This window comes from Euleptes europaea, chromosome 10 (assembly GCF_029931775.1).
Source record: "Euleptes europaea isolate rEulEur1 chromosome 10, rEulEur1.hap1, whole genome shotgun sequence".
NCBI lineage: Eukaryota > Metazoa > Chordata > Lepidosauria > Squamata > Sphaerodactylidae > Euleptes > Euleptes europaea.
The window spans coordinates 25,308,796-25,452,974 of NC_079321.1; the positions used below are offsets into that span (position 1 = coordinate 25,308,796).

Below are 144,179 nucleotides of genomic sequence, written 5' to 3' on the forward strand. Positions count from 1 at the left end.
ATCGTCTCCACCACCAGTGATTGATGGAACCTGATGTTCAGGGTTCATTTCACAGCCAGTACCCTCCACCTGAAGTTTGGGGCAACAGCAGGCATAACGTTTCAGTGCTCTGATTTATTTACACATTCAGATGGTGAATCAGAGATTAAAAGAGTCAACAATTCTTAACATCAATGAGTCCTAGGCAAAGTGCAAAAATAAGCTTGTTATATGATAGCTAGAGTTTACCTTTCCACACAGCCAGCCAATAACTTAAGAGGTGGCATCCTTTTCTATATACTATTGGTGTATAAGATAGAAACCCTAAATTGAAACTGGATGGTCATAATTGCTGTTGAACGAGTGATTATCGCCATATTGTGTGGAACACCCCATAACATTATGCCTGCAGAGGCAGTTTTGGGGTAGACTGACTGTGTAATCTTTATCAATGAGTTAGATGCAATTAGAAAAGTATGCTGAAGGTGGTGGCAGAGTGGTTCCTTCCCTAATGAATGTGCCATTTGTCCCAAAACTCCTCTCTGAAGGTTGGGGGAGCTGCACAAAATAACAAAATATGCCACAGAATGGGGGCGGGGGGACACACCTCTTTCTCTTCCATCAACACAAGCCATGACTAGAAAATGGAGAGAAAGGTACTTTTATTTGATTCCTCTTCCTTGCAGCCTCATGTTGGGTGAGACATTTTGCTTGCCAGGTTCTCCCCATCCTCAAAGAGGAGTTTTGGGACAAATGGCAAGCTGCTTGGGAAGGGGGAGGCAGAGAAAAATATGCCTTGCTTACTCCTTCTATAAACAGTTCCACTCAATCCAAGTAAATCTTTTTCTCTAGCCTGTTTTCAGTTCTTGTAGATGTATGTGGAGCCAGTCACAGAACATTTTCAAATAAAAAAGGTAAAGGTAGTCCCTTGTGCAAGCTCCGGGTCATTACTGACCCAAGGGGTGACGTCACATCCCAACGTTTACTAGGCAGGCTTTTTTTACGGGGTGGTTTGCCAGTGCCTTCCCCAGTCATCTACAAATATGAAATATTGAATAAGCATGTTAAATCCATTATACAGTGGGGGATATTTTTTCTGGCTGTATTCTTTACCTGATCCATGACCCAGATGAACTGATATACAGAAATTTTATCTGACTTGTCAGTCCTTGGAGGAAAGACATCATTTCAAGAAATATCTGCGGTGACCTTTAATGGATGAAAATGTTCTTTTAAAAAACATTTTGGCTTGCTCATACATGGACTACTACATAAAGAAGGCTAAGATGTAAACAGTTTGGGTACCCTGCCCTGCACCAGCAAATGCTGGGAGATTTTTGTGGCAGGACGGCATTTCACAAGGATATGGCATCACTTCAGGGTGACGCTCTACAAATTTCCCCAATGCCTGTTGTGAAGACCCCAGAGACTAGGAAAAATTCCTAGGGATTCATCATCAACACCATTTCAGGGTGGGGCTAGGGGACAAGATTGACTTCTGACAATGGGCAAATTGCAAACCGAAAACAGGCCTGATAAGAACAGATTGACTTAACAGAGAATGTTTGCCTAGCCAACAGGCCAAGAAGTGATCTGAAAATAGTCCTGGGTGCATGCCCAAGTGCTTCTGTGTGTCCACTGGTGTTTTCAGGAGTTGTCTCTACATTGAATGGGTGGGGCTGGTCCACAGGCTCTCCTGATTTTTTATTTTTTTTTGAGGGACATGAATGCTTCCTGGGAAGAGGGCAGGTTTTCGTGCAAGACATAATGTGGGTTAAAGTTTCCATGCACAGCAAAAGCTCCACCAACAATTATTTGGTGCCCACCTGTATCTGACAGCTTCAGTCACCTTTTATGACATATCAAATGTGCTAGTTGTATAAAATAAAACAAGTGAGATGTCAAATGTTATAAATTTATTTTTGGGACATAGATTTCAACTTCTTTGGAAGCTTATGAAAATTTCAAGCAGAAATCAATACACTCCCAACAAAACAGTTTAAACTTCCAATAAAACAGTATTTTAAATGTGTGTTTTTATATATATTTATATTATATATATTTAACTTTCAATTAAGGGAACACTTTAGCAGGGTTAGCATTTTTTTAAAGTCTGTTTTATACTTCATTCCTCTGACATAGTAGCTCTTTTTATTTCTGATCAAAAGGATGCAAATGAGGTAAAAATTAAGGCAAAACCTAGAAGTCATGCAAATTAAATACATTTATATTCACTGACAATACAAGCACATGAACTGAGGGGCTTCGCCTCTTGTCTGTCCAATATTACTATACAGCAGGATGGTGACATGTTTTGCTAATGAACAGTTACACTACCATGGGGGTTTCAGTGTCACTAACATTACCCAGTTTAGGAGACATAACAGCTAGCATCAGTAAAACATGAACAATAAATACCGTTAGTTTTAATTCACCGCAGCATCGCACTGCTGCACAGGCATCAGAGGAACAGGACCTATGAAATGGCGCTGCACACATCACATTGTGGCTTAATATATATTTTTTATAATATATACTTTTAAAATTCTTTAGCAATTGACATTCTCATGCACACAAGTGTTTCAAACACAAGAAGCAAGTCCATTGATAGGTAGTCCAAGCAATTTTTGTTTTGTTTCGTTTGTGTGTGTGTATGTGTGTGTGTGTGTGTGGAAATAGCTGCAAACTGAATGGAACATTTAAATTTCTGTGCAGTCCATGAAAGCATTTTTTTTTTTACATGAGCTCATTTCTGAATGTCACACTGCAGGAGTAATACAATGGAAGGGTCGCTTTTTGCAGCTTCTTTGAATTCGTCCAGTGTGATCTGGTCGTCGTTGTTCTTATCCATCTTGCTGAAAATCTTGTCTACCCGTTGCTCTGGCGTGAGGCCATCTTCGTTCATTTTCATCATTATCACAGTGCCCACCATTTTATAAATGGCCTAGAAAGAAAGAGAGATGGATTTCATTAGGTCTATTATTTGGAATTTTTAACCTGCCCCCCAAAATTAAGCACTGTGAAGTCTTAATTGATTTCGGTGGGAGAGGTATTTCCATGTAGTAAGGGAACACTTAAAAAGCATTGTCCAGAGTTTTAAATGAAGGATGAAGATATCACATTTTCACAGTTGCCATCATAAGTTGCTACAGAGCTTCCATATGCTAGCAGGAATCTCAAAGCACTTCCTCTTCTGTTCTGCTGTGGCGTTTACTTCTTTTACAGAAGAGGATGTGTTTGCATTATTGGAAATGTTCATATTTATTTGATGTAGAAGCAGAATGTCCGCTAGGGTGGGAGGTGAGCTTTTCCAGGATGTGAGAACTGTTTGGGGGTACAGGATTAAACAAGATCCTAAACCTGAAGGGCCAACAAACTGTGTATAGAGACCAAGGCTGACACTGCCTTTTAGAACTGGTATTCAGAGGTTTGCTGCCTCAGAATATAGAGATTCCCTTTAGTTACCATGGCTAGTAGCCATTGATGGCACCATCCTCCATGAATCGGTCCGATATAACATCGGAAATCTGTGTATAAAACTTGGGATGTAGTATTTGGTCCTAAAATGCTACTGGGGAGCTGATTTGGCTAAGCACCATGGAATGGTTTCCTTTTAAAGTCCCCCGCACCCATGGCCGGCCCTCTGTAATGTGCTTGCCTTGTTTTTTTCCTTATCAGGACTTAAAGCAGCAGTGTGTGTGTGATTTTTAATTGGGGAAACTGATAAGAAGGTGTTAAACCAACTTCCCAGCACTTCAGACAAAATCTTCTCCTGTCAGTACAGGCCCATCCAACTGGTTACCAACCTCTGAGTGGGTCCAGGAGGTCCCCCCAGAATTACAACCGATCTCCAGACTACAGTTTCCTGGGAGAAAATGGCAGCTTTGGTGGGTGGATTCTATGGTATACCACAGAGTTTAAGAGAAACTGGTTTTGCCCCAGGTGTTGCCCCCAAATCTTGAGGAATGTCCAGAGGTAGAAATCCTAGAGGTAGAATTTCTATCACCCAGCGCTCTCTTTGTTGGCCACATTACAGCATGTCAGAATGTATGAGCCTGGCTTTAAAAAAATCCTTGTAAATTCTCACCTCTATAATTTCCAGCATCTCCACTCTGGTGATTTTTCCATCTCCATCTAAGTCATACATATTGAAGGCCCAGTTCAGTTTCTGTTCAAAACTGCCCCTTGAGGTGATTGACAGTGCACAAATGAACTCTCTGAAGTCAATGGTCCCATCACCATTCTTATCAAAGGTTCTGAAGGCGTGCTGGGCAAACTTTGAAGCATCTCCATATGGGAAAAACTGCAAAAACAAAACACAAATGGAACAACTAGATAAGCAATGCAAATCTTCCACGTTTTATATCCAAGTATAAAATACCTCCTATAATTGGAATATCTGGCTTTTTAGAACTTCAGTCTCCCACCCGTTTGACTGCAGCATAACCCTATTGATTTTAATGAAAACACTGCTAAGTCTGAAGTCTGTGGCCTTGTGTTGCTTTTGATAATGGTGTCTTGGCCCAAATTCTTTAAAGTGCCTGCAGGATTTATAATATCATAAATCAAAGAGAATTAGCTTTTTTTCAGCTGCTGTCAGCTTATGCCAGGAAGTATGAAGACCTGTTTTGGCCTTCACCCTTTCTTTTTGTTTCTGGCCCTAGCTATAAATTCTAATAACCATGAAATCATCCATTTAGGAAATGAAGACAAAGTATGTCCATTTGACCTTCTGTAGTATTGGATTTCATGGTTGCCTACATACTGGCTACCCAAAGGGGGAAAACAGAAAGCTAAATTTAATTCTTTCTGCACTTTCTGCCTGTCTGGTCTCATTTTGCCCATTATGTTATAATTTGACAATCTGGAACAAGCAGGATATTTAATAGGTATCTACTACTTAATACTTAAATTTACATTGTTTCTGTTGAACAGTTAGAAAGTAAGAGGAAAGTGCTTCATCTTAAAAGTGATTTGTAGGGGGAAAAACAAATACAGGTGAATAACCCCCTTGACAAGCTCTAGGTATGACACTAAATTCTCTGGGAGGAGGAACAGTGGCAGAAATCTGATAGAAAACCCTGTTTCCTCCTAATGGACTAAATCACATGAAAGTATGGGTGGAGAAAGCAGGAAAAAGTCCTGTCCCTTAGGCTTAATGTGATGTTATTTGCCTCTATGCCATGAAAAGCTTCAGCTGCCTATTTCCATACATCAAGCCCCTATTAAAGGGACAGCATATTATTCTGTCAATGTCAATGTCAACCCTACTACCTGCTCTGTTGCTGCATGCTCCACTGTTCTGGCCTTGCTACTTTCCAAGCAGCCAATGCAGGTTTAGGGTATTGCAGCCATACCTCTACTTCAAATGTGATTGAGACATCAGATCATTCCTGATGCTCAGTTTCAAAAGAACCCTCAGAAGAGGCTGGCCTTGAGGTTCTCTGCATTACGGGTCTGCACTTGCCTTCTTTCAGTAAGGAAGCATGTTCAGAGGGACTCACACAGCTTCACTAGGGTTGCCAGGTCCCTCTTCACCACCAGCGGGAGGTTTTTTGGGGGGGCGGAGCCTGAGGAAGGTGGGGTTTGGGGAGGGGAGGGACTTCACTGCCATAAAGTTCAATTGCCAAAGCGGCCATTTTCTCCAGGTGGACTGATCTCTATCGGCTGGAGATCAGTTGTAATAGCAGAAGATCTGCAGCTAGTACCTGGAGGTCGGCAACCCTAAGCTTCACACAGGCAGACTCCTCTGAAGGTGGGTGATTCTTACTCTTGGACATTCAAGACACCGGGAATGGGGAGGAGACAAGATCATCTATTGCTGCTGTGCTGCAGGCCTGATCATGACTGTGCCCTCATGGCAATTGTTAAATAGCTAATTTCTCCTCTAAAACGATGCCACGTCTACTTTGGCTATGAGAAGGCTGTTAAGTAGAGTGGTCAACATCTACCTGACAGAACCTCTGTTCCTTTAAAAACTATATGGTAAGCAGAAAGTCACAGAGGTCCTGTTGAGGAAGAAATGTCACAATCTGTGGCTCGATGCAGGCTGTCCTTCCAAATTCCTAGTTTTTTTCTGTACACAACTTTTCATACTAGTCCAAATTTACTTGGTATGGTGACCCATCCAAGGCTGGCCCAAGGTTTTTTGTTACCCTAGGCAAACTATGAACTTGGCATCTATCTAGTTAAGCATCCCATCTTCTACAGTGGCTGACCAGATGTTTTTGAGAAACCAACAAACTACAAAGGGCACCATGCAAATGGCATTCCGACATACACAGCCTTTGCATATGGAGGTTACATTCCAACCTTTGACCACCCTTGTAGCCACCAGGACACGTTTTACTTGAACAACATGTATATGCAGTGAAGAAGAAAAAAATACCAACTAATGTATGACATGGAAGATCCTGTTTCCAGATCTTGGTTTCCAAAATACAAAAGAGAGCAATGGAAAGGGCAAGGCGTGGCTGTGACGGATCGAAGGGAGACTTGGATTTTTCAGGGAAATTAGGTCTGTCAGAAATTTGATGGCACACAGCGGCTTGTGTTAAAAGTTCAAAACAACAGGAATTTGTACCAGAAAGGCAGGATGAGGGTTTAGGCAGGTGGATTTCAGAAAGGTATTAAGATATTCCAAAAACAAATAGAGAGTAGGCACTTCACCATAATATATATTTATACAAGAGAGGTTTGGTTCTTCTAGATGGTATGGCTGAATTCGCTTCAGGATGCTAGGTCTTTGTTTTCACTCTAATCTTGTTTAGATTCACTTGTGTTGACTTTAAAACACCCTCCAGTTTCCGTTCCTGGAGTAAGGAACTACACGACACTCTTCACCAGTTTAACACCTCAACTGGACTGGGATTACTCAGGACTCTAGAGACTAACTCTCCTCGACCTTACTTAGGGATCACTCAATACACCTGAGATGACTTCTCTCTCCCTGGTTTTTGAGAACTCTCTGTTTCTTCAGAGCTAACTCCCAATGTCAAAACCCAAAAGCACTCTATTCCCTCAGAGTTAGTGTCCTTATGACCCAGTTGCTGATTCTGCATTAATCAAACAACTTAAAACGGTGTTCCTTTTATGTTTCACTCCTGAGGACTACTCTGCACACAGCGCACAGCTGCCACCAGCATCTCAGACTGGACTCTGGGGCTGAATGACTGACAGCTGAATGTAACACTTTCATTAGCCACTCCCAGGACTCCCTTTAGCTGTCAATCAGCTGTGTCTAAGGCAAGAACAGCTTCTTGGTTTCTATTGCCTTCTTCACAATGGCCTTTAGGGAAGGCTGGCCCTCGCCCCACTTTCAGAGGCTTTGCAACCCCCTTGTGGGTCCTGGCCCACAAGTTGGGAAACGCTGCTTTACAGCATGCACCAGACATGTTGAAGCTGAAAAGCTGGACTAGATGAGAAACAGTTATGAGCCCACTTAACGGGCAAGTAACAGCCGGCTGTGCTGAGGGTGTGTGCGCGCGCACAGATTTTTTTAAAGGGCTGTCATGTGCAAATGATGGTCACTTTTCAAACCTGCGCATATGTGGTCAAATTGATACGTTGGCAGGGGTGGAAGGCCATCTGGTGCTGAGGACAGCGAGATGGCTAATGCTGTCTTGCTTATTGATATAAGTAGACACACAATGGCTAATGATCTTTTACAGCTGAAAATGTAATACACATGCAAGTAAGAAATTCTTCCCATCTTTTGTTACCCTTTAAAACCATAATAACAGTAGAATGAGTACAATCAGCAAGAAAAACGAAAAGCATTCTTCAAACTTCCTTTTACTCTGTTAGCTGCCAACAGAGTAGGGTTGTCAGGCCCAGCCGGGAAACCACAAGGAGACCTAGTAGAGGGTGTTGGAGTGACGTCCCTTCCAGGAAAACCCTGGAAGGGAAGCCTCTCTAGAAATTGCTGGAAACTCTATGGAAAACAATTGAGTTTCTGGTGATTCCTAGAGAGGCCATTAAAAAAAAATTATATCACGGCTCTGAACGGCAGCAGGAAACAGAAGCTTGGGCAAAAAACTGGCAACCCTACAACAGAGTGAATTCTAGTGAGTGATTAGTAAATATCCAAGGCAGGATTAAGAGATGCTGAGGCTCTAAGCTATGTCAAGCATTACCCAAAATATGTATTCTTTGAATATTGAAATTTAGTAATTTTTAACTGAACTCTAGCTTAGCTTGTGTGCAAATCTGGCTCTGTAAATATCCCTCTATGAGGCAGAAATGTATTTATAGCTGATATGCTATATTCCATGATGTCATATGCATACAAGTTTATATTGGCAATTTAAATGCCAGGTAGGTCTGCTTCATGTGTGGTGTGTGTATATGCGTGTCTACACTTTAAAAACATAAGCATGCAGTTGGTCACATGCAGTACCGGGGAATCTTGGTTTCAACCAGGGCTATCTTTCATAGGCACATAGGAGATACACCGATTACTCAGCAAAAGGAACAGATTTAAATAGTTGCTAAAACTATCAAATTTCTGTCTGTAATGTAAATATAAAATAAACTATAACCACACTTTATTTTCTCAGAAAATGATATAATGAATTGGATTGTCTGCAGAAACTGCAGAAATTTGCTAGTGTTAATGGCTCTACTATGTAAATTCAAGCTACAAACTATCATTATCTCCATAAGCAGAATTACTCTAATAATCCCATTTACTTTAATGGATTTAGAAGGATGCAAGTCTGTTTAAAAGTCAGCATGGTGTAGTCATTAAGAGTGGCGGGCTCTAATCTGGAGAACCGGGTTCAATTCCCCACTCCTCCACGTGAAGCCTGCTGGGTGACCTTGGGCAAGTCACAGTTCTCTCACAACTCTCTCAGCCCACGTGGAGGCAGGCAATGGCAAACCACCTCCGAATGTCTCTTGCCTTGAAAACCCTACAAGGTTGCCATAAGTCAGCTGTGACTTGATGGCACTTTCCACCACCACCACAAGTCTGTTTAGGATTGCACTATATGTGAATGACCACTCATTTAAATCTGTCAGTCCAATATTTGCGTTACACTGTAGAGTCTGAAATTCCAAACCTCTGAAGAACATTTTTTACAATCATACTATATTGTTTTATAGCAAATGGAACTTTTGAGGCTGTACAGATGGGAATCCTCTTAGCAGCAAAGTAGTTATGATGATGTTAGAGAAGTGAATGGAGGTCTCCAGCATATGTGAAGGGAAAATAGCAGTCAACTAGGCCCTGATTCAATGCAAGGCTGTGGTGTGGGGAAAGAGGGGAGTCAGGCCTTCCTTAACCATTAGGGTTGCCAACCTCCAGAGATCAGTTCCCCTGGAGAAAATTGCTGCTTTGGCAATTGGACTCTATGGCATTGAAGTTCCCCCCTCCCCAAACCCCGGCACTCCTTAGGCTCCGCCCCAAAAATCTCCCACCGTTGGCAGAGGGACCTGGCAACCTACCATGTAGTTTTGCCAACCGAATCCCCCCTCCCAGCTATTCGCCCTGGAAAGGACACAGGCACAAGTTCTTTGCCTTTAAATTCCATTCTAGGGTGGAGGGGTGGGTGAAACCACTTTTAAAGATAAGGATTAGACCCCTCCCCTCTGTGGCACCACAACCCTGATTCTAATTGGGGCTTCATGCAGCTATTTCTCCTTAACAAATGTTGGTGAGATCCAATTGTAGATCTTGCAGGGCCTTGCTTTGCTTGTCCTGTGACGTTCAAAGGATATTCAAAGGAAAGAAAGAACAATTTCTTTCAATATATGTTCCCTGTACACTGGAGGCTACAGATCCTCTTTGTCAGCAGCATTTCTGCACCTTTAATTTAACAGCCACCTCATAGCAAAAACCAGTGGAAAATTTCCCAAAAGAAATGAGCAGCTGGTGCAATCTTAGAAGAGGCTCCTGGCCGTTTGCTCGTGGCAAACTATTTTTGAAACCCAAGAAAGAGTCAAAAGTCGTTTGTGATAGAGTTTGGATGCCTGCCATTTGAAGAAAGGAAGTCAAAAACACCATGGGGCTTATACAAACCACTTGTAGGAATGTTTAGATCCGAGCCACTGCTTTTTCTATATATAAAGTGATGCCAATTTAATCTATTAATTGACTGGAACATAACCAGCTAAGGTACCCTTTAATCATTATTGTGGGAGGCACTTTCCCCAGGGGTCATCCCACAACTCCTGTGCAACATTTAAAGACCTACAATCACGTGGGTGGATCCAATTGTATGTTTCTGTGGCTTTAAACGTTACACAAGTGCTATGGAATGAATCCATACGTCCCACAGTTCTCCTGTAACATTTAAAGAGCACATAAACCTTCTTTAATTAGGCAACAGCCCTAAAAAAAGAAAAAAACATTTTACAATGCCTGGAACAACTTGTTTTTTATTTTCATATGTTACCGAAACTGCTCTTTGATTGGGGAAATTAGCATGAGCAGCGGCACTAATTTATTTATATAGCGGAATCATGCAATGTATACCAGGGTTGTTTTCAGTGAATCTCAGAATAATGACAGACCAAGGATTTCCAGATTAAAAGTGTTTATATATTCATTCATTCAGTGTTGCAAATACATACACACAAGAAACTAAAAATAAAAAGGAGGTAGGATTAGAGACGTTTCTCAAGGGAGAGGATGTTGTTGATTGGGTAATACGTTACCGATCTAGAAGTGGAGATGTCCAAAATCCGTGGCATATAGGTACAAAATAAAATATAGCGGGGGATGGTAGAGGGATGTATCGGAGCCTTGGGCCAGCCAAGTCACCGGAAAGGAGGGGGTGTGGAGCTCCGCAAAACTCAACACACACAGTAAAAGGAGGGAGAGGTAGGGCAGAACCTCTCTGCTTTGTCAGGGAGGGCAAAATATACTTTTCTCTGGGGTGGGGAGGTGTTGAGATTCCCCAGATGGCTCCTATCTAAAACAATAGGCATCAAAGACTTCGGCTACAGCGATTGGGCAGAGTGACAATTTGTAAACTAAGCTGGCACCAATGATTTGCATATCTCCGGGATGGCTTGACTCGATCTTCTCATGTTTGACAATACCTCAGGAAGGTGTGAATCTCTACACTCCAGGGATGCGGCAGAGGAGTTCTTCCTAGTTGTTAATGCCGATTGCGGCGGATGTTTTTCTCACAGGATACTGGGGGGGGGGAACGGCAGGAGAGGGCGACATGATGCTCTCGCCTCGGTGTTATGGCTTCCCTTTGGATCAGGAAACAATCAGGATCATGGCTTCCCTTTGGCTGGTTCTGCAGGGGTGACCCGGTCTCTTGTCCTGGACAGCCTGGTAACGCAGCAGAGCGCTAGCCCAGAGCGGCTGGCTATTAACGCTTAGACAGTACAGTGAGTCTCTGAGGTAGTTGCCAAGACCAGGGCGGGAGGTCAGGCAGCACATGTGGCAACAATTAGCTGCTTTAGTTAGTATTTCTGCAATCCTAATAAAAAATGGGATTTACTTCCCTCCCCCACCACCTGTTTAGGATTGCTTCCTGTTTCACCTTTGAAGGATTGTAACACTTGAATATTATTCATCACCTGTGTATACATGATACCTCTTTGATAAGAGAAGCTAGATTGTTTTAAAGCTACTAACAAAAGGAGCTGTAGTGGAGAAACACGCCTGCCTGGCTATTGTGGCTCGCCTCTGCACAAGGCTGATCTTAGGTATAATTGCAACTTTAAATACAGTTCTAACCTGCAGGAATAATCTCTTGGTTCACAGTGAAGGAGAATGAGTTATTAACTGGCAGGGAATGAATTGATTTTGAATCAGAACGTTCCCTAATTAGATCTGAACAATGGAAAACCTTCAGCAGTCACAGCAGCGTCACAGGCCAGTAGACTAGCAACTGCTCTTATGCAATGCTGTCCAGCAGCCCCACTGGATATTATTGCTGAAGCAATTATTTGGCTCTTGCGTCAACGGAGAGGGCTGCATATGGGCAATTTCACTGTGCCGATTTGCCTCAAACCCATGAACTGAACTGAGCATCCATATTTAATACTCTCCAGAAGACTATAGAGTACCCTAAAATCATCAGACACAGCTGGGATGTAAGTTGAAGGAGCTGGGTATGTTTAGCCTGAAGAAGAGAAGACTGAGAGGGGATATGATAACCATCTTCAAGTAATTGAAGGGCTGTCATATAGAGGAGGGTGCCTAGTTGTTTTCGGTTGCTCAAGAAGGTCAGACCAGAACCAACGGGTTGAAATTAAATCAAAAGAGTTCTGTCTAGACATTAGGAAGAATTTTCTAACAGAACGGTTCCTCAGTGGAACAGGCTTCCTCGGGAGGTGGTAAGCTTTCCTTCCCTGGAGGTTTTTGGGAAGAGGTTAGATGGCCATCTGCCAGCAATGCTGATTCTGGGACCTTAGGCAGATGATGAGAGGGAGGGCATCTTGGCCATCTTCTGGTCACTAGGGGTGTGGAGGGGGGAGGTAGTTGTGAATTTCCTGCATTGTGCAGGGGGTTGGACTTGATGACCCTGGTGGTCCCTTCCAACTCTTTGATTCTAAGTTCTGTTACTCCTTGGCCACATTTGCTTGAACAGAAGTAACAAAGCACATGATAGGGAGGGGAATTCTGGGAAGGTATCTGCTGGATGCCTACGATTTAGTTGAGTTAAAGGGAGGGGATCAAGTAGTAGGTGATATGAAAGGGTCTCTACTTAAGACCCTGGTGAGTTGCTGCTAGTCTGAGTAGACAATATTAATCTTGATGAACCGATGATCTGATTCAGCATGAGGCACCTTCATTTGTTCTTTTTGGGGGGGGGTATTTTTGTAAGTGGCTTTGAGTCCCCTTTGGGGAGAAAAGGAGAAATAAAGCCAGAGGCAGAGTTTAGCTAAGAAGACAGCTACTTCTGTGCTCTTTGCACACACTCTCCACGCGGAGCCCACTTTAATCACAGCTTCTCTACAAAAAGAAGACCAATAAAGTCAGTGTGATGGAGTGTAGTGAGTGAGGCCACTCATGAGCTTGCTGTTAAGATGAAATAGGGGAACCCCCGTATGCTATTCTGAGTTCCCTGAGGTTAAGTGCAGGATAAAAATGTGATCGACAGATCAACGTACCATCATTATGCTTGCCAGTCAACCACTATTTTGCTATACTAATTGGTGTGCCAGGCAACCGATACTGGGTCTGAACTAGGGCTGTTGAAAAAAACATTCGGTATAGTTCAGATTCGGCAGAATTCGGCCTGTTTTAATTCGGGAAATGCCGAAGTCCGAACTCCCCCGATTCGGATCCGTGGAATTCGGCGCCTAGTTCGAGTTCAGGGGAAAATTCGGCTGAATAAAGTCATTAAAAAGCACTTGCGCCTTTCTGCGGCTCTGGGGGGCATTTTTGGGGGTAGAGGTCTCAAACTTTCAGGGTAGCTTGAGGGGACGCTTCTTGCAAGAACCCCCGTTTTGTAAAGATTGGGTCAGGCGGTCCCGCGATATGGGGCCCGGAAGAGGTTGCCCCCCCCAAAAAATCGCCCACAGTGACAGGAATAAAGCCACTTAAAGCACATTGGCGCTTTTCCGCGGCTCCTGGGGGGGCATTTTTTGGGGTAGAGGTCTCAAACTTTCAGTGTAGCTTCAGATGAGGCTTCTTGCGAGAACCTCCAAGTTTTGTAAAGATGGGATCAGGGGGTCCAGAGATATGGGTCCTCCTCTTTTCCCTACTGGGATGAATGGGATCAGCCGATCCTATGCATCTAGAGAGCGGCAAATCCAAGGCAAAACCTCCCGTGCTAACCATTCCAATGCAAAGCAACACGCGAGCGACCATGGAAAGGAACAGAGGCGCACTAGGCTAGCTATAACAAAAAGGAAAAAAGGAGCAGGTTACTTGGACCGTGAAAATATATTGTGAAAGTCAGATTTTGCAAAAACATTTTTGAGTGAGCAGCAAAACAGACCATGCAAAAAACAACAACCCAGAGTTTGTATTTTCTGCCCTGCACCTTCTTCTCATGGTGGAGGGACGCTCCCCCCTTATGCAAACGACCCCACCAAACTCAAGCAAGTCTCACCAGCACCCCCCCACCTCTCCAACCAATACGGCACCGCGGTGCACCCCCCAAACGGGGGAAAAATCCAAGACGCAGAGGATCTCACGCAAGCCGCCCCGTTGCACTCAACCCCAGGCTAGAGGCAAAAACAGTGAAAAACACCAAGGAGGAGGCTCGACACCAAGGGTGCCGAGCGGAGAGAGACTCGCTAGCCGCTGCACAGACTCAACTTTAAACTTAACTTTAAAAGCAGTACACACACTCCCACAGAGGTGAGCGGTCACACACCCCTCAGCAGAATGGGCGAAAGACTCCTTCGGCTCCCCCTCCCACAGAAACTGCCCCCCACAGACTCTGCTTTCCCCCCCCCCACATACACACGGGAAAAAATTATAGATTAAAGCCCCAAAAGGGGTCTTACTGTGGATGTCTTCTGTTCCATCAGGAGGGACTGGGTAATCCAATATGATTCCATTTAAGCACGGGAGGTTTTACCTTGGATTTGCCGCTCTCTAGGATCGGCTGATCCCATTCATCCCAATAGGGAAAAGGGGGGGACCCATATCTCATATTGCCGGACCCAATATATTCTTGACAAAATGGTGGTGGTGGCGGTTCACTTTTGGAATGTTCTTTCTTCAGAGAGTCGCTTAGAACATAGTATCCTCATTTTTGGGTTTCCTAGGCTTTTATTTCATTATTTTTCTTTCATATTCCCATCTTTGTGCTATACCATTTTACGGCTAATCCTCCCCCCAGTTTTCATTATTTTCTGGATTTTTCATTACCGTTTAAAAATATTATTCTAGACATTTTTATGACGATTTTAGCTTCTCTCTGTCCATCACATATTTTATCCCATGCTGTTATGAGCCACTTTGAGTGCCTCTGGAGAGAAAAGCAGGACACAAGTATTCAAACAAACAAATTCCTAGGAGGAGCTCAGGGAAGGGTACGTGGTTTCTTTCTCCTCCATTTTCTCTTCACAACAACCCTGTGAGGCAGAATAGGCTAAGTGACAGACTGGCTAGGGTCACTCAGTTTGCTGAAGATTTTAGCCCAAGCCTCGCCAGATCTGATTAAGTTTTCTACTTTTCTCCTGGCAGGACTCGTGTATCAAATACAGGCAGAAATTCATCAGGCAGAGGTGTCTCCCACCACTGTACCTTCATCCTGGAGAACTTCTCCTACTGAATTTCTGCTAGTCAAGTAGTTATTACAGAGAAAAGAATCCTGACCAGTGGGGAAAAGTGGCATTCCTAGACCTGAATCACTCCCCCCCTCAACTAAAATGTTTTAAACATGCTTACCTTATTGCTGTACTTTCTAGTTCAGTGTATTTATTTTCTTTTGCTATCAAACAGACATGAAATGGGTGTTGTTTCAACAGAGGGGTGTTGCAGAGAGATTTTAGGATGGTGCCGAGTTGTTTTCTGTTGCCCCAGAAGGTCAGACCAAAACCAACGGGTTAAAATTAAATCAGAAGTTTCCATCTAGACATTAGGAAGAATTTTCTAACAGAGTGGTTCCTCAGTGGAACAAGCTTCCTCGGGAGGTGGTAAGCTCTCCTTCCCTGGAGGTTTTTAAGCAGAGGCTAGATGGCCATCTGTCAGCAATGCTGATTCTATGAACTTAGGCAGTTCATGAGAGGGAGGGCATCTTGGCCATCTTCTGGGCACTGGGTGTGTGTGGGGGAGGTAGTTGTGAATTTCCTGCATTGTGCAGGGGGTTGGACTAGATGACCCTGGTGGTACCTTCCAACTCTATGATTCTATAAGGTTCACAACTAGGCTCAAAGGCCTGCTTCTGGATGCATTCAAAACACTACCCACAAATAAAAATTAAATTTAGGTTTCACAACCTCCAAATTTTGTAGGGACAACAGTTTTGAATGAGTCAAAAACATTCGCTAGCCAGTAAGCTTAATTTAGGCACTGAGCATCTCACTGTTATTCATGTAGGCTTTTTTTAATCCCATCAGCACTCCTTTGAGCAGTAATAGGCGATTAATGAGGGTTCCATCGACTCCTGATGTTCTTATTGACTACCTCCTACTCTTTATGAAGAAAAACAATCAGCCCGTTCTGCTTGCTACAAGGCCCATCTTGGATGGGAAGCACTCATACTTCTTTCCTTCTCTCAAACACTTGAGTTCTTTTTTGTTCAATCTTTGCTTATGTGAAGTGTGAAGGGGAGGGGGGAAAGGATACCTACTACCCAATCTAGCAACTCAATAAATAGGGGGCCACTGGACATATCTATTGATCTGTGATTATTAATAGACTGCTGTTCCATAGCGCTCCTATAGATTAGAGATTTAGAGTAATTTAATAATTATTTCCTCTCCTGGGAATTGTACTTCTTTGAAGTCCTCAAGGGATGTGAGCAGTGGGGTGCCTCAGGGATCTGTGTTGGGACCGGTGCTTTTCAACCTGTTCATCAATGACCTGGAGTTGGGGTTAAACAGTCAAGTAGCCAAGTTTGCAGATGACACCAAATTATTTAGGGTGGTTAAAACAAAATTGGACTGTGAAGAGCTCCAGAAGGATCTCTGCATACTGGAAGAATGGGCATTAAAATGGCAAATGAGATTCAATGTGAGTAAGTGTAAAGTGATGCATATTGGGGCAAAAAATCCCAACTTCACATATACACTGATGGGATCTGTGCTGGCAGCGACAGACCAAGAAAGGGATCTTGGGGTGCTAGTGGATAGCTCAATGAAGATGTCAACCCAGTGTGCGGCTGCTGTAAAAAAGGCAAATTCCATGCTGGCCATAATTAGATGAGGAATAGAGAATAAAATTGCTGATATCATACTGTCCTTGTACAAATCTATGGTGAGACCACACTTGGAATACTGTGTACAGTTCTGGTCACCACACCTAAAAAAGGATAATACAGAGCTTGAGAAGGTGCAGAAAAGAGCAACCAAAATGATTAAGGGACTAGAGCAACAGTCCTAAGGGGAGTGGTTAGGACACTTGGGGCTGTTTAGCTTGGAAAGAGGGCGGCTAAGGGGAGACATGATAGATGTCTATAAAATTATGCATGGTTTGGAGAGAGTGGACAGGGAGAAGTTTTTCTCCCTCTCCAATAATACTAGAATGTGGGGTCATCTGCTGAAGCTGGAGAGCGAGATTCAAAACAGATAAAAGGAAATATTTTTTCAAACAACGCATAGTTAAATTGTGGAACTCCCTGCCCCAGGATGTGGTGATGGCTGCCAGCTTGGAGGGCTTTAAGAGGGGAGTGGACATATTCATGGAGGAGAGGGGTATTCATGGCTATTAGTTAGAATGGATACTGGTCATACTGCATACCTATTCTCTCTAGTATCAGAGGAGCATGCCTATTATTTTGGGTGCGGTGGAACACAGGCAGGATGGTGCTGCTGCAGTCGTCTTGTTTGTGGCTTCCTAAAGGCACCTGGTTGGCCACTATGTGAATAGACTGCTGGACTTGATGGGCCTTGGTCTGATCCAGCAGGCCCTTTCTTATGTTCTTATTCCCAATGAAGAGTTCTTAATTCCGAAGGGAAATTATTTATTTACTTCATTTATATCTTGCCTTTGTCCTCCATGGGGAACCAAAGTGGCGTACATCGTTCTCCCTTCCTTGATTTTATCCTCACAACAACTTTGTGAATGTAGGTTAGGCTGAGAGTGTGTGTGACTGAGCCAAGGTCACCCAATAAGATTCCTTGGCAGAGTGAGGATCTGAACTAGAATCTCTCAGATCTGACACATGATCCCTGGAAAGCTCTACATTGGAGCCTGTGGAGGTCTTCCAGTAGAGCTGCCAGCCTCCAGGTGGGACCTGGGGATCCCCCGGAATGACAGAGAACAGTTCCCCTGGAGAAAATGGCTACTTTGGAGTGTGGACTGTATGTCATTGTACCCCACTGAGGTCCCTGGCTTCCCTACGCTCCATCCTCAAATCTCCAAGAGTTTCCCAACCTAAATTCCAGTGATGGAAGGGTTCTTTTTCCTCACCCCCCCCCTCAGTACAGATCTTTAATCCCCCCTGGTTGCTGTTCCTGGTAGTCCCCTTTCCCCCCAGGAGCAATGCCAGGTGAGCATTTGGTGCTTCAGCAGCAGCGGGAGGCCAGGAAGTATCATTCCATTGCTGTCAGTGACACTTTTTGTGGGAACCAAGCCCAAGGTAGTTTATTGCAGGAGTTTTGTGGTACCTTAAAGGCACTAATAATTTTTAGTTCAACATAACCTTTCATCAGTTAGACTTCATTTATCAGATGAATGGAGAATATGGTGCATTTACTTGAAAGGAAGCAACTCTGAATGTAAGATGAACTCCCTAAAAAAAGTTATACACCCATTTTTTTACTGTACCTAACAGTGACTTGTATGCAAATGTAAGATGACCCCCCTTCTTCTTTTGATGGCATAACTGGGGGGAAAACCCTAGTCTTGCATTGTAGTAAATCACTGTACTGTACTTACATATATTATATACTCCATGCACAAGAAGTGAGGTCTAGCTTACATAGGTTTATGATGAAATAAACTTTTGTTAATCTACAGGTGCCACAAGATTCCAGAGTTTCCACTTTTACACCTCCCATGATTCTGTGGGGGGAGCAATGATTGAAAAAATGGTATCAACCTAAGGAAAGCTTGTAGTGCAAAAAAGGTCAGAGGCTTTTTATTTGCTCTCCTTATGGATGTATTGAAAGAGGTGTTTTTTCTTCCCAAGAGTTGGAATAATAAAGGTGCCCAAGTATTGCTTAAGAGTAAAGTTGGGTCAGATCTCAGAAGCTAAGCAGGGCCAGCCCAGGTTAGTACTTGGATGGGAGACCACCAATGAATACCAGGGTTGCTATGTAGAGAAAGGCAATGGCAAACCACCTCTGTTAGTCTCTTGCCTTGAAAATAGGGTTGCCAGGTCCCTCTTCGCAACTGGCGGGAGATTTTGGGGGCGGAGCCTGGGGAGGGGAGGGACTTCAGTGCCAAAGAGTTCAATTGCCAAAGCGGCCACTTCAGGTGATCTGATCTCTATCGGCTGGAGATCAGTTGAATTAGCAGGAGATCTCCTGCTACTACCTGGCAGTTGGCAACCCTACTTGAAAACCCTACTGGGTTGTCCTAAGTCGGCTGCAACTTGATGGCACTTTGCACACACACACAAAGTTGGGTGAAACGTCCCAACCCAAAAAGACAGAAGTGTTTCATTCCACTGATGCCAATAGCAAAAAGATCATTTCCCCTTCCCACTTTCTCAACCAAGGAGGACATGTACAAGGAGGCTAGCTGTTGCTTTGAAGATTAATTGTAAGCAATGAACCATGAGAATAAACCCCATAGTGAGACTTCTGGGTAAAGATATGTAGGATCAGTCTGTATGAAACCTTGAACACATGAAGCTGCCTTATACTGAATCAGACCCTTGGTCCATCAGAGTCAGTCTTGTGTACTCAGACCGGCAGCAGCTCTCCAGGGTCTCAGGTAGAGGTCTTTCACATCACCTTCTTGCCTAGTCCCTTTAACTGGAGATGTGGGGGATTGAACCTGGGACCTTCTGCGTGCCAAGCAGAGGCTCTACCACTGAGCCACAGCCCCTCCTCATAAAACTTTGCTTTATATCAGAGTTCCTGGGGACTCAAGATCCTGTAGGTACAGGCTTGGTGCCAACCAGCCTTCGTGATGATGAAAAGGGAGGAGGGGGTCCCCTTTGACTACTTAGAAAAGGCTATGCTGGATATACTGGAACTCTCTGCACAAAAGCCATGTGGAATGGGGCCACACTAAGTAGCAGTATTGGGTAGCAGAAAAGCTTGCTGGATCCAACTCATAATCTAATAATGAAATACATTCGAGTTGCCAGGAACCAAAAAAAGATCACTGTAAAGAAATTATATTTTTAATTCATGAGCTTAGAGCTGTGCGGGGACCACTGTATTCTATTAGATAATGCACAACAACAAGAAAATGAAATTTTTAAGACTCTTCTTTTTCTTTAGTTCGGATATTTATGCCTGCAGTGAATTGCCTTCCCATATAAAAAGCATATCCTAGACAGCAACAGTGGGACAACAGCAAATCATGGAGAATTTATTAGGAGGAAGCAGGTGCATATTTCCATCAATCAGACATTGCAGTCTAGCAAAAGCGAGTATGTCTTTGATTGTCCCGGTATGTACTGGTTTCATGTTCAACTTCTGATATGCAATAAAGTCTTTCTCAGCAGTCACCTAAGAGACTAAGGGAAAAAGAAATGCATTTCTTTTGCCCTGAGGAAATGATCTTGATGTAGGTTTAACAGGTTTGCACTGAACAGTGGGGATACTTTCAATTTCAATCTGTCCTCTAGAGAAGAGTTTTCACCTAAATCCATCTGTCTATTACTTAAAAATATGGTGTTATAACAAAAAGCTGGAGGCCTCCATGTACTCTCTTCTGGGAATGAATGGAAGCACTGATAGTTTGCAGACTGGGTCTACTGGTTATATGGGAATCAGCCATAAGAATGTGTAGAAGAGGAAGGGCTTTGGCAATGGGAGTGATTTCTGCTGATTCTCCTTTTCCACCGCAGCACCCTTTCCTGTGAATGCTGACCTCGAGGGCTCCCTGACTCTCAGGAGTAGCTTTTGGTCTATTGCTTTCAATAGTGGGAAAGTTGGCCGGGCTCCTCCATAGAGAACCATAGCGAAGTTCGCAATAGAGAATCTGACTGCGGCCACTTCACTATTTCTTCTCCATGGAGGAGGGTGGGGGCAACCACTTCCAGTCCCCATAAACCCGGACCCCCAGACCCAATCTTCACCAAACTTGGGGGTTCATGCAAGGAGAGTCCCTTGCAGCAATGCTGCAAATTTGGGGGCTCTAGCTCAAAAAGTGCCCCCCCCCCAGGAGCTTTAAAAATATCCCCATAGGCGCCAATGCCTGAATTTTTTTTCAGGAAATCTGAAAATAAGCCGAATTCCCATATTTACTGGTATGGGAATTTGGCTTATTTTGGGTTTCCTGAAAAAAATTGGGCCCAATAAACCAGAACCCAACATGTACTGATTTTTTTTTTTTTGCACAACTCTAGTGTTGCCTTATCTTTGTCTCCACTGACTGAGGTTTTCCCTCACCAATGAAAACTGTCTCCTCACATTTAATCAACCCAAACAGTTGCTTAATCTATTGCATTTACTTATTTTTAGCATGTAGTTCAAACAGTTATCTTATCGTAGGGCCCAACCAGTTTCTAAAATAAAGCCATCTTTTTGTTCTTTTGCATTTTTTCAAAAGCTACAACAGCCTTGGCAGATGTCCAGCTCTTCTCCTAGACAAACTGAGATGTTGTTTGGCTGCAGTCAAGTATATTTGAAAGGCATCTAAACAGACGAATATCGTTACTTTAATGCAACTTCATAATCACGTTGCAAGAGAGAGTGATCTCAGAGGCAGAGGCTCAGAATCATCTAAAGTTGTTATTGGAAAAGACAAACAGGTAGCTCCTTTGTGGCTGGTGACGTTGCTCACTTCTTCAGCTCCCCAAGGTAGCCATATCCTGCTCTGTATTTCCTCTTGGTGTTTACTCTTGCACATAAGCATGCTTCAGAGAGACACTAAGAAACAGATCCATCCAATCAGCAGAGAAACTATTTTACATTGCTTTTTGCTTTGTTATGTGGGAGACAATAACAACTGATCCAGCAGCAAGAAACTATTAAAGCACCTCTATAGCAAGACTTTCAACTAACTAAAGAAAATGATATGATCCAAACCCAGGAGTTACCTCCGTGTAAAAAATGGTTTGAAGTAAGAGAGGGGTTCTCTCAGTGAGTTGAACCTTTTCTAAGAGATTAAGGCACGCCTCAAAAAGTTTTGTTTTTAAAACCTCTTGTCTAAACCACCTTTCTCATTTTTAAAAAATTATGCAAGCTTCACAAGGATGCACCTATATGAAAGTTAGACAAAAGCATCAGCTTGTCTTATTTGCGGCATTCACTCTTTCCCTTAATGGAATATTTGGTTGTCTTGAAAGGCTAAAGTCGACAAGTGTTCCTGGCCCAATCAGCTCTCAAGAAACAATTACGAAGGGATTGATACAGTCTGTTCTCTACCAGTATTAGAAGGAGCATACCACCCTCCCTCCCTTGAGAGTTGCTCTCCTCACATGGGATAGCTACTGATAACAAAGGGAAGGATTGGTGGTGGCTTGGGGAATCCCCAGGTGTGTATATATAATATGTAGAATATTTTTTTTAAAAATCACTGGGTTGATTTTGGGCTGCTGCATCTTTATATTATGATCTTTTGTACCGTTTCTTCTTTCAGTGTCTTTAATCACTTTGACCGCTATGCAAGCTCACCTGAGCATATTTTAATTGGCAAGGCAACACATAGTTTTATATGTTGTTAATTACTGGTTACTAAATGATCATTTTCTGGTGGTCCTAGCTTGATTAATGATATCGCCTCTTGCCTGTCAATGTAGTGATTGATTGTCTGAATTCTTATGGCTGCAATCCCCTGCACAGCTTGGCGGCTTAATTTGCAAAACATGTTAATGGAGATGAATTACTCCTAACCAGCCTGAATTAAAACTAATGATGCAGATGTGAAAGACCTGGCATTTTATTAATCTGGGGCTATCAGTTCCCAGAGCACTGAAGGTCAACAAGACAGCTCAACAATTAATCAGGTCTTCAGGATTGCACCTCTTAGAAATAACTGTATACTATATCAGATTCTCAACTGTAAACAAGGGATTATGAAGGGTATGCTGAGAATGGATCTGTTTTTAAAGGAGGTGTATTAGGAATTCCAAGTGCTTCATATTTTGTTATTGATTTTTAAAATATACAGGGTTGGATCCTATGACATCCTTCTTCCGCATGAGTCTTGCTTGAGCTAACACTCCTCCTTCAATAGCAAGACTTTTCACCTAACGGAAGAGAGTCATATGATCTAACCCAGGAATTACCTAAGTATTAAAAATGACTGAATGATTAACCGAACAATCTTGAAGGGGGGACGGAGCAGTACAAGAACCAGCATGACCCCTCCACTGGCATCCGTGCCCCTTGCGTCATGCAAACTGGCACGGATGCTGGCGTAGGGTGACTTATGCCAGTCCCAGCGTATCTCTCCGCACTGGAGTCCTGGGAGGCATTCCCGGGGCAGAGCTGCCTTTAGGCAGCTTCCTAACCCCTTTCAGCCTGGGAATGCCCCTTCACGCTGCAGTGGACTACGGCAGCAAAATAGCTGGCGTACCCTCATGAAAGTCAATGGGTTATTTTTTTTAAAAAAAATTCTACTATATCTGAATTTCTATTTCTTTTTTCTGGCTGGAAAGCCTCTCAAGAGGCAGCGCGGCTGTGCCACTCCTGGCGGCTGCGTGTCTACCCCCCCCCCCTAGAATGGGCTGTTAATGTACAACACAACAGTTAAAAATCCAAAATCACAATACGATGAACATAAAACTGAACAGCATTAATTATTTCTAGAAGCCCTACAATTCTGGCAAAACATTTTTTCACCAGCTTTCCAAAGCCAAACAGACCTGTCAAGGAAGAGTATTCCATATCTGTGAAAGACTGAGCCTGAATAAAATGAATTTCCCTACAAGCAGGAGCATGGAAAGGGGTATTTTAGGCTGCTGATGGAGGGGGAAAGCACGAAAGTCCCATTCCATGGGCGGAAATCCCTCTGCCTCCAGAAATTCTAGTCTGAATCCAATTCATTGTAGTCACTGAAATTTCCTTTCATCAAATACAGAAATATCCTTCTGCCAAGGCCCCCAAGAAATAGATGGCCTACAGCAATTTTTGATCTAATGTAATCTCTGACAAATCTGAAGTGATTTCTATTAGCATCCATACTTCTATCAGATATTGTCTGGTATAGCATTTTCATTCTCTGTGGCCAGCAGAGTACTTTTGAAATCAAGGACAGTCTAATAGCATTGTTGTATGGCATTAGTGTTCTGCTGTTTAAAGAAAAAAAAGTCAAAGATCACACTATTGCAATGTGTATTATGAAATGCATTCTATGGTTAGTTGCTTCCAAGGATTTGGAAGCTCAGGAATCTAAGAAATCATCACAATACATTATTCTTAAACTGGAAGTGAGAGCTCGCTTCCAGTTGGCATGTGTTTTGCAGAATTCAACCATGAACGTCCAACATGCGGACCATTCTACCACCAGGTGGTAGTGTTGTTAATCTCACGCTGCATAAATGTGCTTGCTTTTCCTGGAGATACCCAGAAATTAAGAGGAAGAAATTTAGTACTGGTGAAACTGACAATGGCTTTGATTCATCTTCTTTCAACTCAAAAGGAAAACACTAGCTGAAAGCTCTACTGGACCTAGGGATCAAAATGTAATATCAAAATGTCTCTACAAAGGGTTAAATCTAAAGGGATGGATCTTTTACTGCAGTCCTATATGGCTATCCTCTGAAACTATCCCTTTAATGGAGACTTAAGGTGTGGAAATGGCATCAGCTGTCCAGGGTCTCAGGCTGAGGTCTTTCACATCACCTACTTGCCTAGTCCCATTAACGGGAAATGCCGGGGATTGAACCTGGGACCTTCTGCATGCCAAGCAGATGCTCTACCACTGAGCTCCAGCCCTTCCCCACGATCAGGACTGAGTGTGTGTGACTGGCCCAAGTTCACCTCGCAAGCTTCCATGGCACAAGCGTGGATTCAAACCTGGTTTTCCCAGGTCCTAGTTTGACATCTTGACCACTACACCACACTGGGTCTCAAATTACAGCAATGCAGGACCCCAGTTTGGATGTTGCCTGCCTAGGGAATCCATCCCTGTACAGTTTCATTAATTGAAAGTGACCCCCCCCCCCATCCCTGGCATTGTTACAGCCCTTTGAAGAGAAAAAAAAAGGCAAATGATGAGTACTCGTCTTTTTTCTATAGAGATAATAACAGGTTCCCCACTTTGATTAGTGAAGCCATTCAGGGATGGAGGGGTTAAACCTCCTCTCTGCATGATCCCTGACCTGAATTAGGGCCCGGGGGGGGGGGTACAGTTCAGCTCTAAAGATGCTGGAAAAACCCATGACCTTCATTACATCTGTTTTGACCTTGAGTGGTTAGGGGAATTCATTTTGTTCATAATCAGAAGCATTCACTTTCTTACTAACACTTTATGCAGTCTAGGACTAAGTGCAAATAATGAAGCACAAATGTAAGACTGAGCCCTTACTGAAATGAAACCTTGCCTTTGTTTATCTTGTCAATACTTCTGATGGGGTGTACAGAAGATCAGTACCTTCATCTATCTGCGTTACTCTGATTTGGGGGGAAAATGGGCAAAGTTGTTTCCCTCCCACCCCGCCCAGGGGAACAACTGGAAAAAATAGCATGCAGTAACCTCTAAATGAGCATGTGGTCTGTTTTCGGCAGCATGAATAATTTTTTGAGCCAGCCAGATTACCAGAACCGAGCACAGATTCTAATCATTCTTTTGGGGCAACTTTTTAGGAGAACTATGCATTTAAGGACAAAAACATTTAAGCTTTCCATTTAACATGGGCCCCAGGAGTCAAGATCAGTTGATATTTAGTGGTGCAGAATGACGACAAAATTTGTGAATCTGGCAATGAAATCTCGCCTAAAGTAAAATGCAAAGTGAATTGGGGGGAAGGGGGAGGGTGTTCTCCTGACACAAAACCTCTGAGGAATTACTGTTTCAAATAGGGTTGCCAGCTCTGGGTTGAGAAATACCTGGAGATTTGGGGAGTGGAGCTTGAAGTAGGCAGAGTTTGGTGACGGGAGGGTGCTCCATGGGGTATAATGACATAGTATCCACCTTCCAAAGTGGCCATTTTCTCCAGGTGAACTGATCTCTGCTTCCTGGAGATCAGTTGTAATAGCAGGAGATCTTCAGCCACCACCTGGAGGTTGGCAAACCTAGTTTCAAATTCAAACCTTGGTGGATAAGGAAGGAATAGTTTTGATTGTGGGATCTGTAGGAATTATTTTCCTTCCTATGTAGAGACAGGTTCTGTTTTCCCATATAAGAAAATGTCAGTGACGTATATTATTTCTCTTCTAAAGGACAAGCAGGTAGACCGAATCCAGACTTGTATTGGAATGGCACTTGATTTTCATTATGCTGAAATCTTTATTGTGAAACAAAATGTCGTTGTTACAAAAAGACCAGTCCAAAAATAAATCTCCATAGCATAATCAAACTTCTTTCTGCTTAAAAAAAGGTATTGTTTTTGGATGTCTAGTTACCCTGGAATATGTAAATTAACCGAATAACCCATGGCAAATGAAGGAATGCCAATTTACATTCTAAAGTGCACTTGTATGGACTTGCACATCTGATTCCTGATACAGCAAGTAATGCACATGCAAAGTCTGCTTACTCCTGAAGATTTGCATAGTTAGACTGGAGTGTGATTCTTCTAGGAAGAAAGAGCCACTGGAAGAACATAAGAAGAAATCTGCTGGATCAGACCAGTGGTTCATCTAGACTAGCATCCTGTTTCATACAGAAGCCAACCAATTGCCCTAGAGCGGGGTGTCAAACATATGGCCAACGGGCCAGATCTGGCCCCTAGAAAGCTCTTATCCAGCCTGCAACTCAGCTGAGGCAGCCCCCCCCCCAGTCCCAATCTGGGCTGACGAGGCATGGCCCGGCCAGACCAAGTGACATTTATGTCATATCCGGCCCTCATAACAAATGAGTTCGACACCCCTGCCCTAGAGGGTCAACAAACAAGCCACAGAAGCCAAGGCCTTCTTCTGATCCTGCCTCCCAGCACTGTTATTCAGAGATTTACTGCCTCCGTATATGGAGGTTCCCTTTAGTCACCATGGCTAGTAGCTCTCGGTGGATCTATCCTCCATGAATCTGTCTACTTTTTCCCTGTGGAGGCTTAATCTGCGCCTGTCAGTTTTGATCCTGGTTTCGTAGGTCAAACCATTTTGGCTTTCACAGACGTGAAATTTCTGACTGATAATTTACTTTGCCTTACGGTGTTTAACAGAGCTACTGAGAATCAAATCTGATCCTCTTTGTGTAGCCTTGTCCTTTCATTAGCACAGAGATGCCCTGGGTACTGTTTGTTGGTCACACTACTATGTGACAAAGTGAGACAAAGAAGTAGAACCTGGGAACAGGATTTTACAGATATGTACAATGGATCTCAAAAATTTCAAGCATTATTTGAACTGTCTTCTAGATCTTTTTTTGTGTTTTGTTTATGCACCTCTTTCTGGCATGGGATGGTCCAAACAACTGAGTTTCTCCTGTTGCACTCTTTTCCTTTCCTGTGTGTTGAGACAATCATGGCGATCTTTACAGGAGCAGGTTTTTCCCCAGCATCCTTGTAATAACTATTTGCAAATACAGATATGCAGCAGGTATTATAGGCAGTGAACATTCAGGCATGTCCATGACATCAGTACAGGCTTACCCAAATTTCAGCTATCTCCGAGCACACCAAGATTCACTCCTTCAAACTCTCTGAAGTCATATCACATCAATGGTTTGGTGGTTTGATGTCTCCAACCATCCCTCTTTTCTTTTAATTCAATCTGCCTCCCCCCCACCGCCGCCTGCCACTGCTGGGCCCACTTAAGGATGGGGCCCACTTAAAGTTTATGCCCCTATTATGTTGTTGTGTCCCCTGTTGTTTCACCCATAGGATAAAGGGGATTACCATCTTGGCACCATCTGTGAGTTCTCGGGTTTGAATTGTTGTTTTATTTTAATTATATTTGATATTTATTAATGTATGGCTGTGTATTTCTATGATTGTTAGCTGCCCTGAGCCCGACCTTGGTCGGGAAAGGGCAAGTTAGAAATCAAGTAAATAATAATAATCATGAGGAGTTATGATGAGGAAAACATTCATGATGAATATTGATTCTTGACTGAGGAGGTGGAACCAATTCCAAGTACAAGGAAGAATTTACTTTCATTTGACCACTGCACAATTACTCTTTCTGCAAAATACTTGTTAAATTGCTTACTAGCAATGTATGAACTGGGAGTCAGTATTCAGAGATAAACTTATTCCAAATCTCCTGGGCTACACTGTATGTTTAGTAAGATCTTGCTCCTTTTTTCAGATTACTATTGCTACCAGTGGTTTAATTCATGTTAATTTGTGTGGGACGTAACAATAGAGATAAAACTAAAACCGTCGACATAATCCGCCTAACTCCAAGAATGCAAACTCAGTTATTTATATAGCATATTCATTGTTTAAACCTTTTAGCCAAACGTTCTTAAGCTCATAATGCAGCTTCTATGTTATTAAGACATAAAGTAGCCTGTTTCTGTGTAGGAAAAGTTCAACTATAGTTCAACTAAGCCACCAACAAAGGTATGTCTCCCATTTCTTCAGCTACACATGATTACCAACTATCTGCAGCAGAGAAGCAAAATCACACCATCAATTCTTGTATTGCTGTTTGTTTGATCTCACTAAAAGATCTGTAATTGTCTGTAGGCAGCCATGGGAGAGGCCCTGGTTGAGGACAGCCGGACACTTTTTGGGCCAGTAGGTTGTTATTCGCAGAGTGTAAGCCTCTCAGGGGGGCATACCAGGAGAGGCGGTCCCAGAGATACATAGCCAGACATTTTCTCCATGATGGTTCTTGCTAATTTTACTAAAACCCCAGGACACTTGTTTGTGTTATATCTTTGTGGAGGGATTTAGAAAATCGAACAACGATTGAATTTTCTCTTAATTGTAGGGTTGCCAGGTCCTCTTCGCCACCAGTGGGAGGTTTTTGGGCGGAGCCTGAGGAGGGCGGGGTTTGTGGAGGGATTTCAGTGCCATAGAGTCCAATCGGCAAAACAGCCATTTTCTCCAGGAGAACTGATCTCTATTGGCTGGAGATCAGTTGTAACAGCAGATCTCCAGCTAGTACCTGGAAATTGGCAACCCTACTTAATTGTGATTTCAAGCGTTTGTAGACTATAGAGGTTAAGAACATGAGCTATGAGCTGGATGTTGCCCGTTGAGATCTCAGCTCTGAATATACTGGTTAACCTTAGGAATGCCAGCATGGCACTCCTACCATATGTAATACAGGTATAATAACCCTGGCCTACTTTATAGGACTGAGATCGTATTTTTGGAGCACTGAGGCAAAACATGGTATAAACATTACTGCTTTTAGCATAAGGAGCCTAAAAATAATAAATAGGCCTTCTTTGGTTTTTCAAACTATGATTATATCGCTAACATTTTTAGATCCTTACTGTATTCACTCATCCTGTCGCCTTCTGTACTCAGAATCAAAAAGCACAGGAATTTTTAAAGCACATAACACCACTCTCTATCTAGTTGTCAATCAATCTTCCTTTCCCTCTAAGAGAATCAAGATTTAAATCCTGCCTCTGGAAAACCATTTAGCCTTGTTGCTAAGCAGCTGGCTTATGTACATGTAACTGCAATCATGGAAATTGTCACTGTTGCAAAAGCGGAAAGCTCTTGTTTGTGAAAACCAAACACAGGATTATAAATCAACTAGAAAGTGACCAAATTTTAACATTAGATTAGCAACGTTATCTCCAGTAAAATATAATCATTTTTACAGCTCCACCCAGCCTAACACTGCTAACAACAAATCATGGCTTGTCAACAGGCCTTAGGAAACTTCAGATTTGTATTATCCTTCCCTCACCCTTCCCTTCTTGTGCAAAGCTTGGAAGGTAAGTACTGCTGCATTTGTAGGGTTGCCAGGTCCCTCTTCACCACTGGTGGGAGGTTTTTGGGGCAGAGCCTGGGGAGGGAAGGGTTTGGGGAGGGGAGGGACTTCAATGCCATAGAGTCCAATTGCCAAAGTGGCCATTTTCTCCAGATGAACTGATCTCTATCAGCTGGAGATCAGTTGTAATAGCAGGAGATCTCCAGTTAGTACCTGGAGGTTGGCAACCCTATGCATTTGACAAATCACAGCTATTTTTTTCTGAATCACAAGCCATGCTTTGTTCTCTTACCTCTACGCTTGCAGTAAACCATGACTTGGAATCCTGGTCCGGAGGCAAGTAAACAAGCCATGTTTTGCGATTCAGACAAAACAACATGCTACGGCTTGCCATGAGTTTTGTTTCTGAGCCACATGTGCAATGAAGACAGAAGAAGTACATGAGCTCAAGTTTTTCCAGGGTTTGTTCCTGGAATGACAAACCATGGTTTGTTGCAACAGCAAGAAGCCATGAACTACAGATGTTCTCTTCCCTCCAAATCAGGATTAAAACCTTGGGATTCTGATCAGCAGGCAAGAAAACAAATCCTAGTTTGTGATATAAATAAAATGACAAACGGATTTGTTGCATATGCAGAACTGATTATTTTTCAAGCCATGTGCAAATGAAGGAGGAGGAAGAAGCATACTAGCTGGAGGATTTCCAAGTCCAGTTTCCATAATGACAGACCATGGCTTGTCACTATGTCTCAATGCAGACTACATGTGCGTCCTACAAGAAAACTGTCAACTGCTCTTTCTGTTGAAGAAACTCATTCTGTTGCTTGAAAGGAGATAGATTTTCACTAATGGGTTTTGGTGCCATAAAAACACTGGTTTATATTCTTTATCCCTGCCTTGCACAGGGATAAAGGGAGTCACACAACACTGTACTAAGCATTTAGACATGGCCAGATTATCATACACCGTTGCCTGGCAAACCCTTTAACTGACATGCCACTCTGATTGATGACTTCTTCTCAGGGCCAATTGAATGCACAGCACCTTCTCCCTTACTGACTTTCAGACACCCCATCCCCTTGTCAAGTACTCATATATATCAAGGGGTACAGACACGATTTAGCTTTTGGAGTTATCACTGCTAAACCCCCATTGGAGTGGCATTCCAAAAGCTGAATCTTGTGGGAACCTGAGAGATACTGAATCAATCATAGACCTGCCAGATACTGAATCAATCACAGGCCCTGAGAGCTGAGTTTATTTGTTACAAGAAGATGAGAAAACGTGTGATGTTGTGGTTAGAATACAGGATCAAGATCTGGAGACCCAGGTTCAGATCCACATTCTGCCACAGATGCTTAGGGTTGCCAGGTCCCTCTTCACCACCTGCAGGAGGTTTCTGGGGCGGAGCCTGAGGAAGGTGGGGTTTGGGGAGTGCCATAGAGTCCAATTGCCAAAGCAGCCATTTTCTCCAGATCAGGTGTAATAGGAGGAGATCTCCAGCTAGTACCTGGAGGTTGGCAACCTTATGGATGCTCGCTGGGTAACCTTGAGCTAATCACTCTCACTCAGTCCACCCCACCTCACAGGAACACTGGCGCAAAGATAAAATGGAGAAGAGGAGAACGATGTCGAGGACCTAAACAGCTTTGTGAGGCAGGTTAGGCTGAGAGATAGGGATGGGCCCAATGGCACCAAGTGCGCTTCATGATTGAGGGGGGATTTGAACCTAGGCCTCCTTATGTTACCACACGTGGTCGGGAAGACAAGTGCACACTAGACATGTGTCAGCGTGAATGTGCCCCACTTTTGAATGCAGGTCAAACTTGGGGGCGCTCAATGAAGTTGATGGGCAACAGATTAAGGATGGATAAAAGGAAGTACTTCTCCACTCAACAAGTTACTGTCAGTGGACATGGTGATAGTCACAAGCAGCGATGGCTTTAAAAGGAGGTTAGACAGATTCATGGAGGAGAGGTCCATTGTCTGGGGCTACTAGGGTCGCCAGATCCCTCTTCACCACTGATGGGAAGTTTTTGGGGTGGAGCCTGAGGAGGGTGGGATTTGGGGAGGGGAAGGACTTCAATGCCATAGAGTCCAATAGCCAAAGTAGCAATTTCTCCAGGGGAACTGATCTCTATCAGCTGGAGATCAGTTGTAACAGCAGGAGATCTCCAGCTAGTACCTGGAAGTTGGCAACCCTAGGGGCTGCCCAATGCCCCAGACTTATCCTGGCTGCTGCAACCCACCCCCAAATAAGTCTTTGAGCCGGCCCAGAGTGGGGGAAGGGAGAGAGAGTTGTAGCAACTCACCCAACTGCTGCAAAGACAGAACCGGCAATCTGCTGAGCCCCATAGCGGCAACAGACACCATGGGAGCCTGAGAAAATGCCCCTCTGCCACAGCCAAGGACCTCCAAAACACCCAACAAGCTGATGGATAAGCAGCAGGAGAAGGTGGGGGCCAGAGGGAGGGCAAATGGTGGGCAGGTGTGCAGGTTCGCTCCAACCTGGAACAGCCGAGCAGCAGGAAACAGTCCCTGACATAGGGAGGAGCCAAGGATCGGGCCAAGCACTGGAGGGTGAGTGCAGACAAGTCAGGGATGCAGGCTATGGGAGAAACCTCACTGTGTCCATAACTGGCTGCCAGGGTTGCAGCCATCAGGAAAGAGAAAGGAGGCAAGAACAAGGAGCCAGGATGGGCCTGTGTTGGGCCTTGGGAGATAAGTGGGTGGAGCAACCTAAATAGGAGGCTTCCAGAAGGCCGAGGAGGAAGAAGGCTGGAGGTTTCCCTGTGCAGAAAACAGCCAGCCAGGGTCAGAACAGATGGAGAGTGGTTTAAACCCCTCCTACAGCCATTCTGAGGCCTGGGGAAGCCACCAAGGGCACGGCAGCGAGGAGATGGAAGAAATGCAGGCGGGACTGACCACTGCAGAGCCTCACATCCATCAATGTCTAGCAGCCATTGTAACCAAAGGTAGTTTTCATATTTAGAGATAGCATACCTCTAAAAACATTTGCAGAAGGCTTTATTCTGAATGCCATGTTTGTTGCCCTTCTAGTGCAACCAACTGGCCACTGTGAAGGATTGCCAGGTCCCTCTTCACCGCTGGAAAGAGTTTTTTTGGGTGGAGCTTGAGAAGGGCGGGGTTTGGGGAAGGGAGGGACTTCAGCGCCATAGAGTCCAATTGCCAAAGCAGCCATTTTCTCCAGATGAACTGGTCTCTATCGGATGGAGATCAATTGTAACAGCAGGAGCTCTCCAGCTAGTACCTGGAAGTTGGCAACCCTACCACTGTGTGAGGCAGGATACTGGGCTAGATGGCCCTATGACCTGATCCAGCAGGGCATCTCTTAATCATGGATCTTGGAGTTACTTTGTATGCTGCTTTTAATCGGACCGTGACCCAGCTTGGCAAGCTGGGGAACCATTAGAGCAAACACCTCATTGAACGGATGCTCGGCTAACTGTGTAGCAGTTACCTAAGATTTGGCTAGCCTCGCAGCTAGTGTCAAATGCATCAAAACGCGCTTTGTGGGGGCTGAAGTTATTTCTGAAATGTCTCTGTAGCACAAAAAAGCTCTCTCCAGGGTGGCCATTCTCTCTGGCTGAGCAACGTTGAGTCATTTCAGTTTGGGAAAGGAGAAATAAACAGAGGACTTTAGCTGTCATCACTGCCCATGTGGTGTGCTTGATCAGCCCCAAAAACTATTTACATGGTGTCAATTATTCACGCTTAGCGGGGGGGGGGGGGATTAACAGTGTTTACTGAATTAAGCCCCAGTTTACTGCTAACGGGCAAAAGTAACAGATTTCTTATATTCACAACATTTTTGTAGCAGACTTGGTTTATTAGAGCTGGTTCAAATAGTATTTCCCTCCCCCCTTCATTTTGTCACCTTGTTTTGCCAGTTTCCCACCATTCTTTCCAGTTGCTGGACTACTCAAATACTGTGTGGGTCTCTGATTTTAATCTGTTGTTACTTCATTCATCTTCCCCTCATTATAACAACGGTTTTATACTTAGGAATGTCATTGCTTGAGTATCTGACAACAGATCAAAACGAATTTACCTCCGTGTGGAAGTCTATGCATGGGACTGTTGTTCTGTGCTGAATCAGGTCTAACCTGAATAAAACGGCAAAAAATCCCATATCCAGATACTAAATCCAGATACTTCATGTTGGATCAAATCCATACAAAGATCTTCTAACAAATGGTCAGCACAGTCAGCTTTAACAGTGCCAATCGCATGTAATGGTCAGATACTGATTCTAGTTCCCACTTCTTTCTCACAGGTGATTGTTGTTTCTATTAAGTAGTCCAATGCATCAGTTTGGAGCTATGGGAAATAGGATTGCCAACTGAAGACTGGGCAATTCCCATTCATTTGGGGGTTGTGCCTGAGAAGGTTGGAGACAGGGAGGAAAGGGAGCTCAGTTGGAATGTGATGCCATAGAGTCTGCCCTCTGAAGCTGCCATTTCCTCCAGGGGATCTGATCACTAGTCTGGAGACCACCATGGAGATGAAGCGCCATCTTAGAGCTTGTTTTTTAAATTTTCAAAATGCTTCAGGGACCCGATCCTGACGAGGACTATGGCGGTGGGGGGATGAGGGGTCTTGACTCTCCCTCCACTGCGGTCCCCAGAAGGACTGGACCTCCACAGAGTTTTGAAAAGTTAAAAAAAAAACAAGCTCTATAATGGTGTCATGTTCCCATGGTAGACTGGAGGTTGCAGTACTGTCTACTTTGGCCCTAATGGTTGAGGGCAGCAATGGTATGTATCATCATTGGTGGCCTCCCTGCCTACCCTCGTCTGATTTGCTGATGATTTTATTCCATCCATTTTGGTGGGGCCAGATTGCTGTTCTTTCCTCTCCACTCACTATGGCCCAGTGTGTTAGAAATATACCCTGATCGATTTAATGGTTTTTACTGGCACATTGTGAAATTGTGAATTGTAGTGGTTTTTAAGCTGTTATGTTTTATTGAACTTTTATGTATAATACTGACTTGCTCAGTGACTGTTAGCCGCTCTGAGCCCGGTTACGGCCGGGAAGAGAGTGGGTTAAATCTAATAAAATAATAATAATAATAATTCCAGGAAAGCTCCAGGCCTCAACTTGAGGTTAGTAACCCAACTGGAAACGTAGATTCCCATGTCATCTTTCTACTGTGAAAAAAAAAATTGATCTAAGGCTACTGACGCATGATCTAAATGATATACTTACCATGTTCAAGGTGACGGTGTGATATTTGGCATGAGTACTTGCCATGAGTGTTGATCATTGTAAATCTAATTTGCAATGTGTCGTGTAAGGTATTATTAAAGAACTTTCCCCAGAACTCTGCAGGTTCCATAGCTCAAAAACCATTGCTAGCCTTGTACAGGAAGTTGTAGAAGCACTACCATTTTCAAGGAGGACACAGATACAGGTGGCCAGATAGTCCCTGTTATTTCAGACAGTTTGGAATCAGAACTCAGCGGTGGAAGATATCAAAACCTTTGTTAAATCTACGTGGACAGGATTCCCCCCTGCTTACCTTCTAACACATACATAACAACCTTCATTCCCTAGCAGTATAATGCAGACATTTTAAGTGGATAAAACAACCACATGAAATCATTATGGAATTCTTGAGGTGGATTTCTGAGATGGCAAGGTAACAACTCATCATGCCAAATGCAGATGGTAACCTTTCCAAACAAAGAAATATATCCTGTGAAAACAGAAATCTCCCCATGATGGCTGTATTACCTAAACTACATCTAAGTGCAAAAGCAAACACTGGTCTTTTCTACTGATCCATTCTTTCAACAAATGCAGCAGGGAATAATAGTTACACTGTGGCAACCAACTGCTATAAAAATCAATAAGTAACTGTGTTTTGGATGAGCATTGAGAGCTTATACAATCTTTGAATTGGTTTAAATAAATGAATCAAGTCAATAAGTACCTACAGTTTATAAAAAGGCTGTACCAATGTACATTTCCTTAGAAAGCGGGATTCATAAGAATAACCACAGGAAGGAATTGTGCAAGTGAGGGAATGTCTCTTCCTTAATGTGGCGAAGAAACTTACTTTAGAATGAACCACAAGTAGCCTCCAATCTGCCGTTTCAAATGTAAAGCCTGAGATTCCAAGCTTACAGCTCCTTTCTCAGGGCTGCACCAGATTTTAAAATCACCTCTGTCTTTCACCATTCATGTATTTGCATGCAAAAGAATGATGACTGATGAAGAAAGGAGCAGTAATAGGCATTGTCCCTGGTTAAGTGGGGGGTTGGCGTAGTTAAGGAGAGACAATTCTTGAAGCCTCTCCCCAATGAATGATGGTCATCCTGCAGTCATTCACGGATCCCCGTGTGTGGAATTATATAACTATAATAGGAATGGCCCTGATCTGGATAGCCCAGGCTAGCCTGATCTCGTCAGATCTCAGAAGCTAAGCAGGGTTGACCCTGGCAAGTATTGGATGGGAGACCTCCAAGGAATACCAGGGTTGTGACGTAGAGGCAGGCAATGACAAACCACCTTTGAACGCCTCTCCGCTTGAATAACCCACCAGGGGTCGTTATAAGTCAAATATGACTTGATGATGATGATGATGAAGTACTGGAACTTTCAACTAGATAGCACTGTACAGGGACAGGATCTCAGTAAGAACCACGAGTTTTTAACAGGTTATTTAGCACAACCCAAATTACTGTCTACACAGATAGAGAAAGATAATCTGTAGAACTGTAACTTATTGCAGATAATGTGTGAGATTCTTTAGTTCAATCTCAAGGGGAAAAAATCCATCATTTTCATCTAGAACTTCTGCCATTTCAAAATCAAAACAGCAGGGCTGTTGAAAGAAAAATCACATTTTTTAAGCTGAGAAAGTGATCTTAAGTCCAGTGGCCACCAAACTCACGATTAACAACAGACAACACTAGAGGCCCTTAATGAATAATAACTACCTATCCTAAGCATTCTTATGTTGATGTGGAGGATATGAGGCCATTACAAAGATTACTGAGATAATATCTGTGAAGCTCTTTCAGTGCTCAAAAGTGCCATATAAAAGCTATGTACTGTATTATGAGTACTGAAAAAAAAAGAACAGCGGCAGCCCAAACTGCTGATTTTTCAGGGCCCGGGTGCAGACCGAGCTACCTACAGTCCCATTTTGTTTCTTCCTACAGAATCCATTTGTGAGCTCAACAAACATTTTAAACATTTAGCATAATTTGGTAGGGAGGAAACTTCTTCTGAGGCATGGCAGGGGCTAACGCGTGGCTTCAAAATGCCTCTATGAATTGTGTTGATCATTGCGTCGCTCATTTAAAGGCATATCATGTACAGTTCTATGATGATAAACCTTTTCTCTGAATCAGTTCAATATCTCGAAAGATCCACCTGGGAGAATGACATTGGTTACCAAACTAGTCAAAACAGACAATAGGTTTCTTTGATATATTCACAGTGCTGTCCTAAGCAGAAAGACCCCCTTTTAAGCCTACCAACTTCCATGGATTTAGAAGGGGGTAACTCTGCTGAGCCCCAACCTGGATAGCCCAAGTTAGCCTGATCTCGACTGATCTCAGAAGCTAAGCAGGGTCAGCCCTGGCTAGTATTTGGATGAGAGACCACCAAGGAATACCAGGGCGTGACATGGAGGCAGGCAGTGGAAAACCACCTCTGAACGACTCTTGCCTTGAAAACCTCACTAGGGGATGCCATAAGTCAGATGTGACCTGATGGCCAACCCCCCTCCCACAAGTTTATAAGTGGGGGGAAACCACTGGATTTACATTTAATCCTGAGCAAACAGGTGGTACTGAATTTTTCAACATCTGTGGGTTACATGCCCACAGTATTTGGGAAGAATTTTGGCTATAATTTCCCTGTTAATTGTTAGCAATTTAGACAGCATCATTATCCTTTTACACATCCTAATTACATGGGCTCACCTGCTAAGATATGCAATCACTCCATGAAGGAAATATTTACCTTTTTTATTAAAAGGTGTCGATAAAATTACTTTGGAAGTGAAAAATGGTTAAACTACTGGAAATGTTCAAGTGTCAGACAGTACAATCCTAAACAGAGTTATGTTCTTCTAGATCCATTGAAGTCAGTGGGATTAGAAGGGTGTAACTCTGTTTAGGATTACACAGATCCCTGTGGCTTTCCCCCTCCCCCAATTACCACAATTCAAGAAAGTGCAGCATAATATTGGTATCTTACTCAACAGTTTACGCCCACACAAAGCCCTCACTTAACCTGTATTGCAATTTGGATGACAAATTAAGATAAGACAGTATTTGAACTCATCTCTGCAGAGTTAACAAGTTCACATGACCACATGGTAAATGGGACTGTAGTTTAAAAAAATATAATGGAGAGAAACATTGGCAAGCTATTTAGGGCTCAGTCCCATGAATCTCTGCCCTACTGAGTATCTCATAACTTCCAGGATAAGGGACCTAGAGTCATTGAATACTTGGTGGATGGGACGCTGCAAGCTATCTGTGTCACTGAAGTGTGGGTGTCCTACTCAGCCCAACGAAGTTCTACAGTTGCTGTGAGAAGCTGTCTCTTCAACAGAAGCTTGTAAGAACTGGTTTCAATTCCTTCTTCAAGGGAAATTTCCTTTAAAATACTTAAGGCCTCTTCCAGGAGCTTCATAAACAAGCTGAATTGCAAGTTAACTCTCTGAGTGCTCATTATGATCACAAACATAATGGTTGCAGCAAGGGGCAAGACTCTTGAGGTTGGATTCTATGGCTCCCTTCCATCAAGCCTTCCTCCAACAGTGAAAGATTGCCTTCAACAAAGAAGACTTTTCCTCATCAGGGGAAGCTATTCTCTGTCAGAAAAAAAGTCATTCTCTTTTGGAAGAAGACTTAGCAAAGGCAGTCATGGTGGTGGTGGAATGTGCCATCAAGCCAAGTCATAGTTGACTTATGGCGACCCCGTGGGGTTTTCAAGGCAAGAGACTTTGGAGGTGGTGTGCCATCGCCTGCCTCCATGTGGGCTGAGAGAGCTGTGAGAGAACTGTGACTGACCTATGAGGGTCACCCAGCTGACTTCATGTGGAGGGGTGGGGAATCGAACCCAATTCTCCATATTAGTCCACCGCTCTTCACCACTACACCACATTGGCTCTCAAGACAGTCATCGGATCCACCTGAATGGAAAGAAGTCACGGGATCCAACCCCTGAGCTTTAATCTGGCTCCACCAACCGGTGTATGCAGATGTTGGGGAGCAGCTCCGAATAGGACTCAAGCAAAAGGAAGAACAGTTCCCTCCATGCCATCACTGTGCCAGTGCACACCGTCACAGGCAATTTAGTTCAGCTGTGCCTCACATTAGACAATCTGGCAGCCTGTTCTGCCTCAGGCCCCCATAGCGCAGGTTACTTTCAGCTGTAGCCGGTGTTAGGTTGCCAGATCATCCTACATGAGGGACTCTGCTTCTAATCAACAATTCCCTACCCGCGTTGAATACACCAGTACAATAGTGGCAGTATGGAGAAGCCAGGTGAATGCTGTGCTTAATTCCAGTTCTTGGCACCTTCCCTTCCACAACTTGCTCTGCATGCATGTGCAAGGGTAACAGTGTTGTGGCCTTGGAAAGTACCAGTAAATGTTGCATTTCGCTAGGGAGAGCTGTATTGAATGTGGTTGAGCATTTATCACACACCCACAAAACTGATGTAAAGAGAAACCATATTTGTATATGTTAAGCACAGAAGGATGCAGAACGGGGCCTCACCAGAATACACTTGGGGGAGGGGGGTGGATCCTTGCAAAGGGAGCTGTCAAGTTTTGTACTTTGTCATGCAGCCACAGAAGAGTTAAAAGTGCTGGACTCCACTCCTTTCACTAATCCCTTTAACAGTTAGTTTAGCAATAAGCTTGAGCAGACTTTAATGTTAACACCTCCCTGAAGCGAAAGTGGCAGCGATTATTTCTTCTGCTGCTGTTTGTTATTTCCTTTAGGAGGAGGATAGGTTGGATTTAATTCTGCACGGTCATAAAGAGTATTGTTTCTGCCTTGGAAATAGTTTTTAAAAACCCCGAGCAGTAAAGGCTTTGTAAAAAACAAAACAAAACAGTGATACACCCAACACTTGTGCTGGGGAGGGCAGATCCCCCTCCTTCTAGCTACGTTCTCTACTTCTATCATCTAGCTTTAGCTGCGCAATCTTCCTCTGTGAACATTTTCTTCACCGTTGTTTTGTCATGCTTGAAATATATAATTAGTAGAGAAAATCTGCACGCTGAGTAAGTTGGAGCAGCAGCTCTGCAATCAGTAGTAGTGTTGGCAAAAACAAGGCAATTCATGCAAACTCTAATGAAACACAAAGAGAGAAATTTGCTTTCCTTGAGGAAAAAATAAGTTTGCTATCCCAAGGTGCTGGAAACATAGTCTATGATTAGCAGAAACCTGATCAGAATCTCAAGTACTGCCTTTTATGACAATGCGAGGTATCTAGACAGATGACTAACAGGGTGTTTGGCTACAATTTGGTGACATACACTTCGTGCAGCACTGTAGGGAACCAGTCGTGACGATGCATAATTGTACCTTATTGATCTACCTGTTCCAATCACGGTAGGACTAATGCACTAAACAGAAAAGATGACAATAGGAAACTGCCTCTTCTGATAATACCTGAGTGGAATGAAAGCTGATGCAACGTGTCTTCACATGACTGTCAGAAGTCCACGTTGGCATGAAAGGAGGAGCTGGAGATACCACCAATTCCCACGTCACATTTTCTCAGAGCTCAGCCCATCCCTTCCTTTTGGTATTTTTGTTAGTATTAGGACATCAACACACCTATACCTTATATATTTTTCTTTCTGTATTCGTTCTTGCATTTATGTGGGCAGGAAATTCAAGCTAATGACAGCAGGCAATGGGATATTTTGCCAGTGTTCTTTTCTGGTATGTGACCAGAAAACACAACGATAAAAAAGAACCCTTCCTTCTTTACTGCTGTGCCATTTCTTCCATCTTATTCTCAAGGGAAGTCATAACCTGCACTTAAAATTTCACAGTGCTCCCTTATGGAAATAATTTTACCACCCCCAAGTTATGCATTATACATTTCCCCAGGGGACCAAATAGATCGTTCAACAAAGCAATTAAAACATGCATTTGACTGTTGTCAAAGAAATAAGTAAAGAGATCGGGGGGGGGGGGAGAGACTGGATTCACCCCTAATGTGATCATTGAGATTTTTTTTTTTACTGCCATTCAATTGGTTATTTTGAATAAAGCACTCTCATGTGACATTTTTTAACTTATGTCTTTATCTGGTTACCTATGGTTGAGTTTTTTTTCTCAAAAACATGTCTATATATAATTTAATTAGAATATTTGCTTTCCCCCCCCTCTGTGAGAAGAATCCACTCAAATCGAAGTGAATATGGCTGAAGGGATGAAATTGGAAAGCTCATGGCTTGGGTTCTTAAAAAGGCGAAACCATCATAGTAAATGCCATTAAGAAAGTAGCCAATGGAGCCTTCTGTTTTGAAGGGTTTTGTTGGTTTTTGTTTACCCATGTAAATGAAGTCTCTCTTATTTTCTTCATATTTGAATGTTCTCAGTTTGAAAATGTGTAATTTACCCTGTATACAAGAGGTTACCATGTGTATTTTCTGTCCTTACAGAAAATTACAGAGTTACAGAGGAGAAATAAACATTGTAGTTGTTTAAAAAACACATGCAATAATGGAAACCGATTTAAATGTAGTATGTCATTGAAACAAATGCATTTTGTTAAATCTCCCTTGTAATAAAAGTGGGGGCAAGTCCTCATTTTGAAACGTATCAAAAGACATGACTGGAAACACATGTTTGAAGAATATAATTCCAAGTCTCCTAAACTCTCTTTGGTAACATGTCGTAAAATACACTCTGTGACTTGAAATGATTACATTACAAGTACTCAAATCACTTCACTGGCTGCTTTTTGTGGGGGTGATGTTATGCCATTATATGCATTTGGTTTACAAAACACTGCTAATGGAGAACACGCCAGCAGACTCAGAGCTGTTTTCAGAGTTCACTATGTGCTTCTCTCAACACTGAGTTTCATCATCAGGGTTGATTTACACATCATATTCAGCTGGTACATACATGGTGTAACATTCCCAAAGCACTGACTACGATCCAGAGCTCAGGAATCGGAACATGGGCTCAAATGTTTCCTCTAACCCAGAGGCGGCTGGTGTCTGTTGCAGCTGGCAGGGTGCAGTGATCCTGTACATACTAGCCTACAAACTAAATATGAAGACAAGCTATCTGCCGGTTGTGCTTTTATACACTGAGTTCTTGGTCTGCAAATACACAGTTATTGCACTGACTGATCTAACCAACAAAAATTATGTCTCCCCATGAAGAACTTTCCCTTCCACAGTATCCTTTAAGAAAAACAAGACAGTTCAAATGAGTCTTTATGAACTCAGCAGTCCCTCCCTACAAAGACAAAACTAAGGAGAAGATTGACAGCTGGCACACCCTTAATTGGCAGTAAGCAAGGAGGTATGTAAGAGGGGGCTGGGTGCAGGTATACCTGGTGGGGCAGTGACCCATACACCACAATGGGCCAACCCCTCCAGCTCAAAGCACGTATCCCTGCTATTGCAGCTTCCATTACATCTGAAGTATATTTCATAGCAATCTGTGAGCAACAAGCATATGCATGTCGACCATACAATGAATATTGTTGTTGAAGAAGCATATGTGGCTCAGGTCAAAGGACAACTCTGACAGAGTGAAAAAAGGAGCTACACCATAACAAGTGAACTACGCTTGTGTAAAGAGTAGGAGGAGGAAGAGAAGAAGAGTTAGTTTTCATATGCTCACTTTCTCTACCACTTAAGGAAGAATCAAACTAGCTTACAATCACCTTCCTTTCCCCTCCCCACAAAGACACCTTGTGAGGTAGGTGGGGCTGAGAGAGTTCAGAGAGAGCTGTGACTGGCCCAAGGTCACCCAGCTGGCTTAATGTGTAGGACTGGGGAAACCAATCCAGTTCACCAGATTAGCTTCCACCGCTCATGTGGAGGAGTGGGGAATCAAACCCAGTTCTCCAGATCAGAGTCCACCGCTCTTAACCACTACACCATGCTGGCTCTCTTGGCTAGTCTGGAAACTTGAGAAAGCTGAGCTAACTCGGAGGAAACAGTGAGCCTAAAATTACAGTATGCAACACTGTTTGCCCAAGTGTAACTGACAATTACAATTCTGCCTTGAAAAGATCGATGTAGGGTAGACACCATGCACACACAGACAATTTTGCCTAACTCACAACCAATCTTTACCTGTTTGGAAACTGAGCTACGACAGGTGCCTTCTTACCCTCTGGGAAAGATAATTTGGCCCTAAAAGAAATGACTGTAGCACGGATGGCAGAAGGCACAACACATTCCTAGCTCTTGTAAAACCCACAAGGTAACAAGCAAATGTTGCTGCCTACTGTGCAAGGGAGTGTTTGGCACAACACCCTCTTAGTATGTGGCAAGTGAAGAGGAGGACGACGTGTACTGATAGTGAAAACAAAAGTGTTTAGGAAGCTAGAAAGAGGCGGTATGAAATGTGGCATTGCCAGCAATGGCTGAGTCTCTTTCCACGGTGCAACAGCACTTTTAGACTCTCAGTACGAAGTCCACGGCAAAAAGCACAGTGCTTGAGAATACCAAACCAGTCTTTGGTGCCTGAATAGCTAGGAATACCAAATTTATTTATTTATTTTGCTCCCTGATATTCGAAGCTGACAAATGCCGATTCTTTTTCATGGTGCAAATCCTTAGTTTGGATCCAGCCAATTTGTTTTTCTAAATCATGTCCAATTCCCTTCCTTATTACAGCTCCCATCCCACATGGCTTTTGTCACAGAATCATAGAATCACAGAGTTGGAAGGAGCCATACAGGCCACATAGTCCAACCCCCTGCTCAATGCAGGATAAACCTACAGCATCCCTGACAAGTGCTTGTCCAGCTTCTGCTTAAAGACTGCCAGTGAGGGGGAGATCACCATTTTCCTTGGTAGCTGATTCCACTGTCGAACAACTCTTTCTGTAAAAAACCTTTTCCTAATATCCAGCCGGTACCTTGCCTCCCGCAATTTAAACCCATTATCACGAGTCCTATCCTCTGCTGCCAACAGGAACAGCTCCCTGCCCTCCTCTAAGTGACAGCCCTTCAAATACTTAAACAGAGAAATCATGTCCCCCTTCAACCTCCTCTTCACCAGATTAAGGTAAAGGTAAAGGTCCCCTGTGCAAGCACCGGGTCATTCCTGACCCATGGGGTGACGTCACATCCCGACATTTTATAGGCAGACTTTGTTTAAGGGGTGGTTTGCCGGTGCCTTCCCCAGTCATCTTCACCAAACTAAACATTCCCAATTCCCTCAGCCTTTCCTCGTAGGGGTTGATCTCCAGGCTCTGGATGCCCCAGCATAGACTTCGTGGTTGTCAAAGAGGACAACCCCCTCCACCTTTTTTCATCAGCAGAAAAGCCAGTTGGGTTCAGTCCAAAGTTTCTTACTGCTCTAAAAAAAGGAGCTAGAGCATTGATTATCTCCCTCCAGACATATATTCATTCATAATGTAAGGTGATCAGATCATAATGGATTATGCTCAGAAAAAATGGATTTTATACCATAAATTGAAATGATTCATGATGTAGAATTAGAAACCTATGCTAGTCTGATTCCTTTGGCCCATTATTTCCATGGTAATTTAATTGTAAATGAATACTCTATGGCTTATATTCCCTAGAGAACAAAAATATTTGTCAAATGAAAATATGTACAAAAGATAAACCAAAGCATTACCAAGCCATATAAGAAATCCACATCTGGAAGAAAGTACACCTGCATCTCTCAACACAAGGGCTTTGTATTTTCTTTTTTCTCTTTTAAGGTGCTTTGGGTCCTCATTGAAGGGGAAAGTGGGATACATTATTTTATTTGTATTTTTTTTAATTGTTGATTTCTTGTAAGCTACTTTGAATTGTGAGGATGCACATTTTTGAATGAATGAACAAAGCTTGTGGGGGGTTGCCTTGCATGAGTTTTGTTCCTTTTTAAGAAAGGAGCCAAAAGGAGTTGCTCTGGCTTGAGTGGTACAGCCTTGAAAGAATTTAGAACAAAAACAAACAACAACAAAACTTCTTATGTCAAAAAATGGAATTTTGCCACTCACCACCCCATTCATTAGCCACATATCATATTTTTATCCAACCCTTCCTCTAAGGTGTCCAGGGCAGCACACAATAGGACCCCCCCGGGTCAGCCTCACAATAATCCTGGATGAATCCACGCATCCTTGGATCATCATACATTTGCGACTGGATTTCCCTGTGTGGACAAGTCATGATACTCATGACAGTTCAGGATGTCCAGCTGTATCAAAATTACTAAAAAGAAACCAGAAAAATCATGTATTGTTAGGGTAATGAAAATGAATGAAAATAATGAATGAACAACACTTGTTTTATTTGTTTCCCTGTGTTTAGTCTTTTAACTGGCTAGAAAACTGGGGCCCACTCTTCTGTGATAATTTCTCATGAAGGGAGGAAGGTATAGTATTTGAAAATTCCATTCAAATTGGATGAAAAACAAACGGGAAATGTCTCGCATACTAACCAGTGCAAACCAAAGGGGATATAATAATGCAAACTGAGCCATGCAAAAATGATTCAAGGAACAAGACTGTATGCCTTAATGAACAAATGCAAACAACTCCCCTCCCTGAAATTGTACTAAATATGAAATTAAAAACAATATGGAACACTTTAAGTAACAGCTGGGCCAATGCATAGCATACAGTTGTTTAGATCCAGTAGTAATTTCTGCTGACATAAGAGATATCCATCAGTGGAACAGGACTTTCTTGCTTTCCCAATCCCATTGCAGCCCCAAATACTCCCTGAAATACTTCTGCTGGGGACAGAGGACCCAAAGGAATAGCGAATTGGGGGTCTGCAGTGGAAGGGGACAATTGGTACAAACCACCCCCTCCTTCCATTAGCAGAAATCGACTGCTGGATTCAACACAGTGATAAATGCACCAGGGGAAGGTATTGGTCATATTTTTGTAATGACACAACTGTTCATCAAGTTATGACAAAAATCCTCTAGAAAGGCCCTGGTTGGTTATTTTCCGAGCCATAGTATTAAATAGGACCCCAATGTGTCACTTCTACTGAAATAGAAAAACAAAAATTTACCTTTACGTAAAGTTGCTGAAATTCATCCAGGTTCAGTCTCCCACTTGGACAGTCCTTTAGAAATCCTTTGTACCACTGTTTGAGTTCGTGTTCGTTAAACTCTGTGCTCTTCACGAGATCCTCCATCACTTCTGGAGCCAGTTTGCTATTCTGCTTCCCCATTATGCCTACAGAGAACAAATGAATATGATTACCCACCTTGCTGTCCTATGGGATGCTTGCTGTGGTTCACAATAAATAGGGAAGTTTTTTCAGTGGAACGGAACTAAAGTAGAATGTGCTGGAATGCTCCTCATCAGTTGTGGAGGCAGTCCTCCAGTTTGAACTATGTTCCTCTTGAGCTAGGACCTTTCTGCTCATTAGAGTTGGCAACCTCCAGGTAGAGCCTGAAGATTTCCCATAATTACAACTGATCTCCAGACAACAAAGATCAGTTCCCCTGGAGAAAATGGCTCCTTTGGAGGGTGACTCTATGGCATTATTGCCCCACTGAGGACACTTCTATCCCCTAACCCTACCTTCCCAAGTCTCCACCCCCAAATCTCCCATCCTGGAGTTGGCAACCCTTCTGCTCACTGACAGAAACAGATCTTGTGTGAGTGGAAAAACCTAGTCCTGGAGGAATGTACTCTGCAGAGAAAGTCAGTGCTCCCAAAGAGGATGCAACATTTACAATGCAATCCTAAAAAGAATTACTCCAGTCTACCCGTACAATCCTTAAAGGGGGGGGGGGGCTGGAGCCGCATAGGAGCCAGCATGACCCCATGACTTTGCACCATGATAAATGGCATCTACATCAGCTTGGGACACTTTCGTCGGGCCCCAGGAATGGCACAGCAGTGCAGGCCTCAGGCGCCGGTGCTGCCGCGTTCCCGGAAACAAGTGCCTGTGCTGGCATCGGAGTGGCATTCCTGGGGTGTTCCCATGGGTGGAGCTGCCTTTAGCCAGCTTCCAAACCTCTTTTGGCAGGGGAACAGCCCTTTGTGCTGCCACAGAGCTACGCCAGCAAAATAGCTGTTGTAGCCCCGTAAAACTCAATGGGCAAGTTTCATAAGTTACTTTACATGTTTCCAATTTTTTTTTCCAGCTGGGAAGCCTCTTAGGTGGCGGTGGGGCTGCGCTATCCATGACTGTCGACTAACTACCCCCCCCTTTAGGAATGGGATACTCGCCCACCCATTCATTTCAATGAGCTTAGACTGGAGTAACTCTGCATAGGATTGCACTGATAGCATCCAAGTTAAATTCTCCTTCATGGGTATGGTTATTGTGTGTGTGTGTAAAGTGCCGTCAAGTCGCAGCCGACTTATGGCGACCCCTTTTGGGGTTTTCATGGCAATTTATGGGTACACAAATGCTTCTCAGTTCTTGAAAAGGAAATCTCAATCACTCTGAACATAATTGGTGTGACAGCGAAATATCTGACAACAAACACAGTTTTTAATTTCCATTTCTTTTCATATGTGAACACTGTTGTTTCTCCCATTGTCATTACGGGTGTTCCAAAGTAATTTCCTTTCCATTCACAGCATTTATTTAAATACTTGCACCCTGTTAATAGAATGTTAATAGTAAACATTCTTCTGAATTTCATTAGTATGGTTTGGGGAAAAATAGATTTAACCTAACTGGGGAGAGCCCACGTTAGAAAGCACGATTTTCAAATTGAAAAAAAAAAAAAATGAAATCCAATCAAATCCATCTTCCAGGTTCCTGCATTCCACATGATGTGGCCAGATTAGCCTTTAATGCACTATATTAGCCAAAGATGTCTATTGTTGTATTGTACCATTGCTAATTTATCCGAAGTTCTCACACAATACTCTTTTTTTACAAACAACTCACTACATTTACAGGAAAAGTTGTAGTCTAGGGCAGTGGGTGTCAACCATTTTTCACTTGCTCCCCCCTTGGCAGCCCATTCCCATAAACTGTACCCCTCATATTACCAAAATGTTTGTAATTAATATAACTGCTGTTATTTCAAATGCCTTTTCCCGCTATTGTTCAATTTGCCCCCTGCTAACGCCTAAATGTCCTGGTTCGTACCCCTGGGGTACGGGTACCCCAGGTTGGGAGCCACTGATCCAGGGCATTAATTCCTTTGCATTTGTTGGTCCTGTTGCTTGCCCATCACTGCTAATACTGAGAACCCCCTGACAAGCCACTGTAAAATCTCTCCCAGGAAAACCTATGTATCCTTGAAGCATAGTTTGAACATCACTTTATATGTTTTTGATTTCTATCCAAGACATTTTAAAACTACTTTCAAAGTGCTCTGACCAGGCTAGTCTGGTCTCGTGAGTTCTCGGAAGCTAAGCAGAGTCAGCCCCGGTTAGTACTTGGCTGGGAGACCACCAAGAAAGTCCAGGGTTGCTGTGCAGAGGCAGCAATGGCAAACCACTGCTGTTCGTCGCTTGCTTTCAAATCCCTATGGGGTCATCATAAGTCAACTACAACTTGATGGCACTTTCCATCACCTCCAATTTCAAAGCAGCTTTCTTTCAAATGTGCTGCCTTCTCCATTACTATATTTGGCTGATCTAACCATGGTGAATAGAGGTCAAGGGCTTTGCAAAAAGAACTGTCCCACAATGGCTGAAAATCTCTTCCCCTGCACCTGGAATGTGACACCGATCAACTACTGGAAGATGTTTTTGTTGCAATTTGAATTAGAAGAAGGGAGACGTTTTAGCTGAATTTGATTAAATATGACTTGATTCAATATATTTCCTCTTTTTAAGAATCTACCGAATTATAAAAGGCTCTGCATGTGTATTTGTAAATAAACAGATTCCAAAGACTCTAGTACCCTGTCGTCCAAAAGCCATTGAAATCAGAAGCATTGCCCATCAACATCTCATTGCTCTGGGGAGTGCTTAACAATATGCTGAGGAAATAGTGTTGTTGTTTTTTAAAGAGAAGGTTTGAGTCTCCCTTAAGTGGTAAAGAAAGTCGGCATATAAAAACCAACTCTTCTTCTATTACCCCTCACCTTAATTGAATACCCCCATGTTCTAGTGTTATGGGAGAGGCATTAAAAAATATGGAAGCATAGCGACAGTGTGTGGGGGCAGCAGCTTTTTATTATGCCTCTTGCCCCATAAAGGCTGGCGGACCACAAAATAAACCTGTATACGATGGAACTATCAAGCAATTTATTTATTTATTTATTTTCATTCACCGTCTGCCTTTCTCGCTAAGATTCAAGTTGCCACTGACACGTGCAATATTGTTGGGGAAACAGACATAAAACACAGATCTGTGCAGAATTCTGTGCAATGTGATAATCAGCCAATTTTCTTGTTATTTTTGTATGAAGAAGTTTTAACAAATTCCCTGCTGTGCGTTGGTAATGACTATAACTGCTGACAACCCTCTGTATTGTTCCTTTCTCCTCAGGCTTCTTCTGACTTTGCCTTTCCTCTCACACTTGTCAGCATGAAGGGGAGAAAGAAGCAGCACAGAACTGTCAAATCCCAGACACATTTTTTAGCCTTTCAAATATAATTCTTGCCTCATGGGGGGTGGGGAAAATAAGATTAATATAGAACTGCATGATGGTTGAAAAGAACTGTTGCCAGAATGTTCCATAAAGATTAAGAGTTTCTTGCCTAACAAAGCCAACAAAAATCTTACAGCTTGAAAGACCTCCTCTTCTATCCAAAACTGATATCAAGAACTCCTTAAATGTGAAATGTGAAATCTGAAGAAGTGAGCTGTGGCTCACGAAAGCTCATACCCTACCAGAAAATATTTTTATTAGTCTTTAAGGTGCTACTGGACTCTTGCCCTTTTCTACTCCTTAAATGTGCTATCCAAAGAGGAAATACCTAGCCAGAGCATAATTTCTCAAAATAATATCTGCCTGCCTACTACAACATTACTATCCCACCTGTCCTCCAAAGACCCTGTGCACAATTTCCGTTCTGCTCAGCACCTTCTACTCACAGTTACCTCTTTACATGTGGTTTGCGTGGCTGCTGTATATACTCAGACATTTTCTATTGTCGCGCTCATTCTTCGAAATTCTGCAAATGGCACACATTTTTACCAGTCTTCCAGAACTCTTACAAAGCCATATTGTTCCAGGGCACATTTTCTTTTTGCAGTTCTGTTTTAATTTCTAGAAACAGTGTTATGGCTTATTGTTTTAATGTAGTAGCTTGACTATGCCTTCCACTGTAAGTCACCCTGGACTATTTATTTATTTTCATTCACAAAAACAGAACTTGGGAAGTCCTTTCATCTTACAACAAAGTAGCATACCTACAGGAAAATTGAGAGGTTTTTAAAAAAAATATTTATTGTTTTTTTTTCTTCCAAGTGGTGGGAAGTAATTAATAGACCTCATTTTCCCCTCCTGTTTGTGGTAATAGGTATCTTTGAGTGCATCCCCTCTATTTCAGTTGAACTTCTAATAACTGTACTTAGGATTGCCCTGTTTGTCTGACTTTAATCATCTGTTTGCTTGCTACTTCCACTGCAAAGAAAACTGGAGCTCCTTCTAAAGAAGAACAAACATCTATCCAATATTTGCCATTCTAGTTCTGGGAAAGCAAGTATTTGAAGGTCATTGAATGTAAAGCCCTTTCAAGCTCTCATCTTCTCCCAGAGAAGATGTGCATCCTTCTTCTAACGGTATAATAGTAAAAGTCACATGACCCAATATCCCATCTCCACATTATAAAGCAGACAAGCTGTTGAATACATAAAAAAATCACAGGGGAAGCGAGAGCATCTGTTTGGCAAGAAGAAAGCTCCAGGCTTAATCCCCGGCATCTCCAGTTTAAAGGATCAGGGTTTTGGTGATGGACAAGACCTCAGCCTGAGATCCTGGACAGCCACTGACAGTCTGAGTAGACAAAATGCTGACATTGATGGACCAAGGGTCTGATTCAGTATAAAGCAGCTTCATGTGAGTTGCTGGGCTCGATCCTGCCCACCAGCAGCTCTCCACAGGGCACCCCTTATTTGGACTTCTCAGTTTAGAAAAGAGACCACTAAGGGGGGACATGATAGAGGAGGAGGAGAACAAGAAGAAGGAGAAGAACAGTTAGTTTTTATATGCCAACTTTCTCTACCACTTAAGGAAGAATCAAACTGGCTTAAAATCACCTTACCTTCCCCACCCCACAACAGACACCCTGTGTGGAGCTGAGAGAGCTCTAAGACAGCTGTGATTAGCCCAAGGTTACTCAGCTGGCTTCATGTGTAGGAGTAGGGAAACCAAACTGGTTCACCAGATTAGTGTCCGCCGATCACGCGGAGGAGTGGGGAATCAAACCCGGTTCTCCAGATTAGAGTCCACCTCTCCAAACCACCGCTCTTAATCACTACACCACGCTGAGGTTTATAAAATTATGTACAGAGTGGAGAGAGTTGACGAACAGAACTATATCTCCCTCTCCCAAAATATCAGAACTCAAGGGCATCCAATGAAGCTGATCAGCAGTAGATTCAAGATGGACAAAAGGAAATCCTTCTTTACACAGGGAGTGATTAAAATGTGGAATTTGCTGCCAGAGGATGTAGTGATGGCCACAGGCATAGATCGCTCTAAAAGGGGTTTGGAAAGATTCATGGAAGATAGGTCTCTCATTGGCTATCAGCCATGGTGGCTAAAAGGAACCTCCATGTTCAGAGGCAGTAAACCTCTAAATCCCAGTGCTAGGAGGCAACATCAGGGGAAGGCCTTGGCCTCTGTGCCCTGGACCTCCAGAGGAACTGGTTAGCCACTGTGCGAGGCAGGATGCTGGACTAGACAGACCAGTGGTCTGATCCAGCAGGGCTCTTCTTTTGTTCTTACAGAGCATTCCAGCTCTGGAAAAGCTAGCAAGTGGCCCACATAAAAATAACCTCTCAAACAAATAAATAAACAAACTGTAAGTAAATGAGCAGGCAATAGGCAAAGGAGAGCCTGGCAGGAAGTGGGCATCCACCATTTATCTTGCAGTTTACAACACAGTGGCAACGGCACAGGGGGGAAAGTACGCTTGCTGGGGATTTTAAATAAATGTCCCTAGGAAACTAAAATCAGAGCAAAATATCGAGAGAAAATATTGATATCAGAATATCAAGGCAGATTGATGAGTAATGTGACGTATTTCCTACTGAAAATCTATCTTTTCTTTTGAATTATGGTATATAAATCCATTGCAGAAGATCCAGAACTCTAAACCATTCCTGCAATTAGCAAGCTTGAAAGCTTCACCACTGCTTTGGACCTCACCTCTTCTTGCAGACAACCTTCTTCCACTTTCAAGTTACATAACTTTTTAACGACTCTCTTATATAAACAGGGGTAGTCCCATAAATTCGATGGCCATGTTCCAAAAAGCTACTTTAGGCATGCCTTGCGCAATTTATAGAGACTGGCCCATGGAAATTCTCAATAGTAAGAGCTTAGAATCATAGAGTTGGAAGGGACCACCAGGACCATCAAGTCCAACCCCCTGCACAATGCAGGAAATTCACAACTACCTCCCCCCTCCACACCCCTAGTGACCAGAAGATGGCCAAGATGCCCTTCCTCTCATCATCTGCCTAAGCTTTGTTGATGATGAAAATATTTACAGTGGAATACCATCCATATACCAGGGAAGCTGGCCCAGTACAATGACTGGCCCAGTACAATGACTGCCTAAGCTTTGTTGATGATGAAAATATTTACAGTGGAATACCATCCATATACCAGGGAAGCTGGCCCAGTACAATGAATGGGGTACTCCGTCGCCAGGCTCAGCGCTTCCAGCCTCCCTACTCATCACCAGTCTGGGGAGTAGTAGCCTTCTCCTAAACCAGTCTCAGGGTGCTTTCACACAAGCTGAATAATGCTCTTTTGATCCACTTTCAATGCCCTTTAGTGATCATTTGCAAGTGGGTTTTGCCATTTCACGCTGTAAAATCCAGTTGCAAAATGCATTGAAAGTGGTTTAAAAGTGCATTATTCAGTGTGTGCGAAAGCACCTTCAGTCTCATCTATGTTGGAACTCAGCAGGCAAGTCTTTCTCTACAGGTGCAGCTTTTTTCTCTTTTAAAGATACGTGGAGAAGGGAAGGCTCTTCAAGGGCAATTGCTACCCATACAGACTGTGGAGGAGGAAGAAAAGCCCTGGGGGAAGTAAGTAAGGAATAATTGGAAGTCCAGGTCAATAGATTTTTATGGAATCCATTATACAGTGAGGGAATCAGAAAGGCAACAGAAGCTTTCATACTGGCCCATGAGCTAGCATGCTGGTGTCTGGACTTAGGGTTGCCAGGTTCCTCGTCGCCACTGGCAGGAGGTTTTTGGGGCAGAGCCTGAGGACAGTGGGGTTTGGGGAGGGTCTTCAGTGCCATAGAGTCCAATTGCCAAAGCTGCCATTTTCTCCAGGTGAACTGATTTCTATTGGCTGGAGACCAGCTGTAAAAGCAGAAGTTCTCCAGCTAGTACCTGGAGGTTGGCAGCCCTGTCTGGACTGGTTGGATGGTCATGATCTGACACAGGCAAACTGGGCTCCTTTTTTGTGGATATCATTTTTGTTTCCTGCACAACACATAGATCTTTTCTGCCAAGTGTCTCAAGGTTTGTAGTTGAAATATGACAAAGGCCTCCTTTGTGCAAGTCCTTATTTTAGGGGTGAAAGGAAAGGTCTTTGACCAATAAAAAGTGGGTAACTGATCCAAATATTCCTCCAAAGAAGTCCCGACTAATGAACTGCTCCCCCCTGAATCGACTGGATTTCGTCCTCAGTACTTTGAGGATTGCATGGAGAGCTTGGACTGGTACAGAAGAGGATAGGCTGCAAAGGTTCCTGGTCATTGTGTGCCAGAAGAATTGAATATGTGTGTGATGGAGACTTCTTGGCAATGGGACATCAAATATAGATGGGCTTTCCACTGTCCCCCCCAGAATAGTACTTGACAGGCTACTCAATAGCCATCCACTGAAGGGGTCAAATCCTAGAGGCTTACCCCTTCCCCAAAGTGATCTGCCCCAGATCATGAAATTGGACTCTCTTACATACCAAAAGTGTTGTTCATTCAGTACAACCTTTACTTTTTTATTTACATTGCAGATTAGTAGCGTAGTCTCCCTCGCCCCTTCCAGATCCATCTACAACTGCAATGTATTATAATGGATTATGACTTCTTTGAAGCTCTGCTGTAGAGCAGATTTTCCTTTTCTATTATCATCTCACATATAATGAATTCCAGAGAATTCATTAGTACTGCAAAAAAAATGATAGTAATTATTTAACAGTGATTTACTTGGCGAGTTTGAGATCTCATTCACACGACCACAGTATGGAAAAGCTAACATACTACATATTGCTTAAAACATGTTGTTTTAAAACAAGTATAAGATGATACAAGATAGAAACTGAATTGGTGATTTTCACCTTCATTTACCGGATTAAATAGTTTTCACTACATTTGCTTTTTTACCAGTGTGTAAGTATGCATGTATGTATAAAAATGAAGATTATTAGTTGAATCCTACCACTTTAGTCAACAAACATCTGTGCTTTCCTCTAGTGCAAGAACATTTCTGCTGACATGATACTCTTGTGTTGATGCAATAGTGTCCTGTGTCAATAGAAGGGTCCTTGTGCCAGAGGATCTCACAGGTGCCAATGGAATAAGATGTTGGGTCCAACACATGCAAGGCAGTAAGTCATGTGATCTTGAGCATACCCATTGGTAAACTTTGGTAACAGCCCTTATTGGAGCCATTAATGACTTGTGACACACTACACCTGGATACAAGGAACTATAGTATCATACTATAAGCAGATTTGTTTGAATGTCTCTCCTTATCACCTTATTTCTCCTGTTGCAAAACTTTGCTCCACAAATCTTTTGTATTGATTTTTATAAATGTCATCTTGTCACACATTTGTTATATCTCTTTGAGTATCTTCCTGTACAAATAATCTGAAGAAGAATGCTGTACTAACAAATATTTTCACGGTGCAGGGCTGTTACATATAACAGTCACAGTTAAAATAGTGTTGGCATAAAAGACTTGACTATTTTCACACTCTTTCCATTTACACAATAGCTTACAACATGAGACCACAACTTATGGCTTATTTGGGGCATGTTCCCATGCCCACATGAATGAGTGTTGAAATCTTATAATGTGGCGATCTGGGAGTATGAAGGGCAAAGACTAACAAATGTACTTTTATCACCTTTGCACCGATTCATAAGATTCACACAGTGATTTGCAATAACTATGGATATCTAAAATAGAGCTGTAGTGTGGGTAGCAATGATCTAAGCGATTTATTGGTCTTTGACAGCAAATAAAATCATTCATTCATTCAATGATCTAAGCAGCACACAGGCACACCCAAGGCAAAAATGTTAAGTGCTAACTACATAGTAATCCACCCATTGTACCAGCATGCAGAGTTCTGGCACTCTCTGTCCTCTTGGTAATAAACTTAACCTAGATACAATCTAGCACAGTTTACATGTTTGCAGTTGAAACGGCATTCAAGCTACGCTAATAATGATGAAATGAGTATGGGAAGTAATGAGTACGTCCAATTCTCAATGTTGCCAAAGCTGTGGACACTTAAATCCAGAGATTGGAGCCCTGGGCAGACAAGGCAGATCTTTCTACAAACCTCAGAAAAGCCCTGGATTTACAGAAAAAGCTGAAATATATATAGTTAAAGAAGAAATAATAGGCGAGGGGAAAATGAGATCCTCCCCCCGCAAGTCCTTGTGGGTGCAATGCTTGTTAGTTTATACTACTTACAGTATCGGATCTCTCTTATGGAAGGTATCGATTAATCTGTGAAGGATACTGTCCCGGAAGACTTCAAGTACGGGCCTCCTGGACTTCCCCAGGAACAGCGCTGAATGCACCTTGCTCCTCTTGAGGGGGACTCCACCACACTCCAACCCATACCGATCAGATAATTCGTGTACAGTGCAGTCTTAAATAGAGTTACACCCTTCTAAGATCATGATTTACAAGGCTGTTAACTCTATGCTCTAGAGGAGCATGCCTATTATTTTGGGTGCGGTGGAACACAGGCAGGATGGTGGTGCTGCACTTGTCTTGCTTGTGGACTTCCTAGAGGCACCTGGTTGGCCGCTGTGGGAACAGACTGCTGGACTTGATGGGCCTTGGTCTGATCCAGCAGGGCCTTTATTATGTTCTTATGTAGGACTGCACTGTTAGTCCCCTTATAGTGTCCTGGAATGGAGATTGTTCCTGAATTACAGCTGGGTGTTGTAATGGTTTAAGCAAACATAACGAAGTATTAAAGCCCATCTGGCAAGGGTTTTTCTTGACACATAACCATTTAAAAGGTGAAATCTCATATCTCCGTATTACCTATTAGTATTTCCATGTTGCGTCATTTCAAACAAACGTTGTTGTTCATTAGCAAAAACAACGACACCTCATCTCTGCCACCTCAGTTATCAGCCACAGTCTTGGCTAGCTTCTATATCTAAGTCAGCCTTCAATGCCAGAACCTTATTCCCACTGGGATCCCCAGTGCAGCCAGGAAAGAGGGAAAGTGACATATCCTGAGGTGATGTCGGGTGAGCTGAAGTCTATAAAAGGACTCAGCCCAGGCATTACCCTCATTTTTTCCCGTCAGAAGTCTCCAGGAAGCTCACAAGCAAGCGACAGAAATGACAGTCTCTCCCCCGCTTGCCCAGCTGTACACTAACCCTGAACACGGACATGCCATTTAGTATATAATGCTTAACAGCTGTTGACAAATCTATCTTCCACAAATTTGTTTTACAGGCACCTAAATGAGTGGCCATCGATACATACAATGGCAGTGAATTCTATAAGTAAATATGGCACTGAATTCTATAAGCAAATATATCATATCTCAGAATGTTAGAGATAAAATTGGGATAAAAGGCATATTTCCACCCCGCATATCTACTCTTTGTGTATAATTGAACAGTAGATTGAAGCATTATTGTAATCCCTTATTTTCCCCTTACCCTTTTTCTTTTATGTTTTTTCTTTATTCTTTTGAAAATTATATATATTGTACGGAAAAGCACTTTCTCTTGTTTGTCCTACATCTACAGCCATAAAACTCTATTGTGCGACCCTAGTGCTACGAGAAAGAAAGAAAAGCATTTCTATCTGCTTTCCCTATTCCATGTATACTTTTATAAACCTCTGTCAAGTCCAGGCGCTGATCTCAAAGTACTGGATCGTAAGATCAGGGCATAGGTTTAACTCTGAACTCCTAGAGGTGACTGAACAACTCTGATAGCAGTTTCCAGAAGTACATCTGCAATTTATGTTACACCCTACATACAGAGAGTGCAAGCTGATTTCCTCCTTGGCATATAAATGGGCATATTGTAATAGATTAATTGTGCCCCTTATTCTAAAAGAAGCAATGCAATAATTAAAAACACATGCTGCAAATAGTAATGGGAGTGGGTGGCACAAATGTAGATTAAGGCTTTTAGTGTTTTTTTCCGCCCCGCTTTCCTGAAAAACCTTTTAAAAGCTAAACAAAGGTTCAGGTTGATTATGGCTATTGCTCCCTAGGTACATTTCCTTCTCCCCCCTGCCCCTCCGCTTTCAACTCTTTCATTATAAATCAGTCATCAGAACTGTCCCCTGTGAATACCTTTTGATAGTACTCAATTAAGTGCTGCGGAAATGTTATTATCAGATACATGAATCATAAAGAGGCAGAACAAAATGAGTGGATTTGTGCTTTAAAGTTCGACATTGATGATGGTCAGAATGGTTAGTCAGCTAGGCAAGTCAACATATGATTCATGCAGAAAAACTAGCTATAATAACTTGGGGGTGGGGTGGGGAGAAAAGCACAGCTAGCTTCATATTCCACTTGAAAATGTCAAAGCCAGCCAGGGGGAGGGGGAGAAAAGGGCGAAATGACTTCTGGGGTACAAAGTGGCTCTACAGAGTAAAATATGGACCTCCACTTGAAACCAGGATTCTCTGTGCAGAAGGTTTCTGCTTTTAAATGAGCCTTTTAAAGTAGATGCTCTCCGACAAACAGTGAGGTAGGAAGGGAAATAAGCTGACGTGTTGTGGGTTTCACTTCCAAAGACTTTCTTCGCTTCTCTAAAATGTACTAGGCAAAGACAGGGGAGGGAGAAAAGGAAGGACAGTTCTCCAAGAGCTATTGCCTGTCATTTCACCTAGCAAAAAGGAGGCTTTGTTGCTTCCTGCCTTCCCGCCCACACTCATCACTCACTAAAGAAGCTGATTCACACAACCTTTTTGGGGAAGAAACACAACTGCTTATATTCTATGTGGGCTGTCATTCTTCTTTAGTCTATTTCTGGCTATGCTGTCATGGGCATAAATCTTGATCCAGCACCAGCCACCCCAAGGGTGTGTGAACTGGAACGGTGCCTTGCATTACGACAAACCAAACACACCTCAAGCCACCAGTAGCCATTTTGTGGGCTGTGTAATAGTTGTGTGTGTGTGTGTAAAGTGCCGCCAAGTCGCAGCCGACTTATGGCAACCCCTTATGGGGTTTTCAAGGCAAGAGACTAACAGAGGTGGTTTGCCAGTGCCTTCCTCTGCACAGCAACCCTGGACTTCCTTGGTTGTCTCCCATCCAAATACTAACCAGGGCTGACCCTGCTTAGCTCCTGAGATAGTTGTACTCATCCTGAAATGCAAGAGGCCACTGTAGCACAGTCTCTATCAAAGAACCACACATAAGGGCACACATAAGGTTGCCATGTGGATGAGCTTTCATATTTGACTCCTTTGGGGCCGGGCTATCCTATGCCTTCTTATAGGCAAGAAGATCTTTTTCTATCAAAATGCTGCTTGTACACTGCAGCTCTGGAGCCCACAAGGAATTGCTGGAGTGCAGTGACTTTGTAAATTGTAGCATTTCCTTATTGAAGGCCATTTGACAGATACCTCTGATTCAGGACAACATCAAGAACATAAGGTTTTCATTGTGGTCAATTCACAAAATGCTATATATTTGTGTGACTAGGAAAGGCTGATAATCCTAAGTATCTACTAAATCAAAATGTATGGCTCTATTCTAGCACCGATTTTAAAAAAATGAAATCTAACGAGGTTGTTTTGAGGGGGGTTTTTTTGTTAGTTAATGCTAGTATATATTATCAGTATAGATGCTTTGGAATATGACAGGGTAGTACTAATGCTCAGAAGGTCCCTTTGCAGCATTGGAATACGTTTTATAAACATTATTCATAAGAGAGTAAAATTATTAAGAGAACCACAATCATACTATCCAGCCAGTGAGTTATGGTTTGCCTCTCAAGCACTACCCATAAGCATGTGGACAGGAATGAGCCTGTGGATATTGTGTATTTGGATTTCCAAAAAGCATTTGACAAAGTCCCCCACCAAAGACTGCTAAGCAAACTTCATAGTCATGGGATAAGAGGACAAGTCCTCTTATTGATTGAGAGCTGGCTGAAAAATGGGAAGCAGAGAGTAGGAATCAATGGTCAGTTCTCACAATGGAGGGATGTGAGCACAGGGATGCCTCAGGGATCTGTGTTGGGACCGGTGCTTTTCAACCTGTTCATCAATGACCTGGAGCTGGGGTTAAACAGTCAAGTAGCCAAGTTTGCAGATGACACCAAATTATTTAGGGTGGTTAAAACAAAATTGGACTGTGAAGAGCTCCAGAAGGATCTCTGCATACTGGAAGAATGAGCATTAAAATGGCAAATGAGATTCAATGTGAGTAAGTGTAAAGTGATGCATATTGGGACAAAAAATCCCAACTTCACATATACACTGATGGGATCTGTGCTGGCAGCGACAGACCAAGAAAGGGATCTTGGGGTGCTAGTGGATAGCTCAATGAAGATGTCAACCCAGTGTGCGGCTGCTGTAAAAAAGGCAAATTCCATGCTGGCTATAATTAGACGAGGAATAGAGAATAAAACTGCTGATATCATATTGCCCTTGTACAAATCTATGGTGAGACCACACTTGGAATACTGTGTACAGTTCTGGTCACCACATCTAAAAAAGGATATTACAGAGCTTGAGAAGGTGCAGAAAAGAGCAACCAAAATGATTAGGGGACTAGAGCAACAGTCCTATGGGGAGCGGTTAGGACGCTTAGGGCTGTTTAGCTTGGAAAGAAGGGGAGACATGATAGAGGTCTATAAAATTATGCACGGTTTGGAGAGAGTGGACAGGGAGAGGTTTTTCTCCCTCTCCCATAATACTAGAACACGGGGTCATCTGCTAAAGCTGGAGGGCAAGAGATTCTAAACAGATAAAAGGAAGTATTTTTTCACACAACGCATAGTTAAATTGTGGAACTCCCTGCCCCAGGATGTGGTGATGGCTGCCAGCTTGGAGGGCTTTAAGAGGGGAGTGGACATATTCATGGAGGAGAGGGGTATTCATGGCTATTAGTTAGAATGAATGCTAGTCACGCTGCATACCTATTCTCTCTAGTATCAGAGGAGCATGCCTATTATTTTGGGTGCGGTGGAACACAGGCAGGATGGTGCTGCTGCAGTCGTCTTGTTTGTGGCTTCCTAGAGGCACCTGGTTGGCTGCTGTGTGAACAGACTGCTGGACTTGATGGGCCTTGGTCTGATCCAGCAGGGCCTTTCTTATGTTCTTATGTACCCTCACCTTCAGAGGTGCGGGGGGGGGGGTTGACTAGAGGACAGGGCATTTTCTGTGGTGGCACCTTGCCTTGAATACCTTCCTCTAGACGCCTGCCTGGCATCTATATACTTTCCTTCTAGCTGCCAACAAAAATGCATCTTTTTGGCCAGGCTTTTAATTAGATTTTTTTTCCTTAACAGCTTTTTAATGGTCTGCTTCTGTTTCATGGATAGTTTTTTATGCTGATTATATCCAATGGCTTGTTTTTATATTGTTACCTTGTTTTAACTATAAACCACCTCAAGCAGAACTCTGGAGAAGAAATGTCCTATTTAATAAACCAATAAATAAGATTTAAAAAGTTAGCCAGGGGAAAAAACCCGCTAGTTTTCTAACAAGAAACTATACGTGATAAAGAATGCTCCGATGTCAGGAAAGCATAGCATTAAAAGTAACCCATCTCTCTGTCAGCACAGAAAAAATACTTTGTGTTCCCAATACAGGAGATTCATTATTATTTCACAGACTGTACAGAAGTCCTGTGAGACTTGGCATGTCCTCTCTAAGCCTAAAAGGAAAAGGAAATGGTGAGATATGGAAAAGCTGAGGGTTTTTAGCCCCTTTTCCCCTTAGACCAATCTAAGGGTTTTTCTGCAGAAAACATTGCTCTGCATTTTTAATTCATATAGGACCAAGGAAAATGTATATCATCAAAAGAGCAGCTTCATTTTATTTTTAAAATGTACAGTTGCAAGATTTTTTTTTTCTTAAAAAAAACCAAGGGAATTTAACATGTCAAAACGTTAAGAACTCAAACTTGGACTTACTTTCTCTATACGTATTTTCCCCAGTTTGGTTGAGTGGAGATTATTAAATGGGTGGCGTAAAATTGTAAAATATAGAAATTCTGAAGGAGAGCTAAGAACAACTTAGCATCTAAAAATGAAGTATCTACATATGCTACCCTCTGCGTCATACAACTGATTGGTGGGCTGGTGTCCAGCACAGCCAACACAGAAGTCAAAGCCCACTGTGATGTCAACCCCAGAAAAGATCACATTTCTTTTTCACTGAGGTTCTGCAAGTCTTCCAAGTGTTGACTGTTGCTGGGGAGGTGCTTGCAACATCCTATCTTTTCCCTCTGCTTTTTCAAGTAAAAGCATATTGAATTTGTGTGTGTGTGTCCTGGCTTCTACACAAGTACTCCATACTCCATCCATATAGGTGCACCTTGGAGCACAGGAATGATATCTAGCGTACTGTTAATGAGACCTGTGATACAGCTCATAGTAGGTGTGAATGGAATCCCTTTATCGCCATTTCTGTAGAGTCCCCTGTGGTTCTTTGCTAAATCATTACTGTTGTTTTAGAAACACTTTCAAAACCAATTTAAGGCTTAGCAGCTCTGATACTACAAGGAACCGTTGCAATCATATCATTCTTTGAGTTTATAGGTGCTGGAATTTCAACTCCGAAATCTCTGTATGAAGCCCGATAGTGTTGGACGTAGTTAAGGCAGGATTTGCCAAAAAAGGCATTCCAACAGAAAGTTAAAGCCAAAAACATGTTCCTTTTTGATTCTTCAAAAAATTTCAAAAATGTTAGCATGACACAGCAAGGGTTTTACGCCGCAATCCAAAGGTGACTGTAAAATGCACAATACAGTACTTCACAGGTCACATTTTTAGAAAAAGTAGGAACTGCATCCTATTTGCTGTCTTCTGACCAGTGATGTGGGTTTTCCAGGGGGAAAAAATGACTTGGAAAAATTTCACACCAGCGCCTGGGCTACTTACGATGGCGTTAGTGGCCCCAGTGCCGGCGTGGAGGACCAGTCGCTGCCGCGGCAGCACTGCCCCAGAACTCTGGCAGGGCCTTCCGCCGGCGTTCCACCAGCGTAAAGGTCAGCGCTGGCGTTCCGGGTGGGGGGCGTTCCAGCATCCCGGGAGGTGTTCCTGGGGCGTTCCAGGGGAAGAAGCTACCGTTAGGCAGCCTCCTGTCCCCGTTTGCCCTGGGTATGCCAGCGGCGAGAAAAGTGAGGCTGAGTTATCCTGGGATAATGGGCACTTATGCCGCTGTGGAGGGCATCCCTGCTGACCCTGGGACAGCACACCGCAGTGCAGGGCTCGGGCACTGGCAGAGCCTTCCGCCAACATTGTCCCAGTGCAAATCCCGGAGGCGTATTCCAGGAGGCGTTCCTGGAGCAGCTTCCGAACCCCTTTCACTCTGGGAACACCTTCCGGGATACCAGCGGTCTTGCCATGGCTTGTTTGTATATGAACTTAACTTTACACCATGTAGTAGTGATGGATAAGTTCATTTCTCAACCAGTTGCCTTCCATACTGCCTATGGTTGCCAGGACTGCCTTGGCAAATGCTGGGAGATTTTGAGAGCATTGACTGGGGCAAAGTGGAGTTTGGGGAAAATGTGACATTACTCCTGGGTGACGCTCTGGGAATTTCCCCTGATTATGGTAAAGAAGAGCCCCGTGGCACAGAGTGATAAGCTGCAGTACTGCAGTCAAAGCTCTACTTACAACTTGAGTTTGATCCCGACAGAAATCAGTTTCAGGTAGCCAGTTGAATCAAACTTCCATCCTTCCAAAGTCAGTAAAATGAGTACCCAGTTTGCCAGGTGTAAAGTGCAGACGACTGGGAAAGGCAATGACAAACCACCCCGTAAATATAGTCTGCCCAGTAAACGTCATGATGTGACATTACCCCATGGGTCAATAACCTGGTGCTAGCACAGGGTAAAGGTGCTACCTTTACCTTTTGTGTGTGTAAAGTGCCGTCAAGTCGCAGCCGACTTATGGCAACCCCTTATGGGGTTTTCAAGGCAAGAGACTAACAGAGGTGCTTTGCCAGTGCCTTCCTCTGTATAGCAACCCTGGATTTCCTTGGTGGTCTCCCATCCAAATACTAACCAGGGCTGACCCTGCTTAGCTTCTGAGATCTGACGAGATCAGGCTAGCCTGGGCCATCCAGGTCACGGCTACCTTTACCTTTTACCCTATCGTAAAGACCACAGATACATGGGGAAATTCTTAGAGCATCACTATGAAGGCCATTTTTAGATCATTTTTCCTTCCACTTCTTAATTTCTTGAAAGCAAGGAACTGAGTGTGTGATTCATTCTTAGGCAAATGGCAAGCCTAATACTGCATGTACTATTCAACTACATGGAGCTTTTTAAAGCAATAATGTAATTTTGAGTAATTGTGGAAAAGTTAGGATAGGGTTAGAGAATTACTACTATGTTTATTTATATGCAGCAACACTTTGTCAAAGCTTTAATAAAAGTATAAGAAACTCTGAAATGGTTAGGATTAGGTTTTGTGGTAGCAAAAACTAGAAAATATAATCATTAAAATACAAAAGATGGGTCTGGCTCCTAAAATTTTTGGGATGGCTCCTAGAACCAAAGAACACTGGTCAAGTCCTGAAACAGGGTGTTATATAGCTAAATAAACAAATACCCACATATTAAGCTGCCTCATACTGAGTCAGACTATTGGTCCATCTAGCGCTGTATGGTCTACTCTGCCTGGAACAGCTCTCCAGAGAAAGGCTATCTGGGATACTTTAATACTAAGTATTGAACTTGAGGCTGTCTGTGTTCAAAGTATGCGCTTCCTAACTGAGCCATGACCCTTCAATGTCAGGAATACTTCAAATAAGTGTATGTGTGTGGGAAAGGATGAACACAAAATGTGCAAAATGGAAAATAAAGAAGTCAGAAAACCCGAAGGCAGCAATAGTTTATCTTTCCTATCCAATACAATGAGTAATTGTCCTTCTTGGGCAACACGCATAGGGACAGACTGAACAAAATACCGGAAATGAAATGAATAACGATCAACAGAAGAAGATCTGGCTTGACTTTCAGGTTTGCTTGTTTGTGCCAAAAGCACTTTCCGGCTAGCACTTTCCACTTTTTGGGTGGAAAGAATAGGAAACTGCTGAAGGGGAAGTAGTATCCAAAGAGCAAAAGGCAAACACTATGCAACAGAATCCAAATAAATCTTACGAGCCATTGCTACAATGAGTCAGGGCTGAGAAAAACTGGCAAGTCCAATTAAAGGGTGAAGACAGACATCCAAGGAGTGCCAGCAGGCAAGCAGTTGTCTTGTCTGGTTGTTTTGGCAACTTCTGTTGCAAGAATGACCCTGCTCAAGTTAAGCAATACTAGAAAATTCTTTCAGGAAGAAGAGTTGGTTTTTATATGCCGACTTTCTCTACCACTTAAGGGTGAATCAAACCGGCTTTACAATCACCTCCCCTTCCCCTCAACAGACACCCTGTGAGGTAGGTGGGGCTGAGAGAGTGTGACTAGCCCAAGGTCACCCAGCTGGCTTCACGTGTAGGAGTGGGGAAACAAATCCAATTCACCAGATTAGCCTCCGCCTCTCACGTGGAGGAGTGGGGAATCAAACCCGGTTCTCCAGATCAGAGCCCACTGCTCCAAACCACCGCTCTTAGCCACTACACCACACTGGAGCCTAACAAAGAATGAGACAAAAGTTGCAACCCTAAATGTATGTACTCGGAAGTCAGTCTTATCAAAAAATCAACGGCACCCACTTCCCCATGTATGATTGGGGTGAAATGGCAAGCCCAATTTTCCTTTCTCTGGATTAGAAAAGAGAGAGATAACACAATAGAGTACTACTAGTTTTTATGTGGTCAGCTGGATAACACTCCATTTGTTTGTTTCTGCTTTCCAGAAAGCCAAACGCGCAATCTGATACTAGACACACCTTGCAAGCGGACATAGCATTCCATTCAGGAGGCAGACAAGGCCTTCAAGTCCACGGCCTGAAAGATGCAGCTTGTATGTTGCGTTGTGTAATTTTTGTTTGGTCATAATGAAAGGTATTATAATGGCTCTTGTTCTTAGATAATAAAACATGGGAGAACCCAGTGCTGAACAGATTTGGCATAGACAATTCAGCCAGCGTAGGATGATTTACAAGAACTGGAGAAGCAGCTGCAGTGAGTAAGATCAAAGGATTCTGTTTTCTGTCCTCGGCTAAACTGCACACCTTGTGGGTGAACAGAGGGAGGAAACAAAAGGTATCCAAGGTGACCTAGGGCTGCCTACTCCAAGAATGGAAATGGAAAGAGTTGGTTTTTATACCCCGCTTTTCTATACCTTTAAGGAGTCTCCAAGTGGCTTACAATCGCCTTCCCTTCCCCTTCCCACAACAGTCACCTTGTGAGGTAGGTGGGGCTGAGAGAGTTCGAAGAGAACGGTGACTAGCCCAAGGTCACTCAGCAGGCTTCATGAGGAGGAATGGGGCGTCCAGTCTGGTTCTCCAGATTAGAGTCCGCTGCTCATGTGGAGGAACAGGGAATCAAACCCGGTTCTCCAGATTAGAGACTGCTACTTTTAACCATGACACCAACCTGGCAAATACCTGGGGATGTGAGGGTGGAGCCTGAGAGAGTTTAGGGACCTTGACAGGGTATAATGCCATGCAGTCCACCTTCTGAAGCAGCCGTTTGCTCCAGGAGAAGTGGAATAAATGTTTTAAACAAATAAATAATAAATGATTTATGCAGTCTGGAGATCCGTTGTAATTCTGGAAGATCTACAGCTCCTACCTGGAGATTGGCAACGCTTCAGTTGGGCAGAAGTGCTTTACATCATCCCCTATAAAACCCCCCGCAAAACCCATCTTTTGCTAGGATAACTCTCAGATTCATTCTGATTGCAACACTAAATTAATACCTTAATACAGCTAAGGCAGTGCCTGTTGGGCCTTGCCAGTAACCTCTTACCTGAAATTACCAACTCTGGCTCAGGAAATTCCTGGAGATTTGGAGACAGTTTGGGGAGTGGAGGGAGTTTAGCAGGAATGTGATGCTGTAGATTCCACCTTCCAAAAAGGTTGCCAACCTCCATGTGGGCCCCAGAAATCTCTCAGAATTACAACAGATGAGGGGGCCCTCTCCCCAGACCCCACCATCTCCAAGTTCCACCCCCCAAATCTCTAGGAATTTCTCAACCTCCAAAACTTCCATTTCCTCCAAAGGAACTGATCTCTGTAAACTGGAGATCAGTTGTAATTTCAGGAGGACTGCAGGCCCCACCTGTAGGCTGGTAACAGGACGCTTACCGTTTCTGTTAATTTTTTCCCAGTCTACAGGGGTCCTGTCTTGTAGGCTCTTCAGGATGGAGACAGGATTTTCACGTACAGGTTGAGTATCCCTTATCCGAACATCCGATATCTGGACTGATCCGGAAACCGGATCTGTGAGCCAGCATAGAGGCATTACTCACAGGCCCTTAGCAGTGCCACTGATGGTTCAATGTACACAAAATTATTTTAAAACACTGTTTAAAATTACATTGAGGCTATGTTTATAAGGTATGCATAAAATATATTTAAAACATAAATGAATTTTGTGTTTAGACTTGGGTGCCACCCCCAAGATATCTTATTATGTATATGCAAAAATCCCCAAATATTCCAAAATACGGAAAGATCTGATATTCTGACTACTTCTGGACCCAAGAAGTCCAGATAAGGGATAATTCATAATTCATAATAATAAGCATAATTCATGGCCCCAATGAAACCCATAAGCCCCACCTCCCGAATTCCCTCAGTGTTAGTCTCTCCCACTGGTTCTCATAAACCACATCCTCAGTTCTGTTTCTACAGGAAGCTGTACAAATGGAAATGTCATCACTGTGGACCACATTTATACACCTGTTTCATGCTCTGGCTTCAGACCTTGGCTTGATGGACCTTAACATAGTTGGTGGAGTGGCCTGCATTCACACAGTCTCACAAAATGTAGCTTAATTAAACCATGGTTTTGTATAATGTCTAAACCAAATAATTGGGTGGACGCCGCAGGTCAACAGGAATGCTGATTACGGATCAAACTGCCTCAGTCTGTGAAATCTCTGCACAAATGTTTCTCCACAGTTATGAAATGACATCTACAGGGACCTCATCTTGTTCTGGAACCTATATCCCTGCCACCATGCCAAAAGGAAATCATCAGATATTTGTTTGTTGCTTTTATTTGCCATACTGAATCTTCATGAATGCTTCATGAACCATTTCTCATGCTGCCTATATTTTGTCCAACCCTTTGCCAGTAGACTTGCAAACAGACAGAATCCAGTTCTCCAATGTGTGTGGGTTCCTGATAACCATTTGGGTTGGACCCCTCTAACCCTCACCTGCTCATTCTTCAGTCCAAGATAGGAGGGAAACTTTAAACCAGTTGGAGGGTGAGGCAGTGTCTCCTTCGCCAGAATGTTCCTCCAGCCACTGTATGCAGTGAACTCCGAGACCGGTGGGACTTGCAGCAAGAATGCCTCTGAATGACAGGACAGGGCAGCTCAGCAAACCCATTGTGACAGAGGAAAGGAGCAGGCAGAAAGCTCCTACCTGGGCTATAATATGGGTTAACCTGGAGAGAATAAAGAAAGCACTGCAGAGCTGGAGATCAAACCGCCTTCTTCAGCAAGACATATAGAAACATGAACAAATAAGCAGCCATGGCTGACTCTTGAATAGAGTTGGGGGAGCGAATCATGGCCCCGTCTGCAGCTTTTTAAAACAACAGCTATCCCAATAGGTAGGGGCCCAGGATCTCTCAGCCCACGGGAATTGGAGAACCCATATATATTCCATAGTTCCTCCATCTGTTTTTTCCCAGGAACAACGTCCTCTTTTCACATTGAATTTTTTTTGTCTCAAAATGAAAATGGGACTCAGGAGCCTTTTTACCAAAGATTTATTTTAACATGTTCCTTTGACTTGCCATTAACAATGAGTGATGCTCGCATTGTCCTAGCTGTTCCTCCCTGAAGCTGTGTGCTCCTTTTGGAGAGGGGAAAGGGAGCATATTGTACTGTGTGGAAAATAGCTATGATGTAAAGGCTGGTCTCAAAAATAAGAAGGATGAAAATAGCTGGATGGGGTGGTTTGGTTTTGCTGGCAGTAGAGGCGTCAATGATATATCTTGAGCCAAGTACCCCATGCAAAATTTTCATTCCTGTGAAATAGGATAATAATCTGCATTTTGAAATTCAAGGGGGATAAAATGATGGAATAAATAAACATATTTGAAACACAAAAATATTCCGTAGCTTTCCAGAGCTGGGCAAATAATTACTTTAATTGGTCCGCTATTTTCAATAGTTGCATATGAGAACTGAGGGAAATTTCACAAGAAATATAAAATCATTTTTAACATAATTGCTATGTGAAACTGTGGTGGAATGTAAAATAAAAATCTTATATTTCTTCCCCCCCCCCTCCTTTGTTTCTAAATGCTTGCTCCGATATTTGAATTCATCAAAGTGGAAGCAACATAAGGGAGAATATATTACTGCAGTGTTTAGTAGGATAAAAAGTTATAAGACATGTTTCTGTCCAAGATAAGCACTGTTAAGGCTTGGACCTGTAGTGGACAGAGTACCATTTTCCTGCCTCTCCGCACCTGAAGCAATTTGAAATGATTCCAAAATTCTTAAGAGGGCCCCCATGAACAGGATTTGGGGGGGGGGGGCACTTTGGGCTGCCCCGGGAGGAAGAACATGGGAAAATTGCACTGTGAGAGCAGAAACCTTGCACCAGTCGAAATATTAATTTGGATCCTACATAAGGCTTTGAGTGGGAGAGTTAAGAATGTTCTTCCTTTGAAATCAATGGGACTTAACATATGGCTGGATCATGCTGATCTGTGATTGGGATTTTGTGAAATTTGCAAAGGTAATAGAAAGCAGGGTGCAGGGCACAAGATTCAATCCAGATATTATTCAAGTTCAGGACAGAATCAGAAAGCAAGGTTATCTGCACTGAAAATGCATTAGCTCAGTCTTCTTTTAATTATAACATTTCCCTTGTTACATCTGAGATCCTGGCAACCGGAATAAACACTCTTTCATCTGTGTTTTCTTAATTAAAACTCAGGTCACCTCCCACCAAAACTATTGTTTCCTCCTCCTCCTTTCCTCCACTCCCCTTTATTCAATTCTCTGCTGACAAAATGACTCATCTCTCTCTCACTTAGATCTAGTGACATCTTTTCCTAAATCCTTTCACTGGCTCTCTAACCAATTTCATATCCAATGCAAGGTCTTTAACAATCTCCATTCTGTCTCTCCATAGGTACATCTTGTTATCTCCCTACCTTTAGTCTTTGTACCTTCACTTCTGCCACTCCCAGCCCCGTTGAAGGTCTTCTCCTCCTTTAAACCAATCTGGCTGCTCTTGCTCGTTGCCATCTGTCTGCAACTCCTTCCCGAAACATCTTGTATGGTGCCAATGTTCTGCTTGCTGCCAAACCCATGTCTTTCCCATGGCGCCTATGACTTAACTCGGTAATGCCACCAGTCATCATGAACAAACACAAAATCTAGGTGTGATTCACTAGCATTTCTCTCGTTACCGCTACCTCTCCCATTCCTCCCTTCCTTTGGCTGACCTCCAGCGTTTTCACTGAAAACACATGGCAGTTGGAGCAGGTACCATAGGAACTACAGATGTCATGGATCAGACTACAGTAGGGTTGCCAACCTCCAGGTACTAGCTGGAGATCTCCTGCTATTACAACTGATCTCCAGCTGAGAGAGATCAGTTCACCTGGAGAAAATGGCCGCTTTGGCAATTGGACTCTATGGCACTGAAGTCCCTTCCCTCTCCAAACCCTGCCCTCCTCAGGCTCTGCCCCCCAAACCTCATGCCAGTGGCAAAGAGGGACCTGGCAACCCTAGTCTAAAGAGCAGCCCAAGAAAGGGAAGGCAGCATGGCATAGCCCAAGCTCATCAGATCTCCAAAGCTAAGCAGGGTCGGTGCTTCGGAGGGAGACCACCAAGGAAGACTCTGCAGAGGAAGGCCATGGCAAACCACCTCTGCTTCTTGCTTGCCTTGCTGGGGTCACTATAAGTCAGTTGTGACTTGATGGCCCTTTACACATGCAGTGTAGCCCATATGAAGAGCAACCAGGTTAATTTGCCCTGGGCCCTTACTTCAGTTCCTGTGCATACTCTTGGTTCTAGCCCTGACACATAGCTCACCAGAATTCTTGGCATTTTGTTTACAGATTACATTTAAAAAAAAAAAAGGAAATAGTGAGTATGACACTGAATCTCAACGTGCAGTTGTGGCATATTGCGACCCATCCTCCAACCATGATGAAGTAAATATTACACATATAAAACAGAATAGATGCAAATTTGAGGGTTAAGTGATTGCTGAAGCCTTGATGTGCATATGTCTGGAACAGGTTAAATGAACTATGTTTGTACCTGTATTCTAATATGTATCCTTGGGAGGCGGGAAGGCAGAGGTCTGCTTATCAGCTAGGCTTCCCACCCAACTAGGGTTGCCAAATCCAGCTTGCATACTTCCTGGAGATTTGGGGGGGGGGTGCTGAGGGAGGATAGAGTTTGGGGAGGTGAGGGAGGTCAGTATGGACGTGATGTCACATGGAGTCAGCCTTCCGAAACTGCCATTCCCTCCAGGGAAAAGCACCTCTGTAGTCTGGAGATTTAATTCCGGGAGAACTCCCAAGCCCTACCTGGAGATTGGCGAACCTAAACAGAACTGTAGAGGCTCTAAAGCAGTGATGGTACGGTACAGTAAAATCTTTCTTTATATCTGTGCAGCAACAGAAATAATACTGATGAGGCAGGTTTATGATTGGCCCATGCCAAGCAGCCCTGGTTATAGAGGTTGTTGTAAGAAGAGAAAAACAGGGAACACTTTAAAGATGTATGGCAGCACAGACAACCTGTTGCCAAAAAAATCCAGGCCCAGGGAAAGAGTTCAAGAAGTGAATGAGTGAATGCCACATAGGGTTGCCAACATTGGGTTGGGAAATTCCTGGAGATTTTGGGGGTGGAGCCTGGGGAGGGCAGGGTTTGGGGAAGGGAGAGACCTTGGTGGGATATAATGCCATAGAGTCCACCTTCCAAAGCAGCCAGTTTCTCCCTAGGCACCGTTACCAAATCTCCAGGGATTTCACTAACCAGAGTTGGCAACCTTACTCTAAAGGAACTCTCTCTACATAGCTGACCCCGCTGTTAGAACAGGAGGGGAAAGCCTGCTTGTTCTCTGGCAAGGAGGAGCCACATATGGAAATTCTTATATGTGGTTCCCCAGCTTGGTACACACACGATGCAAGTCCCTGTAAGGGGCAGTGGCCCGGCCTCTAACATCACACCTACCTCAGGGCCCTATAAATAGTGTTGCCACCTCCAGGTGATGACTGTCGATCTCCAGGCATCAGAGATTAGTTCCCCTGAAGAAAATGGCCATTTTTGAAATTGGACTCTATGGTATTGAAGTCCCTCCCCTCTCCAACTCCCGCCCTCCTTAGGCTCAACCCGCAAAATCTCCAGGTATTTCCCAACCCAGAGCTGGCAACCCTACCCATAAATCCTCTGAGCAGCTCTGATTCAGACTATAGTTCTTTGAAGAGGGACAAATATTCTAGCTACCACCTACGGCAAAGCAAAAATGTGGAGGGATAAAAAGCCCCAATCCAAATAAATTTAGTTTTACTTAAATCCCACTGAAACTAAAGGATCATAAATTAATCACAATTAATTTTAGTTTGTCACACACACACACACACACACACTCACCACCACCAAAGGCATTAGGATTGCATTTATGGTTTATTCAGAGCAAAGGAATCCACTATTACTATTTAAAGATACAGCTGAGGGTTGTGTTGTTCAGCCTTGTCTCAACTGTAAAAGCAGACAACATGTGCTGAATATTATCCTGACTAGATCAATGTCTTACAATTTACAAAGACTGATGGCCTGGGAGTATAAAAATTTTGTGGTGGGGGAAAATTCTTTTAATGCATCTGTTACTTGTGACCCTATAATGCGTCAGGGTCCTTTTGGAACCTGCTGAAGAAGATGCGGGCCATACAGAGCTAAGCCTTGTTAGTTACATTCTTTTTGAACAGTAGTAGTGACTATAAATATCGATTCCTCTATTTTAAAACCTAGAGAATAGCATCACTGTGCAATGTTTAAGTCCCTGACTACACAACATTCACATTCGATGTAAATACTAGGTAAGGTAAAGGTCCCCTGTTCAAGCACCGGGTCATTCCTGCCCCATGGGATGACGTCACATTCCGACGTTTCCTAGGCAGACTTTGTTTCCAGGGTGGTTTGCCAGTGCCTTCCCCAGTCGTCTTCCCTTTACCCCCAGCAAGCTGGGTACTCATTTCACCGACCTCGGAAGGATGGAAGGCTGAGTCAACCTTGAGCCGGCTACCTGAAACCAACTTCCGTTGGGATCGAACTCAGGTCGTGAGCAGAGCTTTTGACTGCAGTACTGCAGCTTACCACTCTGCGCCACGGGGCAGAGTACTAAGTATAATGTTATTAGTTTGCACTGGGGTATAAGCTCTCAGAGCAGTTATTACCCCTCATATCAGCTAAAGGTATCTGCATTAGGAGCCCCATCTGATAGTGTCAAGCAGCTCAGACAGGGCCAGGTTTCAGTGATATTACAGAGAGTGAATGGATGGTAGCTCTTCGAGATTATAGTAAGAAGCTGCCAGCAGAAATCAGGACACAGCTCTCCCAAACCAGTCTGCCTTTGACTTTCTCTCTGTGCTAGGGAAGGAAATGAATAAACAATGGGGATATCTTCATATTGCAGACGAATGGCACTGCACGAGAGATGTCTAGTCCCTTGATCAAGGGGCACGTTATCTGCTTAAGCTGTAAAAATGGGAAGGGGATAGGTGAAAAATACTTCCCTCCCTGCAAGGCTAAGCCATGGTAGTTAAACAAAACCCCAGTGTGCACCTGAGAGCACCAAGTGTTGGATGGCTTTGATTGTAGGGTTGCCAAGCTCCAGGAACTAGCTGGAGATCTCCTGCTATTACAACTGGTCTCCAGCCCACAGAGATCAGTTCACCTGGAGAAAATGGCCGCTTTGGACATTGGACTCTATGGCATTGAAGTTCCTCGCCTCTCTAAACCCCGCCCTCCTCAGGCGCCACCCGAAAATCTCTAGGTACTTCCCAACACAGAGCTGGCAACCTTATTTGATTGTGGGATTCCCGGGGATATCGGATTGGGAGACTATGCAATACTAGACTAGATGGATCTGATTCAGCTGTGCACCGATTCTTACAGTGAAGAGAAATTACAAAAACAGGAAGATAGACCATGATTTTATAGTATATATAAAAAGTGGGGTTAAAATTCAGTGACAAAAGTATTTCTTTACTGTGTGTGCTACATGTACAAAGTCCTGCTACAGCCTCAGCATTAAACTTCTGAATAGGTCCTTGTAGCAGTAAAATTCCTTCACCTTCAAAGAATTATTCCCTGGCACAAAAAGTAATGTGCTATATCATGCACGTACTGAAACAAAACGTCTTCAAAAACATATCAGATATTTAGGGAACGTGACCGAAACAGTTCCTCTGTACTGAATTTGTGGAGAACAGTTGATTAGACTTTAAAATTCCTTGCAATGTTGTTAGAATTATTAGTTCATACATTAAAATGCAGATTGCCATTGATGTTATGATTTGTAATATAACATTTTATAACTGCAGCAACATTGTATAACTGCAGCAATCCCATTAGCTTCTTTAGGTACGTTCAAGAGCTTGTGTAGACTGAGTAGGACTTACAATGCAACCCTAAGAAGTTATACCCTCCAGCATGGTGTAGTGGTTAGGAGCAGTATACTCTAATCTGGAGAACCGGGTTTGATTCCCTACTCCTCCACATGAGCGGCGGACACTAATCTGGTGAACCGGGTTGGTTTCCCCACTCCTACACATGAAGACAGCTGGGTGACCTTGGGCCAGTCACAGCCCTCTTAGGCTCTCTCGGCCCCACCTACCTCACAAGGTGTCTGTCGCGGGAGAGGAAGGGAAGGAGATGGTAAGCCAGTCTGATTCGCCTTAAAAGGTAGAGAAAGTCTGCATATAAAAACCAACTCTTCTTCTTCTAATCCCATTGCTTTAGTGAATTTAAAAGGCTGTAACTCTATTTAGGATGGCACTGTTAGTTTTTTATCTTGGATGGCAAAGATAGGCATGGTTGGGCATCTTCTGAGGACCTGAGCACAGTGCCCACTACCAACTGGAGACATAGGACAAATCTAGTGAAGGAAGAAGAAGGCAAGAGAAGCAGGCATCCCTTCCAATAGGAAATAAGAGGTCACCTTAGAGCAGGGGTCCTCAAACTAAGGCCCGAGGGCCGGATCCGGCCCCCGGAGGGCTTTTGTCCGGCCCGGGGACCAAGGAAGCCAGTCCCCCCTTACCCCCCTCCCCAGAGCTTTTCTGGGCTTCCTGGCTGTATACGCACAACTGGAAGCCTCCCTCCTGTCCCAGTCGCCCCCTTCCCTGCTCCCTCTCCAGCCCAAAACCCCTTTCCTGGGCACACAAGGCATCTTGCTGCTTCGCGTGCCGCCCGGTCGCCCCCTTCCCCCTCTCCCTCCCAGGCCCAAAACCTCCTTTCCTGGGTGCGCGAGGCGTCTTGCTGCCTCGCACGCCGCCCAGTCGCCCCCTTCCTGTCCTGGCGTTCCTGTTTTGGCCACAGTTGGCAGCGTTCTCACGGCTCGGGGCTCTCTCTCCTCCTGGGGGTATCCTTGTGGACTGGAGGTAATTGTAGGGGCCCCTTGGGGGGGGCTGGGCATATCTCCAGGGAGAAGAAAAAGACTTGTGGCCATTTATGCACAGGAGGTTTTGCCTTGGATTTGCCGCTCTCCAGATGCACATTTTCCCCATCCGAATTCTCAGAACTCAAAAGTAAATTCCCACCCCCACCCCAGGGGAGAGTTTGGAGAATTCGGATGGGGAAAATGTGCATCTGGAGAGCGGCAAATCCAAGGCAAACCCTTCCATGATTAAATGGCCTTGGTTTTTACATGCCAACTTTCTCTACCACTAAAGGGAGACTCAAATTGCCTTACAATCCCCTTCCCATACCCTCCCACAACAGACTCCCTGTGAGGCAGGTGGGGCTGAGAGAGCGCTAACAGAGCTGTAACTTGCCCAAGGTCAGCCAGCTGGCTTCGTGAGTAGGGGTGGGGAAACCAACCAGGTTCACCAGATTAGCCTCCACTTCTCACGTGGAGGAGTGGGGAATCAAACCCGGTTCTCTAGAGTCCCCGCTCCCAACCACCACTCTTAACCACTACAGGGGGAATGACCGGGCTTGTAAGGAGGATGCTTTTCCGGAGAGCCCCCTTGCGCCGCCGCCTCCTCCCCCGAAACAGTCCGGCCCCCAACAGTGTTTGAGGGACAGTGAACTGCCCCCCTGTTTAAAAAGTTTGAGGACCCCTGCCTTAGAGGCACTGCGTAATCTCTACAGAAATCTCCCATTCCTTGTGAGAAAGACTGGTGGAAGGAGCACAACCTCTACTCTTTCTTGTTCCTGTTAGTGCCAGCAGGTCTAAAAAGGGTGCAAGAGTTATGTTTTGGCTGTTCAGCATAGGTGTGGGAGGGAGAAAGAAGCCACAATAGAATTTATTTTATTTACTTTATTAGCTGCCTTTCTTGCTGAACCTCAACCAGAAGATAAAAGCAATGCAATCAACAGCATAAAGCATGCAGTCCAATGAACAATGTAATAGGACTAGGATTACAGAATTAGAAAACAGTACCAATAAAGTGTCTCAGGCAAGATGTACCATGAACAATGAAGAAAGGTAGAAGACAATGCAGTAAAGGCATGACAATACCCATAATAAACATTGCAATGGACTACAACAGAAGGCCCTATGGAAACCTCCTGTCCATGGGCTCACAAAAACGTGCAGCCATCCCCGAGTACATCTCTACGTCACATCATAAACGTTTGGAAGCAATGCAAGTCCCAAATCCCACTGGTGTACGGCACTAGCTATGCCGCTCTTTGAATTGTGGCCAGTGTTTTTATTGTCCACAAAATTAATTACTTGTGTTGTACTCTGTTGTAGTTGAAAACTCAAAACTTTTTTAAAGCCCTAATAAAGTCATGCTTGATTAATAATGGTGTAGAAAGGCAGTAAAATGGTGTAGAAAGGCCCATAAAAATAAGCGATTGTCCAGATAGTTGGCTGTTCATAACCTTTCAGTACTGCAGTGCACTCTGCCCACACTTTCCCCTGAAATACCCTCAGGAAGCTGTGCTGTATAGCCTACATTGGCCCTGCATGCGTCAGGGTCAACAGTATGGACCAGCTGGGCCCAGCATGTACTTCCCAAAATGAAAGACACCCGGACAAGCTCTTAAGTTTGCCTATGTAGCAGGAAAAAATGCCAGTTATCTTTATTTACTGCTAGGACATGAAGTTTTGCTCTGAAACCACAATGAGGACTTCTTATTGCTTAATGGCTACAAAACGTTTGGCAAGTTAGGATAATGCTTAAAATTATTAGGGCAACTAGGACTATACAGATGTTACATGTATGCCCAATAAACACTTGCCCCACCGAACCATTCTGAATGATTTGTACACATGATCAGTGACCCTACAAAAAAACAAAAGCTGTTCTGCATGCACATTGATTGTACATATACGGAATGTGTAAGTGACACATCTGTACAGGTCAAGTACAGATATATTAGAGTATTTTTACTTATGCGAGTGAAAGAAACCTGATTTTAATTTTAGTATTCCAGTTTAGCAGTCTGCAAAGGCAGATTTTTGAAGGACAGAGATTCTGCTAGAGATTCCCTTGGGGGGATGATAAGACCGACTAAAACAAATGCAGCCCATCAGCCACACAGTATGCATGCTGGGGGCGGGACAATCCCACTATCTCCAACAAGGGCACAACTGCACATTTCTATCGTTAACAAATACAGTTGTGGGTCGCAAGCGGACGATCACAAGTTGTGTAGGCCTTGACCATTTAGATGGCCTGGACATACAGATAATGTTAATCACAGCACCAACTTCCATCAGGAATGTGTAATATCAGCATGGCGACTGTCCACATGATTGGGCCAATGTATTAGGTTTGCCAGGTCCCTCTTCACAACTAGCAGGAGGTTTTTGGGGTGGAGCTTGAGGAGGGCAGGAGTTTGGAGAGGGGAGGGACTTCAATGCCATAGAGTCCAATTGCCAAAGCGGCCATTTTCTCCAGGTGAACTGATATCTATTGGCTGGAGATCAGTTGTAATAGCAGGAGATCTCCAGCTAGTACCTAGAAGTTGGCAACCCTACAACATATGGGATGAGACCTGCTCTCACTCTCCTATTATGCCCATTAAGGAGAGCCGTCACCACACAGAGAAGCATTTCCACTCGTTTGCATGTCAACAGCCCAAAGTAAAATACCATTACAAGCAGGATGGGAAGAATGGCAAACACTGAAAATGCCTTTGTATTGACTACTGATAAACACATACCTCAAACTTTCTAGAAACCTTAAGATGAAATATATCACTCTTGAAAGCAATGATTCCCAAAAATCCAGGGTAGCTTTTCCCAGCAAGAATAGAGGGCTGCTGGGGGAATCTATGACAATCTCCCTAAATTGGCATCTTGACTGGGCCAAATGACAGAGGGCCGGCATCTTTCACTCAGTACAAAAACAGCCATGCGTCTCTGCCCGTTTGTTGTCTGCACCAGCAATCAATATGGTCTTCATTTTATGAGGATTTCTATTACTTGTTCACACTTTTATTTCAATCTATCTCCAAGTGGCATTTCAGCCACTTGTCAAGCTTGTGAGGTAAAACAGACTGAAAGCTGATGACTATCCAAGCCAGACTAAGAAACTCAAACTGAGGCTAACAAAGCTTAACTTCAAATTACACTGATTTTTTTCTTCATTTTTTCTTTCTTTCACAGAAGTTACGGAAGCACTTACTAATTTAAGTCTGCAATTTGGTATGGTTTGTTCCCTGAAGTTTTGTTTTTTGAGAAGGGCCATAGCTCAGTGGTAGAGCATCTGCAGAAGGTCCCAGGTTCAATCCCCGGCATCTCCAGTTAAATGGACTAGGCAGGAAAGTGATGTGAAAGACCGCTGCCTGAGACCCTGGAGAGCCGCTGCCGGTCTGAGTAGACAATACTGACTTTGATGGACTAAGGGTCTGATTCAGTATAAGGCAGCTTCATGAGAACCAGAAGCACACTTTTCTCCACAAACAACACAGAGTGCTATGAATCAGGAGCTACAAAACCAAGGAGTTTTTATGAGCTGCATATCAGGAGCTACAAGCAGTTCGTACTTCTTATCTGCTTTTGGAGAACTGCTTCTATTGTTTTACTTCCCCCTGAAAGAATCCAGGTCACTACAAAGAAGAGATCAATACTGACATACAATAGGTGCAGCACATCTAAATTGTGGAAGAGATCGAACGTTAAAGTCAGAAATACTAAATGATTAAATAAATGCTATCACTACATAGAGAAGAAAAACACAAAATAGGGTGCCTGTTATTGTGCTGATTCATGTCCTGTAAAGCTATAAATTGATAAAAGTTGGGTTGCTACCATTCCTGTTATTTGTCTTGAGGAATACAATATCCCGTAGAGCATCTCCATAATTTTATGACCATTATTTGTGAGAAAGTAATGACACAGAATTTGTAGCTTATTTGTGTTTTAAAGGTCAGTTTGCTCATCAGTGTAAACATTTAACTATCCTTACAACATTGTTGACCAAGTAGCTTTCCAATATCTTTCCCTTCTTTCAATCAAAGAGTTTGAGTCTCTTCTAGTTACATGTGAAGAGACAAAATCCACTTTCTTTTTGGTTCCTCTGTTTTATTGTAAACTGAATTCAACATCAAAACTTAGAATTTCTAAATTCTATGTTGAAAGCATACTGAATTTATTTATTGTGTTTATGTCCAGCCCTCATTCCCGGCAAGCCGGGCTCAGAGCGGGTAACGACACAATCAGAAAACATCAATTAAAACATGCATTAAAACATACTTTAAAATTCCATACTTTGTATATTACAGTAAAACAAGATGGCATATAGAACACAATCATTATACAAACAAGGCAATACCTAAACTATGCAAAAACAGAGACCTGAAACAGTAGCAATGATAATGAGGTAACACTAAAATCCAAGCGAACAGTGTTGCAGCAACAGAAACTCAATTGAAGCAAGCAGATAATTGCCTGCATTTTTTAAATGTTTTGAGTCTGCGCTTGGTGGCAGAAACTGAAAAGCTAATTAGCCTGGCAGGTTTCTCAAGGAAGGGAATCCCAAAGCTGGGGAATAGTGACAGAAAAGACCCCTCTCTCTGCACTCTGAGATCCCACAGGTGCAGGAAGAAAACGACTGGGGGATTTGAATTACATGAACTTTATAAGAGTCCTAAGGGACTAATAGCTAATTATTGTGATAAGATATAGTAGATTTCTTTGTTTGTATATTTTTGTATTGCCTTGTACTCTTAGTAATATTTATAAGTTTCCTTTATTGAATGCTGACACTTTTTTGCACTAAAATTCACTTTATTATATATCATTAGTTTGTGTGTAATTTATAGAGCCTGGTACTATATATTTTTCTAAGCTTGACTATTTTAGTATAAGTGCTATTTCTGCTCCAGCACTACCTGGAGGTTGGCAACCCTAATAAAGTACTTCCATCATACACTATGCCAAAACCATTTCAGTCTTTAAAGGTTATACACAGCACTTTGTGAAGGACTGGAACCTTGTGCAGCTATGGAAGAATAGCGTAACAAGCTTCATACATCATGTTGCAGCAAATAAAGACGCAGCTGGACTCCACCAGATGACACTCCCAACCCTCATTTATCAGTCCCCACCCCCCAGGAAAATGCATTACAACATCTGTCTGCATGGTTATTATATCCGTGTCAAGGGCCCTGTCATTAGGAGAGGGTATAACCCATGTATCAGGTATAACTTAAGAAAAAGTACTCCAGACAACTGTTGTTTATTTGTGCATGTCGGACCAAAGCCATGTCTCTTAGGGTGAAAACTTACTTCTTCCGCATTCAGAACAAACAATCCCACCTCCCAAAAGGTCTCCAATCGCCATCAGCACTGTCTTGCCTTAACTCAAGGTAAATGTCTTGTCCTAAAAAAACGCTAATGTTGGCAATGAATCTGACCCTGTGAGGAATATTGTGTGAGTTGATTGAACTACCATGCATATTTGGGTACATGGCAAAACTCACTGTATGCAATTCTTTAAAAATTCAGCAACATTTGTTAAAATTATACTACAGCAGGGGTCCCCAACCTTTTTGCAGGCACATTTGGAATTCTGACGTGGCAACAAAACAGCTGCCGAGGAGGCGGGGCCAGCCACAAAATGATTGGAACATCTTACCTTCAGTAACACAGTGCAGATCCTGTGTTGTAGCAGCTGCTGCCAAAGTAACATTTTATAACACCTGCACAGACAATCATACTTCAAAGAGTCAATAGAAGCCGTGTTGGGCAAAAGGGCTACCTGACCCTGCCCACTTCCTATAAACACTTGGCGGGCACCAGAAAAGGTGTCGCGGGTGCCATGATGCCTACAGGCACCACTAGGGTTGCCAACTGCCAAGTCGTAGCAGGAGAGCTCCTGCTAATTCAACTGATCTCCAGCCGATAGAGCTCAGATCACCTGGAGAAAAATGGCCGCTTTGGCAATTGGACTCTATGGCACTGAAGTCCCTCCCCTCCCCAAACCCCGCCCTCCTCAGGCTCCACCCCAAAAACCTCCCGCCGGTGGCGAAGAGGCACCTGGAAACACTAGGCACTACATTGGGGATCCTTGTACTACAGGGCCCGTACTAAACAAGCACTTATGTCTGTAATGTTACACACGAGCACATATCACTTTCCCTGTCTTCAGCCTCCTCTTCCATACACAATCATGCAAAAAATATAATTTAACACAGACTAGTAATCCTTTAACACTGGTTAGTCATGATCAAAACCAGGATAGCTAAGAAGTGATGTAAAAAGCGGGCCCTTGCTTCGATAGCTAGGAAGTGATTTAACAAGTGACCCTTTGCTTTTTCCATTATTCTTTGATACTTTCACAATAGGTAACAGAGTTCAAGCTTCCTTAGCTGTCATACAATCATAATGTAAAGGTCTTCCATTGTAATCTACAAATCTGGAGGCAAACTGTAGTTCAGAGGTAAGGAACAGAAACTGAGTACATTTTCTAATGCATTATTTTATTTATTGTGGCACCAAATTTGCTGATGGAGAAGACCTGCCTCAAATTGAGTAGGGATGGCAGTTCATATCAGTCAGTTCAAGAAAACAGATGTGTCCTAGTGATTCTTCTCAGGCAACTGGTTCTTTTATTCTTCATTCAGAAAGGAATGCATCTCATACAGTTTAATTGTTTTTGTTTGTTTGTTTTTGTTATATCCCAGGAAACATTTGACCAATTGTTATATCCCAGGAAACATTTGACCAACTGTACAACTGTAACATTTTTTGAAGTACTAATCACATTTGTGCAAGACGTTGTTGAAGAAATGGTGTGAAAGAGTTGGTGGCCTGAACTGGATTTTGGCTTAATTCATTGTTAGAAGCAATTGTCACAGAGTCACTCAGAAGGGGCCATCTTAGTTTGAAATCCCCTATGAAGATAGTATCTCTGATTATAATATGAGACTGCAGGAATTTGCTGGATAAAACACTACAGTGATTAGGGTTGCCAAATCCAGGTTAGATTTGGGTGGGGGGCAGAGCCTGGGGAGGGTGAGGTTTAAGGAGGGGAGGGATCTCATTGGGATACAATGCCACACAGTCCACCCTCCAATGCAGCCATTTTCTATCGGGGAACTGATCTCTGTAATTTGGAGATCGGTTGTAATTTTGGAAGATCTGGAAGTTGGCAATCCTAGGCCTGTGCTGACTACTACAGAACTAGGGGACAGGAAAATTTTACTCCTGCCCTTTCTAGTAACAGCACCATCGTGAAATTATTAAAAAGTAAACTATAGTGGTATCCTTGGTACCATGGGATATTTGACACAGTCAAATAAGCCATTGGCTGACTGGCAAACTGACAATATTCCATGCCAAAGATCAGTTGATGGATATGACAGGCCTTGTATCTACTTTTAATATAAAGAGCTTTTCAAGGGCTCAAGCAGAATCCTTCATTTTTCAGGCCTTCTTGGGAACAAACCTCAACAGATTGCAAGCAACCCATGTTCCTAATTATGAGCTTTTATGAACGAGATGTTCTCATTCTAAATTAATTTGGCCTGGATAAAAATCTCTCTTAAATGAAAAGATTTTTTTCTCAGACCTATTATTCAGAGGCTATATCCTTTTATGTATAATGGGTACCACTTAATATGAAGCCTTACTTTTTTTTTGTTTTGCTAGACGGTCTTATTAGAAATCTTCATTGCCGGTAATATGCTGTCATAGCAAAATTATGTCACAAAATATTGAAAGCACAGATACAGATCCTTTACAGGAATTTTTCTTAATAGCTTGGTTAAGTTTAATTAAAATAATACTTTAGGGATGAGCTGGCTCGGTGATTGTTAATGAAACAGAGAGCTTGATCTTAAGTACATTTTTATCGGAAAGGATAATCAAGACGTGAAACAAATTACTGAAGGGTGTCGCATGGGACCAAAAGGCACATAAGAAAATGTGTGTAATGAAAGGTGTGTTTGCCTAGCATATTTCTGAGGTTGTAGGACAAAGATCACACTGGGTAGTGCCAGATAATCATGTTAATACAGAACAGCAAAAACTTAAGTTCCAGTAAATTTCTTAAATAAAGTTCAATTACAATACAACTGAAAAATAAATGCTCAGAGGCTTGCCAGTCACCTCAGCGCTTCAGAAGTCATTGATCAGATCTCTGTAAGCCAGAAAGAGGTTTCATCTTGAATCAATTGGTAGAATACTTTTTGCTTGCTGTCAAGTCACAGCTGACTTATGGCGACCCTGGAAGGGGTTTCAAGGCAAAACACATTCAAAGGTGGTTTGCCATTGCCTGCCTCTGCACAGTGGTTCTGGCCTTTCTTGGTGGTCTCCCATCCAAATACTAATCATGTCCAACCCTGCTTAGCTTCCAAGATCTGTCAAAATCAGGCTAGCCTGGATAAAATACCGCCTGTGGCTTTTTTCCTTGTATCTCTGTGTCTGACAGCACTAGGGATTTTTAATATGTAAAAGCTGAAAATGCAAGGAAGGTGTCCAGATTATTCCTGATAAAGCCAGGCCCCTGCATGCCCAGTCCCTCCTACAGCCCTGAAACCATTATAAAAAGAGCCAACCTAGCCCTGGAATTAAGACCTGTTGGTTCCCCATGATCAGACTCCATCTGCTCTTTAAAAACCTTTACACTGATGAGTGATTCTGTTTCTTTTTGCACTGAATGACTGCACAGAATTCATTTTGCTCCTCTATTCTGGCACGTTGATTTAGGAACACCTCATTATTCTCCATGCTTTAGGGTTTTTACTGCTGTTTGCTCTTGGTGTATCTTTTCCTCCCATTTTGTAATTGTTTTTAAAGTAGATTTTATGGTACAAGAAATATCAAGCTGGTGCAGAAGAACTTGAAAGGATACTATGGAATTTCATGCTAAAATGTCAGTGGGTAGGTTGGTGATACTATATAAATACCACCATTAACATTGATCAAGATGTATCATAAAACAAAAACATAAACATGAATAACCCCGCATGGAGGACTTTCAATAGGTTAAAAAAGATAAGCTTATCTGTTTGAAGAATTCTGCTTATCTCTTGCTATCAGTTGCTGTTTGAAGAATGCTGCTTATCTCTTAAAAGTTTAATATGATTGCACAGTCTGTGATATACATATTGAACTCACTACTGAATGCTGTTTGCAAAACTTGTTTGTAAAACTAGTTCTTGGTGTTTTTTGTGTTTGCACAATTTGTGCTATACATATTGAAGAGGCTTTTTTAGCCTATTGAAAGTCCTCCATGCGGGGTTATTCTTTCATGTTTATGCTTTTGTTTTATTATCATTGTCAGCCTGGCGAAGTTACTTCTTAGTTAATTGCCATTATTTATAGCTTCAAGCCCTGCATGGCAGTTCATAAATTACAAGCCCGGTTGAAGTTGTTATCAGTTAAATATTTCTATTAATTTTCATTGCATTAAGCCCTGCGAGGCAGTTTGTTCTTTGGTGGGTGTGTCCAGCAACACGCCAGTTCATATAATTGGTTTCCCTTTGGAGTTGCATATTAATTACCTAAGAAAATACAATTTTTACTCCAATAGCTAATTCTGCTTTTTCATTTTGTATAAATGAGCCACGTGCTGCTTTTTCCATTAACCTCCAGGTACTAGCTGGAGAACTCCAGCCGATAGAGATCAGTTCACCTGAAGAAAATGGCCACTTTGGCAATTGGACTCTACGGCATTGAAGTCCCTCCTTTCTCCAAACCCCACCCTCCTCAGCCTACCTTCAGCTGTGTCTACTATGCTGTAGGTGTGACATGAATCTTGTTCTGTAACTTGGCATGCTGCAATACCACTAGAGTTTTGAGTCAAGGACTATTATTTTTGTATATTGGAATTTGCCTAGAGGCTGAAATTGTGGGGTGAAATTCTATAGCCTATTATGCTATTTCACTGTACAATAACCACAATGATTTCCTTGTTCTTGAAATTCAGCACATCATACTGTCAGGGATATTGATCAAAATACACTTAGAAGACAGTAAATATTTATTAAGGAATTCTGTCTCTTGAGTTTTGGTATAAATTAATGAAAGGCAATATAATACCAACCAGATAGAACTAAAACACACTTCTGAGTTTCCTGACTAACCAACAGTGCAATCTTGAGCAAAGTTATATCCTTCTATGTCCAGAGAGGTCAATGGGCTTAGAAAGGTGTAACTTTGCTTAGGATTGACAGTTAAAGCCAACCAAAATATGTGTTAACCTGATATACGGGGCAACTATGATAATATTTTCCTGGTTATAGTTCATGATTTCATATCCAGTATATAGTATTAAGGATCAAAAATCCTTATCATCAGAAGGATCTACCCTGTCTCCTTGATGGAAACAGCTGTCTCAAGTGATATTCTATATTAGGGTCTCCAACGTGGTACCTGTGGGCTCCATGGCACCCACCAACACCTTTTCTTGCGCCCAAGTGTTTTTGGGAAGTGGGGCCAGGTAGGGTTTTTGCCCAGCAAGCTTCTTATTGGCTGGGCAGATATTTAAATGTTGCTTTGGCAGCAGCTGCCAGCATAGCACAAGCATCTACACTGTGTTACAGAAGTTAAGCTGTGCCAATCATTTTGTGGCTGCATCTGCTGCCTGTGGCAGTCATTTTGTTGCTGCTCCCACCAAACCATGTCACAATTCTAAAGATGCCCACAGGCTCAAAAAGGTTGGGGACCCCTGTTCTATAGGGCACCATCTCTCTGTGTTTTATATCATTTCCCGCCCGCTCAAATCCCACCTTTCCTAACTTCTTAACCCTAAACTCACATTCATCCTCTGTTATCCTTTCCTCTCCTACTTCATTCTCTGGTACAGTTGGCTCTTCTCTCTCATTTCCCTTTTCAACTGTGGTGGTGGAAACTGCCATCAGCTTGCAGCTGAGTTATGGAGACCTATGGTGGGGTTCTCAAGGCAAGAGCCATTCAGAGGTGGTTCGCCATTGCCTGCCTCTGTGTAGCAATCCTGGACTTCCTTGGTGGGTCTCCCATCCAAGTACTAACCAATGTCAACCCTGCTTAGTTTCCGAGATGTGATGAGATTGAGCTAGCGTGGGCTACCCAGGTCAGGGAATTTCAACTGTACCAAATTTTAATCGAAATTTTCTTGGGATAGAAATCTGTCTATTTATTTACGTGTACCTCTATCTGTCTCTGTCCATCTTTGTATCTGTCTATCTATCCATGCATTTGCTTGTGTATGTAAATTGCCATAAAAATTAATGGATTAGCAGAGGTTAATCGTCTTCATTAGCAGGATGAGGTATGGTGTCTGTCAGCTGATCCTAGAACTATGAAAATACTCCACCCAAGCTAGAAAGACTGGACTGACTCCCTCGATGGATACTATACTATACCTTCTGCCGTGCAGACAAGGCCCAAGAGGAATAATCATCCTGTGGTTTTTTTATATAGTAGCTAGTATCTGAGAAAAATAGTAGACAGTATTGGCATCATACACATTGGTCATGCCATAACATTTGGGAGTAAAAACAGAAGACTTCTTGATAGTTAATATCCAACATGTTTCAAATGCACAGACTGCATAAAAGAACAGTATGGGAAATGTTGTGTTTAGACAAAGACAGCAAAGTAAGTAACTCAAGCTTCCAAATGACAGTTATTTTCAGCTTTGACCAATGAGTACCTTTCAGGTTTTCATAGGACAATATTAACACTATGAAAAGGAAACAGGGTTTATTGCTCCAAACATTAAGTGTCTTCTCCTAAGCCTGACGCAAATGACAAAGTTTGACATTAACAGTCTTGCTTTACAAGACGAAGAGAGTATAATGAATTGGCTAGCGATGGGGACACAGTACCTGAATCCTGGCCTCCCAGCTCTAAGACCAACATTTTGCTTGTCACACTATTGTTTCAGCTAATGTATCAAATCCTCAAGAAGCACGAATAAACTGGGAATGCTTTTGAGCTATTTCAGCCAGAAAAGACATATACTAGGTGCAATCTGCAAGGCCAGAGAGATCATGAATCTGGAAGTAGAGTCCCCAGTTCAGTTGTTTATTCTCGCTCTATTCTGTCGTGAATACTAAACCAGTACTTACTGGCCAAATTACGCAGGACTCTGGTTTGACACAAGCAATAGTCATATTTGGGGCCAGTTTATACAACCAATAGAACCAATTTGAATTTTTTTTCCTGACCATGCCCTTTGGGACTGCATATCTAGCAGTGCAATTCTAAACTCAGTTACAGCATTGACTACAGTGGACTTAGAAAGTTGTAACTCAGTTTAGGATTGCACTTGTAATCCTAACCCACCTCCCTGCATACGGAAAACTGGCATGAAAAAGTGTGATACAGTATAGGAAAAGCTATACTTTTAAAATTCTTTTTAATTACATAAGCCAAGTCATTACTGCAACATCATCTAGCTTGAATATTAGAATACTCCCATACAATTTCATATGCCAATTCATTATATAATTCTACATTCCAGATTCAAAAATTAACACAGTCCCTAAAGTACATCAGTTATGCAGTACGAGACTGATCTGTTGGAAGAGCCCTGCAGTGGTGTTCTGGAATATTCACAAACATTTTAGCAGCCCAACAACATTGAGTGGGGGAAAAGGGAAAAGATAATTTGGCTGGGAAAATCCATGCAACATGTGAACAGGGACAGTAGAGGAGGGCGACTGAGGCCTGGGAATCTAAAGCAGGAGAAGCTTTAGGAGGAAGAGAAACTCTTATGCAAGGAACCCAAAGGGAGTTGAAACACCAGGGAAGAGACCATGGAGAAGATATGAGGAAGGGAAAGGGTAGCGGGATAGAGAGGAAAGAAAGAAAGAAAGAAAGAAAGAAAGAAAGAAAGAAAGAAAGAAAGAAAGAAAGAAAGAAAGAAAGAAAGAAAGAAAGAAAGAAAGAAAGAAAGAAAGAAAGAAATCCAGAGGCATAAAGTTTAAAAAAAAATCCTGTACACTCTGGACAGGAATGGTGGGAGAAGAAACAAGGTTATTGATCAGCAGGAGGTAGTGGCTGAAAGAAGCAGCACAGAGGAAGTAGTGGCTGGAAATCAGGGACCTGGATCAATGATGGGTGACAAATGGAACTAAAAGTGAGGAAAAAAGCTGGGACATTTTTTTAGGGCCAAAGAGCAGAAGGGTGCTAAGGCAGCACAGAAACCAACCTGCATGGACACATGGGTGGATCAGCAACTGTGGCACAGAGAGCCCAAGGGTTGCAAAGAATTACATAAAACAGAACAGGATCTGTTCTGCATTTCATTGCTAGACATTGGCAAGTAGCCTAACCCTTTTTTCAAGATGAAAAGAAAGGTGGGGGGAAGTCAACTGATGGGAAACCAGGATAAAAAGGCTGTCCTGTCAGAAAGGCAGATTGAAAGATTAAACACATGTTGGTTCTGAAGCAAAAACTAGGATTTTTGTAAGAGCAAATTTCCTACACGGACATTATTGCCAAATAGGAAAATGTGATCAGTTTCATCCTATGTGCATGCATGAGAACATAATGCCAGCGGGGAATTCCTGAAGCATGTACAAAAAAATGTGAAAATGAGAGATGAATCTGTGGCTGCAATAACTATAGGCAGTACAGTGTGGTGCCATCTGTAGGCTTATGTTCACAGGCATTTCTAGCATTTAGTTCTCCAGCAGTGAGATTACGCAACACCCCAGCAAAGTGCTGAGCATAATGAGAAAGGGTTTAATTCAGAATTCTGCACCTATTTCTTGCATTAGGAAACTTTTAAACTCTTTAAGCAATGTGCCCTTGAAACCATCCCAGTGTTCTGACATTCAATTCAATTGATGCTTTGCTTGTAGAAAAAGATATATTTTTCTCCTAAAGTGTTACCGGGGGGGGGGGGGGGGGGATGCCGCAACTGCATACATCACAATTGAATATTTCCTACTAACAAAAAACGTGCTTCACTTACAAAAGAAGAAGGTTTTTAAAGAGGTCAAAGCATATTATCAGCACAAGCCTATGCATAGAGCCTGCTGATGAGACTTGGGGTAACGCTGCATAGGATAGCACTGTATAAGTCCTTGCATGCCATAATGACCTGTTAGGAAAAGGTCTAAAAATCAATCTGAGGGTCATAGTTATAGACCTCCCATTACCAGTCTCTTGAATCAGCATCAGGCCTTATAGGAAATCTGCTTAATTATGTAAAAAGATGCTTGCTCATTTTTAACCTCGCTAATGACACCTGCAAGAGGAATGTTTGTTAGACGTGACGGATGATAAGTATCCCTACAAAACCTTATTCCAGTTTTATTTCTCATTGAATGCAGTAAAGGCAGCTTTACTGCAGAAGTCATTTCATCTTTTAGAAACACGCCCTCTCTGTCAAAGGAGCTGTGCCCCTGTTAAGATGTTAAAGACTGTTATATAACTCATGAGCCAGCACAGATGGGAACTGACTGCGCTACTAAACAATATAATTTTGATGTCCAGTCACAACAACAAACCACCAGCTTCTCACCTTTTAGATTACTTTCTGTTCTGAAGATGTCATAACGTAATGCTCTTCCATGTAACATATTAATGCTATTTTCTCTGCACGTTCCTTTCGGCAAGAAACAAACCCTGAAGCTCTCAAAAGAGTTTAATAACACCGGACGTGAAGAACATACGCTCATCCCCGCCCCCCCCCAAGAATATTTATAAATAAATGCTACTGTTTTGCCTAACGAAATCATCACAAAAAAGTGTCTCTATCTTAAAGCCCTAATACATACCTTGTTTGAAACAGCATGTGTGGATCACTGATTATCTTTTCCTAAGTGGCCCTGTGAAAAGCATTTGTAGAATAATGGACAAGTTCTCCCTGTCCCCTCCCTAGACTGGCAAAAGAGTCGGTGGGACAGAATCAGGTAGTTGTAACCTCCCTGACTGTATCCTCCGTGTAAAAGAGTACAATTCTTGATGACCCCATTTCCTCGTTAATGTGACAAACTGCGAAAACATGCTCATTTGGGTGAAGATGCATGGCATGTGTCCAGCAAACTGCACTACCTCTAGAGAAGGGGGATGTTTTTTTTCCAGTACTGCAGAGGGAGTCTAGCCCTGAGTGCAGCAGTAGCCAGATGCAGCTGATGTGTTCACAAACCACTGCTCTGCAGTGACTGCCGAAAGAACAGAGGACTCAGTGGCTGCTGCTGTGTTGACCAAAAGACTTGGACGTTCCAACCTAAACAAATGCGGAGAAAAGACTAGGTTCTGTGCCCCTAAACCCTACAGAGGTGTCACCTCTAAACAATGCCCAGTTTCAGCCATTTCACATCTGAAATGAACAGTCAGAATAACACTTTCTCTCTCTTCCCTCTCAGGGTAATCTTGTTTTGTGTTGTTGTTTTTAAATGGCAACACAATCACACAAAGATTGGAGACATCCCCTCTGGAATTCAACCCCAATGCAACTGCGTTCCATTACTTGTCCCTTAGGGATAGATGGATACAGACAATCCAAATGCTTTCTCTTTGATGGAGAGGGAGGACAGAACTCCAACAGATGAATTAATGCTTGGATGGGTATGCTCTCAAGAGAAGCCAGGCATCAATTAAAAAAAAAAAAAAAACCCAGCAAGGTCAACAGGGTCAACTGTGTAGAAAGTACCACAGTCAACTGGGTTTGCACCAGCCCTGGTGTTCTTTGGTACAGAATGAACAAAAATGCATTCAAGATGAACTAAAAGGGTAGGGATTCGTTTTGACTTGCCAGTTTTCTCTGAGGATCTCCAACACTGAGGCATTCACAATCCCACAGAGCTCCACAAACTACCTGTCCATCTCTTCCCTCCCACCCCCTTTATCTCCTGTGGCTACCTTTAATGCAGTTACATAAGATTAGCCTTTGTGCGTTTCCTGCCACCTTCTGTCCCTCAGTCTGTTCATTTGATGGGAGGTCCTGGGATTCTCAAATTGTAGAGAATCATTATTTCCCATCCCTTCCCTTTGCACCATGCGGTTCATTAACCAGAGAAACAGTGCAGTGCAATTTGCAGGAGAGCGATGCCTGCTGTGTACCAAATAAGAACGGATGTAGGGTTGGGGGGTGGGGGGAAGAAATGGATTCTGCTGGATGAAGGCTCCTGATTGCCAGTTGCTTCAGGCAGAAGGCGTCAGGGAACTCAGTGGGAGCAGGGGATCGCCCAGCAAGGGTGTTGCTGGGCACTATATACAAAGACAGCCCACCCACCCCAGGAAAGGAAATTGGATCTGTCCAAATATAAAGCTGGCAGGGATACACCATGCACTTTGAAAAGGGCCTGACAGGAAGATCAAGGTTTAGGGTTTGCCAAAGTAGTCTGTGTAGGGAGTGAACTATAGCAAAAGCTTCCTGATCACATGCAGAGGTTGTTCAAGGTTAATCTGGGACCAAAACATCATCCCAAATGCCAAGAACAAGTATAGCAAGAGAAAGTATAGTTTGGACAGTGTAAAGGGGGGGGGGGGGAGAATACCTCTGCAGTGTGGGAATGCATTTTTGTTAGGTTTTTGCTTAGGGCGAGAGGAGAACACTGGAACTGACTGACAGCAAAGGACTTAATATGCTTAAATCTCTCGATTTGGGCTTAAATGGACTCTGAATCCTTCCATAAGAAGTCGATCTCTCTACCGACACCCTCTACATCAGATCCAAGGGCTCAAGAGGTGTGTGTGCTTTCCCCAACAGGTTAGCAGGACACCTTCTCTTCCCCCACCCCTTTCCTTTTCTCTAACCCTCTGCTAACCCTAATACATTCTCTGAATCTGGCTTGGCCATGGGTCTTCCAAGTAACACACACTTTAGTAAAGGCCACTTTAACCTTGTGATCTTCTAAACAAGTGAATGTGCTTAATTTCCGATCTTCAAAACAAATCGCTTTGCAGGTGATGGAAGTATTGCTGTGTGTGTGTGGGGGGGGGCCTTCTCCAAATTCCTAAAAAACTGCGAGGTCCCACTGAAAGGCACCGGTCACTGTATTTGAATGCCGAGGACAGTCAACGATGGGTTATGCATGGGAGGTTTTGCCTTGGAATCGTCCCTCTCCAGATGCACATTTCCCCCATCTGAATTCTCAAAACTCAAAAATAAGCCCCCATGCAGAGTTCTGAGAATTCTGATGGGGGGGAAATGTGCATCTGGAGAGCAGCAAACCCAAGGGTAAAAACCTCCCGTGCATAAATGGCCAGTCGCTTCCGACTCACGGCGACCCGATGAATGCAAGCCCTCCAAAATGTCCTATCTCGGACAGCCTTGCTCCGATCTTGCAAAATGAGCGTCTCCCCCTGTAAATCTTTGGCTAAAAAAAGAAACGCCTTCCACACATCACTATTGGCGCCGCCTGCATTCACAACACTGCCCCGCTTTCGTAGGAGTCCTCTGGCATCCCGAGCGGCTTACTCCCAAGTAAGCGCGCCCAGAGCCGCAGTCTTAATCGGGCGCGGAACACTGCAGAGAGCGGAGCGGGAGGCTCATTGGTTTTCCGCCTTCGACTGAGACGGCAGAGCGCGTCCTGATTGGCTGCGTCGCAGCAGAGTAGAACGCCTCGGTCCCCGCGCGAGTCCCTTTTTCGCATCTGCCTCCGACCCGCTTTCCCCATGGATTTGATCTCGCTTCGGATCCGGTCGCCTCTCCAACACACACAACAGGCCCTTTATGCACGGGAGGGTTTTGCCCCTCTCCAGATGCACATTTCCCCCCCCCCCATCCGAATTCTCAAAACTCAAACAATAAGCCCCCCCCCGCCCGCATGCAGAGTTTGGAGAATTCAGACGCGCATCCCTTCTCCCTTGGCACGGCTCGGGCACTGCCTAGCGTGTTGGGTGGTCTCCACGTTATTGTGGTTGTTCCTCTCCCCCCCCCTCGCACACGCGCGCGCGCACTCTCTCCACCCTTGCCCTAAGTCAGTTTTTAATCGCAGCAGTGGCTGGTGGAGTGGGGGAGAGTCCCCCCAACCCAACCGCTCCCCTCAATCTCTCTGGGCGCACGGGATGTTTTGCCTTGGATCTGCCGCTCTCTGCATGCACATTTCCCCCAGCCAAATTATCAAAACGCTAAATAAATAAACAAATAAAAAGCCCCCCAGGCAGAGTTTGGAGGATTCAGATGGGAGAAATGTGCATCTAGAGAGCGGCAAAACCACCCGTGCATTTTCGCCCTCTGTCTTGCGCACACACCCCATCCAGATCACGCAAAAAATACCAATCCCCGCTCCTTAAAATAATACCGCACGTGCACCCATCGCCTGCTCCTCAGGAAAAGAGGAGACTGGTGATAATTCACAGAATTCACAGAAACCACAATATTCAAAAAGCGTCTAGGAAGTCACCTCGTTGAGCAGCCTGCCCTTTTATATAAAAAAAAAATAATCATAACGAGTGGGATGACCTTGCGGAGCAATGATCTCGCTCTCGGTTGTCTTTTTTTTTTTTAAGCGGGGTCTCTTTCCGCTAGGAAACAGAACGACCCTTTCCCCCTGATGTTTCTTAGAGCGATTGGAAATGTCAAAAGACTTGCAATCTTCCGTCAGCTTTAAACAAAAAGCTTCAGAGATGCAAATTATTAACTTACGGATCTAAGCTAGGTTTTGATGTCATTAAAAAAAAAACTAGATCACTGGAGGTTTTTATGCATCGTCTCTTAAAACTGTTTGGGGCGACTGGATATGGATAGTCTCTCTCTCTTTCTCCCCCCCCCCCTCCCAATTTGGTCAACACATAAAAAGTCAGCACACTGCAGGAAAATATTAATAATGAAAGGCACCATCCATTCAAGGTTGCTTAAATGACTTGTAAACACCGGGGGGGGGGGGGGTAGCGATAACCTAAGCACATTGCTTCGAGCTTCTAAGTACCAGCCTATGCCGCACAAGTCTACTATGTCGATGTATCTCAATCTCTCCCTTCACTTCCGAATGCCTCTGACAATCGGGAGGGGGGCGAGGGGAGGGGGGGAGACCCAAGGAGGAAGGCAGCAATCTGCAAAACGATACCAAGCAGATTTGACACCTAATCCGACACAGCGTTTTTCTTCCCCGCCCCCCCCCCATTGCATCGACGAGAGTCTAGAAAGCAACTTTGCCAGATTTGCATCATCTATTCCAGACATTTGTGTTGGTATGGGGAGGGGAAAAAGAACGCTTCCATAGGTTTTTAGAAACCTCTGGCAATCATCTCCTCCCGCCTCTTCTTTCTTTCTCACTCTACCCCCCCAAAAAAATACTTTGCAAAAAAAATGCCTCCTTTTTGTCACCACCCCGAAGCTGCTCGGCCCCCTCATCTTTTATTCCTGCAAATTACAAGATGATTTTGATTTCCCTGCGCTCATGCCCAAGTTGTGCAAAGGAAAGCCAGAGTCACGCTGCCTTACAATTCGCAGCCAAGAGTACAGAAAGAAAGAAAGAAAGAAAAAACACTTACAGTTTGCGGTGTGCGCTGTCCCCTAAAGCAAAGAATTCACGGTGAAGCTTTTTTTTTTATATATATATATTTCTTTAAAAGATAATTAACAGATCGTTTAACGACCGGGAGCGAAGTGGTCCGCGCTCGCCCTCTTCCCTCTGCCGTTTAAATCCCCCTTTGGGTCCCTTCCGCAAACCCAGCAGCAGCCGCTGCTGCAACACGTCCCCCTGCTTTGCTCTGCAGTGCAGATCAAGAATCCCAAAGAAATTCAAGGTTCCCTTGCTGGAGGGAGCCGCCGTGCGCAGGCGCTCGCCAGAAACCCCGGCCGGTGTGGGATTAAAAACCCGTCGCATTGGAGGCTTGGCCGTGACTGAGCATGCTCGGCCGGCTCTGAGCAGGCTCAGTCGTCCCCGCTGAGGCTTCGTGCCCTCACTAGGGAAGGGCTGCAACTCGAAAACCCTGACCCACGCTGCTCCCGAGGGCTGCCTGCGGGGAAGGAAGTGTGGGTACTGGTCGTGTGCTTTGGGTGAACGGGTGGCACTCGCCTTTTTTTGCTGCGAGCAGCGGGATTCAGCAGGGCAGCGGAAGCACACCGTTGGTGCACGGGAGGTTTTGCATCTGTCGAGATGCGCGTTTTTTCCCCCATCCCAATTCTGAAAAACTCAAAAATAGTTCCCCGTGCTGAGAATATGGATGGGGGGGAAAGGTGCATCTCGACGGCTGCAAATCCAAGACAAAACCTCCCGTGCATAAATGGCCAAAGGCTCGGTGTGAAGAGCGAACCCTGGGGAGGGAGCAAGAGGAAATGCAGGAGGAAGTATGGCTCAACGAGCCATTTCCCCCCCCCCCCCACCATTCCCACAGTACTCTCTTTCTGAGACTGGTGATAATTCACAGAAACCACAATATTCAAAAACCAGTGGGAGAATATTTCAACCTTCCAGGACATTCTGTTGCAGGTTTAAGAGTAGCAGTTCTCTTACAAAGGAATTTCAAAGGGAGATTGGAAAGAGAAACTGCTGAATTACAGTTGATATTCAAACTAAAGTCAATGCAAAATATTGTCGAAGGCTTTCACAGTCAGAGTTCAGAGTCTTGGTACCAAGACCACGGTTACACAGCTGGGATAACCTACAAGAACCAAAAAGTCAATGCATTTACCTGGGCTGAATAAAGACCTTGCATTCATGGCTGATTACCAATGCTGATTTCTCCACACCTGGACATCACAGACTCTCCTGCATACCACACCTAATCCCATCACGCCTGCTATTCACATTTACATACTAACGCTTGTCTGAATTCACTCTCCTCTACTTAAAGACAGATGGATTCACATTCTAGCTGTATCTGAAGAAGTGAGCTGTGGCTCACGAAAGATCATACCCTGCCAGAAAACATTTTTGTTAGTCTTTAAAGTGCTACTGGACTCTTGCCCTTTTCTACTTCTGAGACTGGTGGTAGGCGATACTCCCCTCCCCCACACCCCTCTCATAAAGGGGCCACTGCCCGTGGTAGGTACATTCGCTCCCGTTTTGCCTCTCGCTTTTGCAGCGTTTTCCGGCCATCTTCCAAACTGCGAAACTTGTTTGGCCGAAGGCGGCGACGGGACAACGTGAGGGCATAAACGCTGGGGGCCAGATCCTGTACCCGCAGCTGCAGCAGCAGCTAGGAAACTTCACAAACTCTTCTCAATCTGCTTTCCCTCCTCTTAAAAACGGCTCCTCCACAGGCTTCAAGAGGCGGCACTTTAATATCAATAGCAACAATGAATCACTTGGGTGGTAATTCGGCTTGCCAAAAAGTTGCCAGATCCCTTTTTTGCCACCGGCGGGAGATTTTTGGGGCGGATGGGTTCCAACTTCCAAGACTAGAGTGGGTTACGCCATTTTTATAGACGGCTTCCTACTCAGTGGTCTGCATTTTATTTTTCAACCAATTAGGTCATCACAAAATTCAGTTCAGGTGTGAGAACCAAAATATAAAACAATATTCATGTCTTCAGGATCTCACAGAGTAAGAAGTGATGAAAGGCCTTCTTTCTGTGAATGTGGGGAGTGCTTAGAAGGAAGGCTCTTATATGTAGGGTTGCCAGGTCCCTCTTCGCCACCGGTGGGAGATTTTTGGGGCGGAGCCTGAGGAGGGCGGGCTTTGGGGAGGGGGGGCTTCAGTGCCATAGAGTCCAATTGCCAAAGCGGCCATTTTCTTCAGGTGAACTGGTCTGTGTCGCCTGGAGATGAGTTGTAGTAGCAGGAGATCGCCAGCCGCCACCTGGAAGTTGGCAACCCTAGTGGTAATGGGTTGGGTCTGTGTGGCTGGTGGATCGTGGAAGGACATCACAGATGGTGACAAAATGTCTACATAATTAATTTGGAGAAAATGCCAAGATCAAAAAATGTTTTACATGAGGTTTTCTTCCATTCTTGCTTGTGCTTCTCTTCAGTTTCCTTCTAACTAGAGGTAGAACTTCCCATGAAGATAAGCCCAGCATTCTCTCCTCTATTCTTCTTTGGTCAACCTTCTGCCTTTTCCCTCCAGGCTCCTTCACCATTCGCCTGCGTGCTCTCAGGAACAGCAATTTGCACTCATTATGTGTTCTGTGCTTCCAAGGACACTTTATAGATTTTTGAGTCCAACTTGAGTATTTTGCCAAATTGAATTATATCCTTTTTTGGGGGGGGGGGGGGGAACTAACAAGAAGAAGGAAGCCTTGTTCTTCCTGCTGAACGAACCTGAGTCCAGGCTGTGCAGAGTTTGCTTTGTACTGACAAGACCAACGAAAGCAAAAAAGCAGGATGTTTGTCCGCAAAGTATGGGTCAATATTGTGACAATTTATGGAGATCCAGAGGGGTTACAAGTTGATTTAGTTAGGGGTTACAAGCTCATTTAGTTAATAATTACTGAGTAGTGAAATTTCACATATATTTCTGAGGGGTTTGTTTGTTTGGTCTTCTTTCCCATTCTTTACAAGCAACTTGCTGCGCCCTTAATCTTTAATGGGGAAGGACAGCATTTTTCAGGTACAGAAGAACATTATGGACTGAGTGCTGGGAAAATGCAGTCGCCTTGCAGTCACAATGAAGGAAGATATGCAGATTATGAAATGAATGAGAAAAGTGCTGTGGTGTATTTATTTGCGCTGTTAATGGATTGCCCCGAAGACTTGACCAAGAGTTGCTAAGAAGGAAGCATTTTACCATTTGTAATTTCTCCTTCTATTGTAGTACCCAGGGAGAAAAGCTACATCTGCTGAAATTTTCTCATCTTTGCAGCTCTCTAGAATATAGGAGTCTTCGTGAATCCATAACTTGGCAACCCTTCATACTCGACACAGTTGTTTCCCAAAGCCATGTAATTAGTACAAAGCTGAAATGTGCCTTCACTCTCTAATCCAGAAATCAAAGTGAGGGAGAAAACAAGTATGGACTCCTTAAAAAGGAACAATACCCTTTACTCCTTACATTTGTATAAGTGTTACAGGAATAGGCCCTGCACTTTTACAATGCTATCCTAAGCGATCCAGAACACATCTCTGTTTAGGATGACTCTGCAAGTTCCTGGGACTTCTGTTTACTGCAGAGGCTACTTCTGCTGTTGGAAAAACACAGCCCAAAAGACTCCTGAATATCTTTTCCTGGCTTCACCAAATATCATTTGCCTAACTTTACAAACAGTGTGGGGAACTCCTATCCTTAAGGTAGCACAGAAGCATGGTTTGCCTTCCTGGATGAGCCCTGTATAGCTTGCCCACGTTCATGTGACAGAAACGTGGAAGGAGATGTTGCTAAAAGTCAACATTTCAGACAGAGGACCAGAGCTCTGGTCTCAGTGCAGCTTCTGTAAGCTGCCTGTCCTACTTTTAAGCACTGAACAAATGGTAAAAGCAGTAAGGAAGGGGGGTGGTATTGGTTCGTACTGGTAGGGGCAAGTCAGTTCCGGAGTCTGTTACGTATAGGACATTGGCAGGCTGAGCCACCATTAATTTTGACCTCTCCCCCTGCCCCCCCCCCCAGACAGTTCCAGGCTTATTTTAAGCTCAGGGTTATCATGGAGGATATCAAGGATGAACGATGTCCTTCAGTGGGGCCCAACTATTTTCAATTTCCTTTGATCTAGAAATGGCATACTGTCATTTCACTCATTCTGATAACTTTGTACTCTTTCACAGCACCATATGTGTCAAAACTAATCTGCAACTATTCATCCATCTGTGTTAAATGAAAACTTTCCCACCCCTCAGAGGCTGTTTTGACCAGAATTTAAAGTGTATCAAGAGCAATCCTGATAATGAGACTTCAGTACAACTGAAACCACACAGATTATATGCTTAGGGATAGCTGTGTGCAGGACTTGTTTACTTGCCTTTTCCTGGAGTGTGCCCATTCACTGTACATCTGAAATCTGGCATGTAAAGATGTTTAAAATGAACATTAGGAAGAATTTTCTACCAGTTAGAGTGGTTCCTCAGTGGAACAGGCTTCCTCTGGAGATGGTAAGCTCTCCTTCCCTGGAGGTTTTTAAGAAGAGGTTAGATGGCCATCTGTCAGCAATGCTGATTCTGTGACCTTAGGCAGATGATGAGAGAAAGGGCATCTTGGCCATCTTCTGGTCACTAGGGGTGTGGAGGGGGGAGGTAGTTGTGAATTTCCTGCATTGTCGAGGGGGTTGGACTTGATGGCCCTGGTGGTCCCAACTCTATGATTCTGTGATTCTATGATCCTTTGGCCTTATATAATATTCCATGAGGTACACCATTCTGCAATCCTGTGCACAATTTCTGGGAAGCAAACAAACCCCACTGAGTACTGTGGGAAGTATGGCCTAGGAGACATGCATAGGATTGCACTGGAACTATTGTGTGCCTGGCCTTTATGCTGTGTATTTATTCATTTATTTGTCATACTTTTAGGCTGCACTTTATGGGAGGGAAGGTGGCATGTCATAGCCCGAGCTCATCTGATCTCAAAAGCAGGGTCGGTTCTTGGAAGGGAGATCACCAAGGAAGACTCTGCAGAGAAAGGCCATGGCAAACCACCTCTGCTTCTGACTTGCCTTGAAAGCCTTTTGTTGGGGTCTCCGAAAGTCAGCTGTGACTTGATGGCAATTTACACACACGCAGGTTGCACTTTCAACTGAGTTTCCAAGGGGGCATAAAAAAGCAATAGTAGTTGTTATGTATGTAAATAGTAGAGCAGTAAACAGGGGGAGAACCTAGGAGCTTGAGTCCCACGCAAAGGCTCCTAAACCCTGCTCGCGTGATTGGCCCGAGCCAGCGTGCCCCATTGGCTCTAAGCCGGGTCGCGCTATTGGTGACCCGGGGGTTGTTCCCCCCTATCACGGATCGGGGGGGGGAGTGGCCACAAGTGGCCAGGGGGAATATAAGCGAGGCCGGTTTTCACAGTTCTCAGTTCTGTTTTGTACGACAATAAAGCGTTGTGTTGGAACTCCGTCTTGACCTCGTGTGTCCTCCCCATGAGGATTTAACATTGGTGATGAAGGCTGGTAGGTAGTCCGGCTTGCGACCGAAATCACTCTCGCTGAAATCACCTTCGATCCTCCGTGACCTCGCAGTGCCCGATAGGCAGTCCGGCTCGCCTTGCTGAAATCCCTCGACACACCGAGACGCAACAATTCGCTGCAATGGCCACCCGTGGATCACTGCAAGCGTTTGACTCCGCCAACCCCAGCGAGTGGGAGAGCTACGCGGATCGCATTGCCTGCTTCATGGACGCCAACGACATTGACGACGCTGGCAAGCAGTGCTCGATCTTCCTAAGCATATGTTGTTCCTGTCCAACAAGGCGTCGGTAGCGGAGCCTCTGCACCGACTGCTGGACAAGGCGGCCCCGTGGTCCTGGAGCCAACCGCAGCAGCAGGCGTTCGAAGCCGCCAAGGGTCTTCTTTCGTCCTCGAGCCTGCTCGTCCATTTCGATGAGCGCCTACTGGTGGTTTTGACCTGCAACGCCTCGCCCTACAGCATCAGAGCTGTCCTCAACCACCAGATGCCGGACGGTCGGGAGGCGCCCATTGCATTCTACTCTCGGTCTCTCTCCACGGCGGAGCGCAACTACGCCCAGATTGATCGAGAGGCCCTCGCTGTCGTGGCCGGCGTGAAGAAGGTTCACGACTTCGTTTACAGGGAGATATGCTGGAGAAATGCCGGTGGAAGGCTGCATCGGCTTCTGAGAGCCACGCTGCCACCGTAGTCCAGGGGGGCTGGTGTAAATTGCCCTACGCCGGCGTCTATACCAGTTTGCATGGCACAAGTGTAGGGGTCACGCCAGTTCCTATGGGCATCCCCCCCCTTCAGGATTGCACAGATAGTGCCTTACGTCAAGAGAGACTTCTGCACCAATACATTCATTATTTCGATTGCACTTTTAAAAAGAGGTATAGATAATTTTGAAATCCTGACAGTTGTTTGTTTTGTCACAATATGTTCTGCAATAAGTCCAGTTTGCAGATAATGAAAGTGTGAATGAGGGTGTTTGGTCAAGACCCACCCAGTCAGTTCATGTTTAGGGAAAATAGAAGGAAGCAGCCATTAAAAAAAGATATCCCATCTTGGCAAGGAAAGCAAAGATCCATGATTTGAGATGGGAAGGCTATTTATTTTACTTGCTTCGAGTTGCATAGTTCCTCTTATTTGTATAATGGGATGATATTTTTCTACCTCCAGTTGGGCAACTATCAAATAATCACACTTTACCAGGGAGGAACTGAGACTTGTATAAGGCTATCCCATGGCCAAACTGGGGTTTGAACAAAAATTAAAAGAAAACACAGAATTTAAAAGAATTTAAAACAGAGAAATTAAAAGAAAACACATAATTTGTAACTTTAATAAATAAAGAAACAGACCACATTTTGGGCAGAGTATATAAATTGTTGCTCAAATATGAGACTAAACAACAGCAAGTCAAAACATGTATGATTAAATGGATGCAGAATTTTAAGAAAGATCTCAATGCAGCAATGGGAAAGATTATGGACTAAATCAATTAAATTTACATCTAGCAATAATCTGAGAGAGAACTGGTATAAACAATTTTTAGATGGTATATAACACCAATGGATATTAAGAAAAGGAATGAAACATTTGATAGCCGTTGCTGGAAATGCAAAGATAAAGACGGGACTTATTTTCATTCGTGGTGGTCTTGCAAAAAAGTAAAGAAATTTTGGATACAGGTTCATCAAGAAATACAGAAAGTATTAAGAGTTAAATTTCCTTTAACCATGTTATTGGGAATAGAATCAGTAAATCTGGAAAAGAACCACAGGGACTTATTTAGTTATATGACGACTGCAGCAAGAGTGGTTCTGGCAATGGTGTGGAAGCAAGAGGATATTCCTGAATTGGAGAGATGGCAGCAAAAAATGTTGGAATATGCAGTGAAGGCCAAATTAACCAATATGCTGAAAGGGAGAACAATGGATGAATTCCAAAAGAAATGGAAGTGTTATAATGATTATGCTCACCTGAAAGTATAAGATAAGATATTTGTACTCGAGGTACAGTGGGTTTTAAGGATAGATGAAGATGGGGGAAAGTAGGTAGGAAATTGTAGAGAAATTTTTTTAGTAGAGCCAAAGTAGGGGGATAAGCTTTGATTAATCAGAAGACCGGTAGAGTGAAATACTAAAAGGCTTATATGATTTGTATGCAATTAGAATAGGTTATTATTAAGTAGAATTGATGGTATAATTCAGTGTTTTTGATAATTTATTGGCTTATTCACAATTGTTCACTGATCTCCTTGGAAGAAGTTTTAATCTGTAAGTGTATGTGTATGTTTAAGTGTTTGTAATGTTTAAATTGTCAATAAAATATATTTTAAGAAAATGAAAGCAGCAAAATCATTGGAGAAGTGTGTGCAGAAGGAATGAGCCAGGTGGTGGCTGGAGATCTCCCGCTATTACAACTGATCTCCAGGCAACAAAGACCAGTTCACCTGGAGAAAATGGCTGCTTTGGAAGCTATAGTCTTTGGCATTTATACCCCATTAAAGTCCCTCCCCTCACAAACCCTGCCCTCCTCAGGCTCCACCCCAAAATCTCCAGGTAATTCCCAACCCAGAGCTGGCATCCTTAGTTACAGAGTGGAAAAAGAATAATGAGAAGTCCAAGACTGAGCATTTTCTGTTCTGCACTTTAAAAACAAAAACTTTTGTGCATATGAGAAAGAAATCAAGGGATTCTGTTTCTTTGTTTTCCCTTTCATTCTGGCTTTTCAACTTTAGCTTTAATGTTTTGCAAGGTTTCATCAGTAGAAATTAATAACGTGCGACAAATCTGAAGGCTTTGCTATGATGAATTATTTTAATTGTCAAAGAACAGATAATGTTGGTGATATGTTCTTGCACACTTCATTGATTAATGCTGTCTGCAACTACTAATATGCTGTTGTCAGCAAGATCAAAAAAACCAGTTGAAGTTGGAGTGCTTAGATATGAACAGATTTATTCCCTTGAAATAAACAGAGTTTAGCTGGCTTAAATCAAGGGGTTTGGTATTTATCCTGTTCTTGGATCACAACCTAAGTGATTTATTTTAGTGATTTACTAACGAAAGGTTCTGTTAACATGAATTTGAAACTTATTGCAGTTATAGAGTCAGGGGTTTAGAAAATAATTACTCTAGTTAACACCATGTTTCCCCCCCTATCATGAGTAATTAGGAAGATGTAGAATATCCTATGAGCTAAGCTTGGGAGTTTATATTCTCTCATAACAACTCGTGCATTAAAGGTATTGCATCATCACAGGCTCTTTTTTTTTACTGCTTATACAATTTACAAAATACAAACAAAAGAGGGAAATTACAAGTGGATGTTGATTATTTCTGAAATTCACTCGTCAGTGCTTTGGTGTTAAATATCTCTCGCTTATTCATGCACTACCTCAGTTGTGATCATTATGTGAATTATTTTATGCCATCAGCTGTGTTTGTCTCTGCACTGCATTTTGCTGACCACGTGAGCGCATTTGAACTGTGTCTCGCAGGCATCTACACTAACAGTGTGGCGTCCACAAATTAAAACTTTTTTTTTTGCATTTCCTGCTATAGATTTTTTCTCTCTTTCTCTACCACTTTCTGCTTCTGTGATATGAAAATATTTGTGACTAGTATTAATATATTGGATCCTTAGCGTTTCATGTGCCAGGAAGGAGATACAGATTCTTGAAAAGTGGCGCAGAGTGTTTGGAGAGGCTTGTAATGATCCCAAAGAAGGCAGAGGTTCCCTCCTCAGCCCTTTTGCCTTTTGGATAGATAAGAGAAACAACACCAACCCACTTCTTCCCAATCAATTATGAGGTGCGTTTTTAGAACTGGGAGGTCTGGAACAAAATGGCTTTTGAAGTGTTTGACCAAGCTGACTTCAGAGAATACATACTGTAAGATCAATGGAAGGAATCAAGCCTGAGTTTTTGCTAAATCTTGTCCGATCCTCCTCTTTGTTACAGCTCCCGTTCCTCATTACTTTTGTTCTTGAAGATCCCATGACCCCCAACATAACCTTTTTGGTTGTCAGTGGGGACCCCCTCCAGCCTTGTTCACCAGTGGAAAATCTGCTTGGATCCAACCCTACATTTTTGAAAAGAAGAAGAAGAGTTGGTTTTTATATGCCAACTTTCTCTACTTTTTTAAAGGAGAATCAAACCGCTTTACAATCTCCTTCTGTTCCTCTCCCCACAACAGACACCTTGTGAGGTAGGTGGGGGCTGAGAGAGTTCAGAAAGAACTGTGACTAGCTCAATGTCACCCAGCTGGCTTCATGTAGAGGAGTGGGGAAACAAACCCAGTTTACCAGATTAGAGTCCACCCTCTTAACCACTACACCACGCTGGCTCTCTTTTTATTCTTTTTATAGAAGAAGAAGAGTTGGTTTTTATATGCTGATTTTCTCTATCACTTAAGGAAGAATCAAACTGGCTTACAATCACCCTCCCTTCCCCTCCCCACAACAGACACCCTGTGAGGTAGGTGGGACTGAGAGAGTGTGACTAGCCCAAGGTCACCCAGCTGGCTTCAGGTGCAGGAGTGGGGAAACAAATCCAGTTCACCAGATTAGCCTCCACCACTCATTGTGGAGGAGTGGGGAATCAAACCCGGTTCTCCAGATCAGACTCCACAGCTCCAAACCATTGCTCTTAACCACTACACCCACACTGGCTCTCTTATATTAACATTTACCATTATTAAATTGGTCAGGACTAGTTTAATGATATGTCTGTGCTGCTATTTTGTGTGTTTTTCCGTTGTTACCTATCCTGAGCTATTCATAAGGCTCAAGACAGAGATTGAGCTAAAATAGAACAATACATTCATCTGGAAGCTGTTAAGTACTCTCTTAAGACCCCTCTCTCATGCTGTGGTAGAAGTGTAGGAGCTGTTGCAGTAACAGAGTAAGATGAGAGGCCTGGGTCACCTGGGGAAAATGTTGCCCTCTGGAAACTGTGGCAAAGGGAGGAACTGCAGAATGTGCTCCTCACATGAACCCCAGAGGTATTTACATTACCCCGGCAGTCCAGGAAGTAGTTCCTTTCCATCAGCTCCCATGAGACCAATTTAATGTGAGAAGTTAGCTTAAGGAACAAGTTGTCAACCTCCATTCTACAGCAGACGACACTTCCTGACAACATTGGTGAAAAAGCAATTGCAGAGGATGGTAGAAAAGTATCAGGAACTGGCTTTTCAGAATCATTCTCTATGCTGTGACTAGGGTTGCCAACCTCCAGGTGGTTAGAATTCAAGGTGCAAACACCAGCAAAAAATAAACCTACAATAAGGTGATACACTACAAAATTGCTCTTAAAAATTTATAATGAGAATATTGCTGACAAGCACAACCTTGGTTGAGCAAACAGGAAATATACAAAAGGTCCAAAATAGACACAATATAACAGCATACAAGAGTTTACACGAAGATAAATATAGGCAAAAAATGCTCAATGCATATCATCATTTCAAGTCCATGCATGAAGGTTGCAAAATTCAGGCAACGGAAACCAGACGTGGTGCAATGGAAATCTGGTATAATTCCATTTCAGATGAAACTTTTTCAAGCTCTTAGTCCTTCCGTGCTCAGTTCATTCAACATAAGGAGTGTGCCTTCCTTGTATACATGGACGGCAAAGTAAGACGTCTCACATATATTTCCTTATTGTAGGTTAATTTTTGCTGGTGTTTGCACCTTGAATTCTAAACCCCTGAGTAACACTTGCAGCCCTTTTTTGACTACAACCTCCAGGTGGTGGCTGAAGATCTCCTGGGATTACAACTGATCTCCAGGCAACAGAGATCTGTTCACCTGGAGAAAATGGCCGCTTTGGAAGGTGGACTCTATGGCACTATACCCTACTGAAGTCCCTTCCATCCCTAAACCCCACCCTCCTCAGGCTCTACCCCCAAAATCTCCAAGTATTTCCCAACCCAGGGCTGGCAACCCTAATATGTTTTACATTCTTCTGTGTAAAAAGGGAGGCAGACTGGGTTTTGCTAATATCAAGCTTGTACAACATGGCTAGGCCTTAATTTTTTGGAACCCCAACTTCCTGTTTTGTAGGGTGAAAGGATTTAATGCTGCAGGCATAAAAACACCCCAAAGATCCAAGCATTCAGGTCTCCCAGTAGATTTATTATAGCTAATTTGTTCGTTTTTACTCTAATCTGCTGTTTTTAGGAAGCATGGTATAATTACAGATTGCCTGTTTCAGAGGGTGGAATTAATTCCACTACATGAAAACATGTTGATTTTTTAACGCATATTTGTGTCCATAGTATGATTGCTTCCCCAAGAAGGACCAAGTCATAGGAGCAATAACTATAGAGGGAAAATATTTACTTAGGGGGAGAAATGTTGTGTCCCTTAGCCTGAAGGCTGTTGGGGTGGCTCACACCATAAACCAGTATAAAATATAGTAATGTAATAATTAAAACCCACTGCAGATCATCAGACAATAGCATCATAGCTTGGCTATGTTGTATTTTAAAACAGATATCCTTTTTAAAGCAGATTCCCAAAATCGGAGGGAGCGTTTATAGGAACATTATTTCCTTTGTGTTTTGCTTTCTATTTTGGCCTTGGATTTGTAAGGATGGAGTTTCGCTTGTCCTTGTGCAGTGAACTGAAAGTAACATGGCAGCAGTACAGATTGACAGGGAAGGGGTTTCTTCTATATTGAGGAAAAAGCCAAGGCTGCTGGTGAAAAACTACAGCTTCAAATTCTGACTCTCTTAGGAGAAATGGGCAGCTTGTTTTACTGTTTCTACCCCAATTACATTGAATTGTTTGAACACCAGATGATGGATGTTACATGTGGGACAGAATCAGTCCATTCAGAGCATATTCATACAGCCAACAAGCATGCTCACTGCACTCTAACACTCAACTGTAAATGGTCCTATAAGCAGGGTTGCCAACCTCAAGGTAGTAGCTGAAGATCTCCTGCTATTACAACTGATCTCCAGCTGATATGTCAAAGCCTGTTACAAGTTCACCTGGAGAAAATGGCTGCTTTGGCTATTGGACTCTATGGCATTGAAGTCCCTTCCCTCCCCAAACCCAGCCTCCTCAGGCTCCACCCCAAAAATCTCCCACCGGTGGCGAAGAGGGACCTGGCAATCCTACGTATGAGTCTTCCTTCTAAGCACTCCCCACATTCACAGAAAGAAGGCCTTTCATCACTTCTTACTCTATGAGATCCTGAAGACATGAATATTGTTTTATATTTTGGTTCTCACACCTGAATTGAATTTTGTGATGACCTAATTGGTTGAAAAATAAAATGCAGACCACTGAGTAGGAAGCCGTCTATAAAAATGGTGCATCCCACTCTAGTCTTGGAAGTTGGAACCCATCCACCCAGTTGATTGACAGGGAAACAGAATGGGCAGAAGTATCTTGAGAGGTGTACTAATGGCATGGGAGCTGAGACAACACGTTCTAAAGCCAAGCTGACACACTTCTGAAGAAGGCTTTTGAAGGAGATATCACCACCATCCATCATCACTGCTTCATGGCATGTTTCATCATCATCATCATCAGTATTTACCATCAAGTCACATGGTGACGATGGCAAATAATGGTGACCCCTGGTGGAGTTTTCAAGGCAGGAGACTTCAGAGGTGGTTTGCCATTGCCTGCCTCCGCATAACAACCCTGGTTGGTATTCCTTGGAGGTTTCCCATCCAAATTCTTGCCCTGCTTAGCTTCTGAGATCTGGCAAATTAGGCTAGCCTGGGATATTTAGGTCAGGGCATGCTTCATTACAACCATCATTTAACCCTATCCCATATTTGGCCATTCCAACTGGTCGTTTTCTAGATAGTTTGGCGTTATAAAACATTTATGCTTGCAGACCTGACAGTTTCTTTAGGTAAAATCTCATACAGTGCAATGGTATTTAAAGTGACTCCAATGTAAGCCACTAATTTCAATTGACTTAGATAGCAGCAATAGTGCATAGGTTCGCAGTGTTAAAGGTTTTTGTCTATTCAGCTCTGTAGATGTATTAAAAACAAACACAAAGGGGGGGGGGAACCTCCCCTGTGAAGGCATGGATGGAGGAATGAAGCAATGAATAAATAAATTTGATCCCTGAGCATCCTTTTATCAAGCAGCTAACTCCAGAAATTAATCCAGTGAAAACTGGCTGGCAAATTGGAGGAACTGGTGTGCTGTCAAAGCTCTGTGGTATGCCCATTCACGGAAGTATAAATGGTACAGTTAGATGATGTCGTCATCTATTCCAAGCACATTTCAGTGTTTTGGGTGTCATATAAAAGTAAATGGTCCCCCTTTCTTTCCATCCAATCAGTCTTGCTTAAGACTGTGCTAATACAAACCATTGTAAAACTCTGAATAATTTTTCCCCTACACTAAGATTTTATATATAAAATCAGTGCAGATATAACTTCGAATATGTTTCACTTGAGAAATATAAGGCATATTTTCCCTTTTTTCGGTTTTATAGTAATCCTGTTCACATGTGACAGTAGATCCTACTGTACATCTGTTTGTAAGAAAAAGCCAATGTGTTTTCAATTTACTAATGAAACTAGGGACCATTACCTGGATAAATGTGGGGTTTATATCACCCGTTGACATGTAAAGGCATTAAATGTTACAAGGCAGAAATGGACAGCAATTTCTTGCTGGGACAACAGTCTCTGCTGTACTGAGTCTGGCAGTTCTGAAGCAAGGCTAGAGTTGCCAGGTTCCTCTTTACCACCCGCAGGAGGTTTTTGGGGCGGAGCCTGAGGAGAGCGGGGTTTGGAAAGGGGAGGGGCTTCAATGCCATAGAGTCCAATTGCCAAAGCGGCCATTTTCTCCAGGCGAACTGATCTCTTTCAGCTGGAGATCAGTTGTAATAGCAGGAGATCTCCAGCTAGCACCTGGAGTAGGGTTGCCAGGTCCCTCTTTGCCACCGGCGGGAGGTTTTTGGGGCAGGCAGCAGCAAGGAAAAGAAGCAGCAACAACTGTTTCCAGAGCCTCTGCTGCTGTGTGAATATGGATAAGGGAAAACAGTCTCATTTCATGTCTCTTGTCTCCCCCCCTCCCCCCAAACCTGGAGCCAACTTAGATGAATAATATTCCCATCTTGATGAATATTTAGGTAGCAGGTTTGGGGGGGGGGGGTTGCAATGAAATTGTGCTATGAGACATGATGCCTTCCAGTGATGTGCCTCAATTAAAAAGTGATATTTCTTAATGCATTTTTAATGTAATCTGCTTTATTTCCAAGTCAGCAGTAATAAATAAGTCTTCTTCGTGAAGTCTCTCGAAAACAGGGCATACTGATTGGATCATAGCAAATGCTTAGAAATATCATCCAGACAATTTATAAACGTGAGCAGTATTGGACTTGTGATTTACTTGTCTAATTCTCAAGAGGTTATCTCTGCTTGTAAAACACAAATAAAACGTTCAGGTGAGTTAAGATAAATGCCATTATTTGTAACAGTAACAGCAATGATATTTCCTTAAATATGTAAACTATGCATGATCACTGTGTGCTATACAAAAAATTAAAAGGCCAGAAGCACAGTTAAGAACATTCTGTAATGTGTGACCCTGGACACAAAAAGGAGTGGAAGGAAGGCCGGAGTCAAGAATTGAAAGCCAAATAGGACTTTATAGAGTTATTTGTTCTGCATGACCCTTGCCAGGCCTAATTCAGATGTAATCATGCTCTTAAGAAGCCTTTGGTGTCTAGGTAGCTTTTCTATATCAAAGCATTAACCTCCAGTAAGAGGTACACTTCAGCAATGTGTATGGTTCTTTAAGGGTATTGTACAAATGGAGATACTATTAGAGAATCTTTGCTTCCATTTTATCATTTATTAAAACATAGCTATTAACATTGTTAACACTGACTGACTTGAAAGAAGATGATCATGCCATTCATTAATTCTACATCGATAATAACAGGAGAGGAATTACGTGAGTCCATTAAACATCTTATCAAAAATAAGTATGGTAGGTCACAAGGCAAGGAGCGTGCTCCAAGAAGAAGCTGATCATCGATTCCAGCTCCCACATTTGTGGGCTTTTGGTATCATCTCTAACAATAGCTAACTGTCCCACTTGATGGAAAACAGGTCCTTGGCTAATAGTGTTGCCAACCTCCAGGTACTAGCTGGAGATCTCCTGCTATTACAACTGATCTCCAGCTGATAGAGATCAGTTCCCCTGGAGAAAATGGCCCCTTTGGCAATTGGACTCTATGGCATTGAAGTTCCTCCCCAAACCCCGCCCTCCTCAGGCTCCGCCCCAAAAATCTGCCACCGGTGGCAAAGATGTACCTGGCAACCCTATTGGCTAACTAATCATCTCATAACTTCAAACACCATACAAAGATATCTATGCTCATAACAAAGAATATCAGAAATAATCATTCCAAGTTTCTAACACATAAGATTATCTTTTGGCCCCCAAAGTATAGCTTTTTATCTCTGCCCTTGGTGCGATATTCTTGCCATTCTCAGGCATTTCTTGAATCTGGGACCCATTGTATATCTACTGATATGAATTTGATTATTTCTAGTTTATGGGAGGCCATATTATTCTGTAGCTCTTTTGTTCTTTGTCCCTATTCCAAGGCTGTGTTATTTTCTGTTTCTTCATTCCTTATCAGGCATGTCTCGGGTTAGGCAGTAAAACAACAAAAAGGGAAAAAACTCAACCAAATGAGTAGACAAAGCTTAAAAGGTTGAGCTGCAAACTGAACAATATAACAAAATAATTACATTTATTTCCAGGGGTACACAGTAAAATTGTTAACAACACAGGGCCTGGGATACAGGCTACATATATAAATATCGGTTATAAAATTCCTATGCACAGTAGATATAGCAATGTAAATGACCAATGCTTAACCAGACACGTTTCAGCCTGAGTAGGCCTTCAAGCCACACAAAATATTAGATTAAAATATTTATTTCTGGATGTGTTACTATAATTTTATTTATGACCACTGAGGAAGGCCTCAGGGTCTCTATGCAGGAATATCAGGGTCTCTACGCAGAGGCAGGCAGGGGCAAAACACCTTTGAAAGTCTCTTGCCTTGAAAACGCTACAACATTGCCATAAAACAGCTGTGACCTGACAGCAAAAAAACCCCAAAGAACTGTTGGAATGGAAGATGAGATTTAGTAGAGTTTCCTGGCAGCTACACTTTAACTTCCCTTTGAAGGCTGATTCCTACACACAATTGTGCTATATGATGTCTCATCAATGTCTCCACAGAAATCTGTGTCTGAAGTAAGGATCTATAAATACTTGGTTTGTGACATTGATGTATGAGACTGTTTCACACAAGCAAATCATCACCTAGTTGAAGTCAATAAATGAAGAACAGACATGGCTGGATTCATCTGAAAAGAGAACGGGAGCTCATATTGTGCTCACCTCAGGAATGCTGCATCAAACAAAATTCCCATGGTGATCTTCATCACCAAACCACAACCATTCTCTGTAGCATTCAGAAGGGTTTATTCTGCAAATGGGCAGCCATCATGCAAAACCATGGGTTATTTCCTATTAACTATAGTTTTGTGAAACCAGGATTCACCTCCAAACCTGCCACTCAGATCCTGGTTTTCCTTTACAAATGCTGGCTTCTGGGAGGGGAACACCAGAAAACAAGCCAGGATGTCAGCATCTGGGCATCATGAGAACCCACAATTAAGACTGTATTAATAAACCAACTTCACATTCTGGCATGAGGTGCCCTAACTAACTACGGTTAGTGGAGTGCCTTCCATTAAGGCAATGATGCTAACTATAGGACTGGAGTTGTGCTGATGGAAGAGGCAGCAAGGGTGATTTTGTTCCCTTCCTCCTCCCCAGTGCAGCTCCCAGCTCATGTGGTTCCACAGCCCTGCAAAAACCTTTGAGACCCAGTGTGGTGTTAAGAATGGTGGTTTGGAGCAGTGGACTAATATGGACAACCAGGTTTGATTCCCCACTCCTCCACATCAACGGCGGATGCTAATCAGGTGAACTGGGTTGGTTTCCCCAATCCTACACATGAAGCCAGCTGGGTGATCTTGGGCTAGTCACAGCTCTCTTAGAGCTCTCTCAGCCCCACCTACCTCACAGGGTGTCTGTTGTGGGGAGGGGAAAGGAAGGTGATTGGAAGACGGTTTGATTCTTCCTTAAGTGGTAGAGAAAGTCAGCATATAAAGACCAACTCTTCTTCTTTCCTGTGTCCTTGGTTTGGCCATAGACATAGATTATTTTATATCTCTGGTCCTGGCAACCTCTCCCTGTGGTCATGCAAGGAATCAATCCTTCCTCTTCCTTGGAAGCTGAAACTAAGCAGTTTGTTTTGCCAAAAGCCACAAGCTGATTCCAGCGTTCCTCTGCCTCACTGGAAGTGCTTCAGAAGAACTCAGGAGGCATTGCCTCTGTGTCTGAAGGGAGTGGCCCATTTGGAAACAGCTACTTCCAGCTTAAGAGGATGCTTGGCTTGGAACCTCCTGACATTTTGTGCAATCTCCCAACATTCTGTGATTGCCCCTGTCCCTATGGCTACAATATGGCACCCTTTCTCAAAACCCCAGAAGTGTCAAGAGTTTCAACAAGTCTGAGGACCCCTAAAGCCCCTCTCAAACTGGAACCTCCCTCATCCCATACTAAATCCATTGCAAATAGGAAGCAAGTGCCAGATCCTAGTGATTGCTCTGTTTAAAGCATTACCATTGCCATCTTAAGCAGAGTTACACATTTCTAACCCCCTTAACTACTGTGGACCTAGAAGGCTGCAACTCTGCTTGCCCTGTCCTGGATGGCCCAGGCTAGCCTGATCTTATCTGATCTCATTAACTAAGCTGGGTCAGCCGTGGTTAGTATTTGGATGGGAGACCACCGAGGAGGGTTTCTATGCAGAGGCAGGCAATGGCAACTTACCTCTGAGGGGCTGTGGTTCACTGGTAGAGCACCTGCTGGGCATGCAGAAGGTCCCAGGTTCAATCCCTGGCATCTCCAGTTAAAGGGACTAGTCAAGCAGGTGATGTGAAAGACCTCAGCCTGAGATCCTGGAGAGCCGCTGCCAGTCTGACTAGACAATACTGACTTTGATGGACCAAAGTCTGATTCAGTATAAGGCAGCTTCATGTGTTCATGTGTTTTGTTTCTTGCCTCGAAAACGCTATAGGGTTGCCATGAATCGGCTGCAATTTGATGGCACTTTCTTCCACCACCAACTCCGTTTAGGGCTGCACTGTACCAATCCCAGGAAAAGAGCAGTCCGACTAAATAATGGTCCTTAAACTGCTTGATGGGTGTAGTAGTGATCCGGCTGCCGCTGGGCTCGTTACAGATCTCGATCAATACCTCACTGAGGTTTTAGTTGCACAGGCTGCATTTCCTCAAGCACACGTTTTCCCAGACCAAGCACAAAAAGCCTTTTAAAGTTAATGGTCTTACAAATTGAATATATGCTTCAACCTGAACACCGAGGTTGCCTTGAAAGCCCATGCCAGCCTTAGTGACTATCAGTAGTGCTCTGAGCACAGGAGTTTTTATTAACCCAACAGCCTCCTGGATCTGACTTGTGGGTTAGGGAATTCAGCCCTCCATTTTATCCTCACACAAATCAGTGAGGTAGGTGATGCTCGGACCAGCCCAAAGTCACCCAGGGAGCATCATAGCAGCAAGGGCATCAGAGTCCAGGAGTACCCAGTTCACATACCAAATAAGTTCTCACTCTGCGCATCTGAGGGCGAATTTCAACTGGATGCTACAAAGGACTTCCTTGTGAGATACTGTGTGCAATCAGCATCTTGGGTCGCAATGCATGGAATGATGCTCTGCATGCTACATCAGCACACCACATCAATGTCAGCTCAGCATCTGATGTGTTAACATGGTGCACATAGTAGTTCCACAAAGATACGCTTTTCTCAGAAACAGTTAAATAGGGCATAATGGGCTGTTGTGTATGAGGAGGCCTGTCGTATTATCCTTTATAACAGAGCTGAGCAAAGGGGAGGGGAAAGGTGAATTGCTTCTTTTTGGCACACAGGGCACAGTATGCCAACCTTACCTAATCTTTGGCCTTTTATGCATGGATGTTTCCTTGCGGTCACCCCCCTCCACTGCTTCGGGGCTTTGCTTTGATTATGCATGCCTTTTCTGACAGTCAGAGGTAACATCACTCTCTCCGCACGTTTTGCCAATGGACAGCATTCAGAAAACGCAGGCAAAATTCACGGAAATGCTCAGTGGGTTGGAAAATGCATTCATAATCAAAGCAACGCCCCAAAGCAGCCAGGGGAGTGACCACGAGGGAAACAGCCTTGCATAAAAGGCCTTCCTTTCTGCCTCCATGGTAATAGCAGTTCTTCATAGGAAAGGAGAAGGGACTGAATAGGGTTGCCAGGTCCCTCTTCGCCACCGGTGGGAGGTTTTGGAAGTGGAGCCTGAGGAGGGCAGGGTTTGAGGATGGACTTCAATGCCATAGAGTCCAATTGCCAAAGTGGCCATTTTCTCCAGGTGAACTGATCTCTATCAGTTGGAGATCAGTTGTAACCCTTCTATCCAGTACTTTACACGTTTACTTGAGCCACTCCCCACAAGGATCTTAATCTACATAAAAAGCCTCACTGTCATCGTCCTACTTGCTTACGGCATCATCCTACTGGCTTAGGCCATCCAATAATAAATGCAATAAACACTTAAAAAAAAAGAAATCCCATATTGGGTTGGATGCAGCCAAATTTTTTCAACCTTACCCAATATTGTTCTTTACTACAGCTCCTGTCTCACATTGCTTTAGTTCATGTTGGTCCCGTGACCCCAAGTGTATACTTTTTTTGATAGTGAAAAGGGATCTCCTTTTTCCTTTTGCACCAGTAGAAAAGCTGGATGGATCCAGCTCCTTATCTGGAGACAAAACTTTGGGAAGCATGATCAAAGCTTACAAATCCAAAAAACACAATGCAATAAAAAAAAAGAGCAAAAGTGAACTGATTGTAAAGGAAAACAGAATTTACATCACATTTAAAAGGGAAAGGCAGAGAAATGCCTGAAAATGGCAAGAAATGTACAAACAAGCAAAATGTGTGCTTTCTTAGCCAAAACGCCTTCTAAACATTTCATGGCCAAGAGGTTTAGGTCAGCAGGATCCAAATGTACTCAGTTTCAAAAAAGTAATTTGTTCAAGCCATTGCAAAATAGAAAGAGCCACATGTCCCTAAGCAAAGCCAAAGGGAGTTTGCCCCATGGCGAATGAATGCTCTCTTTTCAGTTACCCACACCCTCTCTTTGAGACTGAAAACTCACTCAGTCAGAACTGATAAAAAGCTTTTTACCTAATGAGATGAAATATTGAAAACTAGCCAATCAGAGAAGAGAAGACAAATAAGGTTTTCAAAACTTCGTGCTAGTGTAGGAAAGGCTAATCTCATTTTGAAGATGTGAGAAAGAATATAAAACTGATTACCTGTGTGAAATGGGATTCCTCCACAGAAAATTGAATGCATAAAACTAAGTAGGCAGGCTGCTGACAATGGGGGATGCAGGTTTTGAATTTTACAAGGGAATGGAGCTGGTTAAATGGAGCCAACTTTTAAAATGCTGTCCAAGGTGAGTCACCTACATCAAAAGTATCTCCCCGTTCCTTCTCCTCCATTTCATTTGGCAGGTAATTGGTGCGATCCATCGTTTTGTCAAATGAGCAAATGAGTCCAAGTAGGTAGACTCAGTTCAAATTCTAATTTTGGAATAATTTATATAACTTTCACAGTTTAAGCCATAACCATCTCTCTGGTAGTTCCAGTTCCTCCATTTTAGCTCAAATTTGCATCAGAATGTTTGTGAAGCCAACCAACAAGAAATATTTGTTCAGTTTCCATCATGTTGACAGACATAATTACGATCAAATGTGTCAGAAAATCACCAATTTTATTTCCGCTTACGGTGTTAATCATGCAGATAGTTTACTCCTCTGAGAATAGCCTCAGAAAATGAGAACAGCAGCTTCCCTAAAGGCCTTCTGGATGGGTTTGAAGACTTGCCTTTTCCAGAGACGTTTTGCGACAGATCAATTAGAAATGGTGAGGGAGCAGGCATAGCACTATTTGAACACCGTTGTTTGCTGATTTTTACTGTATTCTAACTGAATTTGTATTATATTTCACTGACATTTTATTTTAATTGTATTTTATTGGGTTGTAAACCACCTTGGAGACTTGTAATGAAAAGGTGATCAATAAATAAGCTTCACAGTGGGTAGCCGTGTTAGTCTGTTTGCAGTAGTCAAAAAGGGCAAGAGTCCAGTAGCACCTTAAAGACTAACAAAAATATTTTCTGGTAGGGTATGAGCTTTCGTGAGCCACAGCTGAAGAAGTGAGCTGTGGCTCACAAAAGCTCATACCCTACCAGAAAATATTTTTGTTAGTCTTTAAGGTGCTACTGGACTCTTGCCCTTTTTGACTAATAAATAAGCTTGAAAACCTTGTTAACTTGTGTTGTCCCGCGTCGGGCCATTCCCAGGCCCATCCGGGACGAATACCGACCCCCCCGAGTCCACCCGCGGGGGTTCCCCAACCCGGGGGGGTGGGGGAAAGCAGGGACAGGGGTGCCGGCTCCCCTGCAGGAAGCCCCCACACGCCCCAGGACTCACCCCAGTCTTCCCCCCTAGGGACCCGACGGAGCGGCACGGAGGCAGGACCGCCCAGGAGCAGCGGTGACGGCCGCCCACTCCCGGCAGCGGTCGCAGCCGGTCTGACGCGCGCCGCCGCGTCCCGGCCCGCCATTCTGCTTCTCCCTATTCTGTCCTAACAGTAGCTTTTTGTCCAGGTTGCACATCAAAATAATCAGATGCGGTGGCACACCCATTTCTTTTAAAACCAACCATAGTTTTTCATGATCCACACAGTCAAACACTTTTCTTTAATCTATGAAATACAAGCTGATTTTCTTCCAAAACTCTCTCATATATTCTAGTAACCATTGTAAATTTGCAATATGATCTCTAGTGCCCCTTGCTTTTCTGAATCCAGTTTAAACATCAGGCATTTCTTGTTTCATATATGGTTACAGTCTTTGTTGATCATTACTTTACTTGCGTGAGAAATTAATGGTCCAATAGTTGCTTCAGTCTGTGATGTCTCTTTTTTTCAGAATTGGAATATAAATTGAGTGTTTCTGGTCTGTGGGCCATTGTTTTGTTTTCCATATTGTTGTCATATTCTTGTTAAGATTTTGATGAACTCTGTTTCTGCGACTTGGAATAGCTTTATTGATATCCCATCTACTCCTGGTGATGTGTTTCTCCCAAATATCCTCAGTGCAGCTTTCACTTGACTTTCTAAAACTGTAGGTTCTTCAAAAGATTCTTCTTGGAAGGAATCTGTCATCCTTTCATTTCGTCTATATAGTTCTTCAGGGTATTATTCTCATCTTTTCTTTATTTTGTCCTGTTCAGTTGATGTATTTCTGTGTCGATCTTTCATCATGCCAACCGTGCTTGAAATTTCATTTTTATTTCTTGGATCTTGTAGAACAGATCTCTCGTTCTTCCTTTTTTGGTTGTTCTCTTCTATTTCTTTACACTGGTTATTATAATAGTTCTGTCTCTACTAGATCAGTAGCACCAAAGTATCCTCTGCAACAGGCTTGGGTGGTGATCATGCAGCACTAGTTCGCCCACAATACATCCCAGAGGTGTGATGGTGTGGCCGTGACAGGTGGGGTGAACCAACCAAACACAGGGATGGCAGCAATGCACCACCCTTCTCCACTTTCCTCCCCATGAGAACTTCAGTCATGGCTGCGCTAGTGGTTCTGCACCAGATGGAGGCCCAGGAGGAGCAGATGGTAACTGTGCAGCAGCTCCTAGAGAGAGATGTGGCCAGTGTCCAAGAGCTGCTGCACAATATTGAGTGGCACATGTACAGCCTTCTGGGAGCTATCGCAGGCCTGCCTTGTGGCAATTGACCCATGAACCTCTGGGACATAAGGGGTATCTGCACCAGCTAACTGGAGCCATGAGCAGGCTCGCTGACTTCCTTTGGGCACTGCTGGGAGAAGTAGCCTCCACCCCCTCATTGAGAAGGGGTACTTATGCAGCCTGACCTATCATTACACTGGGTGGGGTGCCTTACATTGCTGGTTTGCCCGTGTTGCAGTTAATGTTGGATAGTTGCTATTTGTGTGTTCACAGTAAAGTTTATTATGTTTATTGTATGCTCTGTTGCCTCTGACACAAGGAGGGCTCTGCCTTCCTGCCCTACCTAGCCCATTGCAGGCCAAATCTGCCTTCCAGGTACAACACCCCCTGGGTGACCTGACGTTGTGTCACAGGGCCGAGAGCTTAGGTTGGCTGGGAGTGTCTTGGGGGGGGGGGCTGTGCTGGTCTTGTTGCTGCTATGGACAGTTCTGAACACTGGCTGCTTAGTGGTACACTGGACAGGTCCCACCGAAGGAAGAAACATGTCAACAGTGATTTCCCCAACGGGATATGTACCTAGTCATCACCAACAACTGAGCACCCTCTCGAACCCATGGCTAGCATTCCACCTTGGCCAGGCTATGGTCAGCTGTCAGGGATCAGCTAAGTGGACCCCCATAGTCTGAGGGGGTCCCTACTCAACAGTGGTAGGCCTCAGGGTGGTGCCCATAGGGGGTCATTGTGGATGGCAGCCCCCGGGGCCCAACACTGTGCCAAAGTTGATGTGGGTTTGTCTGCTGTACTGCGGTGGGGTAACAGGGGTTGGATGGGGGATACTGTGCAGTGAGGTATTGAACTGACCTTACTCTGTGCTGGGGTGTTCATACCGTTACTGCTGGCTCAGGGTTGTGCTGCCAGGTAGTGGCCTGATCCCTTGGCTGGTTCAGGTCAGCATGCCTGTAGAAAAGACCTGGAGTGTGCCCTTTGCAAGAGTCCTTGCCAGGGTGGGGCAGCTTAGGGAGGCGACTAGTTACTTCCATGCCCCTGGGCCTGCCCACTTCTCTGCTGGTTCAGGGGGTTGGGGGAGTGGTGTTGCCACATGGCAGCATATCTCAGGAAAATGCCAGACTAGGGGCTGGTTAGCTCTCTGAGTGCTTTTGCCACTTGCCCAGGATTGCCCTGACAATAGCAGTCTACTGCAATTATTTGGGTTGAGGCCAAATTTGACAGTATCTTCTTTTCAGTTGTCTGTCCTTTTCTAGTTCCTCCATGAAAAAGTGGAAGATGTCTAGAAGCAAGTGCTATGTTGGATGTTTTCACCATGCAATTCCACAATGATCAGCTCATCAAAATCTGAAATATCTTCCCTTAGAAAGTTTTAGAATCCAGTCAACTTAATATACCCCTGGACCAATTGAGCAAGACCACTGAGGGAGTTATACCACTGAGGGAGTTATAAAAGCATGGAATATTCCTTTGAAAAAGCATGTGTCTCTTTAAACACAAACAATTGCTCTGTCCCTACAGGTTTTGCTTTAGAAAATGATCTCAAATTTATTGAATATTATCATTTGTTCTACAAAAGAACAAAAATCTTTCCAACCATAACTGTGAAGTTTGCCTTGATGGGCAAAGTATCAGAAGCTTGGCAGAATATGCTACTGTAAAATCTTCTATTTGCTGTTTATTACCATGGCAAAGGTACTTCTGGTTTAATTACACTTCCCTTAAGCAAGTTTTGGGTTTCCTAACAGTCATCATTTAAAATTCAGAATACTCAATTTATTTACATTACAGGGGAAATCAATGCCAATTGGCCCCATGTTAAGTGTATTAAAATGTTCTACTTTATAAGCAATTTCATAGAGGAACAAAATCCTGGATCAGCACTCTCCTAATTGCTCTTCACTGGAGGTCTTCATTGCAAAAAGCAACAAGGGAAGAAAAAACAACAAGCATACACACAATCTCTGTAAACATACTGAATCACATCATTGTGTTTTCTTAAATGTGAACTGTTTGGTTATCCCCCCCCTGGGGTAATGATACATAAGAATGTTCTGTTTTTAATGAAATGATTCCAAAGAAAAGATAATTCTCTTCCAGTGGGGGGCATAATTAAATAATTCACACGCAAACGTTTAATACCCATACATATGATATCTGTGGAACTTATGAAAGAACAACAAATAGGTACATACAGTTTGCCTATGGTGTAGCTGCAGGCAATTAGACTTCCTTTGCCAGAAAGGCTTCTCCCCTGCACATTTTCATTTACCCATGATTTCCATTTTTTAAATGTCTGACTAAATACGTGAAAACTAGGGATACTTTTCTGCAGTGAAGCCCCATTTTACAGAATGGGATTTACTTCTGAGAAAACATTCTTAGGATTTCCCCCTACATCTCCTATAATCAGAAATTTGGTCACAATGTTTTCTTGTTTTTAGGGCATAAGAAAATGGGAAAACTCGTACAAAGACAATAAATCCGTAAAAGCGTGATTATTTTTCCTACTGCAGAGGATACATATTTTAATTATTGAATAGATAATCATTAGTTAAGAGTAGTAATTAATTTTGCATTTGTATACTAATTAATTGATCTGGAGAACCGGGTTTGATTCCTCATTCCTCCACATGAAGCCTGCTGGGTGACCTTGGGCCTGCCATTCAGAATTCTCTCAGCCTGCCCGGAGGCAGGCAGCGGCAAACCACTTCCAAACATCTCTTGCCTTGAAAACCCTACTGGGTCACCATAAGTCAGCTATGATGTGCTGGCGCGCACACACACCGGTTGAGAGCCAGTGTGGTGGAATGGTGAGAGTGTCAGACTAGGACCTGGGAGACCCAGGATCAAATCTCCACTCCGCCATGGAAGCTTGCTGGGTGTTGTTGGGCCAGTCAGCCTAACTTACCTCACAGGATTGTTGTGGGAATAAAATAGAGGACAGGAGAAGGATATAAGCCACTTTGGGTACCCATTGGGGAGAAAGGCAAGGTATAAATGAAGTAAAAATAAAAATAAAATTGATCAATAACATGTATTAAAATTGATTAAGCAATTAATTAATTTGCTAACATTTCAATACATTTGCAATCTCCAAAATCTCAATGGTGTAGTGGTGAAGAGCGGTGGACCCTAATCTGGAGAACCGGGTTTGATTCCCCACTCCTCCACATGAGGCCAGCTTGGTGACTTTGGGCTAGTCACAGTTCTTTCTGAACTCTCTCAGCTTCCACCTACCTCACAAGGTACCTGTTGTGGGGAGAGGAAGGGAAGGAGATTGTAAGCCACTTTGATTCTCCTTAAAAGGTAGAGAAAGTCGGCATATACAAATTAACTTCTTCTTCTGAACCCATATTCTTAATTACTTTCTTACTTTATTTTCTTGGCTGATTTATGATCGTGACAAATAAAGATTGATTGATCATTGGTTCTTGTAGGTTATCCGGGCTGTGTGACCGTGGTCTTGGTATTTTCTTTCCTGACGTTTCACCAGCAGCTGTGGCAGGAATCTTCAGAGGAGTAACACTGAAGGATAGTGTCTCCTCTGTGTTACTCCTCTGAAGATGCCTGCCACAGCTGCTGGCGAAACGTCAGGAAAGAAAATACCAAGACCACGGTCACACAGCCCGGATAACCTACAAGAACAAATGAACTCTGACCGTGAAAGCCTTCGACAATATATTGATTGATCAATTGAATCACTTTCATTTGGGACCTCTCTGCATACCTAATAAAATATTAGTCATCTTTTTCATAACAGCCCCTGAAAGAAAATCTTTCTATAAGAAAGGTATGAAAACCTCTGATCTCGGTTTCTAATGAAGAGATACTATAATTTGTTATGAATATGAACAGAGCACTTTTGGCCAATCCTTCGGTAATCTCAACCTTACTCAAGGGCTGCCTGTGAAGATTAATTTGCACCCTCTCCGAAGATGCCACCGAAGATGCCTGCACTTGTACTGCTTTCCAAGCTGAGATTGGGAAATCACAAACATTCATTTATTTGCAACCAGCATTTCCTTTAGGCAGTAGTGCTAGTTGGTATTGATGAATGTGTCTGGGGTTAACTTCAGTACACTTTTGTGCTGGCATCACTCTTGGAACAAGCCCAGTTTTAAGTGCATATGTAGTGGGAAAGCAAAATGTAAGACCAAGCTGTATCACAAATGAAACACTGTTGTATACACAAAGAACATCCACTTATGAAGAAGAAGAAGAAGAAGAAGAGTTGGTTTTTATATGCCGACTTTCTCTACCTTTTAAGGAGAATCAAACCAGATTACAATCTCCTTCGCTTCCTCTACCCACAACAGACACCCTGTGAGGTAGATGGGGCTGAGACAACTCTAAGGGAACTGTGACTAGCCCAAGGTCACTCGTCAGGCTTCATGTGCAGGAGTGGGGAAACCAACCCGGTTCACCAGATTAGAGTCCACCGCTCTTAACCACTACACTACGCTGGCTCTCTAGGCCATGGAAAGGGTACATTTCGGTGCAACACTAAACAGTGCTAAAGCTTTCTAAACCCACTGACTTCAAAGGACTTAGAAGGGTTTAACTCTGCTTAGGACTGCTCTGTTTGTCCTCATGCACCATTAATGTTAGCATGTTCATAATGTGGTTCATAATGGTGAAGGTCATCCAGCAGTGTGTTTCTCATTTACTGTGATGTTACCGGGGACCTTGGCAGACGGAAGGTCAGGCTCCTTGGGATTCCATTTGCTTACCTGCACTGATGTCACAGACAGCTTGAGCACCCATAGGGTGGCCATCTGAGCGATGAAATATTTTACATTCCAAAGTCAATTAGCAGCCTTTTAAAAATTAAAACTGCATAAATATTGCTAAGATGAAATTGGCTTTCCAGTGAAGGGTCAGATCCAGTCAACGTTTCTGATGGTGACAAAAAGGAGGAGGTTTCTTAACTGACTTAACTGAAACTCCACCTGTGATACAGGAAGAGCCACTTAAGTAGGAGGAAGGCTTCAGGCCTTGATAGGATAAATACCAGAGTGGCTGGTCAGATAATATTATGTTCATTGACTTTTATAAAGAGAATGAAAAATTTTCTTTCCGTATTCAACATCCTCCTGCAAAGATATCTTTTTTCTTGCATTCCATTCCCACGTTTCAGGAGGAAAAAAACAGACAACAGAAGAAGAAGAAATAGTCTTTGAACATTTGTAGAAGACTAAATAAAGAAGTGAATAATTTGATCATAGCAACCCAAACAGCAGAACAGTGTGGCCAAATTCTCTACCAGGTGATGAGAGAAGCAGCTGCCAAAGATGTCTAGTTCAATCAAGAATGTATTTGGTACAAAGTGACAGGTGCCAAATACACAGAGAACACAAGAATGAAAAATAATTTCATCAGGATAGCAAAGCAATAGGATCACGTAAGAAAATATTACTTTGAGTGGGTAAACAGTGACATTCAGATTCTTAGCCATGATCGATGACTTGTCCTGGTATACACCACAGAAATTCAGCTGACAGTTCCTCTCAGTATTCGAAACAAACTCTTGCTTTACCGGTCTGTGAAAATGATGGAAGAAATATGGCTTGTGGAGAAAAGCTCACAACATTTCAGCAGGTTATTACTTTTCTACTACACTAACCTGAGCGCTATGTAGTCAAAATGGCATATGTGTAGCATACACATAGAATGATACTTTTTATATAATTAAAATAATAATTATTTTTTTAAAAAATAATTGATTTGATGACATTTATACTGCAGCTTTCCTCCGCCCTGGAATTTATGGCAGCATTCGTTGGGTGCTTTGGAGGTCTCCTATTGAAACACTGACTGACTCATACCCACTTCACTTCAACAGGAAATCAATGCAACTTGCAGGTTAGCCATCTGCCCACTCTGGCTCACAGATCTTTCCAGAAAAAAACATGATGATTGCACATTCAGAGGTCAAGATGCAATCTTTCACATCACAATTGGTCCACGGTCATACAATTTATAAGTAGCTAACTAAGTCTGAGGAGCCCCATGGTGCAAAGTGGTAAGCTGCAGTACTGCAGTCCAAGCTCTACTCACGACCTGAATTTGATCCTGAGAGAAGTCGGTTTCAGGTAGCTGGCTCAAGGTTGACTCAGCCTTCCATCCTTCCGAGGTCGGTAAAATGAGTATCCAGCTTGCTGGGGGTAAAGGGAAGATGACTGGGAAAGGCAATGGCAAACCACCCCATAAACAAAGTCTGCCTAGTAAACATCAGGATGTGATGTCACCCCATGGCTCAATAATGACCCAGTGCTTGCACAGGGGACTACCTTTACCTTTTTACCTAACTAACTCTGATGCAGAAGAGACAGATTAGACTCACATCATTCTCATTTCTTTAAGGGTATGGAGCTCCAGTATGATTGTTACCTGTGATAGCCATGCTGGTGTAGCATCCGTGCAATGCACTGCTGATGATATGTCATGCAGACAGTGGCAATTGTCTGGCTGGAATGAGATCAGCTTTGGAAATTTCCATCCACATTCCAGAACATCAGATGTTCCAGATGCAGTGATGCCTGCTATTTTGGTGAAAACAGAGACAGTGAGAACTGCATTTAACAAATCCTACCTGGGACAGATGGTTTCCATTTAGTTCCTTTCATAGCTTTTAGGAAGCACTAGCTAGCACCAAGGGGCTTCTGCATAGTGCCTGGTCTCCCCATAGGAGAACTTGAACCAGCTGGAAAAGCCTCTGTCTTCTTATCTATGCCTCAGGGGACCAGTATTTGTGTCTGGAGCCAATAACCTTATGCTTGTTGGGAAGCTTTCCAGTTTCTTCATGCTGTTATTGTTTGCCTTCTTGTATTCCCTAAGAGATTTAAGGCAGGAAATGAGGGTCTAATCTGATACAATTGGGCAGGCAGCTTGAGAGGTGTTTATTCTCATTAAAGTCGCTAGAAAAGAGGTATATCAGAGACATAGTTCCCAGTCCCAGGAAGGGAAAGTCCTTTGTCATACCAAACTTATAATACATAGAAGCATTCTGTTCATTTTATAACAAAACAAACTGGAATGAGATGATTCAGCAATTGCCCATTTATGGCAATCAAGTTTTCCATCCTCTATTATGCCCTAAGTCAGCAGGGTTTATTAATTAATAAAGCTAGAAGAGCAGGGACAGATGAGCAAAGGGGAAAAAAATTCACCTTTTACTCTGTCTCTCCCCAGTCATGTTTTCCAGCTCTGTCAAGCTAAGAAATGTCCCCACTGTGGCCCCAAAGGCATGACAAGGGTTTCTCTTTGGCTCAGGGGATAAACAAGAGCCATTTGCCGGCAGATCCCATGGCACTCAATTCCTTGTGATAGAATTCATGCATGTAAAAGAGGAAGGAGGGGAACTGGCCCTTTGCATTCACAAAACCAGGAAGGAGATAACATATGAAGTGTGGGACCTGGAAAACCTGATGCTGATTTGATTTTTAATCATTTTATGCTTTTGCATTGTTTTATGTTAGCTATTGTTGTGAGGATAAAATGGAGTAGGGGGACATGGATGTACACTGCCCTGAGATCCTTGAAGGATTAAAATGTGCTAAAGAAAAGAAATGAATATGCCTAATAATCCCTGGAGATGAGAGAAGAAGAGTTGGTTTTTTATATGCTGACTCTCTCTACCACTTAAGGAAGAATCAAACTGGCTCACAATCACCTTCCCTTCCCCTCCCTACAACAGACACCCAGTAAGGTAGGTGGGGCTGAGAGAGCTCTAAGAGAACTGTGACTAAGCCAAGGTCACCCAGCTGGCTTCATGTGTAGGGGTGGGGAAACCAATCCGGTTCACCAGATTAGTGTCCGCCGCTGATGTGGAATCAAACCTGGATCAGGGGAATCAAACCTGGATCTCCAGATTAGAACCCACTGCTCCAGACCACTGCTCTTAACCAGTACACCACCCCTCAGGACAATGTCTTGCAGAGATTCTGCTGCTGTGTTTGGCACGTCCCCTTCTCAGATTCAAGGATCCAGCAAAGTGGGACTACTTACAGCTTGAGAGATGTACCAAATTCCTCTTGCCACTGGGCTGTAGAGAAGACAAGAGCAGCTTGTTTACTTCCCTTAGCTAAAATGAACAGGTACAAGACAGAGGTCTTGTATGCACTCATTGTCACCTGTGCTGGTATACCAGTTCCTTGCTACCCTCTTTCTAAGCCCAGAGTTGTATCTACGTGGTCACCCTCACTCCCTTTTCTACTAGGCACAATGGGAATGATACATGATCCTCTGGACAGTACATTCATGGAGAACTTTTGTGACTTTAAAAATACTTGGATGAGCATTCAGTCGGGGTGATAGGAGTGAGGGGAGGAAGCAAAGGAGGGAAATTGGATGGCTGCTTCTGCAAGTTTCTTGTGGGTCCCCACTTGGGTATGACTAAATTATTAAAATTTATTAAAATTTTGAGATAATTAATTGTGGTTATTTTTATTTCAGTAACCATAGCTAGTTTATCAGCTCAGATATGCAAAAGGAAGCCTCTGTGTTTTGAAAGGATTAGTTATGCTAGATCACCAGGTGGTTCGTCTCACATCCTGCTCACTTCAGGGAGCAAATTGTTTGCTGATGCATCTGAGTGAGTTTGGATGCATCCATCTTTACAATCAGCCTACTTTCTCAGGCAATTAGACTGATGTCTCACTGTGGCCACTTTCCCCACCTATCTGTCACCACCTGTAAATTTTTACATGGCACACAGTTAAAAGAAAACAAATCTGTTTGAGATTTTCGAGTTGAGACTTGACTATATGGGACCCAGCACATTTGGCCACAAGTTGGGTCAGAGTTCCTCCAACCCAACTTTCTTTCTCCATAGCCACATGGCATACAGCCACACTTCCCCAAGTGCTGTAAGGCTCAATTTGGATGAGGGCCATGGAATCAGGGAAGCAGGGGCTCCATCCTTTCCCCCCGTGCTGTTGTCCTGAGCTGAAATGGCCCAGGGAGGCTCTTTTGCTGCATATGCACAAGCCTTTCGTCCCCTGGTGCCAAACTTTCAATCAGGCCCTGCAGCATTTGGTAAATGCACTTGGGAAATTCCCTTTAGATGCCATGTAACTGCAGGGAAAGTGAGTCAGGTCTGATGGCCAAATGTATCATGTAGTTTGGCACTAAGTGCTTTTGGTGTCAGCCATGAACATAGCTAACCTTGTGACCAGTTCTTACAATCATTTCATGAATAGGAGCTTCTGACAGTACAGGCACAATAAGTATATTCAAGGTTGGTCATTATAAGGATATATCTTACTGCGTGGGTGCAAACAGAGGATGAACTATGACTAATTTTGTGTTTTACATGCAAGTCAGTTGAATGACCTGACCATGACCATGGGGGACATATGCCTCTTTTAGGGTTGCCAACCTCCAAGTGATAGCTGGATATCTCCTGCTATTACAACTGATCTCCAGGCAATAGAGATCAGTTCACCTGGAGAAAATGGCTGCTTTGGAAGGTGGTCTCTATGGCATTACATCCCAATGAAGTCCCTCTCCTCCCTAAACCACCCCCTTCTCAGGCTCCACTCCAAAATCTCCAGGTATTTCTCAGCCTGGAGCTGGAAACCCTAGTTTCTCCCTTGGTAAATGAGGTGGATTAATTTGTGGATAATGCAAAACCAGTCACAAGCTGCAACTTATTTGTTATCTATTTACCAAGCCTCAGCCTTTCCCTGTAGTACCACTGGCTACTGCACAGGCACAAAGTTGTTCGACAAGGTGCTATCCTTGAGATGAGCATTGTTCTTGTTCCAGCTGCTGCTCAGGTTACCTGTTGGGTTAGGTATCCTTTGAGCAGAACACTGTATATGGTTTTGTAGGTCAAAACTATTACTCCATTTAAACCAGTGGTTCCCAACCTTTTTTTGACCAGGGACCAGTAGGACTTTTTTGTTCAGTGCAGGGACCCCAAGGTTCAAAATAAAAATTCCGAGAATTTGAAAATACTTTAATCATAACTGATAGTTAAACATTAAACTTAGAATAATATTTAAATATATATTTTTATAATAGAGAACTTTTAATTGAAAATATTAATTTATTATGGGTTTATAACTTTGTTTCACGGACCTTAATTTAGTTCTTGCGGACCCCTGGGGGTCCCTGGACCCCCGGTTGGGAACCAGTGATTTAAACCATTAGTTTGTATTCATGGAAATATTAGGAAGCATGGACACTAGAACACTAGTGTAGCGTGCTCATGACAAATCATACCTGTCAGGTGACTGGCATTCTACTCCACCTGTAACTTCCACCACGAGAATTTGTTTTTTTGTTCAGGATCCATTTGGTTTGCAGTAAACTGCAAATATCAGTGGTTTCAAACCATCAGGAAGAAAAAAATGTGTGCAAAAATTAAAGAAGTAGCCTACATTCTAAAGCAAATTGGTGGAACTTAATGAGTTTTATTTTAAGAATAAAGCCTTTCATGAGAGAAAGTGTAATGTTGGCCTTGGATCTGGATTATCACTTCCTGTGGTGAAGATAAACAAGGTAAACTGCTGGTTCACAGCTGTGGATTAAGCCAGAGGAAATGCAAGTAAACCTACCCATGAAAAATATGATAATTTCTCCTAAGATCAAATGACTGATGAAAAAACTAGGAAAATATTGTGCAGATTTTTAATCTAATTCAGTAACACTTTGTCACTCGATAATTTATTCATGTCTACCAGGTATTTTCATAAATACTATTAATTTTGGGACACCTAAGCTGAGTTGCCATGGATTTATAATTTCCCCCTTTTTTATTGTGCATGGCTTACAGACTCTATTGAAGTGAATGTAAAGGGAACAGCTTATAGCATGTCAAGCTGCAGGTGTTCAGGAAACTGAAAAAGCAACCCTCAGTCCATCTTTGGTAACAAAAGCATACTTCTGGTAATTCTCCTATTATCATTAACCTGTTACAAAAAATATTTTCTCCAATTCAAGACCAAGTAATTACTAAGGACACTTCTTCTTTTTTAAATGACCACACTCCTTTATCTATCAGCACAAATTCAAGGTACTGGCTGTCACATACAAGGCACCTCATGGTCTGGGACGTTCATATCTATAAAACCACCTCTCCTCTAAGTCTGCCATGAAAGCTTCATTCATTCAAGCAGGGCCTTCTAGGTGTGTCACCCTACCAATGGGCAAGATTAACTAGTGCCCATACGTGTGCATTCTCTGTTGTGGCCCCTGTCTTGCGGAATGGCCTGCCTGAGGAGGTCAGAAAGGCTTCCATGCAGAAGTTCTGCAAACTGTGTAAAACAGAATAGTTCATGAGGGCATTTCTATAAAGGTAATAGGGTTATATTATGTCGCGCCCCCCTGGTGCCGCCGTTGCCTTTGGGGTCTCTGCCCTGGAGGAGGGTCCGGCCGGAGGAGCCTCCTCGGCCTCAGACCAGTCCGAGGGGGAATCAGAACTGGTCTCCCCCTCGGATGCAGCCAGGTTGCTCTGGGTCAGCTCCGCCCTTGCCTCCTGTAGCTGCTGTTCCTCCCCGGCCCAGGCTCCTCTCTGGCCTTATATCCCTTCCAGGCCAGAGAGGCCCCGCCCCTTCCTCCCTCAAGGCCCGCCCCGAATTCCCAAATAAGGGCCGACACTGGGCCAGGTGACCGGCCTTAACATGGGGAGCCGGCGTGTGCTCCCTGGCCCCGCCCGCGCCCTCCCGCGGCTCAGCTGTTGAGCGGGCTGGGCTGTAGGCGCGCGGGCCGGCGCCGCCGCATCCGGCGCTGCGGCCGGGCCGCTGAGGCCGGTTTTCCCCCGGGCCCCGGGCTGCAGTCGGGGCGGAGGTCCGGCCGTCGGCGGGGTGGCCCGTTTGGCCTGCGGGTCGCCCCCCCACCCCCGGTGAGTGGGATTCCTTCCCCCGGGGGGGGAGACCTGGAACGGCCCGGGCGATGCGGGGAGGGGCTCACCCCGGGACACACCCCCCCCCCCTACGCGCTGGCTGGCTGGATGGGTCGTCGTCGAAAATTCTGGACATATAGTCGGCCGGTACATGCTGGGTTCCGGGTCTGTGTCGCACTGTAAAAGAGAAGGGTAATAAAGACACATACCACCGGAGAATCCGTGCATTGTGGTCTTTCATATGTCTCATCCATAAAAGCGGCACGTGGTCGGTGACCAAGACAAAGGGGTTATTCTCGAGATAGTACTGTAACGACCCTACGGCCCACTTGACCGCTAGAGCTTCCTTCTCGACCGTGGCGTAATTGCGTTCTGCCGGCTGTAATTTGCGACTAATGAATAATACGGGGTAGTCTTGACCATCCGTTTCTTGCATGAGCACTGCGCCCAATCCTGTGGCGGAGGCGTCGGTGTGTAGCGAGAAAGGCTTGTCAAAATCCGGGTTTTTCAATACTGGGCTGTGTGATAAAGCCGTTCGTAAATCGTGGAAGGCCTTCAAGGCCGTGGGGGTCCATCGGAGTTGATTGGGACAGGTCTTCTTCAAACAATCGGTTAACGGACAGGCCCGGGTGGCGAAGTGGGGGATGAACTTACTATAGTACCCGACGAGGCCCAGGAACCGCCGAAGCTGTTTCTTTGTTTTCGGGACCGGGGCTTCTTCTAGGGTCGTAACTTTCTCGGGGATGGGCCTCAGCACTCCCTGCCCCACGATATAGCCTAGATATTTAAGTTCTCGGAAACCCAAGTGGCTTTTCGAGGGGTTGGCCCGAAGGCCCGCCGCGTGGAGGGCCCGGCAAACCGTATCTAGGTGGTGGAGGTGTGACTCCCAGTCAGGGCTGAAAACGATGATATCGTCGATGTACGCCATCGCAAAGCCCTGGCACTGGGCTAGGGCTTGGTCCACCACCCGCTGGAACGTCGCGGCTGCTCCGTGCAGTCCAAAGGGCATCATTGTAAACTGGTAGAGTCCCGAAGAGGTGGCGAACGCCGTTTTCTCCTTGTCCTCAGTTCTCATGGGGATCTGCCAGTATCCTTTTGTGAGGTCCAAGGCTGACAGGTATTGCGCTGCCCCTAGCTGATCGATCAGAAGGTCTGCTCGAGGCATGGGATAGGCATCAAAAGCGGCTATTTGGTTTAGTGCCCTATAATCCACACAAAAGCGGACACTCCCGTCCGGTTTTGGTACTAAGACTATTGGGCTACGCCAGGCGCTCTTGGAGGGTTCGATCACGCCCAATTGTAACATCTTCGTTACTTCTCGTTCTACCTCTTCCCACCGTCGCCTGGGGACTGGTCTCCACACAGACCGAGCCACGGCGTCAGGTGGGGTCCGCACGGCGTGTGAGACCCCTTCGATTTGCCCCGGTGTCGAGGAGAACGTGGGGGGTAGTTGTTGCAACATCCGTTGCAATTGTTGCCTCTGACAAGGGTCTAGGGCCGCGTCCATCTGGGGTTCTTCTGATCCCTTCACGGTCTTACCCCACGGGAGGTCACCGTCGGCCAGCTCCAACGGTTCTTCCCCTAACTGACAGTCGCCCCGTCCGGGCGTTGGGGTTATCCACTCCTTCAGGTCATTAATATGGAGCCGCTTCCGTTGCCGGGAGCGAGGGCCACATTGGATCTCGTAGGAGCAGGGGCCCAAGACCCGCCTCACTTGGTATGGACCCTTCCATAGTTCTTTCTCCCCCGGGCCAAATACACGCCCCCTTACCAACACTTGGGTCCCCATTTCTAACTGCCGGCATTGGGTACCCTGGTCGTATTGCTCCTTCTGACGGGCCTGGGCCCGGGCCAGATTCTGTGCGGCTAGGGTTTGAGCTGTCTCCATCCTTTCCCGCAACTGCTGGACATATTCTCGAGCCCCTAGCTCCTGGGGCTCCTCCAGGTCCCTCCCCGCGACCTGCCTTTCCACCACCTGCAGGATGCCCCGGGGTTTGCGACCGTATAGCAGCTCAAAAGGGGCGTACCCTGTCGAGGCTTGGGGGGTCTCTCTAATGGCGAACATCACCGGGTCGATGTATAGATCCCACTGGTGAGGTCGGTCTCCGGCCAACTTCCGGAGCATGTTCTTTATTGTTTGATTCAGGCGCTCTACGAGCCCGTCGGTTTGGGGGTGTGCAATGGCTGCAAATATTTGGCGAATGCCCAACGTTTTACATAAGGCCTTGGTGATAGCGGCGGTAAAAGACGAGCCTCTATCAGATACGATCTCTCGGGGTAGCCCTACGTGGGCGAAGAAATGGATCAAGGCCCGGCAAACCCCTGGGGCCTGCAACGTGCGCAATGGAATTGCTTCCGGGTACCGGGTGGCGTAGTCAATTATGACTAACAAGTAGCGGAACCCCCTGGGTGTGCGTGGGAGAGGACCTACGAAATCCATGGCGATCCGATCAAAAGGTGCCTGGATGATGGCCAAGGGTTGGAGGGGTGCCCGAGGTGGGGGCCGTCCATCCCATTTTTGACAACGTAAGCAAGTCCGACAGAGTTGCTTTACGTCCTTTGAAATTGCTGGCCAGAAACACCTCTGTTGTAAGCGCGCCAGTGTATTTTTCACCCCTTGGTGTCCGGCCCAGGAGTGGTCATGACTCAACTCCAAGAACCGTTGCCTATACCTCTGGGGAATCAAGAGCTGGAGGGCCTCCGAACTCCCGTTCCGGGGAATGCGGTACCACAGGCCCCGTATCTGCTGTATCTGGGGCCACCTACTGGCTCGCCTCTCATCTACTACCCGACCGTTACTTACCGCCACCATGTCTCGTAGCTTGGCTAAGGAGGGGTCTGTTACTTGAGCCTGTTGGAACTCGGGGTCCAGTTCCCACTCTGCCGCCCCATCCTGTCTGTTGGGTCCCCCGGCCGGCTCCACCGCTGGGTCCGTGGTCGTGGATGTTCCGGGTCGTTCCTCGTCATCTGCTTCAATCACCCACCCTTCTTCCATGGTGAATCTCCGGCGAATCTCCCCCAACAGGGCCCCGAAGAACGGGGCATCCCGTCCGATAAGCATGGGGTACGGTAGGTGGTCTACCTTGGCGACATCCATCTGGTAGGACTGGCCATTCCACGTTATTTGGATGCGGACGACGTCGTATTGCTCCATATGCTGATGGAAACATGACACAGTTGCGGTCCGGATCTTTGGCAGTCGTGTTGGTGCCAGTGCGGTTTTGATCATGGAGACTGACGACCCGCTATCGATCAGGGCACGTAATCGGCGTCCTCCCAGCTGAAGAGACACTAGTAGGGCCGCGGAGCGCGTTCGGGGTGCTTCGGCATGCATTGCCTCTTCCCAACCCAAATCGCACTCCATCATTGGGCAGTCGCGACGGTAGTGTCCCCACTGTCCACACGTGAAGCAGGGCCCCATTGCCCTGTTCTCGGGGCTTTTACCCTCTTCTTTGGGTTGCGGCCGACTTCCTTCCGCACTGGGATGTCCTAGGGTTGGAGGGGGGGCTGGAGGGTTCCATCTGGGCCTCATCCCGACCAAGGAAGGGATACGAGGCGTCAATCGGGCCCTTCCACCCTTCGGGTGATTCTCAAGACCCTTGGGTCGCCACTCCGACTTACTACTCTCGCGAGGGGGTTCTCGGTACTCCGCGGCCAACACATTTTCAAGTAACACCATGGCTGTTTGTAAGTTCTCGGGTTTATTGCAAAGCAGCCATTCCCGGGCTTTAGGTGGTACAACTGCCAGCAACTGCTCTAACACCACCTGATCTGCTACTTCTTCGCTCTCAACCGTTTTGGGTCGCAACCATCGATAGGCCACATCTTTCAGCGAGGTCACGAAGGCCCGTGGGGGCTCCCCCCTTTTCCACTGCATCGTACGGAACCGATGACGGTATGTCCCCGGCGAGATCGCGTACCGTTCCAAAATGGCTGCTTTTAAGCGATCATACCGCTTACTGTCTTCCTTAGGAAGCGCTTTGAGGGCGGCTTGGGCGGGCCCTGTGAGGTATGGCCCTATGAAGATGGACCACTTCTCTTTCGGCCAACCGGAGGCCTCGGCGGTTCGTTCAAAAGCCTCGAGGTATCCGTCAACATCATCATCAGGCCCCAGTTTCGTCAACTGTACCGAAGGACCCTTGGCTGCCCCGGCCCCTGTGTCGGTACCTGTATTTGCGTTAGCGCTCCCCGTAGTTTCTAAGGCTTGGCGCATCTCCCGGAACATTGCGGCTTGGGACTCCTGATGCTGCAGTGTCATTTCTCTGACCAATCATTGCTGGGCCTCTTGTTGGCGCTGTAGGAGGTCCTGCATCATGCGGCCATGATGTTCCGTCAACCAGCGGCCGAACGAGGAGAGATCCCCCAGGTTCCCTGGAGCTCCTTCAGTGGGTTCCATGGGGACTTCCCCCTTACTGCCGGTTGCCACCGTTAATACGGGCGGCCGGAGAATTGGGTTTGGCGGTCGCCAGCCGGGGGCGGCCGGCAAGCGGGGTGGGGGCCTGGCTAGGTCCGCCCCCCTGCCCGCATTCTCCACCACGTTGTCGCGCCCCCCTGGTGCCGGCGTGTGCTCCCTGGCCCCGCCCGCGCTGAGCATCAAGGGCTCTTCTTTCTGGTGCACCCTGCCCTTAGGCATGAGATGTCCTGTTTTGTACACACCCTCCATCATGCCTGATGCCTCAGGGTATTTGCCGATTATCTCTACCTATTGAGATCAACCTATTCCTGCCAACTAGTTGTGACCAAACCCGGCCTAGTTAAACTAAATATTCCTCCTCCTGGGACATCACAAAGCAGGCAAAAGAATTTTCCCCAAAAGCCAATCCAGTGAAACCCTTAACATTCCTGCTTGGCCCTACAAAAGTGACCGGCTAATCCCACGATATCCCATGGGAAGGGTGGTTGGGTCAGCAGCAGTCAGCAAAAACTGCCTTTGAGGTAGGGTTGCCAACCTCCAGGTACTATCTGGAGATCTCCTGCTATTACAACTGATCTCCAGCCAATAGAGATCAGTTCACCTGGAGAAAATGGCTGCTTTGGCAATTGGACTCTATGGCATTGAAGTCCCTCCCTCCCCAAACACCGCCCTCCTCAGGCTCTGCCCCTAAAACTTCCCACCGGTTGCCAAGAGGGACCTGGCAACCCTACTTGGAGGGAGCATAGCTCCTTTATTATACCCACTTGCTGCTTCCTTCTCATTTGCTGGAGGTCTTTCCAGTCTTGACCAATGCTGCCTCATGCCTCCTTTGAAAGAAGGGCCAAGGCAAAAGAAAAAAAAAATCCACGGCACCAGTGTAATGAATGTCCCTTTTCTACATTGTTTAACATATAATGTCTAATACTTCTTTGCTTTGTTGCAAATTTCTGTACATTGCATCTTAGATGTCACATCCTATTGATTGCATTGATTTACACTGCGTAATCCACTTTGTGAAAGTTAGACAATGAAGAAAGCTGACAAGAAGCAAGTTTTTTCATTTGAAATGTGGTGTTGGTGGAGAGTTTGACGGAAACTGTGGAACACCAAAAAGACAAATAAGTGGGTTTTAGATCAAATCAAGTCTGAACTTTGGCCACATTATGAGAAGAGACTCTGGAAAAGACAATAATGCTAGGAAAAGTTGAAGGCATCAGTAAAAGTCAAAGACCCAACATGAGATAGATTGACTCAATCAAGGAAGCCACGGCCCTCAAGACCTGAGCATGGCTGTTAACAATAGGACTTTTGGAGGACATTGATTCATAGGGTCGCCATGAGTCAGAAGCAACTTGATGGCACTTCACACACACAACACACACACACAGAATCATCTTGAGTCTCAATGACAAAGGTTGTCTACAAATAATAAATAAATATCAAGCTGTGTGCTAAAACTTCATTATGCGTCTGCTGAAATCACCCACTGTTAGCCTAACATGTCCAACATTGTTGTTAGAGGGTGATAGTACTAGAAATTATACCAGATACTCCAATCCAATTTTTGGTAGAGATCAATGCAAGAAGCCTGCTTCAAGAAAGGAAGTATTTGCTACAGTCTGCTGTTCAAACATGTCTCTATATTCCTTTAGCAGTGATGTTCAGCAAACAGAACAGCTGCAAGATCCATTGCTATCTCATTTTTCTTTAACCTCTTATGCTGATCTGTACATTTACACTAGTGCCAAATGTGGGACCTTCCGTCGTATGGGTGGGCTTATGAGATTTCTTCAGAGATCCCTGTGTCTTGGGGAAAGCTTTGTCACATCAGAGATACAGTCATTTTGTGATAAGAAGTCAATATGCCTGACTCCATCTTCTTTAAAGAATATTGGAGATGGAAATGAAGAAGGGAGGTAAGCTTTAAAAAAGAATTTCATAATTCACCAGTAAAAGCATTCCACAGCAGTCTAAATTTTTGCAAAGCTTTTTTGTAGCATAAATATAACCTCGCTTCAGTTAAGATGTTTCTGGCCCACTGGATCCTACGATTCCTAAATAGTGGGTAAAAGGAACCAGTATGCAAAGATTGGGTTCAATTCCATGATCTGCATGGATTGTTGCCACACACAAAAAATCACATCTTTCTCTCCCATCAGAGCTCTGCTGGAAGAAGCAGAAGGGGTTATTTTGTCCCCTTTCCCCAAACTGTCAAAGTAGTTATATTCTTCTACCTAGAACCTCAACCACTGTAGATCCTTCATATAAATTATCAAAAGTAAAAGGGACAAAATGTATTTACTTGGGAGGTAGGGTGGTGGCTGCAGGTGGTGGCTGGAGATCTTCTGCAATTACAACTGATCTCCAAGCAACAGAGATCATTTCCCCTGGAGGAAATGGTAGGTTTGGAGGGAGGATGGTATGAAATCTTATCCCTGCTGAGCACCCTCCCCTCCTCAAGGTCTGCCTTCCCCAGGTTCATCCCCAAATCTCCAGGAATTTCCCAAACCAGTGTTGGCCACCCCGTTGGGAAGGCGGGGTTAAGAGAGAGAGGGGCATTGAAAACAATATACTGGAACACTTTAACTCACTAAAATGGTATTAACAGGATAGTAATGGGACTATTAATATTACACTACGATTGCCAGCTGGCCAATGTTTTACCAGTTCGGCCACAATTTCAATCTCTTGCCAGAGTCAGGGGAATATGAAGCCAGAAAAAGTGTGTGTTTTTGTCAGTTCTCCAAAAGAAGAAGAAGAAGAAAAATTGTTAGAGGGTGTCACTGGAATACTCAAAATACTTTGATCCACATGGCAGAATTCTTGAAAATAAAAGTTGGCAACACTCCCTTCATCTTGATCTTATTATAGAATATGTGTTTCTTCAGGTTGGATGCAGGCCTTAACATCATCAGTTGGTACAGGGCCTCTGGCTACATGAAGACGTCTCGGGATTAGACTTCAGATCTTTGATTTTGGTGCCAAATTTTTTTATATATTTATTTGATTACATAATATAGAGGCGGCCCAATTCAGTTTGGTGCCTGAGACATCACATCCAAATTCCCCATGATGGTAATTAAGTAACTAATTGCCTATTTCCTGACATCTAATGATATTCAAAATGTGCCACCTGAGATGGGCTACTAATTAAATGCAGAGCTGTCCCCGATAAGAAACATTTCTGCCCATCAAATATTAAAGAGAACTGGCCCTTAGCTGCAGAAAGTTTTGAGTTGATGCTGGGTTTCTTTTCACTCCCTACAGTCCCAGCTCTCTTCAGTTTATGCTCAAGCCTGATCCATACACTCCAACATGGCTGCTACCAAATACACTTGCAAATGGACAGGTCTCTGTAACACAGTGATTCATGCATGCAAACAGTAACTCGTGTTTACTTTCCATGGTAACAAAGATGTTTCTTCTACTCTTTCCAGAAGAATAACATGGAAGCAGCAGGACTTAAAGGGATTACACATTTTTGTGTCACAGTCCCCCCCTTTCTGTTAAGGAACAGCTCTAATAAAATCTTCAGGCTACAGAGAGCAGTTCCCCTGGAGAATAGTGAATGCTATGGCATTATATCCTGCTAAGGTCCCTCCCCTCCCCAACCCCATCTTTCCTGGGCTCCACTTCCAAAATCTTCAGGGATTTCCCAAATTGCAGTTGGCCACCCTCCCACCCCCAGATCTCCAGGAATGTCCTAACCCAGAATTGGCAACCCTGCATAAAGTCTATCCTCCAAAGTTGCCTTTTCCACCAAGGAAACTGATTCCTGTTGTCTGGAAACCAGGTAATAATTCTAGATCTCCAGGCTTTACCTGAAGGTTGGCAACCCTGAAAAGTGGACTCTCCTGAAATGTTAAATAATGATATACCAATACTTCTACGATCAGCCTAAACCTTTAAAAGTTTTTGCATAAATCCCATTGAACTCAATGGGGTTACTTAAGAGCAAGGGCACAGGATTACCACACAAAACCCATGCCCTGACAGAGAAGACATAAGAAAGACCTCTGCCTTTTTTTCAAAGCAGGCAATGTTATCTTAGTAGAAAAGGGCAAGAGTCCAGTAGCACCTTAAAGGCTAGCAAAAATATTTTCTGGTAGGGTAGGAGCTTTCGTGAGCCACAGCTCGCTTCTTCAGGTATCTGAAGAAGTGAGCTGTGGCTCACGAAAGCTCCTACCCTACCAGAAAATATTTTTGCTAGCCTTTAAGGTGCTACTGGACTCTTGCCCTTTTCTACTACTGCAGACAGACTAACACGGCTACCCACTGTGAATGTTATCTTAGGCCATTTGTGCACGGGAGGTTTTGCCTTGGATTTGCAACACTCTCTAAATGCACACTTCCCCCCCATCCAAATTCTCAAAACTCTGCATGGGGGCTGATGGCTGAGTTTTGAGAATAAGGATGGGGGAAAATGTGCACCTAGAGAGTAGCAAAACCGCCCGTGCATACATGGCCTTAGAAGCACGCACAGCGCTCTACAACCAAGGCAAGGTTTAAATCGGGGGCACTTTTCAAACAGAATAACTCTGCGCAGGGCTCAACGGGGATTCGCTGCCGAACTGAAGGGGCGGAACCATCATGCAAATGACAGAGTCGTTCTTTGGCCCGCCCCCGCGTGGCAAAACAACAACAACAACAACCCCGTTTTCATTGGCTGTCAAAAAAAAAAACTGACGGATATTGGCCGCGCTCGCTCGCGAGCTGCCTCAGGATGTCCCGCGCTTAAAAGCGGGGCTGGCTGTGGCGGTTGAAAAGGGCGGGAAGGCAGCTGCTGTGGGGACTGGAGCGGCGGTGGGGGAGGAGGACCGCCGGGTAGCCGCCTCACAAATGGGTAGTTTTAAAAACGGGCGATTCAGTTTCTGTCGTGTTTCAAACCAGATTTTTAGTTTTACACAGGTTTATGGGAGCTGTCTCCATATGTGTGTAGTAGAAAAGGGCAAGAGTCCAGTAGCACCTTAAAGACTAACAAAAATATTTTCTGGCAGGGTAGGAGCTTTCGTGAGCCACAGCTCACTTCTTCAGATGAAGAAGTGAGCTGTGGCTCAGGAAAGCTCATACCCTGCCAGAAAATGAAGAAGTGAGCTGTGAAGATGTGAGCTGTGGCTCACGAAAGCTCACACCCTGCCAGAAAATATTTCTGTGAGTCTTTAAGGTGCTACTGGACTCTTGCCCTTTTCTACTACTGCAGACAAACTAACACGGCTACCCACTGTGAATTATCTACATATGTGTGTGTGTGTTAAGCACTGTCAAGTCGCTTCTGACTCAGGGCGACCCTATGAATCAATGTCCTCCAAAATGTCCTATCTTTGACCGCCTTGCTCAGGTCTTGCAAACCGAGCGCCGTGGCTTCCTTCATGGAGTCCATCCGTCTCTTGTTGGGTCTGCCTCTTTTCTGGCTGCCCTCAGCTTTTCCTAGCATGACGGTCTTTTCCAGTGACTCTTGTCGTCTCGTAATGTGGCCAAAGTACAACAGCCTCAGTTTAGTTGTTTTCGCTTCTAGGGTCAGTTCAGGCTTGATTTGATCTATAACCCACTGATTTGTTTTTTAGGCAGTCCATGGAATCCATAACACTCCTCCAACACCACATTTCAAAGGAGTCTACTTTCTTCCTATCAGCTTTCTTCATTGTCCAGCTTTCACACCCATACATAGAAATAGGGAATACAGTGGTATGAATTAACTTGATCTTGGTGGCCAGTGACACATCCTTACACTTCAGAATCATTTCTAGCTCTTTCATGGCTGCCCATACCCCCACATATAAAGCCCCCCTTTCTCGCTTCGCACACACAGACATGGAGATTTATCCCAGTCAGGGGAGGACTTTTTAAATATAACTTTCAGTGCATTCCTGAGGAGAATTACTCCAGTCTAAGGCCATTGAGCTTAGACTGGAGTAACTCTCCTTAGGAATGCACTGGTTTTTTTTAATAAAAAAAATACACACAAACACATGTTTTTCTTAGCCAAGTGTTTCTGTGGCTAAGGGGTGAGAGTGTTTGGATGCAGTTATCTTAATGGAATCTGCATACAAACTGGCATTTATTTCCAAGAGGAGACATTACTTAAATTTACAAAATGGTTACCACGTTTGTAACAAGTATTCTTATAAATTATGGTAAAGGATTTTTTAGTTGTAAACTGGAGTTCACAGTTGTACAAAGAGTATTAGAATTTACTTATGGTGGTGTGTATTTGACAGCAGTAGGGTTGCCAACCTCCAGGTAGTAGCTGGAGATCTCCCGCCTATAGAGATCAGTTCCCCTGGGGGAAATGGCCACTTTGGCAATTGGACTCCATGGCGTTGAAGTCCCTCCCCAAACTTGCCCTTCTCAGGCTCCGCTCCCAAAACCTCCCGTTGGTAGCGAAGAGGGACCTGGCAACCCTAGACAGCAAAGAGTTATTTTAGGCAAATTAAAAATAAGAGCAATGTGAGGTTTTTTTTGGGGGGGGGGATAGGGCTGTTAAGTAGGGGGGAAAACTATTTCCCACAATTTTAAAGATGTATAATTAAGTGGGTATGTTAGAAATATGTGATTTGCATTGCTATCATTATGATTGTAAACATATTAAAGGTGAAGGTCATTACTGACCCATGGGGGTGACATCACATCACAACATTTACTAGGCAGACTATGTTTACAGAGTGGTTAGCCATTGACTTCCCCAGTCATCTACACTTTATCTCCAGCAAGCTGGGTACTCATTTTACCGACCTTGGCAGGATGGAAGGCTGAGTCAACCTTGAGCTGGCTGCCTGAAACAGACTTCCATCGGGATCGAACTCAGGTCGTGAGCAGAGCTTGGACTGTGGTACTGCAGCTTACCACTCTGCGCCATGGGGCTCTGTAAACATATTAGTTGGGAGTAAATTTTACTGGTTAGGAAGGTAGTAAGCTGAACTTACTATCACGATTACTAAATGCAAAAATGTAGCATAATTAATCTTCTAATTTTCCTATTGAATTAAAATGTAATAACAAAGGCCAGAATCAGGATGGAGTTTAACAATGATACCTTTTTAAAATCTTACAAATTTAATTTACAACCAATGTGACTTCAAAGTACCTTAAAAAGTCCTATGTATGTATATTTGTGCATAGCCCTAGTTCATTTTATGTGAACCCTTTGTTACAGTACAAGAATATGTCTCAAATAGTTATTTCAGTGTGCCTTAACTCTGCAGTGATGTTAACTACCATGCAGTGATTTTAACTACCATGGAAATATCAGAAGTGTTGGCTGACTAATGAGTAATAATGGTCTTAATTCAGAATTGTTAACATATGATTAGTATTGTGGCAGCAATCCTAAGAACACTTACCTGGGAGTTGTATGGGTAGGGTTTCACTATGTGAGTGGGGAAACAAAGTTGAAAAAACTACCCTAAAAAAGGCAGTGTTTGGTAGAGGCAGTTGGACTGGGGCTGTATCTATATAATGGCCAACAGTACTGGCTCCATGTTGATGGTATCATCAACTTGTGCTCACCAACTGCTGCTAGCTTCTCTCCAGGTGGTCCACGGTACCATACTGCAAAATTCATTGCCTCCTCCTAATTGTGTTCTCCAGGAATGGCAAGGCTTCTTTCTTTCTTCATTGGTATTCAGTAGCATCCTCCAAGTAATAGTTTCAATCTACTACTACCTTGCTAGGGACTGTCACAGGACTGTCCTTACCTTTCTTAACTTGCCAAGACTATGTCAAGTTCCACTGGGAAAAGCAAAGTATCCCCTGTTAAATTTAACTGAATAAGCTCTTCTTGGGAGGAAAAGCTGTTACACCTATTCTTAAAATGTGAACACTGTGGAAGTCAAGCACATTCTTCACAATGAATTCTAACAAAGTACCAAACACTGTCTGTCTTCATTTGCATGAAGCCTAGGGCTGGAATTATATGCATACTGAAAAGGAAGCATGTTTCTTTGAAAAGAATGGTTTCAAGTAACTATGTTTAGTACTTCTTCAGTCCCTTAAAATCTCTATAATAATTATACACACACACACAAAACAACAACAACAACAACAACTCAGCAACTGAATTCTAGTTGCCTGGGAAAAAAGCTGCCTTATTGCACATGTTTTAAGATAAAGGCGAGCATGCTGTCATTGCTAGTTTGCCCTACAAACAGATAACAGGAATATAAAAGTAAACATAATGTTACAAAAAATGCCTTTCAATGATTTCCTGTATAGCCTAAAAACAGGTATAATATAATTGTAACAGTCTGTATGTTGGTTTATATTTCTGTACAGATACAGTGAAGTTACGTTCTTTAGAACTAAATATGAAATGCTCAGGTTTACAAGCCCTGTCATCAACGTTTTTAGAAGAAGCTGGAGAACCACAGCCAAAGAAAATTAAAATAGATCCAAGTAATGTGAATTTGGAGGAGGAGCAACAGCAGTTGTTACAAAGACTGCATTATGCAGCTAAGAAATCATCTGACAAAACTCTGTGTTTTTCTGAAGTGTTATGTAATGCTAATCAGCAAGGTTTGGAATTACAAAATGGAAGCATTACAAACTTAAAGGCCAGCATAAGACCTTATACACATTTTAATCTATGTATGAATGTTAATTTGCAAACCAGGCTGTTAAGAAATATACCATTCTATGGAAAACGCAGTCTTGAAAACAGAGACTATAGTGTCATAGGAGATGTTTGTTTTGAACTGAATGAACATAATATAGTGGTCACAAATCCAGAATCTTGGGCCTTATATGCAAGAGAAAGAGAAAAATCAATAGAGACTGGTCGTAGTTGGAATGAATTGGCAATAGTATGTCCAATATTTAATGACATCTGGGCAAAAAACCATATCACCAGAACTGAACCTTTGCTTAAGAGTGCACCAGTATTTCAAAGCAATGAAAATGGTGCAAATTTCCATCATGTACATGAAATTTCAAGGTCAAGAGCACTATACCAGGTTCTAAAACCAGTTACTGTGTGTGATAGTAGCAGCATCAAAACTCTACCCCTTTGTTTGCAAGCCAGAAGTTTTATGAAAGGAAGTAAGTCATATCTTAAATCTTTGTACTATAAAAATAAAAATGTGAATAAGGTGGGTAATATTTTATCATTCCCCAAACAGACAAGGTGTCATGCAAATAATAATTTTAGAAGAAATAAAGAGTTTCAACATTTGTATAAACCATATTCAAGAAAATGTGAAAGAGTTATAAACCCTAAATTAGTGAAACATGCTGCTTTTGAGTTACTTTTGCAAGATAAAAGAGAATGTAATTGCAGCGCTGCAAATGAAAAGAATGACACCTCAATATTCAGCAAAAGAATTGCATTTAATATTCAGTTAAAAGAAGCATCTAAAGAAAGCAACTCCAAAGAATGTCATGTATTTTCCAAAGCTACTGTGGCAGGTGATAATATCTTTTTAATAGATGGTAATGAAAAAGAAAAAAAGGCAAGGCAACATGTACTTTATGACAATCAGATTTTACAAGACAATAATAGTCATAGTTCTGTATGGGATACAAACTTGATTACTGCTAAAAAAGAGGAAGATCTGACAGCATATTCAAGGCGTTTGAATACCTTGTCTTCAGTTCCAAACATGTTTGAAAAGTCAAGTATTAAACATTCAAGTCTTAAAATGTTGGTTACTATGGTAACCTGTACACAAAAGAAAAAAATGGAAGCCTTCAATGAAAACAGTGTTTTTCTGTTTAGAAAATTTAAAACTTCTCATTTTGTTTTAAGAGCAAACCAAAAACTCATAGCCAAGAGATTCAGAAATAGCATTAATTTTCTGAAGGAAAGAAAATACGCCCCTAGATATGTAGGAACTTGTAGCAGAGCAGTGATAGGCACGAGGAAATATAGTAATTGCGAAGATGTGCAAAGAAATTGCAGTTCCGTTGCAGCAAAAGCTCATTTATCTTTTTTTGAAACATACAAAAAAATCCCACTCAGCGATGACTGTGAGGAGTTGGATCAAATTTCATTTATAAGCAAAGTAATCTTTAATTACCAAAA

General features: G+C 43.7%; 1 protein-coding gene across 1 annotated transcript; it reads right to left on the bottom strand.

The window, feature by feature from the left end:
• Window positions 1–2,603: 2,603 nt before the first annotated feature.
• On the bottom strand, window positions 2,604–94,538 carry VSNL1 (visinin like 1). The gene is made up of 4 exons (XM_056856254.1): window positions 94,506–94,538; window positions 45,883–46,049; window positions 4,067–4,282; window positions 2,604–2,923 (listed from the first exon to the last, which is right to left on the bottom strand). Exons 2-4 carry the CDS (start codon window positions 46,042–46,044, stop codon window positions 2,726–2,728), a joined length of 576 nt encoding a protein of 191 aa, XP_056712232.1. The 5' UTR covers window positions 46,045–46,049; window positions 94,506–94,538; the 3' UTR covers window positions 2,604–2,725.
• Between the last annotated feature and the right edge of the window lie 49,641 nt (window positions 94,539–144,179).

Coding starts and splice junctions, on each gene's coding strand:
- VSNL1 (XM_056856254.1), bottom strand. CDS start 46,044: ATGGGGAAGCAGAATAGCAAACTGGCTCCAGAAGTGATGGAGGATCTC. Junction 4,283..45,882: donor TTCAGCAACTTTACGTAAAG/GTAAATTTTTGT, acceptor TTGTTTTTGCAG/TTTTTCCCATATGGAGATGC. Junction 2,924..4,066: donor AGATGCTGGAAATTATAGAG/GTGAGAATTTAC, acceptor CTTTCTTTCTAG/GCCATTTATAAAATGGTGGG.